At 40.3% G+C, this 144,179-nt stretch overlaps 2 long non-coding RNA genes and 1 pseudogene across 2 annotated transcripts; 1 reads left to right on the top strand and 2 right to left on the bottom strand.

The window, feature by feature from the left end:
* The first annotated feature begins 7,515 nt into the window (after positions 1-7,515).
* Positions 7,516-9,104, top strand: LOC140730161 (kelch repeat and BTB domain-containing protein 4 pseudogene; annotated as a pseudogene).
* Positions 9,105-30,349: 21,245 nt separating this feature from the next.
* On the bottom strand, positions 30,350-49,802 carry LOC140731035 (uncharacterized). The gene is made up of 3 exons (XR_012099722.1): positions 49,676-49,802; positions 48,379-48,474; positions 30,350-31,226 (listed from the first exon to the last, which is right to left on the bottom strand). It is a non-coding gene; the product is annotated as an uncharacterized lncRNA (long non-coding RNA).
* Positions 49,803-50,242: 440 nt separating this feature from the next.
* Positions 50,243-132,002, bottom strand: LOC140731034 (uncharacterized). The gene is made up of 5 exons (XR_012099721.1): positions 130,342-132,002; positions 53,726-53,980; positions 51,507-51,687; positions 51,008-51,117; positions 50,243-50,419 (listed from the first exon to the last, which is right to left on the bottom strand). It is a non-coding gene; the product is annotated as an uncharacterized lncRNA (long non-coding RNA).
* Positions 132,003-144,179: the final 12,177 nt, after the last annotated feature.

Genomic DNA, 144,179 nt, shown 5'->3' with positions numbered 1-144,179 from the left:
GATATGTTAAAGTGCTGGGGTTAGGACTGAGCTTAAGTTACCATTCAATGTATTTTAGTAAACCATTTAAGAACTTTTTAAAAGCTATTTATTAATGCTTTTTGAGAGGGTGATTTTAGATGCATATCATATTTATACTGAGTTAAGTATTGTTTGTAATTAGTTTTGCTACAATAAGTGTATGGGACATTGGAAAAAATGTTGAATTTCCCCATGGGGATGAATAAAGTATCTATCTATCTATCTATCTATCTATCTATCTATCTATCTATCTATCTATCTATCTATCTATCTATCTATCTATCTATCCCATGCATGACCCCCAACACAACCAACTCAAGTTAAAGGAAGGGAAGGAACAGTAAAATTTCTTGATGTTACATTGAAGCAGGAGTTTTGCAATAATTTATTACTTATTGGCATAGGAAATAAAAATGCTGCAGAGATATTTTTTCCTCGGATAAGTCCAGGATCTAAAAAACACATGGTATCCATGAAATTGTATCTCAAAGTCAATACATCCTTTTGTTATCATTGTAATTCTTTGAACTTGTTCAGTGCTCATAAAAATCATTTTCTTATCTAGCTTAGTAATTTGCTTGTGACTTGTTACTGCTGTAGTCAATTATATCTGGCATATGTTGTCAAGGAAACAATGACCACTACTAACCATGCAGGTCAGAAAAATCTCCCTCAGCTGCATTCACATTACTGTTTATACACTTCCAGTATTGATCACAAACATGTTAAATGGATTTAAATAATTTTAAAATTCAAATAAATAATCATGGAACTCTTTCACTAAAATAGCCAATAGATAGTGATATTATTTAAGAATGATCAAGTTAATTCAATCATTCTAACAAGGGAAATAAAGTTGTAGGTCCTGAATGTTTGAAGTAGAAATAGAAATCCCAGCCATTATCAACATATTAAGCAGCAGTTCTGGAAATAAAAAAAATATCATTTTGAGTCAATATTTGGAATTACTGCAGCAGTTAGTATATACTGAGGTCTGAATCAAGGAACTTTTGCCAACAGTTAACAGTCCGCAAATGTATATATTCATTCTCAGAGAAACACAGTCATGGAGTTGGGCAGGACAGAAATGAACAATTTGGTCTACAATTTCTATGCCAATCCTTCTAGCCCTTCTAGGCTAATTATATTTGTCCCCATTAGGACTGCTGCCTGTCTAAATGTCCCTTAAACATAGTAATCACATCTGATTCCATCACCTCCTCTGGTAGGATGTTCCTGATATCAATTACTCTCTGTATAAAATAACCTATTCCTCTGATCCCTCAAAGCAGAAACACTGCAAAAAAAAACTAAACACTTTCTATCTATGATTGTAGGCAAAGTCATTTTAAAAGCTACTGAATTTTGAAGTACCTGAGAAAATAGCAGTCTCACATCTGAATCAGATAGTTCTGGAGTCAAAGGAAAATCCAAAGTTTTGAGTGTGTGATCTGGAATGATATACCAATGTAGCTCCGAGTTGATAGAAAAACTCCTGAGACACTTCTTTGAGAATGAACATGTTTCTGTGCAGTGGTGCAGCTGATGGAAGTGATGCCTTCAAGCTCCACGACACAGGTCTAATCCCAACCTAGAAAGTATCTGCAGAGAATGTGCATGTTTTTCCCTGTAACCAAGTGGGATTCCTCCTGGTACTCCAGCTTCCACCTACCTTTCAAATAAATGCAGGTTGATATGTTAACAAGACACTGTAAATTGCCCCTAGTGTTGATAAGTGATAGGGCCTGGAGGGAAGATAATGAAATATAGGGAGAAGACAGTGGAATTAATGAAAAAATGAATACAGATGTGTTTTTGATAGTCAATTTCCATGCTATCATCTATCTCTCAAGAAACATCTCAAAGAATTAGATTGGTTGGTAAAGTAGTATATTTCTAAAAAGCAAGCACATCTAAATTAGCAGTATATTTCCTAATTACTTCAGAGACATTGCTTCAGAAGTGCTGCTGTGGTTGTAAATGTGACTTCATAAGCGTATGAAAGGAACAATATAAGTGCTGATCTTGTTGATGTGTGGTGGAGAGTATATTGACTGGTTGCATCACAGCCTGGTATGGAAACACCAATGCCCTTGAACAGAAAATCCTACAAAAAGTAGTGGATACAGCCCAGTACTCACAGGTAAAGCTCTCCCCACCACTGAGCATATCTCCATGAAATATTGTTGTAAAAAAGCAGCATCCATCATCAGGAACCCCTACCACGCATGACATACTTTCATCTCACTGTTGCCATCAGAAAGAAGGTAGTGGAACCTTGGGGCTCACACCACCAGGTTCAGGAACAGTTATTACCCCTCAACAGTCAGGCTCTTGAACCAAATTGGATAAATTCACTCAACTTCATTTTCCCCATCATTGAAATGTTCCCAAAACCCATAGACTCACCTTCAAGGACTCTTTATCTCATATTCTTGATATTTATTGCTTATTTATTTATTAATATTATTTTTTTCTTTTCGTATTTGCAGTTTGTCATCTTTTGCACACTGACTGAACACTCAAGTTGGTGCAGTCTTTCATTGATTCTATTATGGTTATTATTCTACTATGGATTTATTGAGTATGCCCACAAGAAAATGAATCTCAGGGTTGTAAATGGTGATATAAATGGACTTTGGTAATAAATTTACTTCAAACTTTATGATCATTTAACTGTGCATCACTGCTATGTCTGAAACCATTTCACCTAAACAGTTTGAATGGGATAGAGACACAAAGATTCGAATAAATTTTCAACTGGTGCATCCTAGATAAAGATGAAAAATAGAGAGAGAGAGAAGGCAAGTTAGACAGGCGATTCCTGTTTTCTTGCTTTCTAGCAGAACGATAAAGTTGTTTTGGAAACTCATTAAATTGATAGAGATGTACATTCAGTTTTGTCCACAAACTGGTCATTTTAGGTGTTCCGGACTGTAAGGAGGTTGGAGATTGTAACTTGGGCAATTCCATTTAATGATTACTCCACTGCCCTCGCATTGTGTATGTACAAAGCTGTGGTGACTCTCCATCATGTCCAACAATGACAGGAAACCTGTACGGGACACATTTTGAAGTGGGAAAGCTATTTCACTGGGGCATTTCCACTCTCTCAACCTCAGAAATCCAAGTCCAGTGGTACAAACCTTGCAGTCGGTAAAGAACTTAATATCATCTAGTTCTGCGTCAAGCTCTTTGGTTATCATCTCTGACATCTCAGCTGCTAGAACAGCAGCACTGAGTTCAAGCCTTGGTATAGTGAGATCTGGTTCAGGATCAAGCTTTTCCCTATGCAGGATGAATCCAAATTTACTATACCCAGCAGTGTCTCTGACCTTCACATATCCAATAGAAGCAATAGCTTTAGTTGATGCATCACAGAAGGTACAGATCTCCTTTTTTTTTTGAACTGTAGATAGCAGAATTGTGTAGCTTCTGGGAATCATCAAACCTTTAAGATCTTAAACAGGAGAGTGTCACTGCTGTTGCAGCTCATGTTGCTCATTAGTGAGTGGGATATCCCATCCACAAATCTCCAAGGTCAACTCTCTTGACATGAAGCATCCCTGGATACTGACTACAGCAGCAAATCTGAGGGTCAAATAGACTGTTGATAGTCAATAGCATGCAACAACACATAGAGTGTCTTTCAGTGTCAGCGACCTAGAAAGTAAGGGTGTTAGTAATGAGGTCCAGTCCAAGGACCAGTTACCTCTGCATTGGAGGGATAAGCAGACACCCCTCCTTTGACTCCATGACAAATCCACTGGCTTTTCTTCTGGCAACTTCTGATGTTCAAGAGCATGTCTTTCGAGTGTATGGGGAAACAGAGCCTTGAATACAGAATGTATCAATGAATGTTGATTCATTGGTTATGGGGAACAAGGAAATGACAGACGAGTTGAACGGGTACTTCGGATCTGTCTTCACTAGGGAAGACACAAACAATCTCCCAGATGTAATAGTGGTCAGAGGACCTATGGTAAAGGAGGAACTGAAGGAAATTCACATTAGGCAGAAAATGGTGTTGGGTAGACTAATGGGACTGAAGGCTGATAAATCCCCAGGGCCTGATGGTCTACATCCCAGGGTACTTAAGGAGGTGGCTTTCGAAATTGTGGATGCACTTGTAATCATTTTCCAATGTTCTACAGATTCCGGATCAGTTCCTGTGAAATGGAGGGTGGCTAATGTTATCCCACTTTTTAAGAAAGAAAGGAGAGAGAAAGCGGAAAACCAGTTGGAAAAGGCAAGGATAGATGCAGAGTTAGAAGTGCTGATGCTACAACGAGAAGCTGATGCAGCCGTGGTGGAAGCACAAGTGTTGGAAAACACTGAAGAAATGCACGTTCTGGATGAAACAGGAAAATCTGTATCAGAAAGGGTCAAATTGGAACACACCAGCAAATATGTCCAATCTCCAATTGAGCTGCAGGTTCATTCTCCCTCTCCATACTTTCCTGTTGGCTTCTCTTTTCACGTGAAATCACAGGGAAGCTTCGTTGCATTGCGTCCACCTGGGGAAAACAACTCACAATTGCAACCTTGCAACAAACTCAAGTATGAAAGGGCTGACTACAAATACTTCCCAACACCAAACTTATCAGATCTGGCGAGAGCAGAGACAAAGGCTGAAGACAGAACATCAAATCCCATCATGAACGTACATGTTCAGTCATATGCCCCCCAACATATTCCCCCAGCCAGCACGCCACCTACAGCAGAACCCTTGGCACAGTATTTAGCACGACGAGACCTCGTCAGTTCAGGACTGTACCAGTTTGACAATAAGCCTGAAAATTACTGTGTATGGTACTCCTCATTGACCAGTGTGGCCGGCGGAGTCCAGCTCACAGCAAGCCAAGAGTTGGACCTTATGACTAAATGGCTGGGAAAGGAATCAAGTGAACAGGTGAAACGCATACGCTCACTGTACGTCAGCAACCCCAAGCTAGCCTTAGGCAAAGCATGGGAGAGACTTTGTGGGTGCTATGTGGCCCCTGAAATTATTGAAAGGGAGCTATTTCAACGCTGGACAATTTTCCTAGGGTGTCAGCCAAGGACCACACTAAATTATGAGAACTCGGAGATTTACTCATGGTGATTGAAGGTGCTAAAGAAGACGGATATTTAACTGGCCTGTCGTATCTAGATACCGCGCAGCATTGGACTGATTGTGGACAAACTTCCATTTAGGCTGCAGGAAAGGTGGGTGTCTATTGGCTCAGAATACAAGAAAGAGAATGGTGGTCGATTCCCCCCCTTTAAGTATTTTAGTAGGTTACTGTGCAATGAGGCAAAGAAGCAAAACAACCCTAGCTTCATGAATCAAGGTAAGGCTATTTTCAGTAAGGCTTTTGACAAGGTTCTGCACGGTAGGTTAGTTAGGAATATTCAATCGTTAGGTATTAATATTGAAGTAGTAAAATGGATTCAACAGTGGCTGGATGGGAGATGCCAGAGAGTAGAGGTGGATAACTGTTTGTCAGATTGGAGGCTGGTGACTAGTGGTGTGCCTCAGGGATCTGTACTTGACCCAATGTTGTTTTTCATATACATTAATGATCTGGATGATGGGGTGGTAAATTGGATTACTAAGTATGCAGATGATACTAAGATAGGTGGCATTGTGGATAATGAAATAGGTTTTCAAAGCTTGCAGAGAGATTTAGGCTAGTTAGAAGAGTGGGCTGAAAGATGGCAGATGGAGTTTAATGCTGATGTGTGAGGTGCTACATTTTGGTAGGAATAATCAAAATAGGACATACATGGTAAATGGTAGGGCATTGGAGAATGCAATCAAACAGAGTGATCTAGGAATAATGGTACATAGTTCCCTGAAGGTGGAATCTCATGTGGATAGGGTGGTGAAGAAAGCTTTTGGTATGCCGGCCTTTATAAATCAGAGCATTGAGTATAGGAGTTGGGATATAATGTTAAAATTGTATGAGGCATTGGCAAGGCCAAATTTGGAGTATTGTGTACAGTTCTGGTCACCAAATTATAGGAATGATGTCAAAAAATAGAGAGAGTATAGAGAAGATTTACTAGAATGTTACCTGTGTTTCAGCACCCAAGTTACAGAGAAAGGTCAAACAAATTAGGTCTTTATTCTTTGGAGCATAGAAGGTTGAGGGGGGACTTGATAGAGGTGTTTAAAATTATGAGAGGGATAGATAGAGTTGACGTGGATAGGTTTTTTCCGTTGAGAGTAGGGGAGATTCAAACAAGAGGACCTGAGTTGAGAGGGGACAAAAGTTTAGGGGTAACACGAGGGGGAGTTCCTTTACTCAGAGAGTGTTAGCTATGTGGAACGAGCTTCCAGTAGAAGTGGTAGAGGTAGGTTCGATATTGTCATTTAAAGTAAAATTGGATAGGTATATGGACAGGAAAGGAATAGAGGGTTATGGGCTAAGTGCAATCGGTGGGACTTGGTGAGAGTGAGCGTTCGGCATGAACTAGAAGGGCCGAGATGGGCTCTTTCCATGCTGTTTCCATGTTATATGGTTATAAGGTAGCACCACAACTCACATCAAACCAGTCAAATCCATCTTGAACAATTTTAACATCAACAAACCCGTCTCAGTGCATAAAACCGAAGTCTCCACAACCAACAATGACGCTAGCAAGAATTGTCCATTGCACAACAAACCCCACCCCCTCAAAAAATGCAGAATGTTCAGAAACAAATCCTTTGACAAAAGAAAGGCCCTTCTCAGGAAAAAAAGAATATGTTTTAAGTGCTGTTCCTCTACCTCCCACCTCGCTAAAGAGTGTATGTTCCCTGTAAAGTGCTCGGAATGCAACAGCACTAATTACAATGGGGCCGTGCACCCCGGCCCGTCACCGCAAACTGGCAAGGCTCCTTGACTCTCACAAGAAAACGGCAGGGAGGGAGACGATCACCCTGATACAACTATTCTCAGCTTGAGCTGCACAGAAGTTTGCGGTTCAGGTCAGTCAAGCCATTCATGCTCAAATATCTGCCTCACTAAGGTATACCCTAAAGGAGACAAAGACAAGGCCATCAATGCCTATGTAATTCTGGATGACCAGAGTTCTTCAAATTGCTCAGCGAGGAGTAATCCATTCCCATACCACCTCAGAACTTGCTCTGGCATTGCAGAAACTTCTGGCAGGAAGGCAGAAGGCTTCTAGCTCGAGTCACTGGATGGTAAATTTGTCATCTGTCTCCCTCCAGTCTTGGAGTGCAATGAGATCTTGAATAACTGATCCAAGATTCCGACGCCAAGCGCAATGCTACACCAGCCGCATCTCCACCACATTGCCAAGTACATCCCAGAACTGGATCCAGAAGCAAAAATACTCCTGCTATTCAAAAGAGACATTCTTATGGTGCACAAAGTCAGGTAGCAGGTCAATGGACCACACGACGCCCCCTTCGCCCAACATCTGGATCTGGGCTGGGTGGTAATAGGGGAGGTATGCCCTGGCAACGTACACAAACTGACAGTTAACACGCTCAAGAGTAACATGCTAGACAGTGGCCGCCATTCAATTTTTCAGACCTCCACAAGCATTATGCTTATCAAAGAAGCACAACAAAGACACAAGTATAGTAAAGTAACTGAGAAGACACTGAGACAGTCAGTCTTCACCAAAACTGAGCACGACAATAAACTTGCTCCATCAGTGGAAGACACCATCTTCTTAAAAATAATGGACACCAAGGTCTTTAGAGACGAAGCAAACAATTGGGTCACCCCACTACCGTTCAGAGAACCACACCAGCCCTTGCCAAACAATGAAGAGCAGGAAGTCGTGGAGGCCTGCCCACCTGATGACTCTGCTCCAGCGATCAAGGACCTAGATCTAGGTGGAGAAACTATACCCACACAAAGGAGTTTGGGTCTCCTTTGGGAGATAACGACAAACACATTCACGTTCTCCATGCTGAAAATAAACAAACCATTCACCCGCTGTGGAGTTCTCTCCACTGTCAACAATGTTTTCAATCCGTTGGGTCTACTGGCGCCAGTTACAATCCAGGGAAGAGCCCTCCTCAGAGAACTTACCTCCGAGCTCTCCAACTGGGACACTCTGCTACCAGAAGACAAGCTAAGCAGATGGGAAGCTTGGAGAGATTCACTTCAAGACCCAAGACAGCTTCATGTCCCACGTGGTGTTCCCCGCTCTCAGAAGCCAGCCAAAGCAATAGAAATCTGGATTGGTTATGACAAGGAAGAACGAGCACAATACTTTGAAAACCTGGTATCCAGTTTAAAGGAAATTGGTGATATTGTCTACATTTACCTCATTGGAAAAGAAGACACTCGGGCATACTCACTGGCAGTGCCTTTGCACTGTGATGATGACGCGATCAGTGTCAGTGGGCAAAATCAATTGCGCCAGCAGATTACTGCTGCATGCAAGCATGGAAGTGACCCGTATGTTGTAGATGGCCCCATGTGGAAGTGCAATGTGGAGACAATGGACTGGGAACAATGCACAGTGCTGCTAAGAGATGATCTTCAGCACACGCTTGTATCAGTCCCAAGTGAAGATGCCATTTATTCATTGGGTGGGAAAACCCTTCAGGGTACACCTTCCAGTGCTGTCATTATTATGTGGCCTGTGATAATGTGTGTGTTGAAACTAATCAGCTGGAGACTGCAGTGTCTTGTGCTGCTGGTGTTAACCTTAATGAAACTACCTATCTACTGGCTGGGGAATAGATAACCAAACCATCTCATCTCATTCAGTGTTTTCACATGCGTTCCAGGACGTGCTAGTTAAAGTCATATCCCCTCCCCTTTGCAGGCCGTACGCATGCTGCAATTCGCAAGGACCTGATTTTTATAGTAGCTGAGGGAGATTCTCTGGTATGTTACAATCCACTATTTGACAGCTTCACCATACTGCGCTTCCCAGAGGTTTGGAGTCCTGTGCCCCCCCCCCCCCCGTGGAAGATTTCCAGCTGCAATGGGTGTATTTATGTTTTCAGAGGTAAGTGTACAAAGGGTGATGCTAAAACATTAAAACTGAACCCAGCCACATCTGTGGTATTAGTGATAAGTGGAATTGAGATATTGTTGACAAATTGGCAATTTGTTTTGGCGTGATTCTGACCAAGTTCAACAAACTGCCGTTTTTAGGATTTCATTTGTTGAGTGCGCAGTTATTTTTTTTAACCTTCCATAGATGATAACAAAATTTCAGTACTATGTTTGTCTTCTAAGACATTAATTGACCTAAACAATGTCAAACTATTGTCATGTTCTATTCCAGATTGAGACCATTTGTGGAGGTCGTTCTACTTCTACCTAAAGACTGATCTAGAGATTAAAGTTCTATACCATAGTGACCTTACAAAGATCAGGCGGGGAGTGTGTTGTTCTTAAGGCATTTATTTAACTTTATTAAATTTCTGCTTTAAATAATTTGCTTGTAACTATTTCCTAGTTAAAGTTAAAGGTTGATAACTATGTTACAGTTTAACAAAGGTAAAATTCATTGTCTATGGTATATTGTGGTATGTGATGATGTCACCTCCGGTTTTGCCCCCTTTTGTGGGTAACTTCCGGTTCGGAGAAGGAGGAAGGTGGGGGCCCACACATGCAGCATGAACGTAGAAAGCTCCATTTCTACCGACAAAGAAACATTATAGAAGCAACGCCATAAGTTCATATGACAGTAGACATGTTGAAGTTAAAATATTAACGCTGATACTGTTAAAGGAAACAATGGCTGATGAGGTTTATTTTCTTGTGCCATTGATAGCATTGCTGGAAAAGTTGTGTTGGAGTCTACCTAAAACTTTTGATGTTCAATACACAACATAAATGCTTAAGCAGATTCTGCCTGTATGTTGTATCTTTGATGAGACTCCTTTGTAATACAGTTTGTTATAGTTTTATTTTTACAGGTATTTACAATTCAAATGTGGTCTCAAAAATGAAACAGACACTGTATATGTTTTGTATTATTTTATCAACAGTTTTCACCATACGATGTTAACGTGGAAGAGTGAACAGTAAACGGTTAATCTTACTGCGACTCTGTCTTCATTGGCTCCGGTTTAACTTGGTGTTTAATCAGAGTTTTATCATACTGCACGAGAACACTACAATCCTAGTCTGAAAATATTGGTAGTTCTGCTGGGTTTAAAAAACACACTCACCGCCTAGAATCATTAAGTTACTGCTGTATTTTGAGATTGGAATAAATAAATCTGGATTTACAATACATGAATGTTAAAACTATGATCAGTAAATGATGTCAGCATTTCACTGTGGGAAAAAAAATATAAGGTATTGATTTAATAAGTGAATTCATGAATATTTGAAGACTATAATAATTCAGGTCCACAGCACTTGCTCTTGAAAAGAGTGATTTTCATGATGCCAGAAATATGATGTAATCTCCTGAAATGTAATATTTTAATATCAACAGAATCAAATATGCAGACATAGATTATGGAGAGTGGAAGTTTCTATGAATTAGTAAATATTCTGAAATGTCAAAATAACTGATGTAGCATTTCAATCTATTTGAAGAGGCAAATAATCCAAATATTGCATTTGCTGATTAACATTTACATCTCCAAGCTGGTAATCTGTCAATGTTGATCCACATTATCAAGTGGACAATAAAGAAATTTGCTGCCATTGTTTTCACTAAGGTTGAATATCCATATGCGCATTATGTATGAGTTTATGCGCATGTAGATGTATGTGTAAGAAGGAAAAAGTGAGTGTGTGTATATATATATATGTGTGTCCATTGAGTTTATATAAATCTGAATATAAATATCTATAAAATTTTAAGCATAGCCCTGATATTTGTAGTTGTTGCTTTGCATAATAAGTTTCTGATCTCAGTTTTCAAGTAATAGTGACGTCACTAATGAAACAAATCACCTTCTAATACCAGATATATTAGCCGGCTAATGGCGTAGTGGCATCCGCACCAGACTTCAGGGTGAATGGTTCCGGGTTCAAATCCTTCCATGTGTGTTAGTAACTCGGCCTCATAAAGCAGACAAATGCTAAATTGGCAAGGTTGCTGCCCGATGCGCCAGTGAGGCATAAGAGGAGCTCATATATTGTTTATACAAACTGAGAGTGCAATATGATTATTTCAGGTAGTAAGTAGTTTGACAAGCTTTCAGAAAACTATCCTCTTTATCATATCAGCTTTTCTTACAATATGAATCAGCTTCTTGCTCCTAGCTGGACAGGGGAGACTGTATGTAATCTCACAAACCTTTGTCTTCTCATTTTTCATTTATCTGTACATGGAGTCAGAATGAACATTAGAGTGTCTCTCATTATGGTCTTAAAATATCTAGCACTGCTTCAGAGGTATACATATGAGTTTCATTGTCATTCCACTTGTTCCAGGAAATAAGCAAAGGGAAAGCGGTTGAGTGCAGATAACATGTAGCCATTTCCAAGATGGGGTCATTGGTTGAATCACCTCCAAAAATGCTTCCCTGTGGTCTTTGCTTTTCAGGGGAAGCGACAAAGTTCAGGTCAGAGGAGGTCTTAGATTTGAAAAGTTTGAAGAAAAAATATTTTTATTTTTATCATCCCCTTTGGGCATTGCCTAGTCCTTTGCTTGGTTGAAATACAAATCTGTACAATTAAAATTCATACGTTCACAGATTCATACTTCAGAAAGTATATATATTTTTTAAATGACCAGCTGTAAGTAATTATGTTTGACATCTGGCTGAAACTCTAGTGAGTACTACAACAGGCAAGCATCAGGACACAATGGGTTAAAGTGAGCTTAAAGCATGACCTAATGGTAGGGAATGAATCTGATAAAGAAGTTTCGTACTTTACAAATAGCAAGTTTCTACAAGCGGAAAATAACTGGACCTACATAGAGCACATTCAAGGTACATGATTCTCTGGAAATGAGAGTCAGTACAATCCTCTTATGTGTACTCTTTTTCTATTTGCTTGTGCACTCACCAGCACGTTGCCATGTTCTGCAAACTCACAATGCAAGGCCGTTTGGAGCTTGCGACAATGGTTATAATATAATTGCCTGGGGTTTCAAAGGCATGTGGGTGAAATTATCAATGCGCAACATACAAAGGTTTTGCTTGTGAAGCAGTTAATGGAAGATTTGGTGGTGCACAAGGCCAACTCAAATGTAACATATTGCTTCCTAATACTGGTATATTGCCTATGCAAAATAAGTGTGCAGTCTGCTTGTGTCTCAGGTAGCATGACAGTTAACGGTTAACATCTAAAGATTTTGTTTCCTTAGGTTGGAAAGGATCTTAAACTCATTTTCTGCTCTGATCAAAACAATATCTCCTTACAATAAAAGAGGTTAAACCCAGGCTTTGTAATCAGAACAGGTTGGGAAATGTATTGGAGCCTTTTAAATATCATTGTTGGACTCCCTAATGTAGTATGTAATTCATAGAACATACTGAACACAGAACATAGAACAGTACAGAGCAGTAACAGAGTCTTCAGCTCATGGTTCTGTGATTAACTAATTACACTAGTAATTATTTGCTGCTGTATATCAACAAATTTCATGACAAATAAATAAGTGACAATAAACCTAATTCTGAATCTGCTGCTAAACTAATCTCTTTTGCCTACCAAAGTCAATACATACTCATTATTTATTGACTATTTATCTATACTTTTGATAAACTTAAAAAACTCTAACAGGCCTCCTCTCAGCTTCTCTGAAGAAAACTGCACAAGTTTGTCCAATTTCACCTCATTGCAGGAAATATCTTGGTTAATCTCTTTTGCACCCGCTCCAAAGCTTCCACATCCTTCTTATAATGGAGTGACCAGAATTGAATGCAGTACCCCAGATACTGCCTAACCAGTTTTATAAAGCTGAAACATTACTCCTCGACGCTTGAACTCAATTCCTCATCTAATAAAGGCAAGCATACCATATGCCTTCTTTATTTCCCTATCAAGCTGTACAGCCATTTTCAGGGAGCTATGGACTTGGAGTCCAAACGTCCCCTGTACGTTAACACTGCCATGGACATCAACAAAAACAGGGTCTTGCAATGCAACTATTATAGAAATTATTGTATTTTTTTCCTGCATAATGTCACCCTGACATTGATGTTGTTGGCATCAGAACAATTTTCATTAGGGATGGTTATAAGTTCTCATAACTATAAACATTTAGTGCAGCATGTGTGATCTTTGAAAGCAGATGTCATAACAAAATGCAGCATTACTCTTCTATTTTCTGGAGAGTGTTGTTATTGAATGTTTTGATGTTGTAGTGATGGGAGGAAGATGGAAAAGTTCTCCTAGATGACCAAGGGTAATTGGACTTGAGGGGAAAAAGACTGCATATACTGTAAACCTTATACTTCTCATGTTTTTGAATACCTCTATAACAGGGGTGTCAAACTCATTTTAGGTCACGGGCCGGATTGAGAAAAATGCAGCTTCATGCGGGCCGGATCAGTCGGACGCGTGCGAACGCAGCTTTCGTTGCCTCCGTTTTTTCAGCCTGCTCTCATGTGTCTCAGCCTCTGCTATAACTACAAAGTGTTTCACTTTACAAATTCCGTTTCTTATGAAGAAGACTGCCGAGCAAGACTGTCGAATAAACACTAAAAACCCTGAAAACCTGGTACCTGAATAAACTCAGCATTAGCCATATCATACGCCATAGGCGCTTCGATTACTGGGGCCAGCTTTAATAGTAATTAGATATTATCTCACGGGCCAAAGATAATTCCACCGTGGGCCGAATTTGGCCCGCGGGCCTTGAGTTTGACATATATGCTCTATAAGATCTCCTGCATCCCAAGGAATAATGTCCTAACCTTTTCAACCTTTCCCTATAACTCAGATCCTTAGGTCCCAACGTAGAGAAAGTGGATGCACTCCATCCATTTCCCAGGATTGTGGGACCAAAATCTAGAAGGCATATATTTTAGGTGACAAGAAACAAGATTGAATAGAAATTTCCAGGGTAACCTTAACTCCACCATAAACGGTCACAAGTTTGGCTGCAAAATAAGGAGAGTTGGGCATGGGGCTAGCAATTCCATCCCATAAAAAATCAGTTCTACAGAAACCCCACAGAAGCTCCAAAGACCTCATCCCTGGGAGAAGAAGGATCTTGGCCTAGAAGACGTAAAGATGGGCTACACCTGGACTTGAAAGATTGGCTCAGGACAAGAGGACTCTGGTGAGCTGCTTTTGGTGACAAATGCCCCAGTTGTGGTGATGGCTTAAGAAGTAGCAGCACCATTATTTACGCAAAGGTTAGTATATACGGTATGTGGAATGAGCTGCCAGAGTGGATGAGGTAGGTAACAATAACAACTTTAAAAAGACATTTGGACAGGTACATAGACAGGAAAGAATAAAAAGGTTTTAGACTAAATGCTGGCAATTGGGACTAACTTGGATGGGCATCTTGTTTGGCATGGACCATAGAAACTTAGAAACATAGAAAACCTACAGCACAATACAGGACCTTCAGCCCACAATGCTGTGCCGAAAATATACTTACTTTAGAAATTACCAAGGGTTACCAATAGATCTCTATTTTTCTAAGCTCCATGTACCTATCCAGGAGTCTCTTAAAGGAGGATATTTTATCCTCCTCCACCACTGGCACTTGCAGCCCATTCCACGCACTCACCACTCTCTGCATAAAAGAACTTACCCCTGACATCTCCTCTGTACCTACTTCAAAGCACCTTAAATCTGTGCCCTCTTATGCTAGCCATTTCAGCCCTGGGGAAAAGCCTCTGACTATCCACAAAACGAATGCCTCTCATTATCTTGTACATCTCAATCAGGTCACTTCTCATACTCTGTCGCTCCAAGGAGAAAAGGCTGAGTTCACTAAACCTATTCTCATAAGGCATGTTCCCCAATCCAGGCAACATCCTTGTAAATCTCCTCCGCACCCTTTCTATGGTTTCCATGTCCTTCCTGTAGTGAGGCAACCAGAATTGAGCACAATACTCCAAGTGGGGTCTGAGCAGGGTCCTATATAACTGCAACATTATTTCTTCGCTCTTAACCTCAATCCTACAATTGATGAAGGCCAATGCACCGTATGCCTTCTTAACCACAGTGTCAACCTGCGTAGCAGCTTTGAGTGTCATATGGACTCGGACCCCAAGATCCCGCCGATCCTCCAGATTGCCAAGAGTCTTACCATTAATACTATATTCTGCCATCATATTTGACCTACCAAAATGAATCACCTCACACTTATCTGGGTTGAACTCCATCTGCCACTTCTCAGCCTAGTTTTGCATCCTACCAATTTCCCACTGTAACCTCTGACAGTCCTCCACATTCTCCACAACACCCCCAACCTTAGTGTCATCAGCAAACTTACTAACCCATCCCTCCACTTCCTCATCCAGGACATTTATAAAAATCACAAAGTGTATGGGTCTCAGACAGATACCTGAGGCACACCACTGGTCACCGGCCTCCATATAGAATATGACCGGTCTATAACAACTCTTTGCCTTCTGTGGGCAAGCCAGTTCTAGATCCACAAAGCAATGTCCCTTTGGCTATCATGCCTCCTTACTTTCTCAATAAGCCTTGCATGAGGTACCTTATCAAATGCCTTGCTGAAATCCATATACACTACATCTACTGCTCTACTTTCATCAATGTGTTTAGTCACATCCTCAAAAAAAATCAATCAGGCCCATAAGGCACAACTTGCCTTTGACAAAGCCATGCTGGCTATTTCTAATCATGTTATGCCTCTCCAAATGTTCATAAATCCTGCCTCTGAAGATCTTTTCCATCAACTTACCAACCAGTGAAGTAAGACACACTGGTCTATCATTTCCTGGGCTACCTCTACTCCCATTCTTGAATAAGGAGATAAATCTGCAACCCTCCAATCCTCTGGAACCTCTCCCATCCCCATTAATGATGCAAAGATCATTGCCAGATGCTCAGCAATCTCTTCCCTTGTCTTTCACAGTTGCCTGGGATACATCTTGTCTGGTCCCGGAGACTTATCCGACTTGATGCTTTCCAAAAGCTCCAGCACATCCTCTTTCTTAATGTCTATATGCTCAAGCTTTTCAATCTACTGTAAGTCATCCCTACAATTGCCAATATCCTTTTCTGTAGTGAATACTGAAGCAAAGTATTCATTAAGTACCTCTGCTATCTCATCTGGTTCCATACACATTTTCCCACTGTCACAATTGATTGGTCCTATTGTCTCATATTTTATCCTCTTGCTCTTCACATACTTGTAGAATGTCTTGGGGTTTTCTTTAATCCTGCCCACCAAGACCTTCTCATGGCCCCTTCTGGCTCTCCTAATTTAATTCTTAAGCTCCTTCCTGCTAGCCTTATAGTCTTCTAGATCTTTATCATTACCTGGTTTTTGAACCTTTCATAAGCTTTTCTTTTCTTCTTGACTAGATTTTCAACAGCCTTTGTACACCACGGTTGCTGTAACATACCATCCTTTCCCTGTCTCATTGGAATGTACCTATGCAAAACTCCACTCAAATTTCCCCTGAATATTTGCCACATTTCTGTCGTACATTTCCCAGAGCACATCTGTTACCAATTTATGCTTCCAAGCTCCTGCCTGACAGCTTCATATTTCTCTTTACCCCAATTAAACACTTTTCTAACTTGTCTGTTCCTATCTCCTGTGTTCACTATCTCCAAAATGCTCTCCCACTGACAGACCCAACACCTGACCAGGTTCATTTCACAGTATGAGATCAAGTTCAGCCTCTCCTCTTTAAGGCTTATCTACATATTGTGTCAGGAGACCTTCCTGAACACACCTAACAAACCCCACCCCATCTAAACCCCTTGCTCTAGGGAGATACCAATCAATATTTGGGAAATTAAAATCTCCTATGATGACAACCAGTTGGGCTTTAGGGCCTGTTTACATATTGTATGACTCTACGATACCATGATGCAACTTAGAGGACAGTCAGGCACTGTGTCATTATGAAATGATTCCTTAATTTCACTAGGGACCAGGGCAAATAGGAAGCATTGGGATTTGCCAGGATTGTGGATTTTTCATTAACCCTTTCAGCAATTAATGACACGTAATTATCCAGACTTCTTTTCTCAACAAGAGCACATCCTTAACTTTGCAGTGATTATATATCAGTTAAAGCATTTCCAGATAGTTTGTGCCTTTGGATTGGAAAGCAAGAATAATATCATCATTCTCAAATAGACAAAACTACCAAGCACCCAGAGCTTTCCGGCGTATAAGATGAATCAACCCCTCTCGGGCTTTCAACCAGGTACAGGCATCGATTAGAACCGACATTTTAATGATAAACTCTGCCATCTTCATCAGGGATGATTCCTGGGCATGGCTAGTCAGGTGGTATTTATCCACCAGTTTTCTGACCAACCTGATTGGTTAGACCTCATCCAATTAGGTTTCCGCTCTCCCACCTTGATTACAAATAAATTCCAGTTCTTACTTAGAGTGAGACCTTCATCTTTGTTAAAATTCTTTCTCTCTACTTTTATCTCAATGGTTTCCTTTACCAGGCAGTCCCAAAATCCATTGGTACAGCACAGTAGTCTTGTGCCATTGAAGTCAATCCTCAATGGGGCCATTGAGGAAATTCATTGAGATTCTGCTGCCTGTACTAGTTGAGGGAAAGCTTGCAGTACTGGCCTTGCAGGTTGGAGGATTCATTGAGTGCTATACACTATAGAACCAATGACAGCAACTGCACACAGTCCAAAGAACATGAAACAGAGGCAGAAGCCAGAGGGGCAAGATGATGAGAATGGATTTGCTTAGTAAACCAACATACATTTCATGGATCAAATTACCTCATCCAGTGTCATAATGATGTATGGGTTTTGTGTCATTTGGGTCAATATCCTTCTCAGCATCTGCAGAAAATTGAAATTGGTATGTCAGGAACTGTGTAGGTTCTATTTTAGCCATGGCCTGGGTATAAAGTTAGATTCTTTTTGAGGGCGGGAGCTGGGGGGGGGGGGTGGTTGGTGTGAGGAGAAGGCTTCTGATTGGGTGTTAGTACAAGATGCAATGACAGTTTAATATACCAAAATGAGAAATAAAGTTATTGGCACATTTAGTCCTTGAGTATTGAGCCTTTCCAAATACTGAAGTAAGTAGCAAACTGTGAGGTGTGTGGAGATTAGTAGTAGCAAACTGAAATGACCCAGGTCTGGACAGCTGAGAAAGATAGCAATTGAGGAGCATGTGTGCAGCTGCATTTGGAGTTGCAAGAGGTCACAGAACTCAGAGACAGGGTGTTAAAGTGGCACTGTTGGTGGAGGTGTTGCCTCAGGACCAGTTACCTGGGCTTTGGATGCTATCTGTGTGGAGTTTGTATGTTGTCCCTGTAAACTGCATGGATTTCTTCTGACAAATCCAGTTTCCTCCCGAGTCAGAAGACATGTAGATTGGTGGTTAACTGACCACTGTAAATTGTCATAAGCTTAAAGGTGAATGGTAGAATGTGGAGTGATATTCTTGATTAGATTCATATAGGATGAGTGTAAATTGGTGATTGATGTATTGCACTTTGGCAAGGAAAAGGTCCTGTTTCCCTACCGTACCACTGCATTGTCCCAGCACATTTTCAGCATTAGCCTTTAAAGTGGCTGGTATGAGGAGAATCAGGTTAATAAAACCTGCTTATTAGAACGGTTTTTTCTTTGTCAGACCAGTGAGGTTGCAAATCACACTGCAGGCAGACTTGTTCTGTTACCTGATTGTCATTGTACATTGAAAAATAATGTTCCGCTAACAAAAATCCCAATGAAAATTGAGGAGTCAGATTTCATGACAGTTACTTAAAGAGTAGGAAATATGCACAAAATTGCTCTATTCCAGTGTATGCCAAGTTATAATTCCAGAGTGTCAACCATTAATTTTGATTCTCTTCCTGTACTTAATCTATATTTCTCAGTGAGTGATGTTGTATGGGAACTGGTGAAGCATTGCCTATAAATTGAATTGGACACTCAAGGTGCACTGTCATTGAGTGCAACATTATCACTCGTTCAGTTCTGCCTGACACCAAAATGAACACCTCTTTGGATGAAGACTTTTATAAAAACACTGTAATACATTTGCTACCTCAAAAGAAGCAATAAGTCTTTACCTGCACTTTTCTTACTGGGAACTGCTTGAAAATTGGTAGTACAGTATAATGGACAGTAAAGAAGATTACTTAAGGTTAATAGGATATTGATTAATTGAGAAAGCGGTTAAAGGAATGGCAGGTGAAATCTAGCTCAGACAAGTGCAAAGTGATGCATTTTGGGAATTTAAACCTTGATAGAACGTACAAAGCAAATGGCAGGGCTCTGGGGAATGTTGCTGAACAGAAACACTCTGAAAGTGCATCACAAGTAAACGTTATGAAGGAATCATATGGCATGCAGTTCTTCATGGGTTGAGGCATTGAGTGCAGTGGTCATTTGCTAGCATTAGAATTGGAAGCAGGAGAATACATTCAGCCCATCATGCCTGCTTCGCCATTCGATAAGGAAGAGCTAAGTTTGATGCCACTTTCCTGCACTTGGCCTACCGTGGACATGAGAAATAGAAGTAGGATTAATTGCCAGACTGATCATTGGGAAATAATTCGGAACTTATTCAACCACCTTGGTGGCATGCGGAGGAACCAGAGTGCTGGTCAATGGATGTCATTACTAGACTAGTTAGTTGTCACTATGGGGCAGCTTCCTTAGTCCGTTAAGTCTGTTACACTCCTGTGTACCACTTAGCATCAGATTTGGAAGCCCAGAGAGACTGTATGGTGGGAGCACGACATCGTCTGTCTTACTACTGTGCAAGGCATGTTGGAGTAAAAAACTCTCAGCACAGTCAACATCGAAATCGATGGCCAGCTGAAGAAGTAGTCACACCCTCAAAAAATAAAATCAGGCTTGTAAGGCACAACCTGCCTTTGACAAAGCCATGCTGACTATCCCTAATCATATTATGCCTCTCCAAATGTTCATAAATCCTGCCTCTCAGAATCTTCTCCATCAGCTTACCAACCACTGAAGTAAGACTCACTGGCCTATAATTTCCTGGGTTATCCTTACTCCCTTTCTTGAATAAGGACCCTAATTCATAATAAAATTGCATTTTGGAACTAGAGTAAAACTTACAGTGATTTTTTTTCCTTCTAGGGCAAAATGGCATCACTGAATAACTTATATTTTTACTCAAAAAATTTATGTGTAACACCCTAGGAAAGGTTTCACTGCTAAGGTCTGTAGAAGTATTGTTAATGTAATGGTTTTTCTGTAGCAGCAGTGCTTGGGTCATGGCCAGAAATAACAGGGGTTTTGGAATGTGCCCCATCCAATGAAGGGAGTGTTTTTTTACTTGTGTGCCTCAGACCGATGCCTGAGATCTGGGTCTTTTGTTCAGAGGCAGAAGGGGAGAGAAGATGCCAGAAAGGAGAGGTCATAGACATCAGAAAGGCATGGACTTGGAGTGGGACTGGGAGTCGACGAAGCTCAGGGAAATCGATGGAGGACCAGCAGAAGGGAAGCCGTGAGCTCCAACGTGCGCATTAGACTGTTTCATTAAAATGGGCTCTTTTGTTTTTGTTTTACTTTACTAACTCTTTAGTCAAATTAAGAAATGTAAAGCTAAATTGTTTAATTAGATATGGTGTACTGTTTGTTATTTCGTGGTACTGATTTGTAACAGGATAACACATCACGCAGCATCCACACAAACAGGAGGTTTTGCACCTCAATCTCACACATTTGGTGGGGTCAGAGATTGTCTTCCCTAGACTTATGCAGCCAGCAGAAACTGAAGGTTACATAAAGATAAAACGCTAACATCTATTTCTGAGAATAAACTGGTATTATTTGATTCAAAAGCAAACCATAGTTGATGCTAGAAATAGAAAATTATGTAATGGTCCAAAATAATTATTTAAAGTATTAAACTCAACTGAGCAACATGAAAACAGTTATTTTGTGGCTTTACATTTTCTCCTTGTGTACAAACTATCATAATATGAGCTGTTGGTGTGATGTTTTTGTCTATAGTTTTTCAGAGTAAGAAAACGAAAACTGGATTAGTGACATAATACTGCTTTAGGTATAAGTTTATCATTGTACATAGAATTACACACCATGTAAATATAGTAGGAGCTATCAATATTGTTTTCTCATGAACAGTAAATACCCTGACACATTTTTCTAAGATTCAAATAGGTGATTCATGATTGAAGATTAAAGAATCAGGATTGTTTAACGTCATTTCCACTACACAAGTGTAAATGAAAACAAAATACGTATTGATTTGGATCCAATGCAGCACCAAGGAAACAAATGATAAGATAAGGAATGCCATAAAAAAACACACATAATAAATATAAATACATAACACACAAAATGCTGGTGGAACACAGCAGGCCAGGCAGCATCTATAGGGAGATGTGCTGTTGACGTTTCGGGCCGAGACCCTTCGTCAGGACTAACTGAAAGGAAAGATAAATACATAAGATAGCTTTTATACATAGATCGATTGTCCGACCATAAAGTGACACCATGCATTGGAGTATCTGTACATAAGGTGCCCCTGACAAGAAATGACAATGTAGGGGTGGTGGGGGATATGTAGGTGTGGGTTAGTGGAGGAGGTGCTGAGCAGCTTTACTGCTTAGGGAAGAAATTTTAATCTATTTGAGTCTAATGGTCTCAGTGTGGATGCTACATAACCTTGATGGGAGTAGGACAAACAGTCCATGAGAGGGCAGGTGGGATCCTTCACGAAGTCAATAGCCATTTTCTGGCATATCTGTCCTTGATGGGGGATAGACTGGTGCTGGAGATGCCTTGTTTTAATATACCTGTTGTAGAGGTTTCATGCCGACTGCAGTGCAGTTTCCATACCATGCAGTGATTGAGAATGTTAGGATGCTCTCTACTGTCCTCGCTGGGTCTCAACACCTCCCTTGAACATTAGATTCTGGACTTCTTAACAGTAAGGCTGCAGTTAGTCCATGTAGGCAGTAACATTTCTCATCCCATTATGCTGAGTACTGGCGCTCCCCAAAGCTGTGTGTTCACCTGCTGCCATTCACACTGCTGATGCATGACAGTATTGCAGGATTCAGCTGAGAGGATCATTGGGGCCTCCCTACCATCCATTTGGGACAATTGGGACACTTATCTGGAGTGCTGCATACCCAGGGCCCTTGGAATTATTAAGGATCTCATCCATCCATTCAGCATCCTCTTTGACTTTCTGCTATCAGGCAGGAGACTACTGATGTATAAAAGCAATACCAATCAGGATGAGAAACAGTTTCTTCCTCCAGGCCATTAGGCTTCTGAACTCCCTGCCGGATCGTATTCAAAGTGTCACTGGTTAATCTGTTCCGTACCTTATGATATTTAATATTAATACACTATATTTTGCCATTTATGTGTGATTCATCTGTAGATGTTATCCTTACCTTCAGAAGTTATTTTGTGTTATGCATTTTGCACCCTGGTTCAAAAAAAAATTGTCTCATTTCTATATGCATTATATACATGTATGTAGTTAAATGACAATAAACCTCACTTCTCACTTGTCATCTATAGAAGGACATGAGTATAGATGTGCACAGTCCAGCTCTCTTCACCCTCTTCAGAATGTAGAGGTGTTGGTGAGTTTTCCTGATTCTGTAGGAAGTGTTTTGGGACTATGAGCTTGTGCAAGATGTGCTTTAGGTGTAAGTTTACCAGTGAACATTGAACACAGATCTCCCAAGAGTTTTCACTGCTGTGCTGCTGGTGTAAAGAGGGTTTGAGTAGTGCGAGTTCTCCTGAAGTCGATAAGCGTATCCTTTTTCTTGTAGACATTGAGGAAAAGTTATTTGCCTGGCCCCAGGCCTCAAGCTCTTCCATCTCCTCTTTGTAGGCCATTTCATTATTGTTTGTGATGAGCCCACCACTGCTGTGTCATCAGCCAACTTGACAATGTGATTACTCAAGTGTTTAGACGTAGAGTCATGAGCGCTCAGCACACAGCCCTGTGCGGGTAAGTATGTGTGTCAAGGACGATGGGGAGGGAGGAGAGGTTGTGCACCCTGACTACTTGAGGTTTGTTAGTTTGGAAGTCCAACACCCAGTTGCACAGTGGTGTTGGAGAAGGGGTTTGTCACCAATGTCTGCAGTACAATAGTGTTGAACGACAAACCAAAATGCAGAAGCAGCATCCTGGAAAAGAATCTCTGATTTCTGGTTGATCAGGGCCAGGTGCGTGTTGGTTCTGTCAGTAAGCATTTTGGTGAGATGCCTGAAGGCTACAGAAGATCCCATCTAGTATGTGACAACAACTTGCCTACTTTCCATCAGAGAGACAGATGGCCAGCAAGAATTTCTCTCCTGTCTCAGGAACTTACAAGGATAAAGCTTTAGGAGATTTACAAACACACCTTTTTTGGCTCTTTCTTTTGAAACACACTTGTTAAACTAAACTTGCTGCAATATTTCCTTCTGTTTGTTAACTCAAATTTTCTTCCTCATTTTTAATTCTTATAGCCAAGATAAACTTTGATGATGCTCCATCAGAATGTAATGATGGGGCTAAAGACCACAAACTGAGTAAGATAATATGATAGTTATACTGGGTCTTATTGAAAGATTGGACAGTGAGACAAGTTACTCTGGAACATAGGCACATGGAGTTAGTGATAGGAAAAGACAGAAACGTAATCACCAAGCTCAGTAAAGTACTAGCATAAACTATCATTACAGTAGTTTGGCATATAAGAGTATAAAACATTAAAATATACAAGCAGAATTTGACTATTCAGTCCATCAAGTCTGCTTTGATCATGATTGATTATTTTCCCTCTCAACCTCCTTTTCCTTCCTCCTCCCCATAACCTTTGATACCCTTAATGATAAAGAACCTATCAATCACTGCTTTAAATATACCCAATGAATTGGCCTCCATGGCCATCTGAGGCAATCAATTCCACAGATTCTCCACACTCTGATGAAAGAAATTTCTCCTCCTCTGTGTTCCAAACGGATAAACACCTATTCTGAGAACGCTTCCATTCTCTCCACATACACTCTATCTAGGCCTTTCAATATCCAGTTTATTTCAGTGTCATTCCTTTCACTCTTCTAAACTGCATCGAGCAGAAGCTCAGGCCCATCAAATGTTCATCACAGTTTAACCCTTTCATTCCTGGAATAATTCTTGTACATTTCTTATGGACCCTCTTCAACACTAGGGTATTTTGTTTTTTAGATACAAGGCCCTAAACTGCTCACACTACTATAAATGCAGTCTGGCCACTGCCTATACACTACTAACAATGCACACAGAAGGATGGAGGAACTCAGCAGGTCAGGCAGTACCTATGAAGATGAGTAAACAGTCAATGCTTTGGGCCGAGACCCTTCTTCAGAATTGGACTGAAAAAGTGTCTCAGCCTGAGACTTTGACTATTTACTCGTTTCCATAAATGCTGCCTGATCTGCTGAGTTTCCCCAGCACTGTGTGTGTTGCTTTGGATTTCCAGATTCTGCAGACTTTCTCATATTTGCTAATATATTATTAAATGCTCTATAATATACCAATGCCTTGAAAACTATTGCTTATATTTTACCTAACACAACATAGCAGATGTTTGTTTATGTGAAAAAATGAGTTACATTGTGACCTGCAAGATGTTCTTAACAAGCAATTTATTTCAAGAATTAATTGACTATTTAATCAATGTTACCTATTAGCCATTCATGTTTTTCTCAGAATTACAATGTTTAATTGATTCAAATTCAAACAGAGATGTTGAATGTTTCTATGAAAAATAATCGGCAGCAAGGGAGCAGGACCCATATGTTGACGATGGGGAGCGTTCATTCTCGGTGGCTTGAGCAGCTGAACATTATCCCCTGTGCATATTTTCTAATGCTTTCATCTTTCCTTCTAAACTTAATATAATGTCAGTTCACCTGCTCTAACAATCAGTTTTTGAAAACCTGGAACAGAGACTGCCCTGAAGTCAAGAAAGTAGACCACTTGAAAAATAAAGTTAAATAATGTCCAGAAATGTTTCGTAAATCACAATGCTGTCAGAAGTATAATGTGATAGTGACCAAAAAACATCGGAGTAAAAATTGTATTTCGTCAATCATTTCTTTGATATTTACTCTCCTTCAAACAAAAACCTCTTTGGGACTTCTAACAAACAAATACTTATGGAATAGATTGATAGTTTAAGCTTCCAGAACTTGTGCTAAAACCAAATTGTGGATAGTTTAAACATTGTCCCTAAATGACAATTACACTAAACACATTGTTCTATCATAAACAGCAAGCTCATTTTCAGATCTCTAAGGAGAGGAATAATGAGTTTGCCACTGCACAAAAGAAACAACTCAATGTTTTATATTGTTTCCCAAAACAATTATTTAGCTAGCCTGGTGGTTTGTCTTTCCTGTCCCAATCCAAAGATTTGCAAATGGACAATCCTGTCCTGCCATTCAATATTATCATGTTTACTCTATGCTGGTCTCTATTATTCCTTCTTTTGCACTAGTTACTTATTTTGTAATTTTAGTAATATCATGTTTTTCCTGTACTGCTGTTGCTGAAAGCTACAAATTTTAAGACATATAAACCTGATTTTAATTTGAATTATGATTCTCAATTCCCCTTTGTGCCCCTCTTTATTTTAAATTGAGATACAGTATAGAAAAGGGTCAGCAGATAAATACTTTGTGGAGATTTGTGATATATATGATTACATGATATATATGTACAATGTCTGAAATACATCTTATGGAAATGTTTGTTTGATGATGAAATTCAATAAAAAAATAAATTACAATAAAAAAAGAAAAGAGTACAGTCCACTGAGCCATGGTGCCTAGCAATCCCTGATAAAATCCTAGCTTAATCACAGAACAATTTACAATGACCACCAACTGGTAAGTCTTTGAACTGTGGGGGGAGAATAAAGTACTTGGAGGAAATCCAAGTGTTCTTTATATTCATAAGTACCATGGGTTACTAAAAAAGAACCATGTTCTGGAATAAATAGAACTTTTATTTAACAGCAACCACAATGTTTTTACAATAGCATGTTTCTATCATTTCTTTCTATCATTCCTGTGCATGCTCAGAACTCTCTCTAATCACGTTCTTGCACGTCATATCTACACATGTTCCTTTCCTTAAAAAGAGAAACAATTAGCAACATTGACAGAGCAAATGCATAGTTTAATATGTCTCTATTAGTCTCTCTGGGGGTTTATGAACATGAGTAGACCTTCTAAGTGGTTCACACAGTTCTTGTGTTCCGTTGTTATTTCCATGTTTTGTCTGGTCTGCCTCAGTTAACTGAAACTCTGAAGTTGGCTTTTTCTTGAGGTCTTTGCGATTTCTTCTTAACATTGCTCCTTCTGCTTTTTGGACCATGTATGATCTGGGTTGTACTTCTTCAAGTACTGTAGCTTTCATTTTGCCTTGTATCCTCACTTCATCTCCCTGATGCAGTTCAGGTAATGGATGAGAACGTCTATAAAAGTATGTTTTCTGCTTTGCTTTGTGTTCATCTTTCCATCTTTTCACTTGTTCACCTTTCCCCTGTTCTCAGAAGGCTCTCATGTATTGGTAGATTGGATCTCAAACGGTGTCCCATCAACAGCTGAGCAGTGAAAATCCACATTCAAGTGGAGTACTATGATAGGCTAACAAAGCTTTATAAAAATCACCTCCACTATCTTTTGCTTTGTGCATCAGTTTCTTGATAATTCCTGCCGACTTCTCAACTAATCCATTGGACTGAGGAGAAAGTTGGACTAGATGTTGTATGAACAAAGCCCCATTCATGAGCAAAATGTCTCATGCATTCACCATTGAATTGTGGACCACTGTCTGTGAAAACTTTATCAGGTACACAATGTCTGGAAAAAACTAATTTCATGCATGTAATTATATTCTCTGCTGTTGCTCTGCTCAGACCACGCACTTCAGGATACAATGAGTTAGTAATCTGTTACACTGGACAACACTTTTTTTCAAAAGTGTTGCTTCCTCAGAATATTTTCTGTTTATGATAGACTGCTTAAAGATGAACACAAATATAATTTCAGACTACTTGTATCACGTAGGAATTTGGAGAAACAACAAATTAACTTTCATTGAATATAATCTGTTTAATTGCATAATGGTGCTGATGCTTTGCAATAGTTCTACTAAGTTAAAAATATTTTGTTAATGGTTTTCATTTGTACTTAGTGTCTGAAGCTTCTCGCTTAAGTGTCCAACAATAATTTGCCAGCATTGATGGATTCCAGTTGCCCTGGCATCTTTTCTCCATGACCGCAATGTCCTGGTCAAACCTTTCACCATGCTTATCACTAACAGCACTAAGACTTGCAGGGAAGAAGTCTAAATAGGAATACAGAAAATGAATCTTTAGTGACATGTTGCATTTCATGGTTTTATATACTTGAAGCATGCTTTCAACCAGCTGTATGCAGTTTGGTGCTCTGTAGATGCCGAGAAAAATTTCAACAACTTCCTTGAATGCCTTCCATGTGATTTTCTCGGGTCCCACTAGAAATTGTTCAAATCGCCTGTCATTGATGACCTGTTTGATTTGCGGACCAACAAAAATGCTTTCCTTAATCTTGGCATCAGTTATTCTGGGAAGCATCTGTCTCAAATCTCAAAATCCTTCATAGAAATTTTTGTGCCTGGTGATAGCAAATTCCAACTTTACAGTCCTGAACCCAATAATTATTACTAAAACGTGCCCTGCCATGCAGCAGCAGTGCCACCTAAGCATGCCCAAGGAAACTTTCCAGCTTACATTGTAGGCAACATTTTAATTGACTTGAATTATGAATTTAAATAATAAACATAAGTTTATTCAAAAATGGTACATGGTAGGAATATTTGATGGTGGTTTTCATGATCAGTAGTCCAAAATTCATAAGATACACTTAACGGTATTCAGGAAGCAAAATCTTTGTTGTCCATTGTTATCAATAGATCATCTTTTTGTCAGTTACAAAAAGATCAATGCCTACCCTCTGATAAGGTCTCTGAGGTCTAGGATGTGGATTCAATGGCTCCTTAAGGTTGCTAGGTTGGTATTTAAGGTATATTTGCCAAGAAGACACCAATTCTGCAAATTCTTGATTCATCCTGGACCAAAACATCACTTCCTGTGCCCCTCTCTTACACTTTTCAATACCTAGGTGGCCTTCATGAATTTTCCCACGCATTTCTTTTCGGAGACTTTTAGGAATTACAATTCTGCTACCTTTGTACAATATCCCATCCGCAACAGAAAGTTCTGATCTGTGGTTCCAATATTCTCGTACTTCTGAGGTACAGTCATGCTTATTATCTGGCCATCCATCCATCACCACTCGTATTACCTGACTGAGAAATTTGTCCTTCACTGTCTCAAGACGCAGCAGTTCCAACTTTTCGGGAACAACAGGTACAGTTTCTATGACCATATCAACAAATGCCTGAACATCAACAGCATCCCTGTGACTGTCTTTTGTTGTTGGATCCACAGCTCTGGAAAGTGTGTCAGCCACGTACATGAATTTTCCAGGTGTGTATGACACATTCAACACATATCTTTGCAATTTGATCATCATTCGCTGAATTCACAAAGGACAGTCACTAGAAGGCTTGTGAAACAGAGGCTTATGATCAATTTCAACATCAATAGATTGCCCTGACACAAACTGATGAAATCTCTCACAAGCAAACATAATGCTGAGCAATTCTGTTTCAATTTGGGCATACCTTGTTTCTGGATCAGATAATGAATGAGATGCATATGCCACTAGTAGCCATTCCTTTTCATGTTTCTGGAGTAATACTGCCCCTAAGCCTGCTTGAGATGCATCGCATGAAATTTTGATGGGTCTCTCAGCATCATAGAATTTGAACACAGGTTCCTTAGTGAGCACTTTCTTGAGATTTTGCCATGCCTTCTCCTGTTCATGATTCCAGCTCCATTTGTTTTTCTTCTCTGTTAGCTGCTTCAATGGAGCAAGCTGTTCTGAAAAATTGGGGATGGATTTTCCCATGTAGTTGACCATTCCCATGAACCTTTGAACATCCTTTTTACATTGCGGGTTTGGCGTTTTCTCAATAGCAGAAACTTTCAATGGATCAGGACGCACACCCTCATTGTTGATGATATCACCCACAAAGGTAAGTTCAGTCACTCCTAGCTGACATTTGTCTTTATTCAACTTCAGGTTTGCCTTGCGTGTTGCCTCAAAGTCTTGTCTGAGTTTGGCGTCATGCTCTTGTTTAGATGATCCCCAAACAATAATATCATCCATGGAAGTATCTATGCCCTCAATGTGCTCATATAGCATGTGAATAGTTTTATGGTACACTTCAGGAGCTGATGCATTTCCAAACGGAAACCTAAGAAAACAATATCTGGCAAAAGGAGTGTTAAAGCTACACAACTTTGAACTCGGTTCATCTAGTTTAAGTTGCCAGAATCTAGAGGATGCATCTAATTTACTAAAGGACTTTGCTTTAGCAAGCTGTGACATAATTTCTTCATGAGTAGGCAATTTGAAATGCTCTCTTTTAATGGCTCAATTCAAGTCTCTTGGATCTAAGCAAATCCTCAGTTTTCCATTTTTCTTATCAACAAAGACAAGCAAATTGACCCATTCAGTTGGTTCATCAAGTTTTTTAATGACTCCTAGCCGTTCCATTCTGTCAAGCACAGTTTTCAGTTGATGACATAATGCAAAAGGTACTTTTCTACATGGATGTACTATGGGTGGCACTGTGTTGTCAATTTTAATCATGTGCTCTCCTGGAAGACAACAAAGCCCTTTGAACAAATCCTCATACTCTTTCATCAAGTCACTGTATTCTGACTCTGTGTCACTGTCCAGGACTAAGACTCTTTTCACCAAATTCAGTCTCTCACAGGCAGATAAACCTAGTATTGACTGTACATCCTTTGGCACCACCACAAATGAAAGTGTGTGCAAAATATTTTTATGTGATTCTTTTGCCACACATAATCCTTTAACTGGAATGTCTGTACCTGAATACCCAGTCACTTCTATATTTGTCTTATGTAACTTTGGACTTGGCTTTAATGCATTAAACTCAGATTCTGCAAGGACATTTACTTGTGCTCCAGTATCAAGTTTAAACAGAATATTGTTTTGGTTCACTTGCAATGGAATAGTCCAGTCATTCTTACTTTATTTGTTTTCATGAAGCATATCAATATAAAACTCCTCAAGTTCATTTTCAAGCACTGCATTTACTTGTTTTATTTTCTTTCTACTTCTGCAACAGCGTGAATAATGATTACTCTTCCCACAGTCGTTGCACATTTTCCCATACGCTGGAAACTGTTTTGGATGGTGCTGCCACCCACAGCGATCACATAGCTTTTTTCCCTCAGATGATGTCTTGCTCTCTGTCAGTTTTGTTGTCATTTTATTATTTTTTCTAATATGTTCACACTTCCTCACAGCATCTAGGTTGCAGCTCTCAATGAAAAGTTCTTTAGCCTGTGATGTCACTGTTTCCGAAGCTTTGCAGAGCATCAAAGCTTTTTCCAAGTCGAAGTCTTGTTCCCTTAACAATCTTTCTGTCAGACCATTATCCAAAATGCCACAAACAATTCTGTCTTTAATGAGAGAGTCTGTCAGTTCTCCAAACTCGCATGTTTTACTCTGGTGTCTCAACTCAGTAACATATTGATCAATAGTTGCACCAGCTCTCTACGTACATGTAAAAAAATCTATGCATCTCGTACATCACATTACGCTTCGGTATACAAAATGTTTCTAATTTGTCCATTATCAATTTTATCTTTAAATTATCTCTGTTTTCAAAAACAAAATGATTATATACCTCAATTGCGTTGTCACCTATTACATGGAGTAGTTCCGCAACTTTTGTTTTTCCGGTTTTCGATCCGCATCGATCGCCGATAAATACAATTGAAAATGTTGCTTAAATTTTCTCCAGTTCTCAGCTACATTTCCAGACAATTGAAGTGCCAATGAAGGCTGCAAGCCTTCCATTTGTAAAACTTTTAGCAAACACCAAAACAGCTCAAACTCTTTTTTCCAGAAAATTATCTTCGATTCTCCCATGTTAGGAAACATATTATTCTTCCAGACCGACTTCTGACACCATGTTGTGTTCTTTATATTCATACGTACCATGGGTTACTAAAAAAGAACCATGTTCTGGAAGAAATAGAACTTTTATTTAACAACAACCACAATGTTTTTACAATAGCATGTTTCTCAATCTTTCTATCATTCCTGTGCATGCTCAGAACTCTCTCCAATCATGTTCTTACATATCACCACACATGTGGTCAGGCGGAGAACATACAAATTCCTTACAGACCATGATGGGAATTGAACCTGGGTTTCCTGTACAGTAAAACATTGTTCTGACACCTATGTCATCATGTTGCCCTGTACAATTCTCCATAAAAATACCATCTCCAACCTTACAACTTCTAATGAATCATTGTCCACCACCCACAGGGGCAGAAAATTCAGAGAGAAGAAATTTCTACACAACTCAGTTTTAAATTCTTCTTATTTTGCAGCTATGTTTCCTTGTTTGTGACTATCCCGCAAAGGAAAGCATCTCAACATCTATATTAAGCCTTTTTAAAATCTTATATGTTTATTATAACTGCAGATCCACACTATCCATCTTCTCTGGATAGGACAACTCTCTCATGCCAGGAATTATCCTGCTGAATCGCCTTTGGCGGAATCGCCTTCAATGCTACTACATCCTTTCCTATGTAAGGACACTAAAAAACTTTCAAGTGTTAAAAGGCCTGGACAGAGTGGATGTGGAAAGGGTGTTTCCCATGGTAGGGGAGTCTAGAACAAGAGGGCACAGGCTCAGGATAGAGGGACGTCCTTTTAAAACAGAGATGCGGAGAAATTTCTTTAAACAGAGGCTGGTGAATTTGTGGAATTTATTAGCACAGGCAGCTGTGGAGGTCAGGTTGTTGGGTGTATTTAAGGCAGAGGTTAATAGATTCTTGATTGGACACAACATGAAAAGTTACGGGGAGAAGACAGGGGAGTGGGGCTGAGAAGGGGAAAAAAGGATCAGCCATGATTGAATGGCAGAGCAGACTAGATGGACTAAATGGCCTAATTCTGCTCCTATGTCTTATGATATTAAAAACTATGCACAGTATTACAGGAGTGGACTCATCAATATTGTGTAAAACTGTGACAAAATCTTCTTGAACTCAAACACCTCCACTATAAAAGCCAATGTGTCATTTGCTTACTTCACTACTTATTGTCTCTAACAGCTAACATTTAGCAAATCATGCACTAGAATACCTAGATCTCTCTGAACTTCACTCACTTGCAGTTTCTCACAATTTCAGACCCAATTCCTTTTACTGAAGTGCATCACCTCACACTTCCCCATATGCTGTATTATGTGGGGAAAGGGTGCCTGGAATTTCATATAGAGTAATGATAATTTGAAAGCAAAGTTAGTAATAATTTACAGAGACATTAGTAACTGAAAATTTAAAGTTCAAAGTAAAATTTATTATCAGCGTATATAAATGTCACCACATACAACATGTAGATTATATTTTAGGCTTGTATACTCTGCAAATCTACAGAATTGCAACTATATACAGGATCAATGATAGAGTAAGTAGATCATAAAAGACAACCAACTGTGTAAATGCAAATATAAACGAATAGCAATAAATAACGAGAGCATGAAATAACAAGGTAAAGAGTCCTTAAAGTGAGATCATTGGTTGTGGGAACACTTCAGTAGAGTGTGGATTCTGGAAATCTGAAATTTAAAAAAAAGGACTGAAAATGCTGGAAACATTCATCAACTCAAGAGGCATCTGTGGAAAGAGAAACAAAATTAATATTTCCTATGAAGGGTATCGGACCTGTAATTCCTCTTTCCAGAGTTGACAAATCATGTCAATTTGAGTTTATTGGCATGAGCACATGTACAGTGAGGTATAGCTATAATAAAAGACTTGTTTAGATCAGCATTGCACAGTAGGGTACCCCTCTCACCAGGGTTCAAATACAAACTTGGCTTGTTAGGTATCTCTGCTCAATGAAGGCTAACTTTCATAAACAATATACCTCTAGGGTCGGGATGATTTTAGATTCAACCAAACAGAAACATTGTGAATTTGATTAAAGGAACCACAATTTGAGCAAATGCTGTTTAACACTGCTAAAACACAATGATCATTTGCAAAGAAATAATAGATTGTACACCATATAAAATTATAAAGAAAGTATATTTACAAACATTTAATAGAAAAAAAAAAGAAAACACAACGAAAGGACCTGTTACAGTTAAACCAGTCCAAGGTGCACATAAATGTTGGAACTCATTTTGGAGTACATAGGGATGCATCTTTTTACTCATGGTGCTGAATTGTCACTACCAACTACAGATAGAAATTCCCTTCTTGGAATCCTATGTCTCGAGAAGCACTCCTTGCAATCGGATCTCCCCTTTAGCTCAGATCCTCCAGGCGTCTTCCCTGGTGCTCCTCCCTCCACACTGCACCCCAATAGACCCCAAACTAGATTACTGACCTTCAGAAAACTCTTCCACTCAGCTCTCTAGAACCTTCTCTCACATCCCACAATCCTGATTGGCTGACGCAACATTCCTAAGTTGGACAACATGGCTCCTTGTCCTTAGCCAAAGCCGAAACACACTTTCCACTGCTTTTACAGAAAACTGCTAAACTAAAATGCCTCACAGCATGGCAGTAGAAATCTTAACCAGGGCATTATATTAGGTATATGCAACACACAGAATATGAATCATCTATACCTGTCAAATGTTTTCAGTATTTACTGGCTGCAAGACATGAATTGGTTGAACACATCCTAAGCAGTTTACTGAAATTTCTTTGTGGAATCAAGTCTGACCATTGGCATCAGATAGTTACTGGCTGAAAACTGGTCAGTGCTTTACTGATCCTATCACTAACATGAATTGTAATACAAATAAATATGAGCAAGATGCAGTGAAAGGTGAGATTTTTCTATTCAAGCACTCTGGTTATACAGCTGCTTAAGATTTTAGGGCTTTCATTTCTAATGTCATTCATCTGCATTACGGGAAAAGCAGACTTTTTTTTACACACAAGATGATGGTCCTTGACTTGTTTGACTCCTGCATTAATAATTTAAATAATTTCCCAAGTGGAAAAGAATAGAGTGAGAAGTTGATGGATAGAGCTTTTTTTTCCATTCGTATCAGTTCCTGACACCTAAAACTGCCATTAGGTGCAAAATGTGCTGTCATTTATGTGAAAGCTTTAACATCATGCTCCAATTACTGAGTTGTTCTATACAAAAGTGATGACAACAACTGAAATCAGTGAGGTACACTGACTTACTAGCACAAGGAAAATCTTGTATTTAATCCAGTACTTGCACTCTATTATATGATGCTTTTATCCTTTAAGTCACAAAGATGGAGGTACTAGTAGAAGTACTTTATTAAATAAAGTCAACACTTAATGCCAGTAAACAGAAATAATAAAAAATAAATTGCAGATGCTGGGAATAAGATATACAAACATAAACAGAAGTTGTTGAAGTCATTCAGCAGGTCAGGCAGCGTATGTAGAAAGAGTAAGAGTTAACATTCCAGATCAAAAATCGTTCATTAGATCCACAAAACAAACAAACAAAAAAGATTGTTTTAAGTTGCAGAGAGGGTAGAGGAGGAGTGAATGGAATAACTATGTCCATAATGCTTACAAAATAAACACTGCTGTTGCTGGAATAGAGCAATACAAAACAAAAATTGCTGGAGGAGCTCAGCAGGTGTGGTAATATCGATTGAGGGAAATGAATAGTTGATGTTTCAGGCCAAGACTCTTTATCAGGGCTGAGAAGAAAGAGGCAAGGAGACAGAATTAAAGGGTGGGGAGAGGGGGAGGAGCCTAAACTGGCAGAAGGTAGAGAGATAGAAGACGGGTAAATGGGGAGTGGTTATCAGAAGTTAGAGATATCAGTGTTGACGCTGTCAGGTTGGAGAATATCAAGACAGAGTAGGAGGTGGTGAAACTTGATGCAGTTTGGGAAATCACTTGGTCTGTGATGATATTGGGTTTGTTGACCATGAATTTCTAAATTCAAATGAAGAGCTTAAGCCTTAGTTGATATGAATAGCAATGAGTACTCTCACAGAAGGAAGATTATACTGTAAGTACCCAATCTTCAAAGCCTTGTTTACTTCACTGTCTATTCTCCATGGCAAATTTTGCTGCCAATGCCCACTATTTGAGTGGTGGGCTCCTTTTCACTACCTTTCCCACCAACAATAGTTTAAAACATAGTTCAGTTATTTTCAGTGATACATGTTTAAATGCAAACAACCTTCTTAAAACACATTTATAACTCACAGAGGAATTCTATCTTAAACATTTCCAAATTACAATCCATTTCTTAAGCACAAAGGATAAAGCATAAAGCATATATGACAAAGGATTTCCAAAACACAGCACCAATTCCTGTAAGCTAAAAAGTCATATCAAAGAGTTGCTGATAAATAAGTTATCCATCACAATAAAAAGAAGCCAGAGGAATGGATTCTAGTATATCCCATGTTTCTTTCACATTTCTTGATGTTCCTTACTCTATTTCTAATAAGTCTGAACTGTTCTCTACATTTATAAATCTTTTTGTTCCACTTGGGTGACTTCACACATATACGGTGTTTCCTCAGATGCCCTTTTAACACAAACTGTCTAAAAGCATGTTTGAAACATAGACCACAGGCTAATGTTCACACAATGTTCACATACTGTTCACAGTTTAAAATTAATGCTGTTAAATCTAACGTTCTCGAATACATAAAACTCCCAACTATAAATGCATCATTTACTGATATGATAAATGACACTACCCATCTGATCTACCAGCTTTCTTGAACTATGCTACATAAGATTCAGCTTTTCTGTTTGAAATAACCCAGACTTATAATGTATCCTTGAGTAATAAGACAGGATGTTGTGTGCTAGCATCTTAATTCTCACAGACAGAGCGTCTGTGCTATAAACAGAGATTGTTTGCAAATCATTGTTTTAACATCAGGCTGATTCCTGCTTTCCAATTACATTTTAAGAACTAAAGACTGATTCCTGTTTTATGACCAAAAGCTAAACAGAACAATATTAGTTGAAAGAATATTTACATCTGTTTGTGATCTTTCAAGTGGCAGCTGCTGTGTTTAGAAAGCTCTGATTAGCAAACATGAGAAAAAAAAGTGAATATCCAGAATATCCTCTCATGCTAAGTGAAGATTTCTAACCCAGCTTCTTACTGTGGACATCAGCTTTGAGATCAAGACTCCTGCCGTGAATCCTCTTGGAAACAGTCTATCAATGCTCCATCCATTCCAGTAGGTTACCAGTGCCAGAAAAGCTCTCTTCACTCTCCATGGTACATCTGTAGAAATTTGTGAGAGTCTTTGGTGCCATACCAACTCTCCTCAAATTCCAAATAAAATATAGCCACTCTTGTGCCTTCCTGATAATCACATTAATATGTTAAACCTAGGATAGATCTTCAGAGACGTTGATATCTAGGAACTTGAAACTGCTCACCCTTTTCACTGCTGATCCTTTGATGAGGACTGGTGTTTGTTCCCTTAACTTCCCCTTCCTGAAGTCCACAATGAATCCTTGCTGAAAATTTTCAGCATTTTTTGTGTTTGTATCTCTGTAATGGTTTCTATTTTAAGAAGCTATTGATAAAGCCATCTGATTGCCTGGTTACCGAGAGAATCGGTCAGATGGATATCCAGGTTGCTGAGATGGAAAGTGAGGAGAAGAGAACCCTCTCCTTGCTCTGTCTGGTACCCTGAGTAAAACATTGAGAGGTCCCCTTTAAGTAGTCACTATTTGTTACTTCCAAATAGAAGTTCTTGATATATGAAGAAGAACTGTTGTTGTTGTTGTTGCTGCTGTTCAGTAGGGAAGAAAATGTCTTATGTGAGCTCATAATCATTCATGGAAACAGATGTTAGCATGTTCATGCAGTGGTCTGAACCAAAGGATTTGGTGCCCTACATGTAAACCACAGACAGATCATCAACTTTAATAGCCATTTCAAACATGACTATGGAACAGGCAACAGAGATTACACATCTTGGACATTTAGAGAAAAGATGAGTTTTGTATTTTCCAGAGATGAAGGGGTTAGCCTATGAGGAGAGGTTGAATCACCTGTGGCTATACTTGCTGGATTCAGAAGAATGAAAGGGGATCTTATAGAAAAACATACAATTATGAAGGGTCTATAGAAAGATAGATAAGATAAAGTCAGGAAAGTTGTTTACACTGGTAAGTGAGACTAGAATCAGGAGACGTAGCCTCAAGATGTGGAGAATGGATTTAGGATGGAGAAGAGGAGTAAGTGATTTTCCCAGAGAGTAGCAAATTTCTCTGCCCAAGGAAATAGTAGTGGCTACCTCATGAAATATATTTACAACACAGTTAGACAGATTTTTGCATAGAAGGGAAATTAAGAGTTATGAGAAAAAAGGCAGGTAGGTGGAGCTGAGTCCATGATCAGATCAGCTATGATCTTATTGAGTGCAGATGGCCCGATCACACTCCTATTTCTTATATCCGTATGTTCTTATGCATCAGAAGAGTTTTACCAGTCTGAATCTTGGGATGAAACTATTGCCTTATGAAAACTTATTGACCAGTCTAGGCCTATAATCAATGGAGTCTAAAAGAACTAAGCTGATTTCATTGGCATACATAAAATTCTAATGGAGCTTAGCAGAGTGAGGATGGAGAGAGTGCATCCCCTTGTAAGTGTGTTTGGAACAAGGGGGCATAGTTTTTGAATAAGGAAAAGATCATTCATTTAGAAAGGAACTAAGATAAACTTCTTCTTTCAGAATGCTCTGAACCTTTGGAATTCTCTAACCTAGAATGGAGAGAATGAATATATTGAAGATTAAGTAAATTGTTACCGTTCCCGAGTCAAGGGATACAGGCAAACAATTGGAATGTGCAGATGGTGAATGTATGGCATGCATTGCGGACTCGGTTCAAGATGCCCTGTGCCCTAATCATGTTTTTATTTCTTACGTGTTTATGTTTGTCTATGCTGGAAAGTTCAAAGTTCAAAGTACACTTATCATCAAAATATGTATACTGTATGTGTTATTATGTGTTCATAATAAAGAACATCAGTTCCCAATAGGCAATGCGAGGGGTTCATTCAGAACCTGAAGCTGCAATGGTGACTGGTTGTGTACACAAAGGGTTGACAGTAGTTCTGTAATAACATTTTCTAACATAAACCCACACCAAGTTTGTCTTTATGAAGAGAAGACATAAAACTATTTGCAACCTTGAGCTTTGTCTCTTTACAGGCAGCCACACAACAGAGAAACCAAATAGAACCCATTAGGAAAAAGAAAGTCGTCACGTCAAACACCCAATGTGCAGAAATTAAAGTAAGCATATAACATTCAGCAAATAAACTTGACTATCAAAGAACTGAGAATGATGAAGGACTCAAGGGTACAAAAGCTGAGGTAAAAGTAGTCAAATCAGAGCTGCCACTTTCATGTTCCCATCAACAGACGTAAGAGCAGGTTCCTGTGCTGTACTGTTCTATGCTCTATTATAGTCTAAAGCAGAGTTTCGCAGCCTTCTTTATGCTTTGGACCCTTACCATTAACTGAGGGGTCCATGAACTCCTGGCCTAAAGGGAGAGCGATGATGATATGAAGAGGAACCTGTGGAATAAATAATCAAGAGTTTGATAAGACATTTGGTCACTTCTAAATTGCTGGTATCTGTAAGTTCTGATGAGTGAGTGAGACCATTATCTCTGCTTGTCCAATGTCCATACATTACAGGAGTCTAATTATGTTCAGGGGTGCTACTACAGCAGATTAACTAACTGATAGTTGGAGGGCTACTTCCATTGACAGATCTGAATTCCAGAGGAGAGGTGATAAAGCTGCAAGTGACTTGTGTGTAGCATTAAGGGGCACTGGTATCACTAAAGTTGACAGGCCTCAAAGGAAAACTACTCCAGAGGTTGGAAACATGCCTCATACAAAGGAAGATGACCATGGTAGTCAGAGATAAATCATCCCAGTCCAAGCATATACTGCAAGAATGCCTCAGAGAATCAGGAAAATTCAGGAAAGTCATTTACATAATAACATAAGAAATAGGAGCAGGAGTAAGCCATCTGGCCCATTGAGCCTGCTCCACCATTCAATCAGATCATGGTTGATCTAACCATGGACTCATCTGCACCTACCTGCCTTTTCCCCATAATCCTTAATTCCCCTACTATGCAAAAATATATCCCACTTGCCATAAGTATACTTTCTGAGGTATTCCCCACTGATACATTGGACAGAGAATTCTGCAGATTCACCACTAGGTCTGGGCTGATATGTAGCAAGTTACAAGTAGCATTCAGAACATATAAATTTACCATTCCAAGACCATTGGTATTTCTAAGTTCCCTAGAATAAATATCTAGGAATTTACAATGACCAGAAACGTAAGTGTATTAGTCACATGACTACTATCCTCAAAAGGGTAGGTAGGAGGCTTTGTATCCTCTGATCAGTGACTCATGTTCTGGTTGGCACAGTTCTATACTTCTTTATCATAGGATTGTTTGAGTATACCTTGAACCTCAGAAAATGGAACCTGAGGAGCAGATGCAAGAGAATTAAAATAACCATGGAAATAATGCGTAGTTGATTAGATTTAATTATTATTAATTGTCTGAATCTTCCCTTTCATTCAATTTCTCAAACTGTGGTACATAGTATTTACCACAATCTGCTGTATTTCGGATGTCTCATTACTTCGCAATGAAAACATGTTTGTTACCATCAGCCACATCTGCACTGTCGAGTAACAACCAATTCTAAGTGACTGGAGGTAACATTTGACTCAATTATAGTAAATTGGAAACAGAACTGAGAAATGAAGTTTAGGCACTGAAGAAGTTAAAAGTTTTTCTCACTGAAGCCTTTTACCAAATTCACAACACCAGGAGATGACAGGATCCAATGAAATCTGATAAAACAAATTTAAGAAAAATGTTTTTATGCTTTAATTTATATTTAACATGAAAATACATCTCCTTCATCAACAAACTGATCAGAAATTGGGGCGCCACAATAGTCTAGCAGTTAGCACGTCACTAACTGTCCAGAGCATTCCAGGGTTCAACGTTCAATTCCAATGCTATCTGTAAGGAGTTTGTGCATTCTCCCCATGAACTACGCGGGGTTCCTCTGGGTGCTCCGGTTTCCTCCCACAGTCCAAAGATGCGCTAGTTATTAAGTTAATTGTTCATTATAAATTGTCCTGTGATTAGGCTATTGTTAAATTGGTGGGTTGCAGGGCAGTATGGCTCATTGGGCCAGAAGGATCTGTTCGGCACCGTGGTTGTCTCGAAGGACAATGGGTGATGACGATCATCATCACAAGTCTGAGGAGAAAGTATGGAGATCCTGAGATGCCCTGTCTTGTCCTCACCAGTGTAATCCAAAGGAAAGCTTATGAAGCAATACGTTTGGGACTATCTTGGCTGCAGGAGCTGCCAGAAGGATGTTCAATGGCATCCAGTCACCTTAGGGGCTCCACTGTGGATTTGCTGTCTTGGTTTACTCCTGTAGCCTTAATCTCCCCCAGGCTGCCCACAAGGCAGTTGGGCTATTTACCCGCAGTGGGGGATCTAGTTCACGAGCACCAGTGTGTGTCCACACACCGGTGGGCTTGCGTGCTATGTGTACAGGGGCCAGACCTCCTTGCTCTCCTCTGCAGTTTAGCCTGAGTCCAAAAGGAGTTCAGTTGCTGTATGTCGCTAGTGAGGAGACTCTACATGAGGCTTGCTATTGGAGAGGCTGTGTACTGGCAGAGAGAGACTTACGCTGACTGCTAGCCAGTGGTGCAAGCTGAAAGTGAGAGTGACAAGCAGTACCCACTGCACTACCACACAAGATGCATCACAAAAAAAAACATTTTGACACCATTTAGTTCCTTACTGTATCACTAAATAAATAAATAAATTTGCCCTGACTAATGGAACGACTTTCATATTCTATTTGCATTCTAAGTAGAATGTGGCAAAAGATTTAAATAAATCTAATTTCACTGCTCTAATAAAGTTATTTTATGCCCCATGTCTATACTACTATAAGTTCCAAAGATTTTTGCATGGATCGACAAACATCTTCTGCTAGATTCCTTGATTTCAATTGGATGTGACATTTCACCATTACAACAAAATAACCTTTTCTAACTGAGAGGAGGCAAACACTGATGTATGTATAGTTAAATTCACATTTACCCTTTAGTCTACATGGGTCAAAGGAGAATGAAAGATTTACAGTGGAGTTGTTTTAATAACAAACTATTCATAAGCATCAGACTCTAATAATCAAGAGCTGCAATTAAGAAAACCTACTTTTGCAGTATGTTAATTGTAGTTTTAAATGTATAGTATACTGTACACTAGTGTGAACTATCTCGAGAAAGCTTGCTACAATACTAGGCAAGGTACACATCCCATTAGACCAGAAACAGGGGTAATTGTAAGGTCAAAACCGACTCAACAAATCTTATCAGATTGACCAAAAAATTTGGATAAGGTCTTCAGCCCCAAGAATGTTTAAAGTTCTTGAGATTGGGGGATAAAAGCAAATAGAGGACCATACAGCAGTTTTAAATGTCAGGTCTTGTTGAAAACAAAGGCCTCTAATCTTGGTCTATATGCCGGATGTTGAGAATGGCATGGAGGCCTAGTATGGTGGATCAAAGTGGATCATCACCTCTTCAGTCTTTGTTTAAATTAAGCACGAAAACAACTGTGTATGCTGACAATCTGAAGACTCTCACAAATAATTCTTCCTTGCTTGCATGTACTGATTTTGTAGTGACTTATGACTTCAGTGCCATTGAGCTTGAAGGGAAATCTGTTCCACAAAACACACTCATTGTTTTTCCATTTCTGATGTACCACATCAAGTGTCTTCTGAAAATCAATCAACATTAGTTCATGCACATTGATTTTAACAATGGAATCAGTCAATTAATCCAACTGAGTTCCTGTCTGAAATTGTTGACTTCTTATTGGGGTTGGCCTCATGGAGTTTTCCCTTAATTGGCAATGATTTGCACATCGAACCACTAGAGAGAGGTAGCAGGACACACAGCTGCAAACGTGTGAAGTCAGTCTTGTCCTGCCCTGAACTGTGGGAATGCTTGTTAGCAACACAAGCGGCAGTACAAATTTTCTCCTCCTTGAAACACTGGCTTTGATAGCAGTTTTAGGAACACTATTATGCACCAGACAGATGTTATCTAATTTGTACAGAACAGAGACGAGGGATCGAATATGGAAATAATCTTGGGACTCTCTGGTACACAAGGCCCATTTAGAACACTAAACAAACAACACAAGAACAGGTCATTCAGTCCACATGTCTATGCTGATCATGATGCTAGTTTAAACTGCCCGCATGTGGTTTATACCCCTCAATTTCCTGCGTGTTCATTTGCCTATAGAGATGGTATATGCTTTCCCCACCTACCCTGGCAGTGCATTCCAGACACCTGTCACTTTCTGGCACACTTGCTTATTCAGTACACTATGAACACTTAGTCTTGGCTGACTGTTCCATCTATTTCCAAGATAATTCCAAGATGGCAGCACGACGCAGCTTGCAGCGGCCACTCCAGAGCTGATTATCTGTTATTTGTGAAGTGGGGTGCCGTGCGCAATCATAATCGATTGAAAATGGACGTGGGAGCACGGAGGAACATCTGGAAATCTCCAGGAAGACCTTCTTTGTTGCTGCTGCTGCTGTGAGGTCCGGGTCTCTGCCGGGAAGAACAAGCCCCCAGTCCTTGGGGTCGCGTTGCCGATGGCCGTTGGCAGGGCCGTCTTAATACGCTCGGCAGAGGATGGTGCTCGGAGAAGCTGCACCAGAGGGGATGGTCGTTGGCTCGGAGGTTCAACAGTCTCGGAGTCCGCTGCGGTCAGGTCGCTTTCGGTGTGTGCTGCGTCTGCGAGACTGAGTCGGGCGGCGCCGTGGAAGTCCATAGAGAGGGTATTCCCTTCTGCCGCCGGCATGGGATGGCGAGTCTGTCAGGACCCTGGGGACTTGTGGAAACTGTGTGGTGATATCTTTTGAACTTATAGTCTTTTAACATCTTTGGACCATTTTTACAGTACCCATGGTCTGTTTTTTTTTAATCAATTATGCTATTGTATGCCACTGTTGTAACTATATGTTGTAACAATGTGGTTTTGTGCAGATCTTGTAGCTTTAGTTTTTGGTCTTGTTTTGTCTGGTGGATTTGGAGCTCCTTTCTGGGAAACGCGCTAAGATGGTAGCGCGATATTAATACGCAGCAGGCTCTCCGGACTCTGGATTGGGGATTGCCAAATGTTATGTGGCTTTTGTGGTGTAGTCTGTTTTGTCATATGCTTTTGTGATATCATTCTGGAGGAACGTTGTCTCATTTTTTAACTGCATTGCATTTGTGGTTGCTAAATGACAAATAAACTGAATCTGAATCTGAATCTGAATTCTTCTTGCAGCAATGAAAGAATTTCACACGGCTCCTTCTCCAAAACTTTATATCTAGATACTGAAATAAAATATATAGAACATATTTAAATTCAGTAGTACTGAAGAAGGGTCTCAGACCAAAATGTTGAATCTTTATTCATTTCCATGGATGCTGCTTGACCTGCTGAGTTCCTCCAGCATACTGTGTGTGTTGCTTTGATTCTCTAGCATCTGCAGACTTTCTTGTGAATGCAATATATAATAATTCCATTTATTACAAAGGATGTTGACAATTCTGTTTCTTATCTCACTGTTTTACTTACTGAAAAACAAACCTTGAGTTTATTTTTACTCTCAAGTTTAGATATTTGCATCATTGTGCACACAGGCAGGACATTACAGTTTGTCCCTCCTTCACTTCTCCATCATGATAATACCAGAGGGAAACACTTATTCTCTAATCTGTGTTTAACAAGCGTGCCACAATCCTCCTATTGCAAGTGTTCTACATTCCCATCAGTTGTTAGCCAAAATTAATTTGGACCAAACTAATCAATGAAGCTTTCTGCAACAATATTCAAAGTAAATTTCCTCCTATAATTTAACTTTCATCTAGGTTACAAGGGAAATATCCTCTTCCACTTTTCAATCAACAAATGTCAGGCATATGGAACCGTAAGTTTGCATTGCTGTTAGAAGTATTACTGCATTTACCTTGAAGCAGAATCACAATGCATTTCAAATAGTGTGAGGTATGAATATAACCTCATAACTAAACAACCTACCAGTTCAATTACTAACTTCCGAGCAAAATAGCAAAGGACTTTTATATCAAAGCAAATTAACTTTGCATTATAAAAATGATCTGTAATTCCTCATATAGATTGAGTCATAAAATCTTACTGCAGGCTCCTCTGACCAACTAATCTATGCTGGTTGTACCCCACCTAATCTCATTTGGCCCACAGCCTTCTTAACCTCTTATCTGGATGCCTTTAAAAGGTTCCTAATGTTCCTGTCTCAACCACTATTTATGAAGCTTGTTCCATGTGCACACCACCCTTAACATGAAGAGCTGCTCCTAATATCTCTTTGGATCTCCATGATGCAATAGTGAAGAAGATTGGATGGGCCAAATGGCCTAATTCTCCTCCTATATCTTATGGTCCTCTGGTCTTAAATCTCTCACCTCTGATCTTAAACTTATGCCTTCTTGGTTTCAGCACCCTTTCACTGGGATAAAGACTATGTGCATTCAACCTGTCTATGCCCCATCCTTCTCTTACATATCTTTATCAGGTCACCCCTCAATCTCCTACATTCTAGAGATCAATGTCCCAGTCATACCTCTCCATTAACTCCAGCCCCAAAGTCCAGGCAACATCCTGGTAGAACTTTCCTTATTCTTACTAGGTTAATAACATGCAGGATATGAAAGTGTATTTATCTTCTTTCATATTGTTAAGAACCAGTTATTGCACGACCTTGTTTCAATTTGGAAAGAAGATTCTTACCTTGTTTTGACTTAAGAAAAAGAAACATCTGTTTCTTTGAGTTTTTTAAAAATTTACTGCAATTTGAATGAAAGAAAGTTTAAAAGATCTCAAGATACAGCTGAGTCAACTAACCTGAGTACAATGATTTTGTAGAGAAAGGTCTCAAAATGATCCTACAGGGGTAATGTCAACACAACATATAGACTACAGTTGATTACATTTACGAATGTTACTCTGCTACACTGTTAGCTGTTAAAATGATGCATGGGGTCAGTAGGCAGGAGGGTTACATATGAACCTAGTCTGCCCAATAAACTCTAGGTTTCAAGGGACTAATATGGCTTTGCTTCAAAGCCAAAATCTATATACAGTAGACCAAATCCAAATGATTTTAATGTTCAAAGGTACAATTTCTATTTTGGAACATTCAGCAAAATTAGCCTGGACCAGAGGAGAACAGGAAAGTGATGAATATGTTGTAAAAGGTTTAGTGGTATCTAAGAATAACTGAAATACTGCTAATAATGTGTATTCCCCTACAGATTTTAGAAGGCAATGCACAGTGGACAATGAGGGATGCAATGAGAACTTTAAAAGTTGAGTTTTTCAAATTGTATGCATGTGCACAGTGATGGGCCCGTTGTTAAAAAATGTTCCATTCCCAAGTTGGGTCCTAACCACATGCTGAGAGAGTCTGGGACTATGCCATAAGTAAGATTAATGTCTGCAAGAAAGTGCCAAATAGCAAGTGATATTGCAACACATTTTAACACATATCAAACTTTAAAAATTAACATGGATGAATGAGCTTTATGCTGGGGAAAGCAAGATTGCTGCTTGGATATAGAAGTACTTGTCTCAGATAGATCCATTTGATCAAAGTGCTAAGTTGTCAGGACTGATGTTACAATATACAAACGTTGATACTCAGCATTAAGAAGACAACAGTTCACCATGACATGCAAAGTAGCCAAATCTGTGGATGCAGTTAAACCGTCAAACTCACAAACACCACATAAACACCACACTTCTGCATAGTAGCAGAAAGAAAACACAGAAACAGAAACACACACAAAATGCTGGTGGAATGCAGCAGGTCAGGCAGCATCTATAGGAAGAAGTACAGTCGACGTTTCAGGCTGAGACCCTTCGTCAGGACTAAATAAAGGAAGAGATAGTAAGAGATTTGAAAGTGGGAGGGGGAGGGGGAAGTCTGAAATGATCGGAGAAGACAGGAGGGGGAGGGATGAAGCTAAGAGCTGGAAAGTTAATTGGCAAAAGGGATACACATCTGGTGAAGGGAAAGGATCATGGGACGGGAGGCCTAAGGAGAAAGAAAGGGGGCGGGAAGCACCAGAGGGAGATGGAGAGCAGGCAAGGAGTGATTGCGAGAGGGACAGAGGAAGGAAAAAAAAGGGAAATAAATAAATAAATGCACACTTAAATAAATAAATACATAAATAGATAGATAGATAAGGGATGGGGTAAGAAGTGGAGGGAGGCATTAACAGAAGTTAGATAAATCAATGTTCATGATGGCATGACCATTGATTTCTCTAACTTCCGTTAATACCCCCCTCCAATCCTTACCTCATCTCTTATTTGTTTATTTATTTATTTATCCTCCACCCCCCCCTCCTTTTTTCTCGACAGTGCTTCTTCCTGTAGATGGTGCCTGGCCTGCCCCCGGGGTTGTCTTCTGAGTGTCCTTCTCTACTTTCTTTACACCCATGACTCTACTGCCATACACAGCTGCAACCTGCTGATCAAATACAGTGGTGCCAGGATAACAACCTCTCCCTCAATGTCCGAAAAACAGAAGAGCTAATTGTAAATTATAGGAAGAACAGAGACAAACTTGGCCCGATGAATGTGTCTGCAGTTGAGAGGATGAGTAGTCTCAAATTCCTTGGTGTATACATCGGGGGAAATCTCACCACAGCTGTATACATGGGCTTTGTTCAAAAAAACCACAACAGCATCTCTTCCAGCTCATGTAACTGAAAACATTCGGCATGGGTCCCTAAATCCTCAAGACTTTCTACAGGAGCAAAATTGAGAGCATCTTGACCGGCTGTATCACCACCTGGTATGGGAACTGCACCAACCTTGACCACTGGGCACTGCAGAGAGTGGTATGGACAGCCCGGCGCATCTGTGGATGTGGACTACCCTCCATTGAGGACATTTGTAATAGTAGGTGCAGAAAGAAGGCATGGGAGATCATTGGGGACACCAGTTATCCTAACCATAAACTCTTTCAGCTGCTTCTGTCTGACAAATGCAACTGCAGCATTAAAGCCAGGACCAAAGGGCTTACGGACAGCTTCTTCCTACAAGCTGCCTCATCTTTTAAACTCACATGTCTGTACATTGCAACGGAGTCATAATGCAGAGATTTTTACTCTCACATGTTGTGGGATGGATGTAAGGTTTAAATAAATTCTAAAATTTGAGATATCAAAATTAAAAATCTTAACAATAACTTTGCAGGAAGAATTGTTTCTTTTTGCTTTCATGTTGTATGGCAAAAGAAGATAACCAATAAGTTTGGTTCAGTTCATATCTGTACACCAGCTGAAGAAAGACACAAGATTTCAATGCTTTATCTTGTAAAGAGGGAAGTGACCCACAGATGTTGTTTAAAATGGCTATTTAGGAGGAAAAAAGGATGAATTAAATTCTATAATTGCTACTTTCAGTTTGAGTAAGACAGAAATGTTAAAATAGAACTTAATTATACATTGGCTGCCATAAACAGAATAAAAAGTAAACAAGGCAATACATCCATGGGAAAAAAAAATCACAATCATCTCAATATTTGCCAATAAAAATAGAAAATTGACACATTCTTGTTGGTGCCAATTTCCTGTGAAACTTGTCCAAGGAACTAAAATAGTGCATAAATCAAAATATTAAAATGCAAAACAGGATGATGTTTACAATAAATTTGGCACCATTTTACAAAAACATCTAAAATAAAGAAAGCCATTCAGTCCATTTTGAACCAAGTCTCTGGAAAAGTGACTCAGTTAGTCCACACGCCCCTTCACTTTTTTCACTGCACTCTATTTTGCCCCCCTTTTTGAACATATTGTTGTTGTTCCTTTCCACACCTTATGGCACATTATGAAGCAACCTTGCTATTTCTTTAGAATTTTTGTCTGTTTTTTATGAGGCTGAGTTGTTAGCTCAATGTTCAACCCAGCACAGATTGAAAGCGTGCAAGTAGCCGGCCGGATTCGAACTTGGGACCACTCACCTCGAAATCCAGTGCGGATGTCACTATGCAACCAGCAGGCTTTTTCGACTGCATAGCCACTTCAATTTTGAAGGTTACAATGCAATGTGCTTCCTTCTGCATTTGAAGAAATGTATTCTGAACTTTAGCAACATATTGAACAAATAAAATTATCCTCCTATGCTCTTCATTGTTCTCTCCTCACTGTTGTTAATTAACAACTACCCAAAGAAAAGTTGTTCTCTATCAAAATGATGCACAATTTTAAATAGCATAATGATTGTGCATTCTGTTTATTAGTAAGTTTGTAATAAACCATTTTCCTCAGATTTCATTTTGTTTAATATTTTCTGTTTTGCAAAACAAGCCAGCAATCTAGTCACAAGTCTTTCTTCTGGCTTTGAAGAGCTGTGTCACTTCAGGTTAAGTGAAATAGTTCCTTAAACCATGATTTACATTCCTCAAGACAAATTTAAATGATTAAACCAGCAATAACATTTTCAAATCAGATAAAGAATAACGGAAGCAGAAATTATGAAATGCTGTTAAGTCAGCTCAATATGTTAGGTTGTATTTTATTTTGATTAAGATCCTGCAGGGTATATCTGAAGTTCAGTGTTCTGTTAGAAATAAGCCCAAGCACTAATTTGTCATAGGGAATTAAAATCTTTTTAGGTTGGGTCAGGGAATACTGAGACAAGGTTTTTACTGATGTAAATGAAAATGATTATCCTGAAGCTACTGAAGTGTAAACTTTGAATCCTCAGTACTGGCAATCAGAATCACTGACAGCCTGTTATTTTCAAATGTTACAAGTGGCTAAAAGGCCAAATTTGTTGCTGTAGAAATGAGATGTTGGGTTATTGAGAGTCCAGAGGGAAAAGACACTCATGGATAATAAGAATCTGGAAAGGCAGGTGTATGGTAATGTATTGGAGCATCATCACGAGCCTCTGGGAGAGTACAGGAAATATTAAAGGTTAAAGAGTACCCAGTGGGATAAGTTCAATCAGTTCCTTCAAGAACCTACGGCGAGGAACAGTTATAAATGTTTTCCAGCTACAAATGATTCTTTTTTCCTTGTAGCAATCATTTACCAAGAGGAATGGTAGGATTATAGTCATGATACTGTTTAGCAAATGCAGAAACCTAGACTAGACTGATAAATCAGGACTTCAAATACTTCTGTAGCATCTGGGATGTGTAATTAAATAGGTTTGAGATTGGGGAAATAAATAATGCAAGGGTTAAACTTATGGATTATTGTAAAAACTATCAGTTGACTAATACCCTTCAAGGAAGCGGCAGTTTGTCTTACCTGCTGGTGTCTAAATGAGATTCCAGATCAACAGTTATGTGGTAAATCTTTTGTTGCTGTTTGAAATGATCCAGCAAGAAATTCAGTTTAACTTCAACCTGCTAAGCTATCTTTGTCTGGTTGAGTACATACTCTGTTAAAAAAAAAGAAAAAGTGTGTAGTAATTTTGCAGGATCTGCAGAATTATTCTTTTTAATATTTGCCACTATGACCAGGTAGGCTTCTACCAGAAGCTCCAATTCCCTCCCACATTCCAAAAATATTAGATTAGCTGCCCTCTATAAGTTTTCTGAGGTATGGTTGGGATATGCAATATGAGGTGGTAGTGGGGAGTGGGGGTGGGTGGTGAAGAACTTTCTGAAATTTGGAAACAATATAGACTGGGCCAGGTTTATGATCAGTGTAAATAGATGTTTAGTGATCGACGTGAAATCGATGGGCCAATGGGCCTGTTCCCATGCTATGTGGCATCCATGTGATCATTATTGTTGGTCCACAGCTCCATGAAAGAGAGTTTACTCAAGGCGAAAGTAACCTTCTGTGAACCAAGAATTGAAGTACCGGTATATGTTTGAGAGATGGCTTATGATGCTCTGCTGAAGATTCCTTGCTGCACTGATTAAAATCAAATAACTCAGCACCATTTGTATAAATTTCTTCCTTATGCAGGATAACGTTGACAATGTTGCTAATGGGTTCCTATCTGATGTATCGCAGTGAAAATATCCAACATCCAGGAACAATCTGTGAAAAGAGAAGAAAATTCATGTTTCAGATCAATGATCTTTAATCGAAAGTTGCAAAATGAAATTAAATTCACAGAATAATGCAGGAATGCCATCCAGATGTGGAAGAGCAAATCACATTGAGGCCGTGGTTGATAAATTATTTGAAGATAGCAGGCCAGGACTGCTATCATCTCTAACAGTTTGCTGTTTCTAACTTCCTTTGTGAGAGGAAATAATGTAGCTCAACAGTGGGAGCCACCAAAGAGATCATAGCAGAAAGTATTCAATTGAATGCCCTAGCTGTTTTCTTACCATCTTTAAACGTGTTTTATTTCCAGTTTTCCCAAATCTGAAATAGTAACCTTCCCACAGATCCTACCTGATACATTGCATATTTTTCTGTTTTTAATTCAGATTCTCCACATGTGCTGTATTTTACTTTTGTTTCAAAAGGCAAAAATGCTCTGTTTATTTTTGCACATATGTTGCCTGACTTTCTCAGTGTTCCGTACAGTTCCTGTTTCTACTTTTAATTGCACTTGCAGTTTTTTCATTACATTTTCAAGTGGGATTTTAATTTGCTTTCGACTTGTTTTGCTCAAACCTTCAATTCTTATCTCTCAATGCTGCAGCCTTGGTTACCCAACTGAAACCCTATTTGTCCTCGACATTAATTTCACTCCAGAATGTTTTCATCCATCAATTAGCCTGCAGCTGAAAACAACAGAAATTGGTTAGATTTATGACAGTCTTTAACAGCCACTGGAGAAGAAGCCAAACTATATTTCAATTATATTAAAAGTACACGAACGTTAAACCACTTTCTACATGTCAATACAGAATGAAGAAGAAATGTTCTGATAAAGGCTCCAGCTGGTTTAACAGGTGCTGGTCTGGAAGTTATTTTCCTAATGATGATTCATGTATGGCATGTTAATTCTCTGCCTATTTTGGGACTATGAGCTCATTTATTCAGAAATTCCCAGAAATAAACCTTGCAACAATCCCTCAGCCCGTGCCCATGCAATACACCATAGCTACACAATGTCATTCATCCAGACATGCATTTTTGCTGTGAAATAATTACAGGCGCTGTGACTAACCTGCATCACGGCTCCAGTGATTACAGTACCCTGAGTTTTAATGCAGTCTGTGTGGAGTTGGCATAAATGTGGGTTCTCTCTTGGGTATTCTCATCTCAATGTCATGCCGATTTTTTTTTAGTTAAAATGGCCATTGAGAATTGTCCCTCGTACATGGATGAGTGGTAGAGTCTGAGAGAAGCTGATGATGGAAAGAATAAACAGGAATTTGTGTAAGTGCTATAAGGACATTTTGTATCTTGAGAAATATTCTAACTAAATTCTATACAATGTTGAAACTATCCTCACTAGTTGCATTTTGATCCAGTATAGCAATTCCAATGCACAGAAATTCAAGAGTTGTGGACAGAGCACCATCTATAATGGGCACAGCCCTTCCCATTCTTTACAGTATTTACAGGTGACACTGCCTTAAAAAGGCTACATCTACTATCAAGGATCCCAACCTTCCTCTGATTGATTGTTAGGCAGGAGAGACAGAAACCACACAGTCAGGTTCAGGAACAGCTGCTTTTCTACAACCATCAGTTATTGAACCAAACTGCTCAGCCCTAAACCTACTTCATTTGTGGAACACTACAGACCTTTTGCCCTACCACAGGTTTGTATATGATTGTCTTTTTTTGCATGATGTTCTTGCAATTGCACAGACTTTATTTTCACTTTATGGTATAAGTCATGTATAATTAATATTCCATATTGTTGTCTCTACCCAGGTTCCTGTGATACTGCTGTAAGCAAGTTTTATGTTAGACTGTTGGAAATAATTTGGAAGAAGTGTAACCAGGGTGGTTGATGGTTGAGTTGAGTCGTTCTCCAATCTTTCAATTTGCTTGCAAATGTTTCATCACGATATGAGGAGACATCAACAGTGCAGTGTTATTATTGTGGTATCCTCTGAATGTTTGACCTTTATATACTTATCAATCAGCTGTTGGGTCATCATTACGGAAACTCAGTTGTGATGTAGGGAGGAAGTCTCATCACTGATTGGTTAGGCAGTGAACTTCGTACGTCATGGTCTAGGATTTTGTTTGCAACGGATGATAAATAGGATTAAACCCAAGCATTCGTAGGACACCACCATTAATAGCGCACTGATGGAAACCCCTCATATGGCGACAAAACATTTGCTAGTAAATTGCCAAAATCAAAGTCAACTCAACCCAACCATATTCTACTCTACTTCATTGTATCTATGCATTTAACTTGACATTAGTGTTACTGGCTGCTTGATAGTTCAATCAAACTCAATGGGCCTTTATGACTCACACAAGGAAATCTGCAGATGCTGGAAATTCAAGTAACACAGACAAAATGCTGGTGGAACACAGCAGGCTAGGCAGCATCTATAAGGAGAAGCACTGTCAAAGTTTCGGGCCGAGACCCTTCGCCAGGACTCACAACGAAGTCCTGATGAAGGGTCTCGGTCAGAAACATCGACAGTGCTTCTCCTTATAGATGCTGCCTGGCTTGCTGTGTTCCACCAGCATTTTGTGGGCCTTTATGACTGTTGACTATGGAGGTTTTCAGCAGACAGACACTAGTCTGGAATGAGTCATCGCAGTCAAACATGCAAGTACATTCAATGACAGCCTTCACTACTGGATCCATCTGTAATGTTCCCCCTCACTCATAATTGATAGGAAGTTGCAATTGGCTACTACTGTAGAACAACAATGCCATTCTTCCTCTGCTACTGGTTGATAATCTGTACAAACGTGATTTGGACTGTGCATCAGGAATATATGGAGACCTTCAGGTGGAAGGAATTCATGTTGACATAATCGGAAAATAAGATCCTTAACACAGAAACTAGATTTCCTATCTAGTACCAAATTGTTATACTCTCAGTGGATCTCTGTCAGATCAATTGTCATCAATGGAGTCTACAGAGCAAAATTAAAAATTTTAGCTGTGTGAGTGATGCCATATATTTAACATAGAAGTAAGTGAAGTTAATTGCTTTTAGAGAGTGCTTTTCACAGAAATAGATATCATAGAAAGCTTGATACAAGCCAGATAATTGTTATTATAACTAGAATCAAAATTAGGTTTACTATCACTGCCTTGTATGATGCGAACTTTGTTACTTTACAGCAGAGTGCAAGGACATAGAATTATTATAAATTCCAAAATAAATACTGCAAATGAAAGAGATGATGGAAGAGAAGAAGCTGTTCCGGAATCACTGAGTGTAGGTCTTCAGGCTTCTTTACCTCCTCTGTGATGGTAGAAATGAGAAGCATCCCTGTCTCGGTTGGCGAGGATCCTTAATGATGGATGCTGTATTATTGCTTCTTGAGGCATTGCCTTTGAAGATGGCCCTGATGATGGGGAGGGCTATACCTGTGATGGAGCCGTCTAAGTTTACAACCTTCTGCAGCAGCTCTTTCTTCCTTGTGAACTTTATATCCCTTTATGTCTTTGACACAATTTCAAATCCTGTGCAGGGATGATGGCACCATTTGTTCCTATACAAGAGATGAATATTTATGTTTTTATGTGGAAATACATACAATACAATGATACCTTTTATGAAGTTCACAATCTTGACGTCATCCTCATATCAGGGTTTTTTTTTATATATGGTCTAGCCCAACTGTTGAGTGTTTGAATCCTTCCTAATCAACCATCAGATCAGAACTGACAAGGCTTATCACGCTCCTACACCTCACAATTAGCAGTTAAATTATAATTACTGGCCACACAAGGTGTGATAGTAATTATTTGCAGCCAGCTAAACGTGCGTGTCAGAAATAAATTGAACAGCGAATTAAGTTTCCATTGATCTTAGAACCTTGCTGTCCAGTATGTTGTTTGCAGATCAGCACATGCATCTTAAACACTACCTCCTTAGAAGTGACACTAATGAGGTCAAAACTGATGATCAAAAACAAGATGATAAGTATTGCAGCAGGATCTAGGGCATTGATTAATCCTGGCCTTGCACTGGGGCGATATTTGGTGAACTCAGGGACTTTTATGCAATAAAATCAGTATTTTTTAAATCTTTTTGCCAACATTTATTTGACCCAGATCCCCTGCTGTTAGCTCCACTTTGAAGCATAGTTCATTTATTCTGCCCCACTGCTTCTTCTGAGTGGCTACTCTAGGTCCTGATAATCATCTCTGTTCATCTAGAAATGGCATTCTCTTTGTGTTTGATTGTCAGTTTTAAGCATAAGTCTGATGCAATTTTTCCTCAGAGCCACAAACCATCATACAAGTAACAACCTATAGATTGTTGAAATATTTTTCTCTTGGTTCACAAATCTAAACAACAATAAACACTTAGAACCAAAGCCTTCTTCCCTCTATTATTAAACCAATTTTTTTTTTCCGGTCTCATTTGTTAACTGAGGCCTCTGTTTCTGCAGATTGGGTTTGTATTTTTTTTTATTTTGCATTTCTCCAATGATCTCAATGCAGAACTCAGTTCAACTAGCCACTAGCCGTGTACCTTACCTGCATTGTGTACCAACTAGATGACACACTAATATACTGGTACAATCTTGATCTCCCAGTTATATAGTCACAATCACTCAAAATAAAAGGGCAGTAGGGACAAGGACACATTTAACAACTTCAAGTTCACTTCGAAGTTCAAAGCTCAAAGTAAATTTATTATCAAAGTACTGATATGATTGCATATACTTTGACTTTGATATACAAACTTGAGAGCCATCTTCTTCTCGTGGACATCTTCAGCAAATAGTAACTAAAACAGGATCAATGCAAGATTGGCCAGAGTGCAGAAGACAACAATCTGTGCAAATGAAAATATAAATAAATAAAAATAAATAACTAGAACAGGATATAATAAGTTAAAGAGTCCCTGAAAGTGACATCATAGGTTGTGGGAACATTATCATGCTGATTTGAAAACATATTGCCATTCTTTCTTCCTTGTAAGTTAAGATTCTTGAATTTCTTTCCTGATATTGCTGTGAAATTACTTCAGATCTTGAAGTTAGCTATTCAGAAAGGAGGACCAACACACCAACTTTTGGGTAACATAGGGCTGGCATTAAGTATTGGTGCCTAAAACTGTAAAGAAATAAAATAAATGTTTTTCTTAATGCAACTTGTTTTCCACAGCAATGTATTATTGTCAACCATACATTAGCCTAAAAGGGATTCTTGATCACTGCAACAAGATGCATCTGAATATTTGTGTAAAATTTATTATTCTATTGAATTGTTGAGCCAGCATTATGCAACAAATCCAACTCTGTTATTCTAGCAATCAAATTGAGAGTAGTACTACCCAATAAAGACATCTCTGAGAATCTCACACTGGACTTAAGTAATTGAAACTCTTTTCTCCTACACTTCTTTTAAAATCTAATCTCTCTGTTCATGTGTTATTTTTATTCCTCAATATTAGTGCAAGAGAATTTACTGAGTGTGTCAAAAATCAAACTTACAAAAACTAACAAAAAGAGCGAAAAGAAAACTGCCATTATTTACAAAAAGGTATCTACAAGAAAACACAATAGTAGTTCCATATTATAATTGTACAATGTGAACTCCTGATAGTCTGCAATCTCTTCTCCCTCAATGAGAGCAATGAGCCCTGTTCATTAGGCACCAGGACATATAATCTGTAATTACCAACAAAGTTAACTTAAGACTATACATGAATAAGAATATGATTCACCCCACAATGTAGTTACAATCATGTTAAAAAGTAAAAAGAAGTCTCTTCTTTAAATACAATATGCAAAACAGCGTATATACATTAACACATCCCCATTATTTAGGAAATGGAATATACCACACTCTACGGTGGGAAAAACACCATAAAGCCAACACTTTAGGATTTATTAGATATACTGGGGGAAGATATTGAAGTGCTCACACTTGGTGCAATGACAGCAGAATGACAAGGGTGTGTGTGTGTGTGTGTGTGTGTGTGTGTGTGTGTGTGTGTGTGTGTGTGTGTGTGTGTGTGTGTGTGTGTGTGTGTGTGTGTGTGTGTGTGTGTGTGTGTGTGTGTGTGTGTGTGTGTGTGTGTGTGTGTGTGTGTGTGTGTTTACCCAGTGTTCTCTGTCACATTGGCTCTTTACCTTTGTGTTAGGATTACAGTCAAATAACCTTTATTTCTTTATAAAAGGAGTATTCCCACCATTCAGATTGCACGTAGACTTCACAGTGGAACATTTTCAATGCCAACTGAATCCCACGATTAGCTGCATGACAACAGTGACAGCACTTTAGAAGTAATTGTTTGTAATAAGTGTTCAATTATGCTAAGAATAATGGGCACAAAATCGATACTGTACAACCATCCTGGAGTTTTAGAGTTCAAATCCTACAAATCCAACTTGGATAAAAACTGTGTTAATTTATGGCCCACTGTGAAAAAATATTCATGAAATACACAGCACAGGTCACAGTGCTGAGTATATACTATAAATGACTGAATCGTCCTAAATCATCTTCTGATTTATTCATATCAATGCTGTTTCATTATCAGATCATGTGGTTAGCTGGCACCAATGAAATCCCGGAATCATATCACACCACAAAAGAAATGCATCGTTATAATACTGAAGCAGTTTCTCACTGATCAGGTTCAAGTGCAATGTGAAGTTTCAAAGGTCTGCAAATTTGAATATGCTGAGAAAACTCTTGCTAGATTCAGAAACTCATAACTAGCTCATTACCAATCAATGAAACTGGATTTTGGAAGCACAACAGCTCAATAAATTTTGTATAACACTACCAACTAAGGATGAGATAAAAAGCTTTTCGGTGACCCGTAGGCATGTACACTGCTGAGGCTTTTCTTATTTTTTTCAAAAGCAATCCTGCTAGCACATAAGGTACTGAGGTGGGCAGAAGAGAACTTCATACCTTGTTAATAGACAATGCAGAATTTGCTTTAATAATAGCACACATTAACTGACTCATAGCCATCTCAATGCCATGCAATTTAAATCAAGCTTATTCTTGTATGCACACATCGGGGTACAGTACTTTGAAAAACTTGCTTGCCGCAGCATTACAGACTTGTAGGTTCAACACATTGAACATAAATTAAAGATTAGCTTTATTTGTCACACGTACATCAAAACATTGAAACATAAATTATACAAGACGGTGAAGAAAAAAACTGTGCAAAACAAGACATTCACTCATTAACACTGTTGGGGCATATTCTGGAATTACGGAATATAGGAAATACTAATTTCAACAGCAACCAGTCTTCAGATCTAAATGTGGATTGTAGATTGAATTTAAAATGCAGGTCAGAACAATGGTGTTCCTGGAGCTGCAGAATAGGGATGATTACAAACCAGAAAACACACCATTAACCTAAGGTGTCTGCATATGGATGTATGAAGCTCCACGACAGTGGTGATTAACTTTCATTTGGGTGTCTGGAGTGCAGGTGTGAAGATCTAGCTGTTTGAAAATTATATGTAATTCAAATAAAGCACTGTAGATACATTGTAACTATAGAATTGTCCTACCATTACCTTTGACCTTTAGCATATAAAAATGCCATGTAATGTTGGGTCAGAAGGTCTCTTCTTCCAAGAGTGTCACCAGTGTGATGTTTACTTGTTTAGACAATAGACAATAAGTGCAGGAGTAGACCATTCGGCCCTTCGAGCCTGCACCGCCATTCTGAGATCATGGCTGATCATCTACTACCAATACCCGGTTCCTGCCTTGTCCCCATATCCCTTGATTCCCCTATCCATAAGATACCTATCTAGCTCCTTCTTGAAAGCATTTAGAGAATTGGCCTCCACTCCCTTCCGAGGCAGTGCATTCCAGACCCCCACAACTCTCTGGGAGAAGAAGTTTTTCCTTAACTCTGTCCTAAATGACCTACCCCTTATTCTCAAACCATGCCCTCTGGCACTGGACTCTCCCAGCATCTGGAACATATTTCCTGCCTCTATCTTGTCCAATCCCTTAATAATCTTATAGATAGATAGATAGATAGATAGATAGATAGATAGATAGATATATAGATAGATAGATAGATACTTTATTCATCCCCAAGGGGAAATTCAACATTTTTTCCAATGTCCCATACACTTATTGTAGCAAAACTATTTACATACAATACTTAACTCAGTAAAAAAATATGATATGCATCTAAAATCACCCTCTCAAAAAGCATTAATAATAGCTTTTAAAAAGTTCTTAAGTAGTTTACTTAAATACATTGAGTCCTAACCCTGGCACTTTAACATATCTTACTCCTGGCGGTTGAATTGTAAAGCCGAATGGCATTGGGGAGTATTGATCTCTTCATCCTGTCTGAGGAGCATTGCATCGATAGCAACCTGTCACTGAAACTGCTTCTCTGTCTCTGGATGGTGCTATGTAGAGGATGTTCTGGGTTTTCCATAATTGACCGTAGCCTACTCAGCGCCCTTCGCTCTGCTACCGATGTTATACTCTCCAGTACTTTGCCCACGACAGAGCCCGCCTTCCTTACCAGCTTATTAAGACGTTGCAATCAGATCCCCTCTCAATCTCCTTAATTCCAGCGTGTACAAGCCCAGTCTCTCCAACCTCTCTGCGTAAGACAGTCCGGACATCCCAGGAATTAACCTTGTGAATCTACGCTGCACTTCCTCTACAGCCAGGATGTCCTTCCTTAACCCTGGAGACCACAACTGTACACAATACTCCAGGTGTGGTCTCACCAGGGCTCTGTACAAATGCAAGAGGATTTCCTTGCTCTTGTACTCAATTCCCTTTGTAATAAAGGCCAACATTCCATTAGCCTTCTTTATTGCCTGCTGCACTTGCTCATTCACCTTCAGTGAACTGATGAACAAGGACTTCTAGATCTCTTTGTATTTCTAATTTCAATTTAGTTGAATAAAGACATCTAGATCCACCAGCTCCAGTGTCACCCTGGTGACTTCGCCCACAGTCACAACAAACACAACCAGAAAGAAATCCATGGCAGTGCTACAGTTGTTCCACGGTGTTCCATTGCTGATAGAGGTTTAGAGCTCTAGAGGTCAGTTTAAGAATCTGATGGTTGTAGGAAAGTACTGCTCCTGAATCTAGACGAGTGGAACCTCAGGCTTCAATAACTTTTCCCTAGTGGAAATAGCAAAAAGAAAGAATGACCCAGAAGGTGGGAAGCCTCAATAATAGATACTACCTTCTAGAGGTAGTGCCACATGTTGTGACTGTTCCTCAATATATACCTGCCTCTAGCTACTGTATCATGCTTTCTGTAATACCTAAGCATTCTCTTGCACACAATACTAAACTTCTGGTTTTTTTTGTTAATAATTGCTCTTTCAGTCCTTTCACTTCTTGCATCCTCTTCTTCAAACCCATTAATTTGACATTGACTTCTCATCCAATCAACCAGGACAAGAGCGGAAGGTGAGCCGGTAGACCTGGACTCAAAACATTAATTATTCCTCCTTCCACAGCTGCTGCCTGATAAGCTGAGTGTTTCCAGCATTTCCTGTTTGTTTCAGTGCGCGTGCTGTAGCAAATGAAAACTTGTTTTGAATTGTTGATAGATTGCTTTACCACAAGAGGGAGACATAGAACACATGGACAAACTGCAGGAAGAACATCAAAGCAAAGAAGGGATCTGCACAAGAGTTCATTTAAAGAATATTTCCCACTTAAATTAAATCCTTCAAATCATTTGCTGTCTTCATCAATGATATCTGCTGAAGGATGAATGGTAAAAATTTTACATGGAACTAACTGAGCTGAGAAGAGACGATGGAGCAGTAAGAATTAAGTAAAATCAAAAAAGTCCACCTGATATTTTCCCCTGATCCGAGCAGCCTTGGATTCGGTTGCCGGCATACTCTGTCATTAATCCTTTCTCTCCACCTTTGCCAAATTTGCAGAAACTGATACTGATAGACATCAGCTGATTCATTTTGTTTATAAAAGTACAGAGCGTCGATCAGAACAGTGCAGACAACAGCAATCTAAATCTGGGAACAGGTTCATTTATGGATACTCAACTCCCTGTATACACGAAATCCCGCCACATTCAAAATTGTTGAATTAAGGGTAAATTTACCAGAAGATATAACTAAGTAAATTTCCTTCAGCAGGAATTGGTGTTGAGTAACTATTATTTGCTAATTCTACACCTCTCAGTTTTCACTTGACCAAGACAGAGAAGAAAAAGTCAAAGCAAATGACAGAAGCTTTTTTATTGCAGTGAGATATTGTGATTTTTGAAAGCACTGCCTTAGACAACATAGATACTTGCGGTTTAAGATGGCAATGGTGTTGCCTAGCGACTACTTATTGGCGGCAAAATACCAAACAAAGAAAACTACTAAATACCTTATTAATAACACTTTAAAAATAACAATCACTGCTAACAATGAAGAGGCATGCAGAGGTGAGGCCAGGTGAATGGTGGTGGGAGGAAGTGGAGGAGGAGGCGGAACTGGAAGCAGAAGTGAAGGTAAACCACGGCAGAGGTGAGAGTGAGGGAAGTTCTGATGCCTGATCGTTTTAAGTGCCAGGCTGAAATGGAAGGGTCGGGTATGTGGGTTCCAGGCCCCAGACGTGTCCAAGAGCAAGGAACAACCCAATATTTGGACAATTTATGCACTGGGCTGGATTGAAAAAGTCAGGGTGTTGGGACCGGAAGCGAGGAATGGGCCTGTCATGCCTGATTCAGCTTGCTGCTCCACGAAGTTTATTCATCTCTGTGGTGAACTGAGGCTGTGGTCTGCTCTGGCTGCAGTGATGCCTGGATTTGCATCTGTGGTCCTGTGATAGTTACTTGGCTCTGTGATGAACTGAGACTGTGGCCTGCTCCGGTTGCAGTGAAGTAAGACTTCAGTTCTGAAGCTATTTGCTAACTTTCATTGTTTGCACAGGATTTTTTCTCTATGTACTGATTGTTTGATGGTCTTTTAATGGATTTAATGGATTCTTTTGTCATTTCTTTATTTTCTGGCTGCTTGTAAGGAGATGAATCTCAAGGTTGTAAAATGTATACATACTTCGATAATCAATGTACTTTGAACTTTGAACCTTGAACTTTTAAACTGATTTGATAATAATCTGTGAGATAAAATGATAAAAGATCAGCAATAAAAGATATGCAACAGAGGAAGGCTAGGAAAGTCAAAGTCATGTTTATTGTCACTGGACAATGTCAACTAAAACTTAGACAAACTCTATAGATGCGTAGTGGAGAGTATAGTGACTGACTGCTTCACAGCCTGGTATAGAGAAAAAATACCCTTGAACAGAAAATATCATAAAAAGTAGCAGGTACAGCCCAACCCATCACAGCTAAAGTCCTCCCCGCCATTGTGCACATCTACATGGAGCATTGTCGCAGGAAAACATCATCCATCATCAAGGACCCCCACCATCCAGGACATGCTCTCTTTTCACGGCTATGATCAGGAAGGAGGAGGTAAATGAGCCTCAGAACCCATACCCATACCTCAGGACCAATGAGGTTCAGGAACAGTTATTACTGCTCAACCATCAGGCACTTGAACCAAAGGGGATAACTTCACTCAACTTCTCTTGCCCTGCCAGTAGAATGTTTCCACAGACCATGGACTCATTTTCAAGGACTCTTTCTCTCAAATTCTTGATATTTATTGCTTATTTAATGATAAATAGTAAATTATTTCTTTTTTGTATTTGAACAGTTTGTTGTCGTTTCCACACAGGTCGAAAGCCAATTGGTGCAGTCTTTCATTGATTCTGCTGTGGTAATTATTCTTTTGTGCATGTATTGAGTATGCCCACATGAAAATGAATCTCAGGGGTATATGGTGACATATATGTACTTTGATCATAAATTTACTTTGAACTTTGACCTTGAATAGATTAGAGGAAAAAGGACAACGTCCATTTTAGTATAAATTGATCAAAGTGCTCAGTGTGTAGCTAAGCAGCATTGATTAGGGTTGTGCCAGTTGTTTCAAGAACTGAATGGTTGAAGGGATGTAGCTGTACTTGCACCTGCTGGTGTGAGACCTTGGGCTTCTCTAACTCTTGCCTGATAGTGGCTACAAGACAGGTGGCATGGCCTGGAAGATGGGGATCTTTGGTGTTGGACATTTCCTTCTTGAGACAACTTCCCCTGTAGACACTTCCAATGGTAGGAGGGATGTTTACATGTTATATGTGTTGGGCTGAGTCCCCTATTCTGTGTAGCATCTTATAATCCTGTGTATTAGAATTGCTGTACCATACCAGTCATCCTGTCAAGTTTTTTGGAGTAATTGGTAACAAACTCTACTGCCATAACTTCCTATGACATGTTGAAATGGCTCTCTCAGAAAGAAAAGTTCTCTTTTTGACCTCCTTTTGTGAATTGTTTGCTTCCAAGACAGGAATCAGTCTACTTCTCCTGTTCTATATTTCATCCCACAAACTTATTTGATCTGTAACTTACCTGTAAATTCAGTCATGCAGTACAACCACTTTCTCTTCCTACAACTCGCTGTGACTCAATCTTGCTGATAGAAACTTCCCCTTCATCTAATTAATCTCACATGCATAAATATCATTTTCTAAAGGAAACCAACCTGTGGTAGTATGATTAAAATGTCAATAAAGAGTATCCATTTTCATATTTGCTTCAAAGCCCCTTCTCTTCTTCAGCTTCTGTTTTTACTTTCCTTTCTTTTCCTCAACTCCTACACAACATGACTTACCTCCCAAGTGACAGTCAAACACAGCACATGAACGTAATGAGAATCCACAGATTGATATGTTTGTGGAATTCCATTGTTTGAAGTGGAGAGTGACTCACTTCTATGAATTCCCTCTACCTGTCTGGTACTTAATTCACTATCAATGGTTAGACAATACACCAATATCGTGAGGCCTAACAACCTCCAGTATGTCATTTATGTGAATCCAGAAACGCAGAAATCTTGGAGGGTTTTGGGGACGGTGGAATCAGGGATTTGAACACGTGGATCAGAATATTAGCAATATACATAAGTATACAAATATATGACTTAGGTATAGGATTTTTGGTCTTCTAAACCTGCTCCATGATTCAATAAGATCACAGCTGATCTCTGTGTAATTTCAATCCTGCACTCTTGCCAGCTTCCTGTGACCTTTCTACTGTCTTCCTTTAAAGAATCCATATATTTATATAGATATCTTATACCTATATATATCTTTAATTCTTCCTTAAAAAAATATTCAGGCACTTTATTTCTGCTACCCTTTAAGGAAGAGCGTTCCAAAGTCTCATGGCCTCCTGAGTGAACTAATATCAAATCATTTCTATCTTAAATGAGTAATTCTTTAATTTTAAACTGTGACCCTGGTTATAGATTCTCCCACAAAAGCAAACATCCACTTCATGGCAACCATATCATAATCTCTCATGATAATGTTTCAATTAAATGCCCTGTGACTCTTCTAAACTCAAGCAGATACAAATCCTGCCAACCCTGTTTCTCATGGTTAAAATCACCTGGCAGGAGCTTGCTTATTTGTTTTTCTCGTCATTGTACTAAGATCTCTGTTACATTATGGTGGTAGCTGGTTTGCGATGGTTAACACTTGTTCAAAAACTTGTGAAGAGGCATCTTGCACTCCTCAGGGCTGGAGTTAGAGCAATTCATCCTCGATTATCACCTTGATGAATGGTGCTCTTTGGTCTGTCTGAAACTTGGCGGTCTTTTCAGCACAGTCTGTAAGGTAATGCAGGTCCAGTCTGCAGGATTACAAGCTGAGGGATGCAATGAAGCTAGGTGAAGCCAGTGCAGTAGATGTATGGGGGAAGGAGCACAGTCTAGTCTCTTGACACTATTGCATGTGAAGGTGCTGAGTCTGACGAGGAAGCCCTTCAGTCTTGAAAGGGTGTATCAACCTAGGGGACCACATGAGTGGCAACGGTGCTATGGTTTAAAAAATAATGGACCCCAGTAATGCAACGGAAAATTTTTGGACTATGTCTATTCCTCAGTATAATTTTTTTTCATTATAAATAAATCATCCTTGATCCCATTGGGCAGCTTAAACATTCAGTATGAGCAGGACCTGGAAGAGTATGAGATGTTGATCAGGGAGAAGATCCCAGAGAAAAAGAACTGTGTTATTGATAGCTCAACAATATAGAATTTGCATATTTCCAGTACTCTATATATTCTGTAGATCTTTCTGTCACCAGTTTATGAAGCTGAATGCGCATCAGTAATTTTTGAATTATAACACAGCATCGCAAACCTCAGCAGGTAAGAATGATTTAATATCCTTCTGCCCACTAGGGTTTAGAGATCTACTTTCCCTGTTAAATATAGCACTAAACAAATAGCAGTGGAGAAAATTAAACAATACTGTTGACACCCAGTTAATCCAAGCAAATTACACTGGTCAGTAATACAATGCTTAACAATAAATCTCTTGGAAGTGATTCTATCAACCCTACAATTCCCACTTTAAGTGTCTTGAGAAACTGCAAATAAAAAGCTATTATCTCCTTTCTATATGTTGAACTGTTCTCCATCCTGAAGTCTAGATGTGGAGTGTAAAAAGGTTGAGTCCTTTATAAGAGTCTTGGCCTGAAAAGTTGACTGTTTATTCATTTCTATTGATGATGCCTAACCTACTGCATTTCTCCAGCATTTTGTGTGTGTTGCCTAAACCATGTGTACGGTAAAAATGTAACTGGAAATATTCACCACTATTTTCATAATAATGTCCAACTAGAGGTCAAGAGCAGAGCCCTGGTCTGTCTGTTACTCCTTTCTTGGAGGTAAATGGAACTGCAGATTGGTGTTGGGCAATGTGAGGATGACTTGTTAAGAATCTGGAATAGACCTCAGAATTCCAATGCTGAATGACTCACTTTGACAATAGTCAAAACCTACAGTATATAGGACCTCTCACACAATAAAGTGTTTCAGCATGAATAGACTTGATCCTAGTACACAGTTCAATGTTCAAATTACACTTATTATCAAAGTATGTATATGTCACCATTTACTGTCCCGAGATTCATTTTTTTGCTAGCATTCACAGAGAATTACAATAGAATAAATGGAAAACTTCCCACAGACTGATATGCAAAAGCAGACAAACGGCAAATACATAAATAAATAAACAAACAAATAAACAACAAATAAATAAGTACAGAGAACGTGAGTTGTGGAGTCCTTGAAAATGGGTCTATAGGTTGTATTCAGTAAGCAGTTCTGTGTTGAGGTGAGTGAAGTTATCCGTTTTGGTTCAGGTGGTGACAAATCAGCATATAGAAAGGAGATTGAAAATCTGGTTGAATGGTGCCTCAACAAGAACCTCTCACTCAACGTCAGCGAAATGTGCTACTCCAGTCAAGTTCAGCATGATCGACTATTAAGTTTGGTCATGTTTTACAGAGTAGTTTCAAAGAGGATTAAGGAAGACATTTCCATTTAGATGAAAGACATTGAAGCTGTGCCTCAAATGGGTAGTAACTAATGAGGCTAATAATCTGGAGTGATGGGAATACAGGATGGATAATTTCCCTCCAGTTTACAAAGTGAAACCTAGCCCTAGGGAGATGAAGGTAGACTAGACAACGCTTAATCATTGATAAATAGGGATATGCAAAACACCAAAGTTTGGGAAGCAAATAGCTTTGTGTTTCTGTGCACACTCTTGTGCGGGTCAGAATGCTAGTGCATGACAGAGAACACGTTTGCCAAGCTGTCGTCATGAACCACACCTGAGGATCATGAACCACACCTGGGGCACAACAGAGAAGATGGCTAAGGACAGACAGAGATGGAGGACCTTCATTGCTGCCCTAACTGCTAGGCATTTGATGATGATAACGATTTCACTGTAACTTAGAAAGCTGTGCCTTTATTGCAATGAGTTAATGTAATTGCAATAGAGGCCCAGCTGTCTAAGTGTATGTGCTTACAGATTGCATTGAAAGAGATTAGGACACCAAACATCGTAATCTACAGCACATTACAGACTCTTTGGATCACGATGTTGTATTGATCACTTAACCTATTCTAGAAACAGACTAGAATTTCCCTACCCCATAACCCTCTATTTTTCTAAGCTCCATGTACCTGTCTAAGAGTCTGTTAAAAGACCCTATTGTATCTGCCTCTACCCCCATCACTGGCAGTGCCTTCCACACACCCACCACTCTCTCTGTGATTGTTCTGCAACTTTGATTTAAACCCCATAGCCACAACCTTGCTGCTTATCACTGTTTAGTAAGTGGCTTTTTCATACTAAAATTTAAACTGTCCTGATTATGGATGCAATAGCAAACTGACAGAATGCGACACCAAGCACCCAGTGGCTCAAAATAGTTTGATGCAGTCATGCACAGTGAAGCTGCGATGGTTCTAAATTTATCATATACCTGGAAACAAAAGCTGGTGTGCGTCATCTTCTGCTTCTGTATGGAGCATTTCAACAAGAAACTTTGATTTCTCTCTGCATATTCTCCCTTGGGATTGTCAGGTGCAACATCAACTTAACAGGTTCTCCTATACTTTTCTATCCTGGGTATATTTGGTTCACCTTGCTAATTGGCATTCTGCAGTGGTAAGCCATTTTATTTTTGCTAACCAGGGTTCCCAATTAGGACAATGGCTATCAAATCTTACTTTCAGTTTAGCACTTTCTTAACTCCCACACACTCTCCGTTGAGATGAATAAAATGTGCAGTGAATTTCATACAGGCTTTCTTTGTGTGGAGTAAGAATTGTCTCATAATTCTAGTTAGTTGCCATCAGCCAATGATAGACATACATATAAATGAGATCAATAACGATCAAACATCTGATTAAAGTCAACTACCACAGGCTTCTGTCACAGCTGGTCTCTTAGAATGAGTTTCCAGGACAACTCTCCTAGTATATAAAGAAAATGTTTAGCATTTCCACCGAGATAATGCAGCTTTGTTAGTATTGATACTGGCCTATGTAGAATTAACAGTGCTATGTTCAAAAGCACTGAAGAATCTAAGCAAATCAGTAATTTGGTTTGGAAACTAATGTCTATAGATTGGGAATAAGCACTATCTTATTGAAATAATATATGAGAATTTAAACATAATCTTATATGGTAGCTCCAGTGATCTCGCTTTCATTAACCACTGGGTAGGAAATTCCAAAGATCTACCTGAAAAAAATCCTATGTACTTCACTTTTAAGTGACCATCCCTTTATCTTGTAACTATGTCCCCTTGCTTGAAAATTTTGCATAGGTAGAAACATCTACCTTGTCAGTCTCAGAAACCCCAGGGCAATTTCAAGCTCTGAGTTTGCTCAATGGCCAAACTAATTTTGGGTTGTTCTGCTGCAAGCAGTCAGAGACGCTGCATCTGTATGTTTTTGGATTTAGAAGATGATCTTACTGAAATATAAGATTCTAAAGAGAGCTCAACAGGTTAGATGTTGAATTAGTTCCATATATGGGAGTCTCAAACAAGAGGACATTTTATAAAATTAGGGGATAGTCATTTAAAACTGATATGTGTTAGGAATTTTTTTCTGCAGAGGTGGATCTTAGGATAGAGAATGGTGTAGACTAGATCATTGTAAACACTTAGAGATTGTCCAAAATATATGAAAGGTCAGGGATTTTGGGACTAGGAGGAACTGGAACGAAGAGGAGTTGAGGCCAGAAGTAGATCAGACATATTCACACAGAGTGGTGGGACAACCTTGAGAAACTCCTGCTCCTACTTTGTGTGGTTTTGTGTATCCAATGCAGCAGTTTCAACTCAGCATAATTCTCCTCACTGTGTTAGTTACAAGCAAAGACCCTCTCTGCCTTACTCTACTCAGCTGTTCATGCTCTCCTTCTGACAGAGTGAACTCGCAGCTCACATTGGATTTGGAGTCACGCCCCTTCAGTTATTGTTAAAGAGAACTCATCCATGCCTCCAATATCTCTGACAAAACCTTTCTGTCAATCTCCTCATCTGGGGCTTGAGGACATTAGTTGTGCATTTGAAAACTGGAATCTGACAATTTGACTTTGAACAGATCCATCACAGCACTGCTGCACTGAGCGGATAAGAACTCGATTCTCTCTTGCTGTGAGATAACACCTCGGGGAAATCATCTATTAAAAAATGAGCACGGTGCCTGTGTTCCAACAAGCAGTCTTTACTATGAATCTGGTTCTGTGCTCTATTGCTGCGAGCTTTCATTAAAAAAAACATTGATTCTGTCAAACAGCAGTTTTATCCATCAGTCTTACCAACTCCCCAACTTCTTTAATGATCAAATAACTTGGCAGATGACTGTGCCTGAGCATAGTTCTCCCATAGTAGGGGCAGGGCATAGGTTAAGGTGAAAGGAAGGAGTTTTAATGTGGATTTGAAGGAAATGTTTTTGACACTGAGAATATTAACATCTGGAATTCACTGCCAATGAAGGTGGTGGAATCTGAAACAAACCATTTAAGAGAGATTTAAGCAGGCACATGAATAGCAAGGCATATAAGGATACTGCTCTAATGCTGGCTCTGGGGATTTGTGTAGATAATCAAAAAAATCAGGGAGAACACTATAGGCCAAAGGGCCCATTTTTCTGCTGTACAAATCCATGTCTCTAAAATGGAATTCTCGTCTTCTTTAAAGTTAAGTTTTCAAAGTTCAGAGAATATTTATTGTCAAAGTATGGAAACTTTATACAACTATGAAATTCAGCTCCTTACAGGCAACCATAAAACAAAGGATCCCAGAAAAAACCCATTAAAAACAAAAGGAGATCCTCAAACGCCTAATGTGCAAAGAGAGAGAGAGAGGAATAAAAACAGATCATGCAAACAATAATAGCAAGCACGTAGCATTCAGAGCTGAAATTCTCAACGCCCGGCATCGTTGCAGCTGATCTTGAAGTCCACTAGCTGCAGACCACAGGCTCAGCCCAGCACCGAGACAAGCAAACTGAGAGTTGTGTAGGTATAAGTACAGATGAGTTTTATTATTTGGACACTGATAGCATTATGTGAATTCAGGTCTATTCTTGAAAGTTCAATCATGCTTGAAGGTCAGGATATTATGTATTACTGAATTAAGCACATAAACTCTTAGCATTCCTTTTGCTAAACACACAATTAGGAACTGTAGATGCTGGAAATCTTGAGCAACACACACAAAGTGCTGCACGAATTCATCTTGTCAGGTGGTACTTATGGAGGGAAATAAACTGTTAATATTTTGGACTAAAACCCTTCATAAAGACTGGAACTGATGAAGGGTCCTGGCCCAAACTACTGATTGTTTATATTCTGCCACTGAAGCTGCTTAACCTGCTGAGTTCCTCCAGCACTTTGTGTGTATTGCTCAATGTGAACTGCGCATGTGCAGAGCAGGGCTCTGGTCTATGTAAGCATCAGAACAAAGGACTGATGACGTGGGGGAATGACTCATGTGTAGAGCAGTTGAAGCTGATTGCCAGCTGCCATAAATTGTTAGGGCATAAGGTTGGTAGCCAGGGTTTGTGTGTAGGGCAGAGCTGAGATGGGTTGGTTTTGATAAATGGTGATGAAGAGTACAACTGTTAGCTTGAAGATAGGGTTCAAGCTAAGATGGGTCATTAGTTAAGGTGGTAATCACACATGGAAGAGTATGACTGATGATTGGCTGTAGGTGCAATTAGTTCCTAGATTAAGGTTGGTGTCAAATGAGATGTGATTAGTTAAAATCTGGCATACTATGATTAATTATTCCTTAAATCATTCTGGGTTGTGTAGGATTTGTCATCATTATGGAGCAATTGAACATATACCATGACAGTGTGAAGCAAATAAGCTTAAAAGAAATGAAATGCAGGCTTTAGTACAATCTTTGGGGGTTCAGTTTGATGGTGGTGTAGTGGCATCAGCGCTGGACTTTGTGGAGAGAGGTCCCGAGTTTGAATCCAGCTGGCTCCCTTGCATGCTCTCCATCTGTGTGTGGGTTGAGTGTTGAGCTAGCAACTCGACTTTGTAAAAAAAGACCTGGAGCCGGATGGGCTCCGCTGGGTCTCAGATGTCCAAGACATGCTGTACGATGAGCAATCACCAAAAAGACTGGTGCAAAAAGCCTGTCATGACGGCTCCCCGACGACTCCACCAGGAGTTAAGAGCACACACTCACAAAAGTTTTTATTTTAAAACTTTGTTAATTATGGAAGTGACTTTAATTCACAGTAGTGTCTTTCATTAATTACAATCTAAAATTTTTGGAGTAATTTAGCTTTTGTTTGAAAGAGAAGTAGTAAAGGTTTTATTTTTTCTCAATTCTCTACACCGCACTCCAGTCCAGTTGGTGATGGCAATGTACCTTTAAGTTGGACTACCAACTGCCATAAAAAGGAAGAAGAAGAAGAAGAAGAAGAAGAAGAAGAAGAAGAAGAAGAAGAAGAAGAAGAGTGATTAGTGAGGTTTTGGACTGAGGGATTAGATCAGTGGATGGAATGGAGAACCAATTTGGATGGGGTTCCCAAGAACTGAATTGAAGACAGTAGAGTGTTGAGAAAGCAAGGGATAAAGGTGAATGACCCACACATGCTGCTTCAGCACAATGACTACCAAGATATTGGCTCAGCAGAGAATGTTAATGTTTAATCTGCCAGAGGTTTGGGGTTTTTTTTTTGAGAAAGCAACAATGCTTCTATATTTGCAGTAGCTTGAGACCCCTACTTTAGGGTATGGATCCATGCCTTCAAACTTTGCAGGAGGTTGGAAATCAGTGTTGTAATCATTGTCCATAAGCTTGAGGTCCCTGACAGCCTTTTTCATCAATTGTTCAAAAGTGATGGAAGATGCTGCAGATGGTGGAGAATTTTGTTCTTAATGTCTGTCTTTGCTGAGGACTGGTTATCAAAACCAGGAAAGTGATCCACAATTCCTGTGGTTTCAGTATAAATTGTGATTGTTAGCTGTAATAGAGTGCATCAGAAAGCAAGCTGGTGAAGCCCATGGCTTTTTACACATGAAGTGTATGACTTTCCTCGCATATGTTTCAGTGAAGCAATCATCAAAGAGTTGGAGGCCAACCTCCAAACGTGCATCAATGCAAGCATTTTTCTGTAGCCATGAAGGTTGGGGTGATCCTGCTTCTGGAATGGAGTTAACAAAGCTACTTTATCTTGTACATTAACTCCACTTTAGTCAGAGTCAAAGTTACTTGATGTCCATTGTACAAGTATAATGAAAAACCTACTTGCATCATCATCACGGGCACATAGCACATAGCAGGAAACCCATTGGATATGTGATGCAATTTGGCAGCAAGAAAGATTGAAACAAGAATTGGTACAATGATCTAGCCCGGCTTGATTTCCTCTCAACCCCTAGTCTGCATTATTCAGCAGCAACACTTATTATTAGAAGCACAGTTCTGCCATTGCTCATTGATTAGAGTAGCATTCCTTGACTAATCAGATATTTTACCACTCTTCTGATGGAATAATATATAATTCTTCTGTGAAATGTTGGCTTCATGACATCTTGCCAGGAGCTGAGAGATAGTAGAGACTGCAGAAGTTGGAATATGGAGCAAAAAATAACCTGGCGGAGAAACTCAGTGGGCAATGTATTAGTCTTGGTGTAGGGTTTTGAACAGAAATATTGATAATTACCTTCTTCCAACAAATGCAGCATGTCCTCCAGCACATTGTTTGTTTGCCAGTAGCCGAATTGGTTACATACCGCAGTGGTCTGCAATGAAACCATCTGCTGAATACTAAACATCACTGAAACTGCTCCAGAGAATCGCCAAGGATCCCAAAAGTCAACACTAATGCCCTTAACCACTGCCCAGGCTGATTCAAAATAGACCTGGAATGTATCTGCAATCTTTTGGTTCATAGAATACAGTTCTCCATAGGCAGTTTCAGTCAGTGTAGGGTCCAGAAGGATTTCAGCTCTGAATCAAACAATTACATTTTCTCTGCCAGAAAAAAAAAAATAATGGTTCACAAGACTGGTTATATGCCTTAATAAATGTTACTGCATTCATTCAAATAATGGCAAGAACTATAAAACTAAACTTGAAATTATTCTTTAGAACTTCAAGCAACACTGCACTTGCAGTGTGAATGCCTCTGACATACTAAATAATCATGAAGTCTGTTTATTTTTCTTTGGACAGTCAGCTGTTGCATCAACAATGATTCATGATTTTTATATCAGTGCATCTAATCCAAAGGATGGCAGCAACCAACAGCAGGTCATTAGGAATAAAAATCAATCATTATGAAGCAGATTACCTGAGCTAGATGGCAAATTCAGAACATGGCTTAAAAAGTGACACAGATATTTGACACTTATTAGATTTTACGTAGAGGTAAAGCGGAAGAAAAATCACAGACACAGACTTCCTGTATTGATGTGCAAGATATACGGTTTTGTTTTGACAAATTGAAAAAAAGAGAGCTGCAGGTGGTGTAGTGGTTAGCACAACACTTTACAGTACCAGTGACCCTGGTTCAATTCTGGCCGCTGCCTGTAAGAAGTTTGTACATACTCCCAGTTTCCTCCAAATGCTCCAATTTCCTCTCACAGTCCAAAGACGTACTGATTGGGTAGGTTAATTGGACAATATAAAATGTCCTGTGATTAGGTTGGGATTAAATTAGGGGATTACTGGGCGACGCAGCTCAAAAGGCTGGAAGGCCTATACTGTACTGTACAGCACATTAATAAATAATAAATAAACTTCTAAATTAGGTCAAATGAAAAAGTCTTGATGGCATCATGGCAGTTAGTAAAATGGTATTAATAACTTGGTGAGCTCAGAGGTCAATAACAGCATTTTACAAAATAAAATAATGAATAGCAAAGTGTTGATTCTGTAATATGACAGTAGTAATAAAGATAACCATGAAATATTATCAGTGATAAATGTTCTGTAAGAAGGCAGCAAGAAAATAGTCTATTATCTAATATGGTGAATCATTGCACCATAGTCATTAATAGTATAGTTATCAGCAGCACTGTGTAGTTAAATAATGTTCAGGATATGATCATAGCAAGTCTGTACATCCATCTATGGCATTTTTCTGCAGTAACCTGATTTTCATGAATTCCCAGAAAATCTAAAACTCCGTTGATTACTGTCATAAATATACAGTGACTCTGTGCCCACTCCTTCCTTGAGTAGGATATTCCAAAAATTCACTATGCTTTAGATCAGGGCTCCCAACTTGGGATCCACACACCCTTTGTTTAGTGATATTGGTCTATGGCATAAAAAAAATAGGAACCCATGCTCTAGATGATGAATTCTTTTTCTCATCTGAGCCCTAAATGGCCAACTTCATATTTTGGAGGATATGACTGCTAGTTCTGGATACCCCAGTTAAAGAAAACAATATCCTTGCATCTATGTTGTCAAGTCATATAAGTGTAGCCTTTGCTTCAATGCGATCAACTCTCATTTGCCTAAGTACAACAGAATATGGTCCAGCTGTTTAACCTTTCCCTGTGAATTATAGTTTAATTTCCATTTGCTCATGAGCCAATTGTATAAATATTAATTTATTTCCCTTTATTTTAAATCTATTTACCCTTTGTTAGAAAGATTAAATATTCCAAGCATAGTCTTACCAGGTCCCCACATCATTTCAGTCAATTATCATTACTCTTGTCCACAGATCCTCTTGCAATAAAAGTTTAACCTAGCATATGCTTTCTTAATTGGTTAGTGGTGCTTGCATTTCAACTTTTAATGATTTGTGTAGAAGGTTATCAATAGTCATCTGTCTCAAAAGAAAAATTTCACAACATCTTAAAAATACTTCACATTTCTATCTTGTTCTGACAAACTGAATGACCTTATCTTTTTTTACATTACATAACATCTGCTATATCCTCATGCATTAAGTTATCCTCTCTACATATCCATCGAGCCAGGATCACCCAGCTCAAGAACAGTTACTTTCTGCAAGCAGTAAGGATGATCAACACCTCCACCCACTAACCCATGCCTCCACACTCCCTCTCACCACCACTAGTTTATAATTTCCTGTAAGACACGATGCCTAGTATCACTGTATGTATATGCCATCAATTAATTTACTTAGACTATCTTATGTATTTACTTTTATTGTGAATTTTTATTATTATGTTCTTTACCTTATTGTGATTTTTTTCCCTGTGTATCAGATCTGGAATAACAATTATTTAATTCTCCTTTACTTAATCTTTCCCCATCATTATCAACAGGCTGGCTGCCCACCCCGCAAGGGTTGTTTGCTGAGCCCATTACTGTATGTTCTGTATGGCCAAGCACCTGAGTAATCACATGGTCAAGTTCGCTGATGACACAACAGTGATGGGGCTCATCGCCAACAATGATGAGATGGCCTACAGGGAGGAGGTGGAAAAACATGAGGCCTGACGCGAGTCAAATAACATCTTCTCACAATGTCAGCAAAACAAAGGAGCTGGTTATCAACTTCACGAGAACCTGCTACCCCCACTTTAACTTGGCAGGACAGCTGTAGAAACTGCGAGCAGTTTGAAAGTCTTGGGAGTGCACTTCCTGCACGAGCTCTCATGGTCCCAGAATTCATTCTGCACAATCAGGAAAGCACATCAAAGTTTTTACTTTCTGAAGAGGCTGAGTAGAGCTGGACTATGTACACCTATACTCACGTGCTTGTATGGATGCATAGTTGAGAGCATCCTAACATGCTGCATCACTACACGGTATGGAAACTGCACTGCAGTGAAAAAGAAGGCTCTACAATGGATAGTCTAAACTGCCCAGTGCATCACCAACACCAACCTACCCACCATCAAGGACATATATACAGAAAGGTGCTAGGAAAGGGCCATTAACATCATGAACAATCCACTCACCCTGTTCATGGACTCTTTGTCCTACTTCCATTGAGGAGGCTAGGTAGCATCCATACCAGGACCAGCAGACTCAAAAACAGTTACTTTCCTGAACCAGTAAAGCTGATCAACACCTCCAGCCGCTGACACACCCGTCCACAACCCCGCACACCACTACTGTGTCCTTTCTTGTGAGTCACCACATGTATAGACATTCCTGTATCTAGCATCACTTTATGGACACACAATAAGAATAAGCAATCTTATGTATTATATTTATTGTGAGTTTTAATTGTTACTATATTCTTTATCTTATTATGCTTTTTGTACTGCATTGAATCTGGAGTAACAACTATTTTGCTCTGCTTTACATTTGTATACTGGATAAGACATTATATAGTCTTGAATAACATGCTTTGATGTAGAGCATGATACACAGAGGAAGAACTATTGCATGACAGGGTTTAAGTTCTTGGAAGAACCAAGTGAATATTGGATTGTCAGCTAATGGTTAATGTCTGCTAAAAGAACACCTGGTTTCTGTGGTCTCTTTTATTTGTTGTCTGTGTGTAATTTACATTTACCCTTCCATCGTCAAAAGGAATTAGTGGATGAATGAGTGGATTCTGTTGATTAGCAGAAGACCCAGGCTAATGGAGTCAAAGTGTCATACAATGTAGAAACAAGCCTACCATGTCCGTGCTTATCAAGTGGTTTTCTATACAGAAGCCTACTGTACCTTGGTGATTCAGGTGCTTGTCCTGATGCTTCATAAATTTAGTATCTGTCCCCAGCATCGTCTCCTGAATGTTTCAGTGTGTAACCATGCTTTGGATGAAAAATGATCTTCTTCAAATCCTGTCTAAACCTTTTACTCCTCACCTCAAAGTTCAAGGTGCAAAGTAAATATTATTATCAAAGTACATAAATGTCCACATATACAACCCTGAGATTCATCTTCTTATAGGCATATTCAGCAAATCTGTGGAATAGTATCTACAACATGATCAAGGGAAGATCAACCAGAGTGCAGAAGACAACAAACTGTGCAAATGCGAATATAAATAAATGGCAATAAATAATGAGAACATGGGATAATGAGATAAGGAGTCCTTGAAAATGAGATCATTGGTTGTGGGAACATTTCAATGATGGGGCAAGTGAAGTTGAGTGTAATTATCCCCGTTTGTTCAGAAGCCTGATAGTTAAGGGGTAATAGTAGTCAACCTATTCTTTCAGATGTCAGACAAAAAATTACAATCTACTTTAAATGGACCTTTCATAAGTTTGTATATTTCTATCAGGTTTGCTCAAAAGAAAAAAAAAGCCACCTAGATAATGCCTTCTCCTAATGAAAACATTCCATTCTGGGCCACATCCTGGTGAATTTCCTCTACATTCTCTCCAGTGGGCAGTTAGGGATGATTGAATGAAGACCTTTCTTTCACAATGAGTAACCATGATCTACAAATCACCATCTGTAATGGTGTTGTTGGCCAATGCAATCATGGTTTTCAGCAAAAAAAAATGAACGGGAAACTGACTGGGTTTTCCTTGCTGAGAGCTAGTGAAACCACATTGGGCAGTTGGCCTCTGCTAATGCTTCAATGGATCACCAACTAGAGGACTGTTTCTGCAGTAAGTTGATGTTAATGTGTGGGTCCCCCCTCCTCCTCCTAGTTTTTGACGTGATAGGAATACAAGAGCACAAGGCTGCTCATGTCTGCCCTGTCATTCAATATGGTCATACCGATATCACCTCCTCTTCTGTGCCAGTTCCCCACAACACTCAATACTTCGATCTTTCTATGTATTTCCACTTTAAATCTGTCTAATAGAGGAGATTAACACAATTTTCAGACCCAGCAATTAACCCTTTCAGCATCTTTTAATGATGAACTGCAACAACCAGTAATTCCAGTAATGTAGCTCTCCAGGTATGCTTCACACAGATTTTACCTTCTGTACTAATTTTTTTACCTTAGGATAATTGCCTCAAAATCTGTGCATAGCTGTACATATATTGTATTTGACATTTAACATTTGTTGCTTTCATAATAATTAAAGTAATGCATTGAACTTGAGACATTGTTAGACTATGAATTCAAATGCAATAAATTCTATTTTGGTTGTTTATTGTATATTTGCTTTTATCTTGCTTTTCATTCTGACTTCCTGTAGGCACCAGACCTTCCTTCTCTCCTGCTGTTGGTTTTGAAGTGACAAGATCATCTTCTCTGACCTTTCCTCTTTGGAATGCTTCCAGTGTTTGTAATTCCATCTGACTGTTTGCAGACTCTCTTACTGCACAATGAATACACTGGCTGACATCATTATGTCTATCTATCGATATCTCTGAAAAGGTCATCAGAAACATTGAAACCACCCCCAGATCTCTCAATGCATCCAATTCAATATTCACTAGATTCTGACCATTCAGTAACTCAGTCAACAGTAAAAGCTTTCCAAACCTTATGGAGTTTCATCAGTAGTAGAAGAATTGAAATTATCTGTCTGCAGTATCTAGTGCTGAACCTTTTGCCTTCCACTTTATCTGTAACAGATCAGCTATTACCTTAAAGCTGGGAAACAGTTCTCCTGCACTGCCCAGACAGATTGCAAATTCTTCTTTTGAACTGCTTGCTTTCAAGGAATGTAAATATTTCCTTCGGAATGCAATCTAAATGATATCCTGCATTCAGGAAACAAGCCCACAGAATGCTAATGTTGGCATGAACCTGTTGTTCGAGGCCAAGACACAGGGAGAACACATAAACTTCATACTGACAATAGCATAACACACTGCTCTTTAGGCTGGCATGTCTGTTAACTTTCTCTACAGGCTTTCTTCTCCAATAGATGCTTCTGCATGGCCACCTTTTGCCCTCATATCTCACTGTTAGAATAATTCAATAATTAGTTTACTTGTTACTTTGCAGAGAAATAGGCATCTGTACAACCCTTGTTAGCACACTGATAGCCAATGAGCATTAACAATCCTTAGCATTTCAAGAATTGAAGAATCTTAATATGCTCTTTAAGACCCTGAAGGTTTATTTTTCATTGACACCCTCATCCCTCCTGGGGATATCATACTCCCATTCCCTACCATGGAGTCTCTACTTTGCCCACGTTTTTTCCTGAACACCTCAGCACACAATTTTTGCATGCATCGACCTAACTGCTTGTTTACCTCCTCTCAGGAAGCATCAAATTTAGCCAATTTACATTCATCTTCAACTAGATTATCAACAGCATCACTGCTGAGACACATTGCTGTTCATTCCTTGATTGACAAATCTGCCCTTGTAGAGAAAAATGTCTATCTATAATCTCATCACAAGTTATACAGATGACAGCAAAGTGTCCATGGATTTCTCATTTTCATTGACTGTTTTGTTAGAACTGCAGCTTGTCCTTTGGTCTAGTAGAGTCAGTGAGGGAGTGACTTTCCTATATATTTAAATTCTACTGGATCAGGACAAGGGGCGGCATGGTAGCCTAGTGGTTAGCACAACACTTCACTGTTCAATTCCCGCCGCTGCATGAAAAGAGTTTGTATGTTCTCCCCATGACTACATGGGTTTCGACTGGGTGTTCCAGTTTCCTCCCACAGTGCAAGGACGCACTGGTTGATAGGTTAGTTGGGCATTGTAAGATGTTCTGTGATTAGGGTCAGATTAAACTGGTGGTCTGCTGGGTGGTGTGGCTCAAAGGGCCATAGGGCTGATTCCACACTGTATCTCGATAAATAAATAAGTGGCTTTAGATCCTTACAGTGTCCAACACCATGATTATCTCAACTACACAGTCTCTCAATCCAGTATTTCCCACTAATGGTGGTTCATGCTTCTGACCCGTGTCTCTGAGTTATCTGGACATCTATATCCAGTAGCTACCTTACTGTTTACCTCTGTTGGATTAGAGTCTAATCACGATGAAGGATCTCAGCTTGAAGCATCAACTGCTTATTCTTCTCTACAGATGCCGCCATCAGCCATTAGATTTCCAGCATCAGCATCAACGCTTGTGTATAGACACAAATCTAAATCAGAGAGCTGACACAATGTATGTATGTTTATTAAAGACTGGAATTAGGGATTGTGAGGTTTAAAAAAAAATGATTCTGCCTTTCACAGCCTATTTATTTAAATAATGCAATATGAAATTATGCAAAACAGCATGCTGGTATCAGAAGAACAATTTTAAAAAATAAAGATGATGCATAAGGGTACCCAAAGCAGTATATGTTTTTGGATTAACATTTATGTTGTGTGATTTCCTCTGTGCTGATCATTATTTATTGTGTAGACACACTGAGATGTGTGAAGTCCTTAGGGTATCCTAATAACATTTGTATTCTAGCGAGCTAACTGCACCAAAATGCAGAATAGATTTTTTTCACCTTTGTGAGTGTTGATTATTCTATCCTCGCAGGAGTGGGAGGAATCCTGAGACATTATTTCTGCACTGGCTTCCTGTTGTCCAGCTGCCCATGATATTATTTTTATAAGTTAAATTAATATAATTTATTCCACAACCCTCGGGCCTACTGACACATTGGTGCTATTGAATAAATATTCATTGAACTATACTTTATCTTTATATTGTTAATATAAATTCATAAACATGGAAGTAAAGAAGTCATTTATGAAGCTAGCTCATTCTACTCCAATCTTTTCTGGCCTCAAAGGTCTCTTTTTCCTGAACAAATGGCAATGGAATAATGTTGTTTATAATTCAGTTTATCCCCTTATAGTCCCAAGGTATGTTTTATGAGTGTCTTTATCCTTGTAACGGTCTTGACATTTTGTAGAAGTGAAGCAGGTAAATTACAAATTTGCTATTTGGAATTCAGTAGAGTCAGTGCTGAGTGTGACTCATTTCATATTTAAGTACAGTATCAGGAGTACAGGTCGGAATTTGGGCAGAGGTAATTTCTTAGCCTATTAGTCATGAGCAGTCCCTACAAAGGCTGTTCAACTCTTTGAGGGAAGTCCTAAAGTGTGTTGAGTAAGCAGGACGCACACAAGAACGCATCTCAACATGTCGAGAGCTACTGCACAGGATTGAAATAATTTGCCGAGACTTGTAAACTGAGTCAGCTCCAAAATGGGCACTAGCCTCCATAGTAACCAGAACATGTTGAAAGACAGATGCCTAAAAAAAGTGACATCCATCATTAAGGAGCCCCATCACTCAGGACATTACTGCTTCTCATCGCTACCATCAGGTAGGAGGTACAGAAACCTGAAGGCACACACTCAATGATTCAGGAACAGCTTCTTTCCCTCTGCTATCTGATTTCTGAATGGGCATTAAACTCAAGGACACTACTTCAGTACTATTTTTATTTTTTTAAATTTTTGCACTACCTATTTAACTATTTAATATATCTACCTACTGTTATTCACAGTTTCTTAAATTTATTATGTATTGCATCGTAAAGCTGCCACAAAGACAGCAAATTCCATGACATATGCTGGTGCTATTAAACCTGATTCTGATGTCATTCAAACCCTTATTACTATCTCGTCCATTATTGTCACTTTAGCAGTTCTTTTTGCACTACTTAAGTCTGTGCTAATAAACTCTGCACCATTCTGTTGTTCTGTGCTTGTCTCTGTATTGTGCTATTTAATACTGCCATTTATGGGGCTGGCATGGTAGCATAGCAGTGAACATAATGCTATTTCAGTGCCAGTATTCAGGGTTCAATTCCCACCACTGTCTGTAAGGACTTCATACGTTTTCCCCTTGACCATGTGGATTTCCTCTGGGTGCTTCAGTTTCCTCCCACATTCCAAAGATGTTCAGGTTAGTAGATTAATTGGACGCATGGGTGCATTGGGCGGTATGGCCTCTTTGGGCTGGAAAGGCCTGGTAGCCATGAACTGTATCTGTATCTCTAAATAAATACATGAATAAACAATTGTTGCTCTCAGTTTATGAAGCTGGAAGCAAGATGGGAGCCATTCTGGACATTTGGATGGAGAAGCAGTGTTTGTGTTTGGTGGGATGTACAATCTTTTCATTTGTTTAGAAGGAAATACATGCTGTTTAATCAAGTTCTTCACACATGGTGATATTTATTCAATCACACCAATATGTCAGTAGGCCTGAGGGTGGAAAATAAATTATGTTAAGTTAGCTTACAAAAATAATATCATGGGTAGCTGGACAACAGGAAACCAGGGCAGTTGTTCCTCAGTGTCAGCTGTTTAACAGCCCTCTCCACCCAAGTGAATCATGGACACAGCAGTTTACATTCAGATCACCAAAAGAAGGTGTGGAGTGGCTAATAGTGCAACCCGATCAGGTATTGCAACCTGGTGTGAAAAGGAAAAGGCAGAGGTATGGGAACAGGCAAACAAGGGTAGAAAGTAAGATGAGGAAGGAGCTGGATGAAGAATGTGATTCTCAGAAAAGATTGGAAGAAGCATGGGAGAATGACTGGGAAAATGAGTCAGCTAGAGACATTCTGTTGAGAGCTAGTGCACAACTAATTAGTTATATAGAGATATAAAATGGGGGGGGGGTGCAGGTGTATAGATTAGAAAATTGAGGGCAGTCTTCCATTCTACTCTAGACTGTGCATTGGAACCAAAATGGAGGCTGTTATGTAGCTAAGGAGATTGTCAGGTGGGCAAGGTAAGTAGATTATGAGGAACCAGAACATCCATTTACAGTGCACCCTTACTCTGGCATCTATGCAGCAGAGACCATCTTACCAACTAACAGTGCGGTACCTGGGGGATTTCAGAGAGTGTTGGATCACATTCTCAAGATTAAAGTAGATAACATCAACTCTGCCAAAGCTTGTGTTGCCGTTGGACTCTTTCAGGGATTTTCTACAGTATTGTTCAGGTAGCAATACTGAATGGGCTTGATGAGAGAGAAAGGTATACATTGTTGTTATTCACATGGAGTTCCAATAATCCTCAGAACTCAGAAGAATTTAAAATAGAGGATTATATTAGCCAGGGTACGTGATGGGGAAGCCCCTTCAAGTTTGAAGTTAGCAGGGACTCATTGTCAAAATTATGTGGAGATTACAGAAAAACACTGGAAGATTCTGTCTCATTACAAGGTTCCTTTGATTCATTGGCTATGGTCCTTGATATCACACGCACTGCTTTATTTATGTCCTCACAATGCAAGGTCAAAGGTTAGGGGAGTGTCATTAAAGTGTGGCAGGTTGCCAAGGACAACCTAGTAACAAGAGGAAAACTGAAGGAAAGGTGAAGGGAGGATATATGAAGAGATCTCAAAGTGGATCCAAAGCGTACAGATAGGGGAATGTCGTAAAAGTGTCCAGAGAGCTCTCTTTAAACAAGAATAGAGACCACCAGGGAAAGAGAAATGGGGATTACAGCTCAATCTCACTCTCTCTCCATGCATCAGGGACTGAGGATCTGTTCAGCATGTTGATATACTGTATCAGTGAATTTGAGTCATCTAGGAAAAATGTCCACAACAGTGTGACCAGGAAGAGGAACAAAAATGAAAGCCTGCTGCACAGCTTTGTTAGGCCTCCATTCTCTATACACTCAGGTATGGTCCACAGGGAAGAAAGAAGCAGAACATTCAGCAGAAATTAGAGATGTTTGAACAATGATTCAGGTGGGACACGCTATGCCTTAAGGGGTTTTCCAATACAGACAGTGAACGGGGTGGTATCATGTAACATTTAGGCCATCGAGAATTGAATGTATTAACCAATGGGGTTGGGAACTCTAGGGACTAATTGGATTTAGAGTTTTAAGTAGGCATGGTGAACAATTATCTCTGTGAAGAATTAGGTGTGCATCAGGAAATAACAGTAACAGCTCTGTGCAAGGAAAAGGCATGGGTGGTGATGTCCTCTTGACCTTGAGTAATGATGTACCACCACAGTAGATGGAATTCTGCTTTTTAAAAAATCATTAAAATCCTGGTCAGAAATTCTGCAGGGCTGATGGTAATTCAATTAGGAGTCAGTTGTCAATGTGCAGCTGCGAGGGTGATAGGTTCACTAGTCATACAAGTGTTATTCTAAATATACCACATTTCAGAATGTAGCAGATACTATCTATTAAATTTAAGATAGCATTTTTATCAAAAAATTGGTTGTGATTTTCAGGATGTTTGCGCACTCCCTCAGAAGACTGCACAATGTAGTCAATATTTGCTATTGTGAAAGAAATATAAATATCTTAACTTATCAAAACTGATTAAATACTTAAAATTAATTCTGAATGTTAGCTTCTGTAAAAGACTGCTGAATTATTTAATGCGGCATTTTGAACCGCACGACTGAGCAAATAATTTATTGCCAGATCAAAATTATCAAAACCAAGCCTGCATTTTCAATAATGGATTCTTCAACTGAGAGGTGACAGATAAGACAGATGGCAGAAAACAGTGGGATGAAAGCAGTTGCTTGGAAGTCATTGTGATGACAATGTGCATATTATTTACTTTTGGGGTTTCTTGGCAACACAAAACAATTGTCCTGAATTTGGTGGAATGGATGGGCATCCTGCAGTCATGACTAGATATTTTAACAGCCAATTTAATGGCTCTTAATTTGGGCAACACAATAAACTAGTAGCTCCTTCACCTTAAAAAGCAAGTATTGGGTGTAACATTGAATTTCCTCTTTGATCAACTGCCTCATATAAAATATAATTTCATGGATTATTTATTGACTGTGAAACTAATTCTTTCAGAGTATCTTTCAGAGAATCTTAGTGTCTGAAATGTCATGAAAAGATATGAAGTGAAACAATTTAATATTGGTAGTATGGAAAGATACATATCTAAAGTACTGACACAGAATCAGGCCATTCAGTCCAACAAGTCCATGTCTTCACATAGAGATCAAACTGATTAAACTGATTCCTACATTTCTTGTTTCATGCAAACCTGCAACTTTTACTCTCTCACACATAAGCTTCTCAAGACATCAACAACCAAAGTGTAAAAGACAAAGTGTGCAAATGCAAAAGGAGAAAAAAACAAGATAATAAATAAATACTCAATAAATATCAAGAAAATGGGATTGTTGTCCTCTTGAAAGTGAGTCGATAGGTTCTTGAATCATTTCAATGCTGGTGTGAGTGAAGCTGAGTGAAGTTATCCCCTCTATATCAAGAAGCTGATAGTTGAGGGGTAATAACTATTCCCCGAACCTGGTGGTGTGGGACCTGAGGCTCCTGTACCTCCTTCTTGATGGTGGTGAGAGGAAAGCATGGCCTGGATAGTGGGCACCCTTGATCATGGATGTTGCATTCATGCGACAGAGCTCCTTGTATATGTCTTCATTGGTGGCCAGGGGTTTACCCATGATGGATTGGACTGTATCTGTTATTTTTTGTAGGTTTTTCTGTTAAAGAGCACAACACAGCTCTGTAGCAAGTTAGGCAGCATCTGTGAAGAAAGCAGATCAATAACAACTAGCTATGGTGATAAAAGGTAGCACAGAATATATTGTAATATTCTTGAAATAGAGGTAGCTGACTTTGGTGATGGCATTGATATGTCATCCAAAGTTCACCTCAAGGGCATTTCTGACCCCAAATTTGCAAATAGTCCAGTTTGGCTCCAGGTAGAAAGGGGTGAAGTTAATGGTGAGTGACTTTGTTCTTCCAATATTTAATCTGATGCATTTTATCGATTTTAGACTAATAATCTGGCAATCTAAAGACAGGAAATTCAAGAAAAGTTATGGGTTTTTTAGATACTTTGTGACTTGTTGCTATGCTCAACATTGGTCACTTTTTATGCTAATACACTTTCTGGCCTTTAATTCCTTCTCATTTCTCCCTGGCCACAGTCCTTCCCTCTAATTCTTCCCTGCCTTTATATTTTATTGGAAACTTGATATTTTGTTTCAATTCCTAGCATAGGTCGCTGATCTGAATTATTCATTCGCTTTCTTCATTCCTGACCTAACGAACACCTCCAGTAATATTCAGTTTGTTCTCACAAACACTCAGATTTCCCTCAACACTCACACAGCACTCTGACTTTACATTTTCAGTTCCTTTCCACTCCTGAAACTCCCTGCACAACAACTGGGGGCAAGAGCACCTTCACATCAAGGAATGAGGTAATTCCAGAAGTTAGTTTACCACGACTTCATTGATTGCGATGATGATTAAATTATGACAATTCATTCTTAAAATCTTCTCACTTGTTAATGAACAAATTGAAATAATGTAGCGATGTACTACGCACAGCGCTGAAATAACGACACGCAGTCGGTAAGTCATTCTGAGACTAGTTTATTCAAACTTCGCGGCTCTGGCATTTAATCCCTAGCGCCCGCCCTCTCCGGGCGGAAATGACGTCAGAGGTGCATTACAAAAGTCTCCCCCTGCGAGCTGGCTATTTGTGAGCAGGTTCACCTGCGCAGAAAGTGGGTCACCACATAACCCCCCTCAGAACCGGCGATACACCCCCCAATGTCCACAGTCTGGATCAGCCTCTGTTTGGGAGGTCTACCTCTGCGCCGCAGTGCCTGAACCTCGACCGGCTGTGCCAAGTCCACATGGGCTGGTTTGAGTCGGTCCACCGTGAAAACCTCTTCTTTCCCCCCAATGTCCAGAACGTACGTGGACCCGTTGTTGTTGATCACCTTGAATGGCCCCTCGTACGGCCGCTGTAGCGGTGCCCGGTGTTCGCCCCTTTGTACAAACACAAACTTACAGTTCTGCAGGTCTTTGGGTACATGGGTCAGGGTCCGTCCGTAATGTGAAGTTGGTATGGGGGCCAGGTTGCCGAGCCTTTCGCGTAGTCTGTCCAGGACTGCTGCGGGTTCTTCCTCTTGCCCTCTTGGGGGTGGTATGAACTCTCCCGGGATGGCCAGGGGTGCGCTGTACACCAACTCGGCCGACGAGGCATGCAGCTCCTCTTTGGGCGCTGTGCGATTTCTAAGCAGGACCCAGGGAAGCTTGTCCACCCAGTTAGGTCCTCTCAGGCGGGCCATGAGAGCCGATTTCAAGTGACAGTGGAAGCATTCCACTAGTCCGTTCGACTGTGGGTGGTAGGCAGTTGTGTGGTGCAGCTGCGTTCCCAACAGGCTGGCCACAGCCGACCACAGGCTGGAGGTGAACTTGGCACCTCTGTCGGAGGTAATGTGGGCCGGTACCCCGAAGCGTGCTACCCAGGTTGCAATCAGTGCTCGGGCACAGGAATCGGCAGATGTGTCGGTGAGCGGGACCGCCTCTGGCCACCTTGTGAACCGGTCTACCATAGTTAGGAGGTACCGCGCTCCTCGGGACACTGGTAGGGGGCTCACGATATCCACATGTATGTGGTCGAACCTCCGGTGGGTGGGTTAGAACTGCTGCAGCGGGGCTTTAGTGTGCCGCTGTACCTTGGCTGTTTGGCACTGCGTGCACGTTCTGGCCCATTCACTGACCTGCTTGTGAAATCCGTGCAGCACGAACTTGCTGGAGACCAGCCGGACGGTTGTCCTGATAGATGAGTGCGCCAAACTGTGTATGGAGTCGAAAACTCGCCGCCTCCAGGCTGCTGGATGGGGCGAGGTTGGCCGGTAGCCTCGTTGCACAGGAGGGTCCAATCACCTGGGCCTACGAGAAAGTCCTGTAGCTGCAAACCCGAGACTGCGGTTCTGTAGCTGGGCATCTCGTCATCTGCCTGCTGTCCCTCCGCCAGTGCAGCATAGTCCACCCCCAGGGACAGGGCCTGGACAGCTGGAGAGTGCGTCCGCCATGACGTTGTCCTTTCCCGAGACATGCTGGATGTCCGTCGTGTACTCCGAGATGTAGGACAGATGTCGCTGCTGGCGAGCCGACCAGGGATCGGACACCTTTGTGACCGCGAAGGTCAACGGTTTGTGGCCCGTGAACGCGGTGAACGGCCTGCCTTCTAAGAAGTACCTGAAATGCCGGATTGCCAGATACAGTGCCAACAGCTCCCGGTCGAAAACACTGTCCTTGAGTCCGGGTGGTCGTAGATGCCTGCTGAAGAACGACAGGGATTGCCAGTGCCCCTCGATGAGTTGCTCCAGCACCCCACCAACTGCTGCATTGGATGTGTCCAGCATGCGTGCGGTCAGAACGTCCTTTCTGGGGTGCACCAGCATTGCGGCATCTTCCAAGGCTTCCTTGGCTTTAACGAAAGTGGCCACGGCCACCTCATCCCAAGCAATGTCCTTGCCTTTACCTGATATCAGGGTGTACAAAGGGCGCATGATATGGGCTGCTGAGGGGAGGAAACGGTGGTAGAAGTTCACCATACCGACAAACTCCTGTAGGATTTTGAACGTGTTGGGCCAGGCAAAGTGGTGAATCGCGTTTACCTTGGCGGGCAGAGGTGTTGCCCCGTCTTTGGTAATCCTGTGGCCCAGGAAGTCGATGGTAACGAGACCGAACTGGCATTTGGCCGGGTTGATCGTGAGGCCGAAATCACTCAGGCGGGATTAGAGGGGGCAGAGGTGGGACAGATGCTCCTGACGACTACTGCTGGCTATAAGGATGTCGTCCAAATAGATGAACACAAAGTCTAGGTCACGTCCCAACGCATCCATTAGCTGCTGGAACTTCTGTGCGGCATTCTTCAGGCCGAACGGCTTTCGGAGGAACTCGAACAGGCTGAATGGGGTGATAAGTGCTGTTTTGGGGATGTCTTCAGGGAGCACCGGGATTTGATGGTATCCCTGGACGAGGTCTACTTTGGAAAAGATTCTTGCTCCGTGCAGGTTTGCTGCAAAGTCCTGTATGTGTGGCATGGGGTAGCGGTCTGGAGTGGTAGCCTCGTTCAGTCTGTGGTAGTCGCTGCATGGTCTCCAACCCCTGGCTGCTTTGGGCACCATGTGCAGGGGGGAGGCCCATGGGCTGTCGGACCTCCGTACGATCCCCAATTCCACCATCCTCTTGAACTCCTTCTTCGTCAGGCGGAGCTTTTCCGGGGGGAGCCTTCGTGCGCGGGCGTGGAGGGGTGGTCCCTTGGTCGGGATGTGGTGCTGAACCCCGTGTCTGGGCCTGGCTGCCGTGAACTGCGGTGCCAGAATCGATGGAAAGTCCGCCAGGATTCTGGTGAATTCGTTGTCCGACAGCGTGATGGAGTCCAGGTGTGGGGCCGGCAACTTGGCTTCATCCAGGGAGAACGTCGGGAAAGTCTCGGCATGTACTAGTCTTTTCTCTTGCAAGTCGACCAGCAGGCTGTGAGCTCGCAAGAAGTCCGCCCCCAGGAGTGGTTGGGCCACTGCGGCTAGTGTGAAGTCCCACGTGAACCGGCTGGCGCCCAACTGCAGCTGCACTGTGCTGGTGCCGTAGGTCCGTATTGTGCTGCCGTTTGCGGCCCTCAGGGTGGGTCCTGGCTTCCTGTTGCAGGTGTCGTACCCCGTCGGGGGCAAGACGCTGATTTCCGCTCCGGTGTCGACCAAGAAGCGGCATCCCGACTGCTTGTCCCAGACGTACAAGAGGCTGTCCTGGTGGCCAGCCGCCATAGTCATTAGCGGCAGCTGGCCCTGGCCCTGGCCCTTGCAGGGCGGGCAACAACAGCAGGCTTTTGTGCCCCACTGCTGGTGGTAGAAACACCACTGTTCACTGGCCTCCTCACTCCTGCCTCTGTGTTGTGTGTGCCCCCTGCCGGGCCTGGTCTGGTCTGCTGTTGGGCGCGTGGCCTGGTAATCTGACCGACGGACGCCATGCTCTCCCTCTTGGCTTTCCACAGAACGTCTGCCCCCGGCCGCCACCTGCCGGGGGTCGCTGAAATCTGCGTCAGCCAACAGCAGATGTATGTCCTCGGGCAGTTGCTCCAGGTACGCTTGCTCGTACATGACGCAGGGCTTGCGTCCATCAGCCAGGGCCACCATCACATTGATCAATGCTGACGGCAGTCTGTCTCCCAAACCGTCCAGGTGAAGCAGGCGGGCACCCCGCTCACGCTGTGAGAGGCCAAAGGTCCCAATGAGCAGCGCTTTGAATGCTTCATATTTGCCTTCTTCCGGGGGCGACTGTATGAAATCCGCAACATGGGCGGCCGTCTCCTGGTCAAGGGCGCTCACCACGTGATAGTAATGCGTGGAATCAGAAGAGATCTGCCGAATCTGGAACTGGGCTTCTGCTTGGCTAAACCACATGCGTGGTCGCAGCGTCCAGAAAGTCAGCAGTTTTAGCGAAACTGCGTGAACAGATGAAGAGTCGGTCATCTTTGGTCCAAATCTCGATTGGACCGTCGGGGTCACCAATGTAGCGATGTGCTACACACAGCGCTGAAATAACGACACGCAGTCGGTAAGTCATTTCGAGACTTGTTTATTCAAACTTTGCAGCGCTGGCATTAAATCCCTTAGCGCCCGCACTCTCTGGGCGGAAATGACGTCAGAGGTGCATTACCAAAGTCTCTCCCCGCGTGCTGGCTATTTGTGAGCCGGTTCGCCTGCGCAGAAAGTGGGTCGCCACAATAACACCCTCTAACCTGGCTGAACAGCAAAAATTTAGATAGTTGATGACACAAATACAGTTGATCAGTTTCCTTTTTAGTGTGTCAGCACAAAGGTGCAGTAGGGTAATTGAAAATGGTGGGAGCGTGTTTGAGTGGAAACCAATTGATGCATTAGAATAGGGGTTCTCAACCTTTTTTATGCCATGGATCCTTTTCATTAGCTGAGGGGTCTGCCCAGAATTGTTCAGAAAGAGTCTGAGAACTCTAGCTGATCTAATGCTGGGATTCCCAAACTGGGGTCCATGGACCCCTCAGCTAATGAAAAGGGTATTTGAAGTGGAAATAAAAATCAGTGTACTTCTTATACATACTGGACTGCACTTTCAGGAGTTATACTTCTTGTTGTAGTTTTGCTCATCCTCAAGGAAGAAATCCCCAGTGTAGGTATTTTCTCCATCGATCACAAAGCATTTGCTTAACCTTCCCCTGACCTCCCAAATAGACTCATTCCTTCACTTTCTTCATCTTGCTCTCAGTGTCTTCTTTGCCCCCCTCCCCTCCTTTTACTCATTTCTCACCACAGCCACAATATAATAGTTTGAGTGCGGATCATAAGCTTGACAGTAAATCTGTTTAAAGATGATACTCTAGTGGTCCAAACTAATTACTCTAAAGCCTAAATGTACTCCTCCTCCCATAACTATTATCAGGCTTTGTGTGTGTTTATTGACTAATTAGTATTTATCCTCTTCAGGTAAAACAACACATCTGTCCACATTAAATGACACACACATTATTGTCAAAACTCATCCAGCTGAAAACACAGTTTATTTACTTGTCATAAATTAGTTACAATATGCATATTTCAGTTCTGTCCCTGTGTATCAGACGCTGTTTATGATGCACATTGCATGTCCAATCTTCCCCTGTCCAACAGACCCCATTTCCTTTTGTGATGGAGAGCGATTGGTAATGCACTCCGTACACACACACACACACACACACACACACACACACACACACACACACACACACACACACACACACACACACACACACACACACACACACACACACACCATTGTCTTGTCATACTGTTACTGTTGTATTGAGTCTGTGCACTTCAATGTCGTCCCCCTGTATATTCTAATACTGGAACCTAAAGGGTTGGCTTTATGGTGCCATTCCCGCCATACATTTTGTAATATACCATTTCTTTAGTAATAGGTAAATGTAAATACGTACATGTTATTTGTATATTGTATTTAACACACATTTCGGTTTACTTTGTAATATGATTGTATCTACATTGTTGGCTTATCATATATTGATTCATGTATAGCCTGAAATTAACTTTGTGGGTCAATTATGGGTCATATGCACTGGTGCCTAATAAACAGAGCTTATTGTTCTCTGGGAGAGAGAGAGATCAGCTGCCAGAAGTTCACACGGGATAAAAATAGTATATAGCTTTTACTGCATTTTCTGGGAGATACCTCTTTATAAATATTGGCAGTTTTCTTTTCTGTTCAAGAACAGTTACTCCCTTAACAAAAGAGATAACTGCATTCATTTAAAGACTCTGACTCTGTTATATTGTTATTTCATGCTTGTTATTTATTGCTATTTATTTATATCTGCAATTGCATGGTTTGCTTACTGTGGTGAACTACATATACCTGTCTGGACACGCCCCCCTGCTGACTGCTCCTGTGGCTCCTCCCACAGACCCCGGTATAAAGGCGATTGAGGCCTGGGCCCGGCCTCTCAGTCTCCAGGATGTAGTATGGTGGTCAACCGCTGCTTGTTCCTTCTTCCAGTCAATAAAAGCCGATATCTTGCCTTTACGTCTCAGAGAGAGTTATTGATGGTGCATCACTTACAGTTAACAGTTCTTGATGTTTACAGTTTACAGTTCCTGTTCTATAGATTTGCTAAGTATGCCTGCAGATAATGAATCTCAGAATAGTATGTGGTGACATATATGCACACTGATAATGAATTTTACTTGAACTTTGAACTCTCCACATATTTGATTTCTGACACACTTAATAAACACCCTTGCACGAAAGTGCCAAACAACTCCAACCATCTTTTTCCTTTGGACATAACCCATGGATTTAACACCCTTAAATATATTTATTGTCATAAGATAAGTATGTGTTGCCAAACATAAGACCAGGCTAAAGAGACTAATCTAAAGGATGGCTGAAGAAAACTGAGCAGGTTTTCAAACTGGGGATAGAGCTGATGGTGCAAGCAAACTTCAGGAATGAATTACAGGATGTAAAGGGTCAGGGTCAATCTTATTGTTAAGGGTGAGAGGGGATAATGGGTAGCAAAGCCATAATAAGTGTCTTTGCTCAATTGAGTTTCAATTAAATGAAATAGGATTCATTTATTTCTCATCTCTCAAAAGTAGACCTTTCATTAGGTTATTCTTGAAATGTCCCTGACATGATTTCTTAATTTGTCCATGTAAGTGATTACATTTTTTAAAAAGCACAGCAGTTATGAAGAGTTTTAAGAAGTCCTTAAGATGCAAAAAGTTTACATAAGCAGACACATGCCTTTTCTTTTACAGCAGTGGAATGCACTGAATGTTTTTATCCTGAGTAAATAAAGTTTTCCAATACAATTACTAATGGTACAAAGTAAATGTGCTTTCCTGATAAAGTTTAAGTGAATAATTTAGTTTAGCTTATTGTTCTAATCTTGCATATTTTATGTTCCTTTTTAGTTCTCCCTTCATTTACATACAGCTGAGATTCTCTCCTGTATGCAGGAATAACTATCATCTGCAGTGTCCTTTCACTATTATGTGTAAGTATCTTTCGCAATGAGCTTGGTGCAACTCCTGCATCATTGTGACATTCCATAGTAACCTTGTTAGAATCTGGCTCTAGTGGGCTTGAATCGCAGAATTACAGCAAGAAATGAGACTATTCAGCTTGATATCTCTCATACTGGTTGAGGCTGCATTGCTCATGGTAGCAATCCAACCTAACAACACTACATCAGTAGCCCTGCACTTCATGAATCTTCAAGTACACGTCTAAGTACTTTGTAAATACGATTTCTGTTTCTATCAGACTTTCAGGAAATGAGGCCCAAAACCCCAGCTACCCACTGGATGAAAAGAGATTCTCATTACCATCTGTCTTCTAAAATGACTATCCTTTTGAGATCCCACTTAATTTTATGCACCTCAAGCATTTTAAGTTTCCCTTCAGTGTCTATTTCAAAGAGACTAATTCCAGTTTATGGAATCTTTTTTTTAATAGTTAAAAGCAACACACACAAAATGCAGGTGGAACTCAGCAAGGCCAGGTGACATGTATGGAAAAGAGTAAGCAGTCAACTTTTCGGGCTGGGATGCTTCATCATTTAAATGCTTTTTCTTCTGTCCTAACAAAGTGCATGTGAAGCTTTTGTGTGCTTTGTTGAGTGCAATTATATGCCTGCTGTTATGTGATGACCAGAACTATCAGCAGTATTAAAGCTGTAGTCTCACTCAAGTTTCATATGTTACTAGCACAATACAGTAAGCTTGCTCTTGTAATTATGGCAAAATGCTGGAGGAACTCCGCAGGCCAGGCAGCATCTATGGAAAAGGGTACAGTGGACTTTTTGTGCTGAGACCCTTCCTCTGTTGCAAGGAACGGGGAGAACCCAAACACAGGACACTGACACGGAGGTAGTGTAATCAAAAGAATGTTTATTAATGGTTGTAGGGAAGGCCAGGGAGTGGGGATCAGGCAGAGGAAAGCCGAGGAGAGAGTGAGGCTGGACCGGGGATCGCTACGGTAAGAACGTGGTGTTTAACCACTGAGCCAGTGGAGAGTGTAGACAGACAGTGGGATGAGACAGGGCAAGGGTGCAGACAAGGGGGTGAACATGGCTGGGGGAGAATGGCGGGCGACATGCCATGCTCCTGTTAACATGGAGTGACAGAGTTAACATAGGCAAACAACAGTGCGGAAACAAAAATTAGAATACACAATTCTAAGCAGCCGAGAGACAGAGTTAACACAGGGAAATAGCACAGAAACAGAACTTAGAATACACAATTCTAAGCAGCCAGGAGACAGAGTTAACACAGGGAAATAGCACAGAAACAGAACTTAGAATACACAATTCTAAGCAGCCGAGAGACAGAATTAACATAGCTGGAGCTGAATGGCCAACAGAAGACAGGCAGCAGGCAACACTTATCTTGACACGGAGCGGCAAATGGAAAGGCAAACGACAGACAATACTTAACTTGACACAGAGAGACAGAGTTCCACAGGTAAACCTCGATACTGAAGTAAAACTTAGAATACACCATTCTAAGCTGCTGGGAACGTGAATTACCACACTGGCTGAAACAACGATCTGGCAACGAGTGGATGTGAAGCCGGGGTTTTTACGCTGCAGGTTTAGATGAGAATCAGGTGCAGCAATCAAGGAGCCCAGGAGAACATGGGAAAAAGGGAATTAGGAGAATAAGAAGAATTAACGGTCGGGACCGTGACATCTTCAAGGCTGCAGAAAAAAAAAGATGAGGAGTCAGTGAGAATGTGGGGAAGGAAGAAACACAAGGTGAGGGGTGAAACTGGGTGGGGGTAGGGTGAAGTAAAGAGCTGAGAAGTTGACTGGTGAAATAGATACAGGACTGGAGAAGGAGGAATCAAATAGGAGAGGATAGAAGGCCATGGAAGAAAGAAAAGCGGGAGGAGCACCAGAGAGCGTAACTGTTGTAATTCTGTCAGCTAATATATGTTAACATCCCAATTTTTTTTAACTAATCTCTTACTGTCCTGCTATATTTAGAATCTGTGAGAGTTCCTTATTTTAAGTTTATCTGTCTCTCCCTCAATTCTTACATTTTAACATTAAATCAATGTTAACCTTCATTCATTAACGTGTTTCTCTTGAACATCAGTGGAGTTGAAGGTGGAGGAGACGAAGCATCTAATGGGCCAATGGCACTTGTTAGAATTGAAGGAAGGAGCTGAATGTTGTGGATGGGGGCTGGAGAACACAGGTTTAACTAATTCCTCCTGGTGGGTTTGCTTCTTTTTCCAAGCACATAATCAGTAATCCACCAGCAAGCAAAGAGCAAATGTGTGCGCCCATAAGGGCTATTCTTCTTGGGCAATATAAAAGCCAATAGACTATGATAAGGCACTTTGTGAAGCTAACCTTTTAATTATTCATTGGCAGTTTCAATTTAATCACAGAGCTGTTCTGATAGGATCTGTGAAGTGATTACTGGTTTCATTATCTCAGTATTTAAAATTTGATGCTGTCTCTTTGACAGTGCCTTAAGGAATCTATGAAAATGTACGCTTATTACAGAAGACAGCAATATGTGCAAACATACAATGACACTTCCTTTGAGCTAAGTTTGTTTAGTCTTTGCACTTGTGAGGTCTAATTGCCACAGTTACACTTCCTAATCCAAAATGTCTTGTCATTTTGTTCCATGATAATCCTACCACTTATTCCTTGACGCTTCAATTGAATCACCAAAATTCTCACCTCCATTTTTCCTGAATATACTGCCTCTTGTTCTGGAGTGGATTAGTGTGTTCAAGCACTTTAATGCAAGAAGCATCATGAACAAAGCGGATGAGCTTCGAGCATGGATCAGCACTTGGAGCTATGATGTTGTGGCCATTAGGGAGACCTGGGTGGCTCAGGGGCAGGAATGGTTACTTAGAGTGCCAGGCTTTAGATGTTTCAGAAAGCACAGGGAGGGAGGCAAAAGAGGTGGGGGCGTGGCACTGCTGATCAGAGATACTTTCGCGCCTGCAGAAAAGGAGACGTTATGGAGGGATAGTCAACTGAGTCTCTATGGGTGGAAGTTAGAAACAAAAATGGGTCAATAACTCTACAGGGTGTTTTTTATAGACCACTCAATAGCAACAGGGACATCAAGGAGCAGATTGGAAGACTGATTCTGGAAATGCCCGTAATAATAACAGGGTTTTCGTGGTAGGAAATTTTAATTTCCCAAATATTGATTGGCATCTCCTTAGAGCAAGGGGTTTAGATGAGGCGAAGTTTGTTAGGTGTGTTTAGGAAGGTTTCCTGACAAAATATGTAGATAAGCCTACAAGAGGAGAGGCTGTACTCGATCTGGTATTTGGAAATGAACCTGGACAGGTGTCAGGTCTCTCAGTGGAAGAGCATTTTGGAGATAGTGATCACAATTCTATCCCCTTTACCATAACATTGGAGAGGGATAGGACAGATAAGTTAGGAAAGTGTTTAATTGGAGTATGGGGAAATATGAAGCTATCAAGCAGGAACTTGGAAACATAAATTGGGAACAAAGGTTCTCAGGGAAATGTACAGCAGTAATAAAACCATTGAACCATAGAACACTACAGCACAGTACAGGCCCTTCAGCCCTCCATGTTGTGCTGACCCATATAATCCTAAAAAAAAGTACTAAACCCACACTACCCCATAACTCTCCATTTTTCTTTCATCCATGTGCCTGTCCAAGAGGCTCTTAAATACCCCTAATGTTTTAGCCTCCACCACCATTCCTGGCAGGTCATTCCAGGCACTCACAACCCTCTGTGTAAAAAACTTACCCCTGATGTCTCCCCTAAACTTCGCTCCCTTAATTTTGTACATATGCCCTCTGGTGTTTGCTATTGGTGCCCTGGGAAACAGGTACTGACTATCCACCCTATCTATGCCTCTCATAATCTTGTAGACCTCTATCAAGTCCCCTCTCATTCTTCTACGCTCCAAAGAGAAAAGTCCCAGCTCTGCTAACCTTGCTTCATATGACTTGTTCTCCAAATCAGGCAACATCCTGGTACAACATCAACTTCACCACCCCTCTCTCCTATTCTAACTTCACTCCCTCTGAACGCACTGCCCTCCACTCTCTCCGCACTAACCCCAACCTCTCCATCAAACCTGCAGACAAAGGTGGTGCCTTAGCAGTCTGGTGGATGAACCTCTACCTCACTGAGGCCAAACGGCAGCTCTCCGACACCTCCTCGTACTTACCGCTGTCACAGGACCCCACAAAAACATCAATCCACTGTCTCCGGCACCATCTCCACCCTCATCAACACCAGACACCTTCCTCCCTCAGCCAAAAAACTCATAATTCCCACACCCCGCACAGCTCGGTTTTACCTCCTCCCCAAGATCCACAAGCCTGACTGTCCTGGCAGACCCATAGTTTCAGCCTGCTCCTGCCCCACCGAACTTGTGTCTGCCTACCTGGACTCCATTTTATCCCCCATAGTTCAGTCTCTCCCCACCTACATCCAGGATACATCCCATGCCCTTCACCTCTTCAATAACTTCCAATTTCCCAGCCCCGACCACTTCATTTTTACCATGGATGTTCAATCCTTATACACCTCCATCCCCCATCAAGGCCTCAAAGCCCTCCGCTACTTTTTGGATAACAGACCCCACCAGTTCCCCGGCACCACCACCACACTCCTCTGGTTGGCAGAGCTTGTTCTAACTCTCAATAACTTCTCCTTTGGTTCTTCCCACTTTCTCCAGATCAAGGGCATAGCCACGGGCACTCGCATGGGCCCCAGCTATGCCTGCCTCTTTGTGGGTTATGTGGAACAGTCTATGCTCCAAATCTATACTGGCACCACTCCCCAACTTTTTCTCCGCTACATTGATGACTACATTGGTGCTGCTTCCTGCACCCATGCTGAGCTCGTCAATTTCATCAACTTTGCTTCTAACTTTCACCCAGCCCTTAAATTCACTTGGTCCATCTCGGACACTTCTCTCCCCTTTCTTGATCTCTGGGTCTCCATCTCTGGAGATAGACTATCCACTGACATCTTCTACAAACCCACTGACTCCCATAACTATCTTGACTATACCTCTTCCCACCCTGCCCAATGCAAAAATGCCATTCCCTATTCCCAGTTCCTCCGTTTCCGCCATATCTGCTCCCAGGATGAGGCTTTCCGTTCCAGGACTTCTCAAATGTCCTCTTTCTTTCAGGATCGTGGTTTCCCTTCTGGCGTCATCAAAGATGCCCTCACCCGCATCTCCTCCACTTCCCGCACTTCAGCCCTTAACCCATCCTCCTGCTACCACAACAGGGACAGGGTTCCCCTTGTCCTCACCTACCACCCCACCAGCTTCCGATATTATCCTCTGCAACTTCCACCACCTTCAACAGGACCCCACCACCAAACATATCTTTCCCTCCCTACCCCTTCAGCTTTTTGCGGGGATCGTTCCCTCCACAACTACCTGGTCCACATGTCCCTCCCCACAGAACTCCCACCTAGCACTTATCCCTGCAAGTGCAAATGCTACACCTGTCCCCACACCTCCCCCCTTACCACCATTCCGGGCCGCAGACAGTCCTTCCAGGTGAGGCAACACTTCACCTGCGAGTCTGCTGGAGTTGTCTATTGCATCCGGTGCTCCCAGTGCGGCCTCCTCTACATCGGCAAGACCCGACGCAGATTGGGGGACCGCTTCGTCCGTCACAATAGACAGGACCTCTTGGTTGCCACCCACTTCAACTCTGCCTCTCATTCCCATCTAGATATGTCCATACATGGCCTCCTCTACTGCCATGATGAGGCCAAACTCAAGTTGGAGGAGCAACACCTCATATACTGTCTGGGTAGCCTCCAGCTTGGTGGTATGAACATTGAATTCTCCAATTTCCGGTAATTCCCTCCCCCTCCCCCTTCCCCTATCCCAGGTCCCTCTCAGCCTCTCTCCCCTTTCAACTTTCTGCTTCTTTATCTCTACAGTTCTTTCATGCTTATCCCCTCCCTCTCCCCCCTTTATCTTTCCTCTGATTGGTTTTCCACCTGGCACCTCTAGGCCCTACCCCCTCCCCTATCTCTATTACTGGGTTTTGGCCCTCTCTTCCCCCCCATTCCTGATGAAGGGTCTCGGCCCGAAACGTTGGCTACTCTTTTCTCACGGATGCTGCCTGACCTGCTGAGTTCTTCCAGCGTTGTGTACGTATTCTTTGATCCACAGCATCTGCAGTAGTATTTTTGTATCCTGGTAAATCTCCTCTGCACCCCCTCCATAGCTTCTACATCCTTCCTATAATGATTCATCCTCCTTGTTCCTAATACTCTTAGCATTGAAATAGACACATTTCAACCCCTTTAACTGGCTACAATTATGTTTTGTCCCCTGTCTGTCCTTCCTCATCAACTCAGAACTCTTAGCATCATGCCCTTGTCCTTCTACCTTAATCCCTGTACTCACATTCTGATTCCCACCCCTCTGCCAAATTAGTGTAAACCCTCCCCAACTGCTCTATCAAACCTACCCGCCAGGATATTGGTCCCCTGGGATTCAAGTTCAACCCGTCCTTCTTGTACAGGTCACACCTGCCCCAAAAGAGGTCCCAATGATCCAGAAATCTGAATCTCTGCCCCCTGCTCCAATCCCTCAGCCACGCATTTATCCTCCACCTCATTCTATTCCTATTCTCACTGTCGCGTGGCACAGGCAGTAATCCCGAGATTACTACCTTTGAGGTCCTGCTTTTCAACTTCCTTTCTAACTCCCTGTAGTCTTCTTTCAGGACCTTTTCCCTTTTCCTACCTATGCCATTGGTACCAATATGTACCACAACCTCTGGCTGTTCTCCCACCCAACGCAGGATATCTTGGATGCGATCAGATACATCCCGGACCCGGCACCTGGGAGGCAAACTACCATCCGAGTTTCTTTCCTGCATCCACAGAATCACCTGTCTAAACCCCTGACTATAGAGTCCCCTATCACTACTGCCTTTCTCTTCCTTTCCCTACCCTTCTGAGCCATATGGCCAGACTGTGTGCCAGAGGCACGGCCACTGTTGCTTCCCCCAGACAGGCTGTCCTCCTCAACAATACTCAAACAGGAGTACTTATTGTCAAGGGGTACAGCCACAGGGGTACTCTCTAGTACCTGACTCTTCCCATTCCCTCTCCTGACTGTGACCCATTTCTCTGTCACCCTTGGACCCGGAGTGACCACCTGTCTGTAACTCCTCTCTATCACCTCCTCACTCTCCCTGACCAGACAAAGGTCATCGAGCTGCAGCTCCAGTTCCCTAACACTGTCCCTTAGGAGTTTCATCTCGATGCATCGGGTGCAGATGTGTCTGTCCGGGATGCCGGGAGATTCCAAGACCTCCCACATTTGACACCGACCACAGAAAACTGGCCTCACACACATACTACCTCCTTTAGCAATCAACAACTGCCTCACCTCGTCCTGTTACTGCCGAAGTCTGTGGAGCTAAAGCCCTTTCACTCCGCTGCCCGCTTCCAACACTGCCCGCTGGATATGGCTGCCTTCTTTTTAAACTGTTCGCGCTGAACTGGCTGACATCACGCGCTTGCGCAGTCTGGCCTCTCTCTTTCCCTGAGAACTCAAAATGTCTTCCCGCTGGAAGTCCTTAGGTGCTCTCCCGCTGCCTTCTTGTTCCGAATCAAAAAATGTGGCAAATGTTCAGGGGATATTCCTGTGGCATTCTGCATAGGTACATTCCAATGAGACAGGGAAAGGCTGGTAGGATACAAGAACTGTGGTGTACAAAAGCTGTTAAAAATCTAGTCAAGTAGAAAAGAAGAGCTTACGAAAGGTTCAAAAAAATTAGGTAATGATACAGATTTAGAAAATTATAAGGCTAGCAGGAAGGAGCTTAAGAATGAAACTAGGAGAGCCAAAAGGGGCCATGAGAAGGCCTTGGCAAGCAGCATTAAGGAAAACCCCAAGGCATTCTACAAGTCTGTGAAGAGCAAGAGGATAAGATGTGAGAGGATAGGACCAATCAAGTGTGTCAGTGGAAAAGTGTGTATGGAACCAGAGGAGGTAGCGGAGATGCTTAATGAATACTTTGCTTCAGTATTCACTATGAAAAAGGATCTTGGTGATTGTAGGGATGGCTTACAGTGGACTGAAAAGCTTGAGAATGTAGATATTAAGAAAGAGGATGTGCTGGAGCTTTTGGAAAGCATCAAGTTGGATAAGTCACCGGGACTGGATGGGATGTACCCCAGGCTAATGTGGGAGGTGGGGGAGGAGATTGCTGAGCCTCTGGTGATGATCTTTGTATCATCAATGAGGATGGGAGAGGTTCTGGAGCACTGGAGGGTTATGGATGTTGTTCCATTATTAAAGAAAGGGAGTAGAGATAGCCCAGGAAATTATAGACCATTGAGTCTTACTTCAGTGGTTGGTAAGTTGATGGAAAAGATCCTGAGAGGCAAGATTTATGAACATTTGGAGAGGCGTAATATGATTACGGATAGTCAGCATGGCTTTGTCAAGGGCAGGTCATGCCGTAGAAGCCTGATTGAATTTTTTGAGGATGTGAATAAACACATTGATGAAGGTGGAGCAGTAAATGTAGTGTATATGGATTTCAGAAAGGTTTTTGATTAGGTACCCCATGCAAGGCTTATTGAGAAAGTAAGGAGGCACAGGATCTAAGGGGTCCTTGCTTTGTGGATCCAGAATTGGCTTGCCCACAGAAGGAAAAGCGTGGTTGTAGACGGGTCATATTCTGCATGGAGGTTGGTTACCAGTGGTGTGCCTCAGGATTTATTTTGGGACCCCTTCTCTTTGTGATTTTTATCAATGACCTGGATGAGGAAGTGGAGGGATGGGTAGGAAATTTGCTGATGACACAAAGGTTGGGGGTGCTGTGGATAGTGTGGAGAGCTGTCAGATATTACAGCAGGACATCGATAGGGTGAAAAACTGGGCTGAGAAGTGGCAGTTTGAGTTGAATCCAGATAAGTGTGAGGTGGTTCATTCTGGTATGTCAAATATGATGGCAGAATATGTCATGGTCCCGTCTGACAATCCCCATCTTGCTATTACCTCCTTAATTGGGCCTTAATCCCCCCCATCTGATTTCCAATCATTCCCAGTTCCACTAATTACAGCACACCTGGTTCCCATTAGCAAACATAGGATAAAGCTTGGGCGACACAGCCATGCTTTGCCAGTTCATTGGTTGACTCTAGAGTGAGCAAATCTTGTTGTTTTTTTTTAAATTATTATTCCTTAGGGCTGTCAGTTCTAAGTTCTTCATCATTTCCTGGATACTCTATGTAAAACTTGTCTCTGTAAAGACTCTCCTGGATATTGGTTTGCTGTTCACTGTGGTGCTAATGCCTCATGACTCTGCCTCTGTCCTGCACTTGGCTTCATCCTCAGACTTATCCTTGCAATAGAATATAGCATGAATTGTAGGGCTCTTGGCAGGGTGGAGGATCAGAGGGATCTTGGTTGACTCTGTGGTTAAGAAGGCATACTGTATGTTGGCCTTCATCAACTGTGGGATTGAGCTTAAGAGCCAAGAGGTAATGTTGTAGCTATATAGGACCCTGGTCAGAGCTCACTTGAAGTACTATGCTCAGTTTTCATCACCTCACTACAGGAAGGATGTGGAGATTTACAAGGATGTTGCCTGGATTAGAGAGCATGCCTTATGAGAATAGGTTGAGTGAACTTAGCCTTTTCTCCTTGGAGTGACAGAGGATGAGAGGTGACCTGATAGAGGTGTATAAGATGAGAGGCACTGATCATGTGGATAGTCAAAGGCTTTATCCCAGGGCTGAAATGGCTAACATGAGAGGGCACAGTTTTAAGGTGCTTGGAAGTACCTTAAGTTTTTAGCCAGAGAGTGGTGAGTGCATGGAATGGGCTGCTGGCGATGGAGGTGGATATGATAGGATCTTTTAAGAGACTCCTGGGTGGGTACATGGAGCTTAAAAAAAAATAGAAGGCTATGGGTAACTGTTGGTAATTTCTAAAGTAAGTACATGCTTGGCATAGCATTGTGGGCTGAAGGGTCTGTATTGTGTTGTAGGTTTTTTTTCTATGTTCTAAGCAGATTCCCAGACTCTCAAATGAATGTGTAGCTGTTGAAATTCTGAAAGCATCACAAAGGTCCAGGCCCTACTTACATCAAATGGTAACAACAGATAGTACCAGAAAGCAATCGGCAATTAGAGCAAAGGCTGAACTCAGGGAACCTACATTAACAGAGGTGGTCCAGCTGCTAGTTGGGCTGGTGTTGACTCAGATATATGTAGAGTAAATCTGATGGTCAAGCTTTGTATGCGATCAATGCTTTCTGAATTTGCAACTTGAACATCAACTTATCTGTCAAAAACAGCCAAAGAAAAATGCAAGTAACACTCAAAATGCTGGAGGAACTCAGCAGGCCAGGCTGTATCTGTGGAAATGAGTACAGTTGACATTTCAGGTTAAGACCCTTCAGCAGGACTCAAATGCAACAGCTAGGTTTTGTAAGTGAGTTCCAGAAAATAACTAACCAGCAGGAATGGATAAACATCATATCAGCCCAACCTCTGGAGGGAAATGTGGAATACTTCACTGATTTTCCCACATATCTGGCTAGTCTGCCATTTTGAATCATGAAAGACCTTAATTTTTAGTATTTCTTTGACAAACCTTCTTGGGAAGTGAAGGTCAGGAGATTCCTTACAATTTGTAGAGGGATCTTACTCCCTGTTATGGGCAGAGTTTGCTTTGTAACACCTCCTTCCTGCCACCTATTGTTGTTTATGTTGTGGGCTTTGCCACTGAAAACTGTTAGTTTGCCTTGCTTAGTCCCTGCTCAGGAAGTTATAGGAGATAAAATCTATTATAGCAATGCGAAGGTGGGAAAATTTTTAAAGCATGGAATTATTGTTAATGGGTATTGATGGTCGGTGCAGACTCAGTCTAACAAAGTGCTTGGTTCTATGCTGTTTCTCTCCATAACTCTGTAGGCTATCTCTAAGTTGTTGGAGCAGCATGGTAGCATAGTGTTAGCTCAACGCTCTGCAGTACAGGCAAGCTGGGTTCAACTCCCGCTGCTGCCTGTAAGGAGTTCATATGTTCTCCTCATGACCATGCAGGTTTCACCTGGGTGCACTAGTTTCCTCCCATAGTCACAAAGATGTGCTAGTTGGTAGGTTAATTGGTCATTGTAAGTTGTCATGGATAGGATTTACTTGGGGGATTGCTGGGTGGCATGGCTCAAAGAGTTGGAATAAATAAATACTTGACTGCCGAATACATTGTAATTTATCTAAAGCTAACAAATAGGAAATGGACCAAATTAATTTGATTGTGAAATGTGATGTGACTTAGTGCCTCAGAGGATAAGTTAGTGAATTTCCCTCCGGAAGCCTGGGCTATCAATCTGAGAACAGGAGTTCAAATCCCACCATAGCTGGTGGAGAAGAAAGTGAAATAGTAGTCTTACTGATCATAAACCTACGTTTAGGGTGACACAGTAGCGTAGCGGTTAGTGCGATGTTATTACTGCTCAGGGCATTAGAGTTTGGAACTCAGTCCTGGAGTCCTCTGTTAGGAGTCTCTACATCCTCAGAACATGTGGGTTTTCTCTGGGTACTTCTGTTTCTTCCTACAGTCCAGAGATATACTGGTTAGTATGTTAAATGTTCATTGTAAATTGTCCCATGATTAGGTTAGAGTTAAATCAGGGGATGCAGGTCGGCGTGGCTCAAAGGGCCTATTACAAGCCACATCTCTAAATAAATAAATACAAAACCTGTTTTCTTTTCAATAAGTATTGTTGTATAATTTGGAAGTATTTACACTGTTTCATTCTTATTTAGCAGTGTCTCTTGGTTCCTTACAATAGGACAAGTAACCTGAAGGTGATAGATATGTGGCATGATCTCTCCTTAACCCGCTCAATTCTACAAAGATAAGCTCCTTCAGTGATTGCACATGACCAATATGTTCCTTTTCCATTTTATCAAAACTCTATTGCACTCAGAGGGTTTAAAAAAAAGAGAGAAAGAATCTACCTATTCACTTTTACACAATGTCTCATTTTGACAATGAACATATTTTGTATGCTTATCATTTTCTTTGACTCCCTTTCAAGGAACTAAATCAATGTGGTTAGAATAAAAGTGGAGAGTGATGACCAGGCACTTGTAGAGAAAGGCAGTCCCATACAAATCTGTCCTTTGTTCAAGTCATTAAACCACTTCTACTGAATGTCCCTTTCACTCGCCCTGCAACATTTAATTACATTAGCTTCAGCAAAATTACTGGCTAGTAACATACCACCCATACGGTGCTGCCATAAACTTGAAATATTGACAAATTGTTCTTTACTTTTTAAAAACATATTGATTTATTGACATACAATAGATCCTTCTGGCTGTACGAGCGTGCCGCCCAGCAATCCCCAAATTAATCCTAGCCTAATCACGGGACAGTTTATAGTGATTAATTAACCTACGAACTGGTATGCCTTTGTGGAAGGAAACCAGAGGAAACCCACGTGGTCATGAGGAGAACGTACAAACTCCTTACAAGCATCAGCGGGACTTGAACCTTAGTCGCTTGGTACTGTGGCATTGTGCTAACCACTATGCTACTGTGCCACTTCACTTATGAATTTAGGTTTAATTTATTTTTCTTATGAATACTGCTTATTGCATGTACTTTTGTGTATGACAATAAACTTGACATTGACATTGAAATTGCAAAAATTGTGTGTAGCCACAAATGCTCCAACATCAATTATTATACATGTCCAATTCCTGTTTTGTTAAGAATTATTCTGCACCCGGTTGGAAAGGGAGAAAGAATCAACTCTGTTCATTTCAAGTCTTATGTTGACAACATTACAGCCCTTATCTTGTATGACATAATTCGCAATGATTCGGTAGACATTCTGATTTTAAAGAATAAGAACAGCTTCTGAATGATACTGTTTTGAAAGGGTATATAGTTTGGAAAGAGAAATGGAAATTTTAATAATATAGTCGGAACATTTACATTTGAAAGCCAATGCTTACTGCTATAGTAGAAATGTCAACAAGAATCTTGCATGAACAACCAAGATCTGATACATTTCCAGTTACTTACAGGCAGCAATGCAAGATGGGATCCTCAAATAAATGATGAACTAAATGATTTTAATAGATTGCTGGATTTATGATGTGTTCACAGTGTAATAGGTCTGTTTGTCAACCCTTGGATCAATTCCTATTAAAACCAGAAATTGTTCAGACACCAAACAAACACTGGCTTTGAGCTGCATTAATATGTTCTATTTGCAATCAAACATTGACAGTTAAACACGCAGAAATAAATAGTTCAGATTTTATGGAAAAGTGTTAGTGTTTCTGTGTAAAATTGTTGCCATTATCCTGTGCAAAATGCTGCAAAGTTTGAGATTCCCACATTTGCGGAGTCCGGTGATAGCATGTGAATTCATAGCTATTCTTCAATACAAAAACTGCAATCTCACTGATAAATCTGTGAAGGTTGGGCATTGTTCACATATTCTGCTGCCATTCATCAAAATCGGATGCAAGGGACATTATCTTCAAAAAATATTTGTAGATATTTTAACAATTTCTTAATTTATTACATATATTTGAACATTTTAAAATAAGTTTTCTTAAAGGATATTCTGGTTTATTCACTTAAGCTTTTATAAACTCCAACATTTTAACTGATTGATTTTGAATCTTTTCCAGGAAGATGGCAGCACACTCAGATGCAGAGCTTCTCTGGGGCAAACCAAAGGTGTTCCTACCTTTTAGAAACATATTTTTATGATTGCCTGCCAATTCTGGACATTAAATACCCCATCAGTGAAATGTTCGATAGCAGGGGAGCGAGAGGACCTGGACTTATTGTGGACCGTTGTTGCCAGCTACAGAAAGGCATCGGAGTCGGTGCGGTCAGGTGGTGTGCGGTCTGAGAGCAAGTGATTGTCTTGGACATTTTCCTTCTGATTGAAAGTTCCTGTTGGACATTGGTAATGTAAAATACTGCATCTAGTTCACTGGCTCATAGGCCAGACCAACAGCGGGGGAGCCGCTTGGCCTCAGTTGTAGTGCAGACTAGGCCTCAAGTTGTGGGTCCACCTGTTTCAGCCACCCAGGAGAAGAGATGCAGGAGGCGCTGTGGTGTGGCATCCATGTTGGATTGGAGGACAGGCCCCTAGAGTCGATGCAGCCCTCCAGTGGTCACTTGGTGGAAGTCAAGGTGGGTTGTGTGTGTGTATGTGTATTGCTCTTGACAAAAACATTCCTGCACCATCAATCTGCAAGACATGTCACTCAGGAATTTGAGCTTTATCATATTTCTTTTGTGTAACTGTGTATTTACTGCTATCTTAAGTATGCTACAGTATATGTGCCTTGTTCTGAGTACGACTGTGGTTACCATGATTTGTGGCTTAACCCTGGGGAAAAGCTGTTCCATTTGTCTGTATTCATGGGTATTCATGTATGGTTGAATGATAATTAAACTTGCACTTGAACTTGATTTTTTGATACTAATACCCTTGATCAGGTTTGTCAGCTCTCCAAACTAAGGAAATATAAATCAAAAAACAATCTGCCATTTTGCAGGCAACAAACTTTACAAGATGTCTGTGTTATTATCATGCTTCTTCCTAGCCTTCAAAGTGCAACCGTGTACCCCAGCTCTATCAAGAATTCTTGCCTTTTTTTCCAATCCTGGTGAAGCGTCTCAGCCCATAACATTGACCGTTTACTATTTTCCATAGATGCTGCTTGATCTGCAGAATTCCTCCAGCATTTTGTGTGTGCTGCTTGGATTTCCAGCATCTGCAATTTTTCTCTTGTCCATCAAGAATCTTGAAGTCTTTGTGCAGAACATTCAGGACAGTGGGTATGATTTATTTCAGTGTATATTTTAATAGATGCACCATAGGGAGCATCCTGTCTGGATGTATCACAGCTTGGTATGGCAACAGGTCTTCCCAAGGCCACAAGAAGCCACGGAGAGTGCTTCTGTAGCTGATCCCACAGTGTAATGGAAGGCAGTATCGCCTCCATGGAACCTGTCTTCTCTTCTCGCTGTCTGGGTAAAGCAGCTAGCATAATCATAGACCATTCCCATCCCAGGCATCTCTCTTTGCCCCCATCCTATTGGGTAGAAGTTACAAAATCCTGAAAGCACGTACAACCAGGCTCAACTACAACTTCTATCCTGCTGCTATAAGACTATTGAATGGCTCCCTCATTTGATAAGATGGACTCTTGACCTTACCATTTAACTTGTCATAGTCTTGCACCTTATTGTCTAACTGCACTGCAGATTTCTGTAACTGTAATATTCAGCATTCTGCTATTTCTTTTCCCTTATACTAACTGGACACCATTCAAAAGAAGGCTTTTGACTGCATTTCAATAAGTGTGACAATAATCAATATATTAACAAACAGCAAGTAAGAATGACTTCCAGCTGATTGGATATTCTAAGACAATAAAAAGAAGAATATCTTTGGCAAAATGCAAAGGAATTTTATTCATTATTATGGAGGTTCCTGCCTCGGCAAAAACTTAAACCAACTGCAATTTACCTATTGCCATAATAGATCTACGGCAGGTGCAATCTCAATGGCTCTTCACATGGCCTGGCCTTACTTCATCTGAACAATACAAACACCTACAGTATGTCAGGAAGTTGTTTGTTGACTATAGCTCAGCATTTAACACCATCATTCCCACAGTCCTGATCAATAAGCTACAGATCCTGGGCCTCTGTACTTCCGTCTTCATTTGAATCCTTGATTTCCTAACTGGAAGACCACAATCTAGGCGGATTGGTAATTATATCTCCTCTTTGCTGACGATCAACATGGGTGCACCTCAGGGACATGTAAACATATGCTCACTGCCTTACTCTCTGCATACCCATGACTGTGCGGCTAAGTATTGCTCAAATGCCATGTATAAATTTGCTGCTGGTACAATCATTGCTGGCAGAAACTCAGACAGAGTTGAATGTCCATACAAGAGCGAGATTTACCAGCTAGTTGAGTGGTGTCACAGCAACAACCTTGCACTCAATGGCATTAAGACCAAAGAGCTGATTGTGGACTTCAGGAAGGATAAGACAAGGGAAAAATGAGCCAATTCTCATAGAGGGATCATAGAGAGAGCAATATCAAGTTCCTGAGTATCAAGATCTCTGAAGATCTAACCTGGTCCCAATATATTGATGCAGCTAAAATGGCAAGAGCTGCTATATTTCCTCAGAAGTTTGGGGAGATTTGATTTGTCACCTAAAACACTTGAAGCTTCTGGAGACAGGCTGTATAACTCTTTGGTATGGGGCGGGGGGGGGGGTGGTGGTGGTGGTGGCTACTGCACAATATCAAAAGAAGCTACAGAAAGCTATAAAATAAGTCATTTGCATCTTGGGTGCTAGCCTCCATAGTATCAAGGACATCTTCAAAGAGTGGTACCCCAGAAAGGTAAAGTCCATTATTGAGGACACCCATTGTCCACAGCATGCCCTCTTCCCCTTGTTACCATCAGGAAGGAGGTACAGAAGCCTGAAGGGACACAGTCATTATCCTCCTAAACTCGAGATACAGGCCATGCCTCAAGTAGAAAGTGCACCCATTTTGGTTGCTGGAACTTCATTTAAAATTATATCAGGCACTGCATATTCTCCCAGCTGAAAATGCAGAGTCTTTTACCTTTTTCTAAAATCTGGCAGGGACTCAGGGTTTGGAGTTTTGGATATGGAGATTGCATGGGTGGAGTGTGAGTCAATGAATTGTTTAGGGGGGAAAAACTGGGATCAAATCTTTCAAAGAAAGATACAGGAATTGTGATTCAGCTACTGGGGAGATTGAATGGAAGCTATTAGAATTAAAGAATGGGGAAAGAGGAAATTGAGATTGGCAAAGCATTGTAAAAACTCAGAATTATAGACTCACATTAGTTGGTGGGGTATGGGAAATCTGACTTTAGGGTTTAATGGGATTATTAAAAATTGGAATTTTAATTTACAGCACTATCTGAATTCCCAAAAAATGCAATTCTTCTTGGAAGTTACATGCGAGAAATTTTAGTGACACTCTCTAAATGGATATTGTAGCATTGGTTGCAACTTGTATTTGCCTTTTCATTTCCTTTCATGTTCTAAATACCGTCCTGTCTCATTCCTTCTCAGTTGTTAATTGATATATCCTAAAGGGGATTCATTCCAGTCTAAGGTCTTTCTCAGGGTACACACATTAGTCTAATGTGTTATTGGCAGCGGACAAGCTCTAACTTTAGCCAAATGAGTATGTGATTCCCATCTGCAACCAGAACCTGGACTGGAAATGTAGGGAACATGAGTTAATTCCATGTATGCTGAAATGGACTGATTCTGAACAGATCCATGAACATCACCAACCTCAGTACACACAAAGCTAAATTACAACCTGCTCTAAGCCATGAATACCACTGAGTTTCAACTGTATTTGAATTGGTTTCAATATCAATCATTGTAAAATTAAAACAAAACTGCATCCCCATTACACAATGTGGACCATTAATAGTTGCATTGATTACCAGCTACAAGTATATTTAAACTGCTCTCAAATGTATAAACCCTGCCACCAGGAAAGATAAGCAGCAGGTCCAAAGTAATGCCATGAGTGATATGATTATCTCCCAATAACACAACTTTTTCACATAAAATTCTTTATCAAATTATTTAAATTATGGAGCTCACTAGCCCAGAACATTGCCCGAGAACTTTCACCAGCAAAACTGCTTGAATGTGACTCAACACCTTTTAAGGCAAGGCAGACCACACTGGCTTGTGCATCACCTATGATCCAATACAAGGGGTGATTTATAAGTTTGTGGCCTCAGGCAGAAGGAGTCAATTTTAGAAAACCTAGCACATTTATTTTTCAACATAGTCCCCTCCTACATTTACACACTTGGTCCAGTGGTCATGTAGCATATGAATCTTGGACCTCCAGAAAGTGTCCACGGCAAGGGTGATTGGTAAGTTCATGACCTAAGGTAGAAGGAGATGTGTTATTAACTTCAAACTTTCTGCACAATCACTCAAAGAGTTGAGCTGCATTGCATGTAATGAGAGCTGTGAAACTTATCTCCTACTTTAGGGCATGAAATTATCAATCACCTATCTGTGGACACTTTCTGGAGGTCCAACATCTGTATGCTCCACGGCCGCTGGACTAAGTGTGTAAATGTAGGAGGGGACTAGGTTGAAAAATAAATGCACTAGGTTTTCTAAAATTGACTCCTACCTTAGGCCACAAACTTATCAATCACCCCTCGTAAATATCTGTACAAAAATAGAATATTATTTCTGCTTTATTATTCTTCAACTTGCTTATTTCAGTTAGCTTTTCAGGAGTCATCAATGGACACCTCTTGCCTGTAGTCAGGTTACAAAACATTTCTGAGGAGACAAAAATAGCAGCAACAACACAAAGTAGGCCACCCATATGCCAACTGTTCATAAGATATCACAGAGTACTGCGCAAGAACTTGGCTGTTAAGCTAAATTGACTTTTGATGGATTAGATCCCAAAGGACAACAATGCACACAATGACATAACTGTGTCAAAATTATCATTGATGATAATTCCCAAAGGCATTTGCAGGTGATCTGCACATATTCATCAATGGAGAATTATTTCAGGTTTGAAGAACTCTTGGTGTGGCATCTTCCAGTTTCCTTCCATCAGCCTTCAGGCTATAAAGTAGCAGAATATCAACTTTGATCCTTTCCATATCTTTTTGAAGACTGAAGCACTGGCTGGTGACTTACAATACCAAATAATCCTCCTGAGCCTCCATACTGAATGTGTCAAAATATTCGGAGCTGCGAGGTTCAGCTGTTATTTTAGAAATGTATCAAATTCAGTTTCTAATTACCACTCCTGAGATCCACTTCAAGTAGTCTCAAGTTAAAGGTCTCAAGAGTGTATCAGTGAAAGCTTAGCCGATTGCAAATATTTTGCTTTTAACTCCAGCATTATGAATTACATAATAAATGCACTGCCAGCCACTTAGTTTGGAAATTTTGACAGACTTAGTTATTAACAACAACACTTTAGCCACAGTGCATTATTTCAACAAGGCTGTACGAAATGACCTCTATGACATATTTAATAATTTCACCATTGGAGGCCATAGCTTTGGCTGGCTAGGTTCTGAGCTTCTACTACTACTACATCGACTCAGGCATAGGGAGCCGGCATCGGTCACAATGACAGACTCTCCACTCCTCCCTCTTCCTTATCAGTGTGTTCAGTGGATCTACATTAGCCACGCCACTATCTTCTAGGAGCATGTTGACCATAGTCTTGAGAGAGCACCCAGGGTTCATCCTCCCATGCTTGGGCTTCCATGTGATGACTAGGCTGGCAGGTAGCTCAGGGTGGCGTAGACAGTGCCCCGCTAGTTGCAGTCTTCTCACCTCAATTTTAGTAGTGAGCTTCGGTAGGTTGTCATAGAACTCGACGTTCGTCATGTGCTGTTGCCAACTCACGTCAAGAGCCATCTGGAGCATTCATGTATAGCAAGCATCTAGTGACTTTTGCATCGTCTTGGATAGTGTCCACGTCTCGCATCCGTACGTGAGAATGGACTCTATGACTGCAATGAAGATCCTCTTTTTGAGCCCTCTGGTCAGGTTTGACCTCCAGATTTCCTTCATGTCATTCATAGCCCTCCACGCCAGCGCCTTCCATATTTTGATGTCCTTCTCCGAACTCATCATTCTTGACCCGAGGTACTTGAAGTCTAAGACTTTCTTAATGGTGTCATTCTTTTCGGTCTTGAAAGTACCTTCGTCTCAGTTGAACACCATGTACTCTGTCTTTTTAGCGTTTAGGTGAAGTCCAACTTTATTGCACTCAATTTCCACTTTTGTCAGTAGCTGCTGTGCTTCCTCAATCTGGTCAGAGAGCAGGACTATGTCATCTGCAAAATCGAGATCTGTGAGTGTAACTGGTCTGACCCTTTTGGTTCGTTCTGAGCTTCAGAGCTCCACAATTGGGTCTCTCTGAATCTCTACCTCTTCCATCCTTACAATACTCCTATGACCAGCTCACTTGGGGTGCTAATTGCAGACTTTCTCAATGAACCAGTGATTGTGAATAAAAGACTTCATGATCACACTAAGAAGTGCTCTGAGGCATTTTATAATATGAAGAGGATTTTACAAGAAGATGTTATTGTTGATATTGATAAACTCTCTAGGTTGCTTTCACATATTGAACAATGAGATCACTGACTTTTTACTCCTTCAACAGAGCTTTGTTAAGTTAAAAAATGCTAGAAATACCCTTCAACCGGAAACAGTAGCTATATTTCTCTTATTACAGATGTGACCTGACCTGCTAGATTTTTTCAAGTATATACCATTTTTATTTCAGATTTCCAGCATCTGCGGTTTTTGTTTTGATCTTCATTTAAAATTCAGTGTTGTTATGAATGAGACTAAGACATCCTCAATATCTTTCAGTTTAATATCTCAGCTCATGGTATTTTAATGCCTGCTTGGACCTTATACTTAAAACCACACAAACTTCATCCTTTAAACGTAAAATGCAATTAACTAAACTAATCTGATACTTAGAATCATTCATCAGGAAATTTCAAGTGCTTTGCAGACACTGTCAACAATTGGTTCTATCACTTACAAATTGAAGACATATTTAACAATAGTTGAATAAACTTTTCTCAGGCTTCCAGCCATGTACAGATATCAATTATAACCAACATTTTGATTCCAAACTCTGCTGTCCTCGTCAGGGATTATGCATAGGCATGTCTAATCCGGTGGTATTTATACTCCCATAGTCCATCCCTCCTGATTGGTTGCTCATCATTCAATCAGGTTTCTGCTCTCCTACTTTGCTTATAATCAAATTCCAGTTCTCATCACTGGATTAGATGTGCCCAGGCATAATCCTTGATGAAGATGGTAGAGTTTGTTATTGAAATGTTGTTTTTAATTGCTACCTGTACCTGGCTAGAAGCCTAAAGATTTCATCATCATATACGTCGAGAAAGCACTCAATCCTTTGTCACTTTAATTATTTGCGATGATCTATTTTATCTACATTATCTTAAAAACCAGCAGAAGCATATGGAATGTAGCTTCTTGATGGATATAGTAGTTTCATAAATTTCAACCTTGTAAATGTGGGTTGGAACTACCTGAATGATGACAATAGTGACATATTTGCATGACATTTATTCTGCTGTAGATCAAAAGAAGTTTTGTTCTTTTTACGCGACCAACAGAGTTGTTATTTGTACTGTCGAAGAAATATCAAAGTGCAGTGAATTCTGAAAAACGTACGTTAAAAATAGGATCACATAACATTGAGAACTCCACACATTGAGGGTTTCAAGTAAATAATGACAAAAAAAATCAGCATTTTAACTGTATTGTTGTTTCGAGACCTAAATGATTTGATTTTTGATTCTTTAAATCAGAGGTTCCCAACCTTTCTTATGCCATAGACCAACACCATTAGGCAAGGAGTCTATGAACCCAGGTTGGGAACCCCTGCTTTAAAATGATAATTGCTTTGATTAACTGTGGCATAGTTTATCTCACTCTTGCTGGGGTTAGAAACTTAGCTTCAAGCAGTACCATGAAGTTTAACTTATTTGTTGTGGTAATTTCAGTTCCTTATTTTCTCTTATCTTTCCATTCAAGTACTAATCAGCTCTCATCAAAACACTTGGCAATAACAAAGGCATTCAACTGACCAGGAAAACAACTTTAATCAATGGTATCGTGACTTGCCAATATATTATTTTATTTTAATCTTCTGCTTTCTCTTGTGGATACCAAAATTAACCCATCGTGATGTCTTCTGGGAAATCCTGAAAATGTGGAGCTTATAAGTAACTTCACTTTCCCCCACTCTCTGCAAAGGGTAGTAACTTCAAAATATTTTAGAATTAATTAAATTCTGGTCAAGGATTTCCATTTGGCTGTGATGTCCTGTGAACATACATCTCTCAACAGATAAAGCTTTGAGACTCTTGTGTTCCTCCATTTCAGGCCTCTAAAAACATATCATTCTGACACTGGAAGTGATGCAAATTATTTGCTTCAGTCCTAAACTTTGTAGCTCCTTCCCCTTCTTCCCCACTCTGAACATGTAGAATATTGACTATTATGCTGTATTTGTGCTTATTATTGCAATTACTACAGGTTGAGTACTCCTGAACTGAAATTACAAAATCCGAAAACCTTTGAAATCCAAAATTTTTTTGAGCACTGGAATTATGTCACAATTAGAAAATTCTACAAGGTGCTGGAACCCTCTCTGGTGATATGCAAGTCTTTGCACACCCGAGATAGCTCAGAGAAGTGACCTCACAAATGTAATGAACAAAAGTTAATGAAACACTTTTTGAAAAACTACATAAAATGAATAATGAAGATCTATATTGTGCTTTGAAAGAATGGATTCATCAGCATTTGAATGCCACCTAAAATTATGCTGGTGATGAAAGAAGGAAAGATCTATCTTGCTGAAAATTGAAGGTAGTAGTAAATATTCAGCAGACTGGTCACAGAAATTTAAGAAAAGGCATGACATTAAATTTCTAAAGTGTCTGCTGATCATGAAGCAGCAGAGAAACCCATTGATAAGTTTGTGAAGATCACTGCTGATGAAAATCTAACACCAGAACAAGTCTACAATACGGATCGTCTTTATACCTTGCATAAAACCTCAAAAGAAGTGAAATATAAATACAGTGTACTGTAACCTTTTAATCAGAACATGGCGTTGTAGGTGAAGACTGAAAGCCTGGCGTTTTTGTTCTTGTTCAGGTATTCTCCCGATGCTGCTCTGCTGCTTTTGTTACTCTTTATATTTTCATGATATTATTGATGTTTATATGATATTATATTTTCATGATATTAATGGTATGTAATAATTTTTACTGTTATGTACAAATGTGTGATGAACAAGTGTAAGACAAAGACTGTTTACCAGTCATGTATAAATTCAGAGTTGGACATGATCACGATCCCAAGCTATCTCATTATATATTCCAATCTGAAACACCTCAGGACCCAAGCATTATGGATAAGGGGTACACGACCTGTACCATGTATACTATTTGCACTATAGGCTTCATGCAAATAGCTCCCTAGTGTATATGACAGTGATCTATATCTCTGACTAAAATTTTAGCTAGCTGCAAAATGCATTTAGGGAAATATTCTTTAGAGTTTTAAGCTATACAGATCCTAAAGAGCAATTTCATAAAACTCAGTACAAATTGATCCCAATCAGAAAGATGGACTCAATGCAATAGATGAACCATCCATGGCTAACAGACAAAGTCAAGAAACTAAAGACTGGCAAAAGCAAATGGTAAACCAGAAGAATGGGATTTGTTCAGGAATCAGCAGTGATAATAATGTAATCAAAATTATTGAGTAATTGTTCTGTTATTGTTGATAACAACTATTGATATTGTAATTGTTCAGTTATTGCTGTTTAACTACTCCAGAGTGCAGCAACACAGGGAAAATCATAGAAGCAAGAGCAAACTTGCTCCAAAATGATTTCCCTCTAAAATCATAAAGCACAGTGCTGCATAGAATATCACCCAGAAGCAGAAATCTAGCCTGTGAGAAACATTTTACACATACTAAGTTTGCTGAATGTTATGAGCATTAATAGCAATAGTTTCAAAGTCAGTTGAATGTTTAGTAAGAAAATGGTTGCTGTCCTTGAGTCGAGAATGATTAATTCCATTTTATCATAGAAGTATTTTATCATATTATTGTATTATTGAACATGTTCAACCTTTTGCTGTATGACACCATCGGTACATTATCAGAACAATCCATAATAGAAAACAGTCAACAAAAATTGTACTGTTCAGATTATTTAAAATATGTTTGCATTATATGTTTACTTGATTGTGACCTGATTAAACTAAGTACTTATTTAAGCAGTTTCTGAGCATCTGAATCCTAGAAAAATCAGTTTCAGTCACTTATAGATGTCTTTCTCCCTCTAAATATATATATAAAACGGAGCGAGAAAGAGAAGTTAAATAAAAGCATTGAGAAAATGGGTTAAATAATTGTGAAAGAAAAGAAAACTGAGTATAATAGCACCTTAATTGAAGACATCTCAAAGCATTTTTTAGATTATGAAGATTTTATAGATTAAAGAGGGGGATCTTAAAACCTTAAAGGAGCAGTGAGAGATGAAGAGGTATTAAATAACAATGACTAATCTGCACCTTCAAAATTTATTCTGTCAGTTTTGAGGTTCACACGAAAAAAAATGTAACAGAATAGCCTTAATAATATTTTTTTTATGTCAATTGTCATCGATATATAGTCTTACAGATTTAACAGTAGAGGAAAAATTTATTAAGAAATAAAAATATACAAGGATAGTGGACTGTAAAATAGCATAAAGTATCTTGGATGATTTTTGTTATAGTTAGATGGATGAATAGCCTTCCTCTTCCACAAATACTGTAGGGTTTGCTGACCACAAAATGAAGGGTTATTCATTGGAGAATCCTATGCACCTCAATGATCATTTGTTTTCTAATTATTGTGACACTCACAAAATGCTGGAGGAACTCAGCAGGCCAGGCAGAACCTATGAAAATAAAAACAATCAACGTTTCAGGCCGAGACCCTTCTTTGTGAATGGAAAGGAAAGGAGAAGATGTCAGAATAAAAAAGTAGGGGAATGGGAGAAAGACGAACTATAAGGTGATAGTTGAAGCCAGATAACTGGGAAACATAAAGGGCTGGAGAAGAAGGAAACTGATCGGAGATGAAAGTGGACCATGGGAGAAAGGGAAGAAGGAGAAGCACCAGTGGGAACATGATAGAGTGGTGGGGAGAAGAATAAAGAGATCAGATTGGGGAATAAAAGAAGAGAGAAGGGACAGAGGAAAGAAAAAAAGTGAATCAAAATTAGCAGAAGGAAAAACTGATGTTCATGTCATTAGGTTGGAGGTTAACTAAACAGAATGTAAGGTGTTGATACTCAGTTCTGAGAGTGGCCTCATTGCAGCTGAAAAGAAGGCTATGGATCGACATGTCGGAAAACAGGAATGGGGATAGGAATTAAAATGGTTGGCTGCCAGGAAGTTATGCTTTTGGCAAATGGAGTGGAGATGCTTGACAAAGCGGTCCCCAATTTACATGTGGTCTCACCATTCTAGAGGAGGCTGCTTAGGTAGCACTGGATACAATAGATGACCCCAAAAGGTTTACAGATGAAAAGTTGCCTCACCTGGAAGGATTGTTTGGAGCCCTGAATGAAGGTAAGGGAGGAGATGAATGGGCAGGTGTACCATTTTTATTGCTTTCAAGGGTATACGGCAGGAAGGAATGTAGTGGGGAGGGATGAATGGACAAGGAAGTCACAGAAGGAGTGAAACCTTCAGAGAGCAGATAGTTGGTGGAGAGACACGAGGAAATCTGCAGATGCTGGAGATTCAAGTAACACACACAAAATGCTGGTGGAACACAGCAGGCCATGTAGCATCTATAGGAAGAAGCACTGTCGACGTTTCGGGCCGAGACCTTTCCTCAGGACTAACTGAAAGAAAAGATAGTAAGAGATTTGAAAGTAGGAGGGGAAGGGGGAAAAGGGGGGAAGTAAATCAATCAGGGATGGGGAAAGAAGGGGAGGAGGGGCATTAACAGGAGTTAGAGAAATCAAAGTTCATGCCACACTCAGGTTCATCTACTGTCAAGATGAAGCCACACTCAGGTTGGAGGAACAACACCTTATATTCCATCTGGGTAGCCTCCAACTTGATGGCATGAACATTGATTTCTCTAACTTCTGTTAATGCCCCTCCTCCCCTTCTTCCCCCATTCCTGATTTATTTATTTCCCCCCCTTTTTTGTTCTCTCTCTGCCTATCACTCTTTGCCTGCTCTCCATCTCCCTCTGGTGCTCCCCTCCCCCTTTCTTTCTCCCTAGGCCTCCTGTCCCAGGATCCTTTCCCTTCTCCAGCTCTGTATCCCTTTTGCCAAACACCTGTCCAGCTCTTAGCTTCACCCCACCCCCTCCGGTCTTCTTCTATCATTTCAGATCTCCCCCTCCCCCTCCCACTTTCAAATCTCTTACTATCTTTTCTTTCAGTTAGTCCTGACGAAGGGTCTTGGCCCGAAATGTTGACAGTGCTTCCTCCCAAAGATGCTGCCTGGCCTGCTGCGTTCAACCAGCATTTTGTGTGTGTTAGTTGGTGGAGAGAGGAGGTAAAGATCTGTTTGGTGGTAAGATCCCATTGAAGATTGCAGAAGTTGCTGAGAATGATGTGTTTGATGCAGAGGCTCATGGGGTGATAGGTGGAGCGGATGCAGTGGAGATGAAGGAACTGATAAAAGGGAAGACCATTTTTATGGAAGACAATTTGGGAAGTGGTAGAGTCAAGATAGCCATGGAAATCAATAGGTTTATAAAAGATGGCAGTAGACAGTTTGTCTCCAGAAATGGAGACAGAGAGATTGAGGAAGGGGAAAGAGGTGTCAGAAATGGATCAAATAAACTTAGCGGCAGAGTTGAAGTTAGAGGTAAAGTTGATTAAATTGATAAGCTCAGAATGGGTGCATGAAGCAGCACCAATACAGTCGTCAATGTAGCTCAGATTATTGTTATGTGATTAGATATAACTAAATTCTACTGATCTCTAACTTGTCACAGAATGTAGGAGCTACTAGTCAAAACAAACTCAGTTCACCTTCAGTGTATTCTTTCCAATGATCAATGACTTCACAGTGGAAAAATATTTGGCCCACAGATTGTATTGTCATTACAAAGCAGACTATAGGGAAACAGAAACAACTGAACAATTTTCAGTGCCCAAATTACAACAAGTCTCTAAAAATTTTCAAGCAATAATCATTGTTATGAAAAGTTCTTGAACAATGTGATCACTACATCCATCTATTGAACTTGAGCCTGAGAAACAATAATTTAGAAATACTGTATGCTTTTTTACATTGTTGAGGGGGGTTCATGGACACTCAGCTCTGAGTTACGAACTGTATCTCTCCATGAAATACATCATATATATCCTTGAAGAGGAGCTGGTTGCTTCCTGGTTGAACAAGGTACAAGCAAGTGTATGCCAAAATTAATGCTGAATAGCATAAGAGAAGAAGGGAAGAGATGAGATATCCCTGGAAAAACGGAAGGACATGGTGTTGAGAAAGAAAAGGAAATAAATTGTTTTTGCATTGATAATTTTGACTTACTAATGATTAAGATAATTAGAGCCTTAGTAAAGGTAACAGAGTGCATTGTAAACGGAATTAGTTCCATTTGTTAACATAATCCCATATTACATTAGCTACTGCAACTCTCAACATCAAAGACAAACATTACCTCTTACCAAATGATTTAGAAATACAACACAAGTCATTATTATATCTGTAATGACAGTTCACTACAATTTTCTCCCCAAGGATGACATTTTAAGCTCATAAACTTATCTGCCTGAACTTAGAAAGTACCATTAAATATCAACTGTATTTATTAATTTATCTTGTTTATGACTTGGGCCAAAACAGTGTCATGATGAAAGTCAAAGTAAATTGATTATCAAACTATGAAAATATCACCATATACTAGCTTGAGTTTTTTTCTTGCAGGCATTTACAGGAAAATAAAGAAACACAATAGAATTTATGAAAAGCTACACATACAGACAACCAATGTACAAAAGAAGACAATTATGCAAATAATTTTAAAAAAGTAATACTAAGAACTTGAGTTGTAGCATCCCTGAAAGTGAGTCTAAATTTTGCGCAGTCAGTTCGGTATTGAGATGAATTAAGTTATCCACGCTGGTTCAGAAGCCTGATGGTTGTAGGGTAATACCACATCAATAATGTAAAATTTTGATAAAATCAGATTGGTAGTCTAATAATGCTCACTATGTATGGAACTTTAAGGTTTGTGTACTTAAAGGTCACAGTGTGACTGAATTACTTAACACCTAGTTTGAAGACCATTTCTATTGCAATGTCTGTAATATGCCACTCTGTCCAACTTGTCAAGGATATTCATTGTCTTCATTCTTTTTACCTAGTCCCCCCATGACCGAAGATGACTTGTTTCCATTCCATTTCTGTGATTGTTTTCATGTCTGATGAGGGGTTCCTCATTCTCTTCCACTGGTGTGGCTGGAGGTGTCTGACGGAAGAGATGGGTGAGTAGCTTGTGAGGTACCTCATCACTCCACATTTCCGGGATTCAGGGACTTAAGCTTAATTTGCCACCACAACTTTAACCATTCATAATCTGGGGATTCCCAGGATTTCAGCAAGAGTGTGGTATTATTTCAAGGAAGCTTTTAGCATATCCTTGAATCTTTTCCTCTGCCTTTCTGGCCATCTCTTTTCATGATGAACCCTAAAATACAGGGTCTGTTTTGAGCATCTGGTGTCGGACAGACAGAAAATGTGATTTGCTCTCCGGAGTTAACCATGGGCAGTTGTGCACTCAGTGCTGGGTTATTGTGCCGGCAGCGGTCACTGATGTTGGTCTGCTTATCCATTCAGTAGATCTGGGGAGTATTTTGAGAAGGCAGCATTGGTGGAATGCTTCGAGTGCCATGCAAGAGGTATGAATATGGTTGTAGAATGTAACACACATTTTCTTACTGTATCTTACTCTTAAAATATATACTTGAAAACAGTATTGAGAAACTTTGAAATACATATTTATTTACAAATATATCTATAATTTTTTCTACAGAGCTGTTGCATACCTAGGCAAGATTTTGTCTTTTGATTTACTATTTCAGCAATTCTGTTCCTTTATTTCTAAGCGATTAGATTAGAAAAAAATATTTTTCACAATTTGTGTAGCATTCTGAATCATCTGATTATGATCATATGCAGTTTTATGGATCTATGCCACGGACAATTCACCATTGCAAATGAACACTATTGTTTTGACTTTGTGCATTATTACATTGTACTTTGTGTTTCTGTATGGGTGAGCTCACTGTAATCTTGTAGACAGCAAAGGTATGTAGCTTGTCTGGCTTGTAATAATTGCATAAACTGCAGCACAGAGTTTGCACCAGGGACTTGAAATTTTACAATTAAATTACATTTAACTTATATTACAAGTTAAGCTTCTGCTTTACAAATGATCATAACTGCTTCTGAAGTATTTGTACCATGCCTTAATGAAATACATATTTGAAGATTTACAAGTAATATCTTAAATGTGGCTAACTGTAATGGACTCTAGATATCCTGAAGTAGCTGAAAGAATTGCTGAACTGCAAGGATATTTTTGATAATCTTTACCCTAGATTATTAAGTTTACTAAGAGAATGATTCTTTACTATTGATTATGAAAAGAATTGTTCCACTCTTTTATTAAAGAGTGCTGGATGTTCCCTTATATCCACAACCCCCTCCCCATATTCTTCATCCCCAAGGTGGAGACTTCTAAATCATTACCTCATTGTTACAGAACTCTTTTCTTCTATGTTCAGTTACACAAGCTAATTTTAGTATTACTGCAGGTGGTCATCCAACCTTCTTTCTAGCGGAATACGCTTTCAGACACACAGATCATTGGCAAATAATACACAAATTACTGGAGTATCTTTGCAGGTCAGGCAGCCTCTATCCATAGAGGGCAATGAACTTTTGACATTTCAGATTGAGACCCTTCATCTGGTCTGATGGTCCCCAGGAAAGGTCAACTGAAGGTTCTCAACTGGAAAGGTTGACTGTCCATTTCCCTCATAAATACTTCCTGACCTGCTGAGTTTCTCCAGTGCTTCATGTGTCACCACCAGATACAAGCATCTATAGACTCCTGTCTCCGGATTTCTTGTGAGAATTTCTTCCGTTTTTACCATATGTTTTAACCTATATCTAAATGGTCTTGATCTTGCTTTACTAGAATTACTCTGATGCCAGCATTTAACTATATTTATCATACCAAGCATCTGCTGTAGTTACATAAATATTTCATTATAATCAAAGGAACACTTCTGAAGAAGTCAATAGATCACTTTTCCCCAATTGCACATAAGCACCTGACTGATTGTGGTCTGATTGAAGCTATTTCAAGTAAGTTTGGAATCCCCCTTGGAATCCTAAGAAATGACTCCAACCTGGCTTGCGCAGTTTGATTGGCGGCCCTTTAAAACATTTGAAAAATCTTGAAAGGTCAAAATTAAACATTGGCCTTGCCACTCTTGTCCAGTACTGATCCCAGTATCGATAAGGTCATGGTTTAGGATGCTGACAGAAAGAATGGGATCAGTACCCCATTCCAGAACCTAATCTAATGAACAATGTGGGACTTGCAGAGAGATACACAAAAAAGTTAAGGTAACAAATGTGGAAAACAAAATTTGGTTTTGCAAATCTCTCGTAGCTAATGATTAATTAGCCACCAATTGCTGAGAAGAATGTGTTGTGTAACCTAGAAATATTTTTAATTTCTGTGGTACTTCAATTCATATTTAAATTGCATGAACATTCACGTTCAGGGTAAATTTAATCTTATTGCTGATTACATCAATTTGAACAAGCCTTCTATATTCGAAACAAGCTCATCAACTTAGAGAAGTTAGAGTGGGAGAGGTAATCAAGGAACCTCAGACAAATTGCCAATAGATAGAATGATTATGGATGTCAGATCTGTGCTTCATCGCTCATAAAGCTCTGGCATTGGCTGGGTTTTGTTAAAACAAGGAGATTTCACCTTATTTGAGACAAACCATCCCTGTTAGACAAAAACGATCAGCCACTGTGAGCCTGGAGTAGTAGCCCAAAACAAATCACCTTTAGATAATGATAACAAGATGGGTAAAGCGTCCTCCTGCAGATAATGCTTTGCTTAGAACTTCCTGAATGTAGCAACATCTAATGTGATCATTTCTAATTGCTTATCTCATGAGTGTTTGATTCAGCTTCACACTGGACCTCTATTAAGTTTTATACACACAAAATGCTGGAGGTACTCTGCACCAGGGAAAAGAGTAAACAGTCAATGTTCCGGGCCGAGACCCTTCTTCAGGACAGGAATAAGAAGGTGGGAGAGGGGAAGAAGTACAAGGTGCTAGGTAATAGGTGGAACTAGAGAGTGGGGGGGATCAGGTTAGGTAAAGAGCTGGGAAGTTAGTTGGTGAAAGAGATAAAGGGCTGGAGAAGGAGGAATTTGATAGCAAGCGACAGAAGACCATGGAAGAGAAGGGTGAGAAGCATCAGAGGAAGGTGATGAATAGTTAAAGAGATGTGAGAAAGGAAAGGAGGAATGGAGAATAGTGAAGGCAGTGTGGGACAATTACAGTAAGTTTGAGAAATCAGTGTTCACTCCATCAGGTTGGAGGCTACCCAGACGGAATGAAAGGTGTTGCTCCTCCAACCAAAGTGCTGTTATTAAGTACTGTGCTAGTAAGCACTGCTCATATAAGAAACGCCTTTGAGATAGTGCAGAGGAATGACATTGGGGATCTGTGTTTAGTTTAACAGATGAATGTTGTGAACATGTTTTCCAAAGAACAATGAGAATTGCAATGTATAACATTCTGCTGACTTTAAAAATAAACTGTTCAAATGAAGACACCATGGGGCAAGGCAAAAAAATGAAAATGGAAATAAAAAGAATTTGACTGAAGTGCGTAATCCAGGATTAGATGAACAGATGATGTAGGTAATTATTATCTGACAACAGAGGAATTACAGTGGCTGCATACAGAGAGGATTGTATTACCTCAGCAACGTCAGGCTCAAATCAACTTAACTTTATCAAATAGGTCTCTGACAGGTGGAATAACAATATGTGATACTGGCATAGACAAAAATAATGCATCATCACATAATACAATTTCAATAGAGGAAATTAGATTAAGTAGATAATAAGGCAAATTTACATTGAAGTTAAATTTTACAGGGCTTTGTTACCTTGTTAAAAATATTGTTACTGCTGCATCACCTGTAAGTAAGGTAGTCTCACATAAATTCAAAATTTCATTTATCTAAATTATGACCCACTCCAAAATTTGCAAAAGCTTAAGCTAGTCAAAGCTAATTATAGAATTCAAAAGTGAGAATGATTTTAACAAAAAAATCCCCTTACAAATTTGCAGTATAGAAAATGACTATTAGACAAAATAAATTCACATTTGCAAATTAGGAGCTTTTAAGCTATATCAACATCATAATCTTCATCCAGCTGTGTTCTGCACCAACTGCAACTCTCAGAAAGCAGTTTCAGTACAGTTACAATTCTGGCAATGAACCAAGAGTGCGGAAGGCCTCCCAGATAAGGCTTGTTCACAAAAATCAATATGAATCTAAACTGTCTGCTCTCAATCATTAGCAAAGTGATGGAAGCTACCACCGACAGTGTTATTAAGAGGCATTTATGCAACTACAACTTTCTCACTGTTGCCCATTTGGACTTCACTAAGATGAGAGTAACTGCACTTAACAAGAAAGTAGCATTTGACAGAGGAGACAAAAGAGGTTGCAGATGCTGGAATCTGGAACAACAAACCATCTGCTAGAAGAACTCAACAGGTCAAGCAGCATGAGGGGAAGAAAAGGAATTTCTGGTATTGCAGGTTGAATCCCTGCGTCACTGCCATTTCTGCCTTCAAGGTGAGCCTTTCCATTCAAGGACTTCTGAATGACCTCTATTTGCTGAGGTTGATGGAGCTTGCTCTCGTATCTCCTCTGTTACTCATACTTTGGTTCTCATCCCTCTACCTCCAGCAAAAAGAGATCTTATGCAGGGTTTCAACCCAGGAAGTCAGCAATTCATTTCCTCCCGTGGATGCTGCTCAACCGGCTGAGTTCTCCCAAAGGATTTTTTGTAGCATTTGTCAGAGTGTGGCACAAATGTGCCATCTTAATACTGAAGTCAATGGGCACTGAAAGGAAAACCTTTTAGTAATTACAGTTATATATTGTACAAAGTACTTTGGTTGTAAGTATGAGAGATGCCATTAATCTAGCCACAGGATGATCAGGATAGGACAATAGGGCAATGTCCTTGCACCAGTCATATTCAGTTTCTTTATCAATACCTTTCTTTTCACTCTAAGATCAGAAATGGGATTTACCGTGATGATTGCACAATATTCAATATAAATTGCAGCTTCCCAGCAGGTGTTGAAGCTCTGCCTGACTACAGAAAGAACTGGACAACAGTTCCTCACAGGTTAACCATTGGCAAGTAAATATTCTTATCAAAATGAGTAAATGAGAACCAAATCACCTACTCTTGACGTGCAGTGGGATTACTGTTGCCAAGTACCATACCGTCAACACTCTGAGTAGCTTCATTGTCCAGACTTAGATGAGCTACATACAGTACCTCTAAAAAGCATTTACCCTTGTTGGATGTTTTCAGATTTATTGTTTTGTAACATTGAATCACAGTGGATTTAGTTCGGCATTTTTTGACTCTGATCAACAGGTAAAAACTCTTACGTGTCAAAGTGACCTAAATTAATTACAATATAAAACACAAAATGCTTGATTGCATAGGTGTTCACCCCTTTTAATATGACACACCAAATCATCATTTGGTGCAGCCAATTGGTTTTAGAAGCCACATAATTAGTTAAATGGAGATCTGTTTGTGGAGACCTGTGTGCATTCAACGTGTTTCAATTGGCTATGGTAAAAATACACATGTACCTGGAAGGTCCAACTGCTGGTAAGTCAATATCCTAGCAAAATCCTGAGGACAACAGAACACTCTAAGCAAGTCCATGGAAAGGTTATTGAAAGCACAAGTCAGGAAATGCATACAAGAAAATTTTCAAGTCACTGAATATCGCTTGGAGTACAGTTAAACCAATCAGCAAGAAATAGAAAGAATATGGCACATCTGTAAATCTGCCCACAGCAGGCCATCCTCAAAAACTGAGTGACCATCCAAGACTAGTGAGGGAGGCCACCAAGAGACCTATGACAACTCTGGAGCAGTTACAAGCTTCAGTACTGAGATGGAAAAGACTGCACATACAACTGTTGCCCAGGTGCTTCGCCAGTCATAGCTTTATGGAAGAGTGGCAAGCAGAAAGCCACTGTTGGAAAAAAAAACATAAGAATTCGCAGCTAGAATTTACCAGAAGACGTGTGAGACTCTGAAGTCAGCTGGAAGAATGTTCTTTGGTCTGATTAAACCAAAATTGAGCTTTTTTTCCATCAGACTAAGTGCTATATTTGGTGTAAGCCAAGCCCCACACCTCATAAAAAACACATCATCCCTACTATGAAGTATGGTGGTGGCTGCATCATGCTGTGGGGGACGTTTCACTGCAGCAGAAGGCTTGTGAAGGTAGAGGGTAAAATGAATGCAGCAAAATACAGGAAAATCCCGGAAGAAAACCTAATGTCGTCTGCAAGAGAACTGCAACTTGGGAGATTTCTTTTCCAACAAGACAATGACCCCAAAAATAAAAGCTAAAGCTACGCAAGAATGGCTTATAAATAACAAAGGTAATGTCCTGGAGTGGACATATCAGAGTGTACAACTCAATGCAATTGAGAATTTGTGGCTGGACTTGAAAAGGACTACTCACTCATGATCCCCATGCAGTCTGACAGATCTTGAGCAGTTTTGTAAAGGAAAAATAGGAAAAAAATGCAGAGTCCACATGTGCAAAGCTGATAGAGACCTATCCACACAGACTCAAGGCTGTAATTGCTGCCAAAAGTGCATCTACTAAATACTGACTTGAATGATTTGAATTTATATCATTTTGTAGAGTTCGGTTTTTACTTTGACACGGGAGAGTCTTTTTCTGTTGATCAGTGGCAAAAAAAGCCAATTTAAATCCACTGTGATTCAGTGTTGTAAAACAATAAAACATGAAAACTTATGGGGGGGGGGAATACATTTTATAGGCACTGTAAGTATCATGGCCTCTTGGCCTCAGGGTATGTGGAAGGAGCCACCAGAGGAAGCTGAAGAGGCAGATACAATTTAAAGACGCAAACATGTGGAAATCTGCAGATGCTGGAAATTCAAGCAACACACACAAAATGCTGGTAAAATGCAGCAGGCCAGGCAGCATCTATAGGAAGAAGCACTGTCGACGTTTCAGCCTGAGACCCGTCATCAGGATTAACTGAAAGAAAAGATAGTAAGAGATTTGAAAGTAGGAGGGGAGGGGGAAATCCAAAATGATAGGAGAAGACAGGAAGGGGTGAGGTGAAGCTAAGAGCTGGAAAGGTGATTGGCAAAAGATGTGCTGCCTTTATGGCAGTTATTTAGTTTATAATATTTTCGCGTAGTAATTTGTTAGCATTTTTTAGTTAAAGTTAGGATTGTTTAAATCAATTGATTTGTCTGTAATACATCGCGGCTGCGATGACGTCACATCCGGGTTCGCCGCGTCTTGTGGGGAATTACCGGTTTGAGATTCACGCAAGGGCGGGGGTCACTCACATGTGCGACCATAACGCTGACTAGGGTCTCTCTATGCACCAAAGACACAGTGAAAGCAACGCTGTAAGTCATTAGATAATCGGTATTTTGAGTTAAAATGTTAACGCCGATTCTGTTAAAAGTAACGACGGTCGGTAAGGTTTACCTTTTCGTCAGTTAAAGAGTCGGGATAGTTTGTATTGAAGTGTATCTAAAGCAGCCAATGGAGCAGCTAGATTCTGACTGTATGCTGCACTTTAATGTAATGTAGTTATTGTAGTTTTACCTTTGCAAGTATTCACAATGTAAATGTGATATTTAGAAGGGAACAAACACTGTACCAATCTTGTATTGTTTTTCAACAGTTTTCACCATGCGTTAATGTGAAGAGTGAACAGTAAATGGTTAATCTTACTGCGGTCTCGTTTGCATTGATTCTGGTTTATCTCGACGTTTACCTCGGCGTTACTTCACACCCGAGCGAGAACGTTACAATAGGAGAAGACAGGAAGGGGTGAGGTGAAGCTAAGAGCTGGAAAGGTGATTGGCAAAAGGGATACACAGCTGGAGAAGGGAAAGGATCATGGGACTGGAGGCCCAGGGAGAAAGAAAGGGGGATGGCAGCACCAGAGGGAGATGGAGAGCAGGCAAGGAGTAATAGGCAGAGAGAGAAAAAAAGGGGTGAATAAATAAATCAGGGATGGGGTAAGAAGGGGAGGAGGGGCATTAACAGAAGTTAGAGAAATCAATGTTCATGCCATCAGATTGGAGGCTACTCAGACCGAATATAAGGTGTTGTTCCTCCAACCTGAGTGTGGCTTCATCTTGACAATAGAGGAGGCCATGGATAGACATATCAGAATGGGACTGGGACGTGGTGAGGCGACACTTCACCAGTGAGTCGGCTGCTGTGGTATACTGCGTCTGATGCTCCTGGTATGGCCTTTTATATATTGGTGAGACCCAACATAGACTGGGAGACCGTTTCGCTGAACACCTACACTCTGTCTGCCAGAGAAAGCAGGATCTCCCAGTGGCCACACATTTTAATTCCATGTCCCATTCCCATTCTGATATGTCCATCCATGGCCTCCTCTACTGTCAAGATGTAGCCACACAGAGGTTGGAGGAACAACACTTTATATTCTGTCTGGGCAGCCTCCAACTTGATGGCATGAATATTGATTTCTCTAACTTCCATTAATGCCCCTCCTCCCCTTCTTACCCCATCCCTGATATATTTATTCCCCCCCTCCTTTTCTTTCTCTCTTTGCCCATCACTCTTTGCCTGTTCTCCATCTCCCTCTGGTGCTCTCCTCCGCCTTTCTTTCTCCCTAGGCCTCCCGTCCCATGATCCTTCCCTTTCTCCAGCTCTGTATCCATTTCGCCAATCACTTTCCAGCTGTTAGCTTCACTCCACCCCCTCCTGTCTTCTCCTATTATTTCAGATTTCCCCCTCCCCCTCCTACTTTCAAATCTCTTACTATCTTTTCTTTCAGTTAGTCCTGACAAAGGGTCTCGGCCCGAAACATCGACAGTGCTTCTTCCTATAGATGCTGCCTGGCCTGCTGCGTTCCACCAGCATTTTGTGTGTGAGGCAGATACAATTGCCTTGTTTAAAAATCATTTGGACAAGTGCATGGATAGAAAAGTTTTAGAACAGAGGTTCCCAACCTGACGTCCACAGACTCCATGGTTAATGGTAAGCCCCCTTGGCATAAAAGATGTTGGGAAACCCTGGTTTAGTAGGATATGAGCCAAATGCAAGGCAATGGGACTAACTTGGATAGACACATTGATTGGTATTGACTGTGCAACTCCAGAACTCTGAGTGATGGTCAGGACAAAGCATGGCCTTCCTGTAATGAATGACTTCACACTTTACTGTGCAGCCTCCATGTTGAAGCAGTGTGCAGGGTTTCACATTGCTGTGGGTTACTCTCTGTATGGCATTTCAGCACTCTTGAAATGTGATCTTATCGAATTTTGTTTACCTGGAAAATCATTTGCATCTGTAGAGTGGACGAGGGCCTAACAGGCCACACAACAAGAATGCTGTTTGTTGGATCCATTGGCCAAGTCCGATACCAACCTACCATCTGCATTAAATTACTCAGAATGCTATTGTTTTGCTTTGAATCTGAAACAAAATCAAATTTGCTTTATTCTTCCTCGCAAAAAAAATGTGAGTTTGCTTAATTATACCTTCCACTGTTAATTGTTCTAATCCCTTTTGATTAAGTAAATGTTGTGATTGGCAGGGCAAATAAATAACCTGCATTGACCTGTTTATATTGGTTCTTTTTTCATGCTCAACTTCAGCCTGAGCACAAATGTTGCATTTCTTGTTATCCTGAACCACCAAACATGTGCCAGTAGGTGGCGCACCTTGCACCTAAATGAAGGCAAGTCTTGACACAATTTATTATGTAAAATTTCTAACCTTCTCGCTTGATCTTTAGGTCAGTGAAATTGGAATGTTCTTTGCCATCTTCAAAATAAGCAGGTAATTGCTTTTGTGAAACACTTGCACAGCTTCAGTCTCACTGATTCCTTCCTCTGAGCAACATGAAGTACCGCTGGAGCAAGATACAAGAGAAAGGAATTAGCAATGCAGACTGTAGCATAGATCAACATGAAGTACAAATGCAGATTTATAATAGGAATTACGCTTTCTTTCACGTGGAACAGTTGCCCTTGCTGTTCTCCAAGTGTTCACACCAGCAAGAGAAATAAATTTGAAATCATTTAAAAAGAGCAAATTTATTTTTCAATTACTTTGTTGTTTAAAGGTAATTGACTAAATTAGTGTTGGAGGTGAATGCAATAAAAGGGAAAGAAATGCAAGACCGAGCTATTCACATCTGTATCTAAGCCCAGCTTTAAATCCGGGTGAAAGCAGAGGATTAAAAGTAACCTTTCATGATTAATTACTAAGTGCCTTGTCGATGAGCTGACTCAATTTTGAATGACAATTGGCTCACACACAATAATTAAAAATGTTCCTGTCTATTTCACGTCTGAAATAAATATTACTTTAAGGAGATCACGTAATTTTTCTATATTATAAATTGAATCCAAAATCACATGGGATTTATCTGAGGAAATAATCAAAATGCTGACCTTTTATCTCTGACAATATAACATTATTCCTGAGTTGAAGGATCTGGTTTGCCCCAGATATTGATGTGCAAAGTGTTCACTATCCTCATCCTACCTTGCCTCCAGCTGAATTTCCATTGTTATGATTTTATTGTGAGTTCCCTACTCTTTAAAGTTCATTGTGAAACACCTGGTGAAATTTGTTCCTCTTCTTATATTTATGATTAATGTGAAACCTATACATGCATTTGGGAATTGTCCTAAAAATATTAAAGGACAGTCCCATTTTGGCATGACTGACCCCTCAGCCTTGAAGGATTTCTTGGTAAGCATGTTTCCTTGAAGCTGTGTCACACTCATAAGGCTGTTACATGAGAGCAGATGAAAATCAGTCAATTAGTCAATGTGCTTCACAGACTTGAGGGATAAAATGCAAACAATTGAGCAACAAACCTCCCCACAGTGACCAGAGGTCTGTAATGTTATCAGAATGCACTGAGACACGGCAAAAATATGACCAGTGATCTGGAGGTTTATTTACAAGGCAGCACATTAAAAGTACTTATATGATAGATAGATAGATAGATAGATACTTTATTCATCCCCAAGGGGAAATTCAACTTTTTTTCCAATGTCCCATACACTTGTTGTAGCAAAACTAATAACATACAATACTTAACAGTAAAAAATATGATATGCATCTAAATCACTATCTCAAAAAGCATTAATAATAGCTTTTAAAAAGTTCTTAAGTCCTGGCGGTTGAATTGTAAAGCCTAATGGCATTGGGGAGTATTGACCTCTTCATCCTGTCTGAGGAGCATTGCATCGATAGTAACCTGTCGCTGAAACTGCTTCTCTGTCTCTGGATGGTGCTATGTAGAGGATGTTCAGAGTTTTCCATAATTGACCGTAGCCTACTCAGCGCCCTTCGCTCAGCTACCGATGTTAAACTCTCCAGTACTTTGCCCACGACAGAGCCCGCCTTCCTTACCAGCTTATTAAGACGTGAGGCGTCCCTCTTCTTAATGCTTCCTCCCCAACACGCCACCACAAAGAAGAGGGCGCTCTCCACAACTGACCTATAGAACATCTTCAGCATCTCACTACAGACATTGAATGACGCCAACCTTCTTAGGAAGTACATTCGACTCTGTGCCTTCCTGCACAAGGCATCTGTGTTGGCAGTCCAGTCTAGCTTCTCGTCTAACTGTACTCCCAGATACTTGTAGGTCTTAACCTGCTCCACACATTCTCCATTAATGATCACTGGCTCCATATGAGGCCTAGATCTCCTAAAGTCCATATGAGGCCTAGATCTCCTAAAGTCCACCACCATCTCCTTGGTCTTGGTGATATTGAGACGCAGGTAGTTTGAGTTGCACCATATCACAAAGTCCTGTATCAGTTTCCTATACTCCTCCTCCTGTCCATTCCTGACACACCCCATTATGGCCGTGTCATCAGCGAACTTCTGCACATGGCAGGACTCCGAGTTATATTGGAAGTCTGATGTCTACAGGGTGAACAGGACCGGAGAGAGTACGGTTCCCTGCGGCGCTCCTGTGCTGCTGACCACCGTGTCAGACCTACAGTCTCCCAACCGCACATACTGAGGTCTATCTGTCAAGTAGTCCACTATCCAATCCACCATGTGAGAGTCTACTCCCATCTCCGTTAGTTTGTGCCTTAAGATCTTGGGCTGGATGGTGTTAAAGGCACTAGAGAAGTCAAGGAATGTAATCCTCACAGCACAACTGGCCCCATCTAGGTGAGAGAGTGATTTGTGCAGCAAATACATGATAGCATCCTCCACTCCCACCTTCTCCTTATACGCAAACTGAAGAGGATCCTGGGCGTGCCTGGTTTGTGGCCTCAGATTCTGTATTATCAGCCGCTCCATGGTCTTCATCACGTGCGACGTCAAGGCAACAGGTCTGAAGTCATTCAACTCCTTTGGTTGTGGTTTCTTCGGTACCGGGACAATACAGGATGTTTTCCACTGTCTGGGTACTCTTCTCTGCTCCAGGCTCATGTTGAAGATGCGCTGTAGTGGTTCTCCCAGCTCAGTTGCACAGGCCCTCAGTAATCGTGGGGAAACTCCATCCGGTCCAGCCGCCTTGCTGGTACAGATCTTCCTCAGTTGACCTTCCACCTGTGCAGCCGTAATCCTGGGCATGGGCAAGGTCTCCTGTGAGTGGCTATTTTCCTGTGAGGGAAGTAAGCCTGGTGTGGATTTCTCTGTAGATTCCCCAATCTCTGTGCCAACTGTCTGTAGAACTGTTATATTGTTTGAAAAGCAGGTACACATAAAAAGTCTGCGGACCAATATAATCGCAACAATTGAGTCTCTCAGAGTTCAAATTATGTCCCCATTGTGAGAGGGAGAAATGGGTTAGGCTGGCCAACAGGGTTCTGGTGAAGCTGTGTAGGCCAATCCCCTGTACAGTGTATACAATGGATTATAGAAATATTGATGAACTCCAACCACACAATCACAATTGGATGATGGATGTAGGAGGTTATCAATGGCTTATGTCCCACTGGGAGCTAAGGGCCCAAGAACAAGAAGTTAACAGATGAATAAATCATAAAAATAAGAGGATTGGAGAGTTTACAGACCAGTCCTTTCAGCTGACCTTGCCCCTACTAAGCATAACAACTATCTTCAATAATCCGATTTGCCTGCATTAGAATATCCATTAGGGCTTTTACTATTCAAGTACTGTCCTAATACCACCACCACTTCCTCTGGTATCTTGTGTCAGATAATCACCACTCTCTATATGAATAATCTACCACACAAATCTCCTTTAAAGTTTTCTCCTTTCACCTTACATCTCTTCCCAAAAGCACTGGACTCCTTGCCCTAGGAAAAAAGGTTCTGACCATCGTGTCTTCTCTATTTCCCCTCTTAATTTTATAAACCTCTTCAAGGTCTTTGGTGTTCTAATCAGAATATAGCATGCCTATCTAATGTCTCCTTATATCTAGAGCTCTCCATTCTAGAGAACATCTTACTGAATCTTTTCTGCATTCTCTCTGTTGCTAACACAACTTTCCTGTCATGTGGTGACCAGAAAAGTACACAATATTCAAGGTGCTGTCTAATCAATGTATTTTCTTCAACTGCAGCATGATATCCCCACATTATATTCAATATCATAGTCTATGAAATCAAGCAAACCTAATGTCTATTACACTACTCTATCCACCTGTGTTACTATTTTTATCAGGTATGACTTACACCCTACTTTCTCTCAGTACATCAAGGCTGCTAAGGTTCCTTCCATTTGTTCTGTATATGCCCTACCAGAATTTGATCTCCCAAAATGCACTATCTCACATTGGTCTCCTACTATATTGCCTATCTTCCCAGCTAATCTATATCCTGCTATATCTTTAGCCAACAGTCTAGGCCATCTACGCTCTGAGTTTTTGAGTTGTAAGGAAACTTGCAAATAATACCATCAACATTCTCATCAAAGTCATTTATAGATAATATAAGCAACAAAGATCCCAGCACAAATCCCTGCAGTACACATATTCATCCACCCACATCCTCCACTTCCTATCACCAACCTCATTTTGAAACAATTTGAAAGCATGTTTCTGATCCCTTGTGTCTTAACCTTCTGTACCAATTAGCTATGTAGGATTTTGTCATAAGATTTATTAAAGCCTATGTAAACCATCTTTATTGTTTTCTCTTTATTAATTTTCTTAGTAATCTCCTGAAAAATTTCAATTGAACTTTTGAGATATTTTGAGCAATACTCACAAAATGCTGGAGGTACACAATAGGTTAAGCAACATCTATGGAGGGGAAGAAACAGTTAAAATTTTGGGCAAGCCCCATCATGAAAACCTACCCCAAAACATCAAGTGTTTCTTCTCCTCTATGGGAGCTGCTTGACTTGTTGAGTTCCTCCAGCATTTGTGTGTGTTGCTCAAGATTTCCAGCATTTGCAAAATCCCTTGTGTTTGCAAGATATGTTACCTTCTGCACAAAATCAAGATGACTCCTCTTAATCTGTCCCTGCTTTGCAACTAAACATAAATCTTGTCTCTCTGAATATTCCCCATAATCTCCCTATCACTGATGTAAGGGTCTCCAGCCTGTATTAGCAGTCTTGTCTTTACTGCCCTCCTTTAAAAACAGGAACATGGTAGCTTTTCTCCTGGTACAGCATCAAAGATGCAAAAGTTTCCATCAAAGCCCTGGTAATTTCCACTTTTGCTCCCCTTTAGCATTCTGAGATAGATCCCATTAGGCATAAGGGATTTATCAACTCGAATATGCTCCAAGATGCAGAGAACGTTAAAATATAAGAAATAGTAGCAGAAGAAGGCCATTCGTTTTCTCATGCTTATTCTGGTACAGAGTAAACTTTCCAGAAGAAGGAAATGGCTAACCACTTCTGTAGAAAAGAATTCCCAAGAGCAATCATGGTCATGGATAGACCATGATCGCCCACGTCGTAAGACACAGCACGTGATAATGACGATAGGACATTGGTTGATGTTTTGCCTCAGAATCACTATCCTCAAGTTTAGGCATATATTTTCCAGATCTTAGAAGAAATGCAAATAAACCCCACTGAAGCATACTACATCTTTGGATGTTTTGAGAAATGGTAGTGTGGAGAATTTTATTTTGCTCTGGCTGAGAGATTTGTAATACACTCTCAAAATCATAGGGCCAGACTGTTGGATTGAAATGAGGTTAAGGTTTTTTATTTCACTAAGAGGATGATAAACCTTTGAATTCTCTTTCCTGAGGTCCATAAATATTCATCTATTAATTGCACTCAAAACAGAGATCGATAAATTTCTCAGAACCAACAGCTGTGGAGTTAGGGCAGTAAAGTGTTTAGAGCTGATCTTGTTGAATTGTATAGCAGATTCAAGGGGAGGATTGGCTTACTCCTATTCCATTTATTTTCCACTGATAAAATAGCCAAGCAACAGTTTACTGCAGGTCAAACTGCATCTGTGGCAAGAGATGCAGTAATAAAATTTTAGTCTGAATACATTTCATTGGAACTGAGAAAAGGGGCAAACAAGCTAGTTTGGGTTGCAAAGAGACTGTGGAAGAGGTGGATAAAAAATATGTCTGAGGCCGAGGTTTCAATTTGGTATCTTCACTTATTGAGAGTTTCCTTAAGTACAGCATTCTATTGAATTTCTGAACAGTTCCATTTGAAACTCAATGATATAAGAGCATAAACTTGATACAATTCCTATTCATTGAGTTTGTCAACAGAAGAGATCCAAAATAATGGTTATTATTAGGTAAACTAAGACTTGCATGTAGACCTCAATTTATCCATATATTCAGCAATGGCACATGAAACCATATGTTTCTCTTTAATTCACCTGGAATTTCTCATAATTCACATTTATCAGTAACAGGAAATTGCTAATCCCCTTTCACAAACATCTACTCATTCTTGCTTTTGGTTTCAGTCAAGATAGAAGACACTCACTAGCAATAAGCAAGTTTCTCATTTACTCTCAGGACAGACACACACTAAACATTCAGTAAATTACTTATATTACACACAGTTGACAAATACTTATCTGAAGTGTGCACCCGGGCCCTCTCTTACTGCAGTAAACTTCCACTGTTTCCATGGCACCCATCGGCAACCTGGTCCATGGTGATCTAGAATCTGCAGAGTAAAGAGAGAGTGCGTGCTTTCAGTGTGATACTCTACCGGTACCATGATGTCATCATCTAAATGGCATCTAGGGGAATGCTCCTTAAACAGGCCAATCCCTAGCTAGTATAGGGGGTTGGGGGTGCAGCTTTCATTGACACTCATTGCAACATTCCACCCTTGAAAGACGTGACACTATGAAATCCTGTTCCCAGGTAGCATAATCCCTGCATAGGCGAATGTGTCATGGCCACCATTTTGCAAAGGTGTGCTTTTAACTTCAATTCACTGCTTGCAATTTACAATCTACATTAAGGATGAGGACCGGTTCTTGTTTCAATCAAAATTTGCTTTATTTATGTAACTTGAGAGTACACCATAACATACCCTCCTCTTGGTCCCTGGACATAAATATGTCCCAGAAAGGCCAGGTTATAAGAAGGATTTAATTAAATAAGACAGTGAAAATGCTCTTCACGTTGGATCCCTTCCCAAGTTCCTAACCTATCATGCCCCTATGTATACCTGCATATATACTGTACTATCTAACATCACTAACTGGTTATCTACAACTGAATAGAGAAGGCAATAAAATATTCTAGAAATGTAATCACATCCTCTTTGCCCCTTTAATCATTGATAGCTAAAGCTATCAGTAGTGACCCTATGGGCCGGATCACAGGATAACTTTGTTTCAGGTCCACAGCCAACATTCCTCATTCCATGACATGACACAAGTTTATCAGAGTAATCTGACAACCAGTCTCTTAGTTTCTTAGATTGATCTACAAGAGGGTTTGGGGTAGTCTCCATTTGAATAGCTGCAGGAACCTCATGCTGGTGGCACTCCTCCCAGACTGTTCTTCCAAACCACAGGTACAGCCCAGCTCATTTGTGTCCACTTCCATTTCAGGCTGGGGTGGCTCCCATCAAATGCTGTGTGCAATTTAATTTCTTTCTTGGTCTGTCTTGCCATCAGGTTTGTGGAACTAGATGTCTCTGCCACAACTGGAAACCCTTCCATCTCATTTCCCAAGTCTTTCTATTCTGATCTATAAAACTAATCATCTACATTACAGAGCTGCCCTTCATCAAAAAGTATCATTATTGTGTTATTTTTAAGTGTTATTTATGGCTTGCTTCTTATTGTGTCCACGGACAGTCTATACTTGGCCCAGCCAGAACTGGACACATTTTAGCACCTTGTTGTTGAATTTGGCAAGATCTGCAACAGTATAGAGTTCCTCTAGCGATGGGCATTGCAGGAGATGTTACATATTAATACGGAGATATTAATACACAGCAGCCTCTCCGGACTCTGGATTGGGGATTGACAAACGTTATGTGGATTTTCTGGTGTAGTCTGTTTTTGTCATGTGCTTTTGTGATATCATTCTGGAGGAACGTTGTCTCATTTTTTAACTGCATTGCATTTGTGGTTTCTAAATGACAATAAACTGAATCTGAATAGTTTGTGGCTCAGTTCCACATTCACAAGTTGTCGGGCTGGTTGTATATCCCCATTTGCTTAGTGACACCTTTGAATGACCTACACCAGTCCTAAGACTGTTAAGGCACTTCCAGGTTGCCCAGTTACAATTAGCTCCTGGGGGAAGGCTTTCATCCGGTGGAATTTCCACCGTTGGGGTTTGTTTGAGACTGGCGAGCTGGTCTTTCCACAAGGTGATGCGGGCTTCAGATGGGGTTGATTGTAATGGAACAACACTGTTCATGAAGCTCTTCCTTGACTTTAGGCAGCTGGGTGTAGGTGTATGACCATGTAGAGGGTGCCTCTCATCTGATTTTTGACAGAGTCGTTCTTTCTTGCTGGCTACCATTCTTCTTATATCAGTGGCTTGCCGTCACACTCTTTCTGTGTCTTCGGCATTTGCATTCCCGGTCCTTTTCACTCACACATCTTTTTCAATCGGGAGGTTGATGGTTGTTAAAGTTTCCTGTAATGAGATTGTTAGTGGGCTAACTCACTTGGTCTGTCTTCTCCCTCTGGTTCTCTATGTTCAGCGAAGGTGAACACTCATTTCCATTTTACCCGACACATACTGGACCTCGAGCATTTGCATCCTAGGAGACAGGATTGACCTGAATCCTGGCTACTCATTGGTGTTTTATGAGACACAGTCTGTGACTATGTCACAACTTTGCAAAGTTCTTTTAAAAAGAGCTAAAACTCAGTGTATTGACAATACCCAATATACAGTATCTTTAGCCTTATGGAACAAATAATGTTTCAGTTCACTCCAAATTTCCCTATAACAACATAAATTTTAAATTCCTAAATTGAGTGTACACAAATCGCCAATTTCCCAAAATGCTGATTTTTTTCTAGAATGAGGGAATCTCACATCTAGAATAAAGGTGCTCACATCTTCATCAGCTTGATCTGGATTGCACTTTCCAATACCCATTCCAGAAGCAAAGAAATAAATAAACACAAACTTAAAACACAGGTAAGTCAAAACAAACTGACTATTTTTCACTTTTCTTCCTTCTGAAGCTTTACAAATAAGCTTCAAATAATTGGAACAGAGGAAAAGAAAGATGGGTGGATGGGGTTCTCACATACATACATTCACATAAGCTCTTCAAGACTTCTTAAGGTACGACATCCTGCAAATTAACTTCACATCAAGTAACAGAGTCTTCCTCTTGGATTAATTCAAACACCCTTTCAATAAAGATTTATCAAACACATAACAGACTTTCCACTCATTTTACTCATACACACTCATTTGAACTCACGGCTGGTCATACTTCACACAACATTTTTCAAAGTTTGATGTACAAAGTTTCGAGTAAAATTTATTATCAGAGTACATACATGTCACCACATACATCCCTGAGGCTTTTTTTCTCTGGGCCAATCTTTGAAAATCTATAGAACATTAACTGTAAACTGTAAACATCTGGAACTGTTAACTGTAAACAAACTGCACAAATACAGGTATAAATAAATAGAAATAAATAATGAGCATGAAATAACAATATAACAGAATCCCTAAATGACTGTAGCTATCCCTTTTTGTTCACGTGCTTGATGGTTGAGAGGTGGTAACTCTTCTTGAACCTGGTAGTGAGAGTTCTGAAGCACCTTACCTTCTGCTTGAGGGCAGCCACAAGAAAAGAGCATGGCCTGGGTGGTGCGGATCATTGATGATTGATGCTGCTTTTCTACGCCAACGTTTCGTATAGATGTGCTCAATGGTTGGGAGCGTTTTACCTGTGATGTACTGGTTCAAATCCACTACCTTTTGAAGTATTTCCCACTCAGAGGCATTGGTGTTCCCCCACCACACCTCTATAGAAGTTTGCCAAGGTTTTCGATGTCATGCTGAACCTCTGCAAACTCTCGAGGAAGTAGAACTCAAACCATTCACACTTTATTATCGGGGAAGTGCAGGGTGTATGACTTCCTCCCTATGGTGGTGGGCAGGAGGGTGTCACCCTTCACCTGACATTTTCAACAACATCCTTGAATGTCTTCTATGCAATTTTCTCCAGTGGCACTAGAAGATCTTCAGATGCTTTTCATTGATGACCTGTTTGATTTGTAGACCATCAAAAATGCCTTCCTTAATCTTGGCATCCGTTATCCAGACTTAAATAATGAATTGGAATCACAAGTATCAGTGATTTCAAAAAAATGGTGCCTGATAGTGAAATTTCATGGTGATTTTCATAATTGGCAGCCCAAAATTTATAAGATACACCCAGAAGAGTTCAGGAAATAAAATCTATGCTGCCCAGTGTAATCTGTAATTTATTTTTTATTGAAGTTCGTCATCAAACAAACATTTCCATAAAATATATTTCAGACATTGTACATATATCGTATAATCATATATATCACAAATCTCCACAAAGTATTTATCTGAGGTATACACTTATGGAAAACAGCGGAAAGAAAAAACATGCAAAAGGAAAGAACTATGTACGTGTAGGGAGTGATCTTTTTTTATAACACATTCATTGATTTGTGAGAATAAAATCAGGCCTATGAGGCATTATGTAGTTAAACCATTTTTCCCAGTATGAATCAAATTTTTCCAGCTTATGATTAACAGATGCTGTTATCTTCTCCATTTTGTAAATGTCCATTGTAATTTCCATCCATGCATTTAAAGTTGGGCTCTCCTGTGATAACCATTTCCTAGTAAGAGTCTTTTTACCAGCCACCAACAGTATATTAATTAAATATTTATCTCTTTCCAACCATTCTTGAGGTATATATCCAAAATATATGGTCTTACTCCCTAAGGGTATTTGGGTATATACCTCAAGAATGGTTGAAAAGAGATAAATATTTAATGAATACACTGTTGGTGGCTGGTAAAAAGGCCCAGTGTAATCTGATGTTGGAATCTATGGTGCCCTCTATCGCTGGTTCCAATAAGGGCAGCAACACTTGCTTTTGATTGAGAGCTGCTGCTTTAACTAAATACCCCACCCATCATGATTGGTGTTAACCTATGACCCTCCAGTGGGTTGCTGCTGTTGTGATAGATCACTGTGATAGAGCCCACTGACAAAGGACTCCCATTTCTTTCTCCACTATGCTCCACTCCTCTTGGGGCTATCACATTCAAAGAGTGAAGGACATCTGACTTTATCCACCACTATCTCTCATCTCCAAAGCAATTCATCACCCCCCTTCTCTGATCAATCCATTGGCATCCTGTGCTTTGCTTATAAGTTGGTGAGAGTCCTAAATCCCACACTGTTGTTGGTCCACCGCAGGACTCAGTACTCCTCAAATGAGGAGGATCCTGCTCTTATATTTGCTTTTCCACATATTAATCTTCTGCTCAATCACCAAACTCTGCTCGCAGTGCCAACTGTTTCGTGAAGTCAGGTTTGTGGGTTTGGGTAGTACAGACAGAAGACACCACCGGGAAGTAGATTACCTATTTATTTACAGGACAAGACAAACATTAAACATTCAGTAAACCATTCAAGTTGCACTCCATTACAAATACTTATCTGAAGTGTGCATCTGGGCCATCTCTTACTGCGGCACACTCCCACTCTTTCCCAGGCACCATCCACAACCTGGTCCCTGTGACCCAGAGAGCAAGAGAGAGCACATGCTTTCAGCATTATACTCTATGAGCGCCATAGTGTCATCAGATAAATGGCAGCTAGTGGGAGGCGTTGCAATACTCATTAAATGAACCAATCTCTAGCTAGCACAGGGAAGTGGCTTTAGATGAATGGGTAAGATGGACAGTTAAAGCAACAAACTCCTCACATTCAAAATCATACTAAGTTGAGATTCATTTTTGCTCCTATGTAAACAATGATGCATTCTTTAGTAATGGTGGAAATCAATTCACAGCCTGAAGCCACATTTTTAGAATTATGCAAGCATGAAAATATGCTAACTAAAACCATATCTGCAAACAAAACACAAAAAGAAATATTTTTAAAGTACTCAAGTCTCTTTTAACTCTTTACTGTAGTCTCCAAACAACAGCAGGAAGAAACAGCATGACATTCTCAAGTGATTACTTTCATTGCCATGCCATTCTTCACCTGTGTCATCAGGAGCCAAATAACATTAACAGTGTCACAGTCAAACAATCAGATGAGAAAATTCTAATAGGTATGTATGCATGGTACTAGGAAATTCAGTCTGCCCAACTTCTCAGTGACTGCGTCCTTGGTTATCAAATTCAGGTTCACTGAATCCAACTCAATATTACTGACATGGTCTTAATGTGGATACAGATAGTTGAATTTTCTCAATTTGATATTTGTGTCATGATCTTAAGAAGTAGCTTTGATTTATGATGACGGATTGAGCAGAACACCCAGAATTTCATTTAATCCCTGAGTTATATGAATGTTATATGAATGCTGAGAGCGCTTAAGTGCAGCTGTGAAGAAAGCACTTCTTTAGGTGTCTGCGGAGATTGGTATGACTTCTAACATGTTCTCGATCTTTGATAGTGGAGCTGGGGAGTGGAGAGTGTATTGACAGGCTGCATCACAGCCTGGTTTGGAATCACCAATGCCCTTGAATGGAAAATCCTACCAAAAGTAGTGGATTGAGCCCAGAACATCATGGGTAAAGCCCTCCCACCCTTTGAGCACATCAGCATGAAACACTGTCATAGGAAAGCAGCCCATCCATCAACTGAGATCCCCATCACCAAGGCCATGCTTTCTTGTCACTGCTGCCATCAGATAGAATGTACAAGAGCCTCAGGACTCGTATCACCAGGTTCAAGAACAGTTGCTACCTCTCAACCAAAGGCCTCTTGAATAAACTACAATCACTTGCCCCTTCATTAAAATGTATCTACAGCAAATGATCTAATTTTTATGGACTCCTTATCTCGTTATCTCAGGTTCTCGTTATTTATTGCTATTTATTCATATTTACATTTGCACAGTTTGTTGTCTAGTGCACTCTGGTTGATCTTTCATTGATCTTGTTATAGTTACTATTCTATAGATTTGCTGAGTATGCCCACAAGAAGATGAATATCAGGGTTGTATATAGCGATATATATGTATTTTGATTTGCTTTGAAGTTTGAATAGTCTACAATATAATCCAGAGAAAAACAAAAATGGGGCAAAATAAGGCATATATTCCATCTTGTTTGTCCACAACAAAACTACAAAGGTAACAACAAATGGGATTTGGCAGGCAGTATTTCAAGGTTCCATTTCTATACTGGAAGAATAAACTGAAACATACAATGTTATTAAGGGGGCATGACAGGGTAGATAGCAAGATGTTTCTACTGATAGGAGAATCTTGAACCAGGGACATAGCTACATGATCAGAGACAGTCATTTAAAATGAGGAACTTCTTCTTATGCTGGTAGTGGATTCCCTGGAATGCTCAACCCCAAAGGCTTATGGAGGCTGGATTGTTGGGGATATTTACAGAGAAGGTAAATAATTGTTTGAATGATCACGGATTGAGGGCCATGATACTGAAAGTCTCTATTCTACTCTTGAAGTCACAGTGTTGATCTGGCTGTTCTTGTTAAGGTTCACATTGAAAGTATAGCATGTTATCAGTCTACAACTATGAGATCAAATAAATATTCAACATTGTTTCATAGGACATTCATTGTGCCATCACATAGTTTCTGCTATTTTTTGTTCAAACCCAGGTAAAAAGAGTGGAAAAATGAAACAGTTATGTAAAGATAACAGATTGATGAAAATCAAACCATTTAGCAACATCAGAATGCATTTATGCAAAACGTAGAAAAGTAAATTTTGAGGAATAATTTTAGTTTATTCTGAAGTATTGTGTCATCCACATGATTATGTGAAGATCATTAATATAGGACATTTTTGTCATTAAGTTTACTGTGCATTTGTCATTGAGCATCACAGTAAATCACTTACAATTTCTCAAAACAAAATCATTAATAGTTGCTTCTAGGAATTGTTATGTTTCGTAACTTTAAAATGTACAACTAATTGAAAGAAAAATGTGGAGCCGAGATGCACATCTTAGTTTTGATTTTACTTT

The sequence above is a fragment of the Hemitrygon akajei genome, chromosome 7 (genome assembly GCF_048418815.1).
Source record: "Hemitrygon akajei chromosome 7, sHemAka1.3, whole genome shotgun sequence".
Classification (NCBI taxonomy): domain Eukaryota; kingdom Metazoa; phylum Chordata; class Chondrichthyes; order Myliobatiformes; family Dasyatidae; genus Hemitrygon; species Hemitrygon akajei.
This window is presented reverse-complemented; position numbering and strand designations above follow the sequence as displayed.